Here is a 144,179-nt window from a genome sequence, read left to right as displayed (position 1 = left end):
CTAAAATTCAAATTCACTTAAAATTCAGATTTGGCTGTTTCCCGCCTTTCCTACTTCTTTACCCACTAGCCACATTAGCCTCCTTGCTGTGTGTGCCCCAAGCACACTCCCAAGTCCAGGCCTTTGCACTGTGGTCCCTCTTCCTGAGTTCTCTTCCTCCAGGTACCGGATACTCACATTGCTGGCTCCCTAATTTCATCCAGGGTTCTGCTCAAATGTAACACATCATTGCTTTAGATAAGCCTTCCTTGACTTCCCAACCTAACTGAGTTACCACCTTCCCCAGCCTGTCACTCTCTAACCTCTGACCCGCTGTATTTTTCTTCAGAGCACTTCTGACTACCTGACACAGTCCATACTTAGTAACCACTTGTCTCCCTCACTAGAATGTGACATCCTTGAAGACCTGGAATTCATCCTGTATCCCTAAGACCTAGAACAGTGCTTATCACACAGTAGATGCTCAAAAAGTGAATAAACCTGACCCCCAAACCCTGGCTCTTCTCACTTCCCCTGGGATAATCTATCAAAAAGGCTGGTCATTGGGTTTAACATGCTTCTTATGGAAATCCGTGAACCCCTATGCACCCCTGCTCATCCACCCCCAGTGCCGGATCTGTGCCACTGGTCACCCTCAATTGTACTTATCTGTGAACAGCTTATCTTCCCTACCAGACTGGGAGCTCCAAGAGAGCAGGGTCCATGGGCTGTTGCCTTGACACTCAGAACAGAATCTTGAGTGGCTGGACAAGGAAGATACATTTCAAAACCAACGGCAAAAGTTTAATTTCTCTACTTCCGAATACAGCAAAAGTGCCACTTTCCAGCCCACTGCCCTGAAAAATGCCTCAGTCCCATTCCTAGGGAACCAAGACCTTGGAGTCAAGCTCAAGCACTCCTTGGAATTCCTTGGGTAGTGAGCTGTGTCAGGGAAAAGTCTCGGCAGAATGGGATGTGCAAACTGAGCCCAGAAAAACTATGTGAACAGCAGGCAGACTTAAAGTAGGCACTTAATGAAATTGCTTTCTATTATCTCAAAGAGAAATAATAGCATGCAAGGCTGGCTTAAGGAGAAAATGTTCGAGTATAAACAGGGCTGTGCTTCACTCCCACAAATAAAAGCCTTCAAGGATTCTCCGTCCATCTACCGGATGTACTGTGGAGTACAGCCTTCCCAGCCCTGTTCTCCATTCTCCACTCCCATCACTCTAGGCCTCATGGGTTCCCCAACCACTATGAACTCTCCATGTGCTTGGTTGTGTCGATCCATTGTCCGGTATACTCTTCCCATCTCCCCTGCTGGGTGGAACCCTACCCATTCTGCAAGAGTACATCTCAAAACCTACCGCCTTTGCAAAGCCTTCCTTGACCTCCCCTGGCATATGGCTCCTTCCTCTGACAGATAACACATTGTCCTAAACTGTGGGTGTCAGCACTTATCCAACCATCCAATTCAAATAAGTAACAAGCTTGGAGAAAACAAGATAGGGAACTTAGTGTCTGAGGGTGGGGGGGAGGGGGCGTGGCAGAGGGCAGGAAGAGACCAAAGCAAAGAAATATATAACTACAGGTTGGAAAAAAGGCTAAGAAGGAAGCAAAGTATGGTAAGAGAGACTACACAGACAAGAGAAGATGGGGAAACTGGCTTTAGAATGGTTTAGGATGTTGGGGAAGGCCTCTCTGAAGAGGTGACATTTGAACTAGCACCCGATTGGTGAGTTAGCCAAGCAGAGGGTAGGGAGAAAAGTTTCTAGGTAGATGGTACAGCATGTGTGAAAGTGCTGAGACAGGAAAGAGCTTGGCATGACCCAAGAACCAAAAAGAGGCCTGTGTGGTGCCAGCCTCGGAAAGGCTGGGAGAACAATGTGAAAAGAGGCAGGTCTTCTCACAGGCAGTGACTGCTCTGAATGACTGCCCTTTGTTTTTCTTTTGCCCTTCTCCTCAAAAGGGCTGGAACATATTTTATTTCTTTTCCTGTCTCCAGTGCAGAGCAAAACACCTGGTGCACAACAGACATGCAACAAGTGCCTGTGAGCTACATTCTCCCCAGAGAGGAGGGTTACACGACTTCTTGCACTGCCCGTTTCCCTGCCCCAACAGCAAGTCCTCAGCTGGTTCGCCTAACTGAAGCACCCAGGGACCGGTTAACCACAAGTCTGGTGATAGAAACAGGAGCAGCTGCGAGAACTACAGTTATGTTCTCGACAAAGACTACTGACAACTCATTTGACAGATGTGACTACCACAGGGTCCCTGGCGACCTTGGAGAACAGATTCTCGGGGTAAATTGCAATCAGATGGTGACTTTAGTTAGTACAAGAGAGCCTACCAAAATTATGAGCCCCAATGCTTAAATCATTAGCCTGAAATTCAAAATACAGTTGCCAGGGTTTGAGTAAGTTTCTTGACTTTTTTTTAAACAATCTAGAAGATGAAAATATCACTGGTGAGTCAGCAGCAATTTCCAAGCTGCCTAGCTGCCCTGCCCTAAACTTCCCCGATAAAACAGCCCCTGATCCAACCCAGAATTCTATCTTTTCAAGAACACATTCACAGTTCTTCAAATCCCACTTTGGACTCGGTTTTCTGGCAAATGGATTTTGAACAAATCTAAACTAATAATTAGTTAGGCTAAGCTATGGTTTTCAATTCTTCTTGAAAGGAAAGGGAGGTATAGGAACATTACACACAGGTTGAGGGCATCTTATGAAGAAACACAATTAAGAATATTCTGCCTAAGTCACAGAGGCCACTGTCCTCTTTGTGCTCTTTAAATTTCTTGTTACTTTCTTAAAAGTCCTATACTTTTACACTGTAGTCATTCTACAATAGTTCTCCATGCTTCCCTCTAGTGAGGGCTAAAAAGGACTGCAGATACTTCTTGAGAAATGCTACTTCTCTGCTATAAAGACCTTCACAATGTTGTTCCCACTGTTCCTTCACAAATTTCCTTCCCTCCTCTCTAGTCCATCTAACTCGTCCTTTCATCTTGCTGTAAAAGTCATTTCTTCAGAAAACCTTTCCAAGTCTTTCCTTTACTCACCCTCCCCAATCTAAATTATATTCCTATTATTTTCTCACAGTATCCTACAATATCATTTCATAGCATTTTTTTTCACAATTTGTAATTATATATCTGTATGGATTTGATTAAAGTGTAAGCTCCACTTACACTTTATACAGAGGGCAGGGACTGTGCCTCTGATGCTCAGATCTATATATCCAGTGCCTGGAACAGCTCAAAAAATATTTGTTAAATGGTTAACAGCTTTTCTATATGGGCCTAGGATTTTCTGGAGATGGTATACCCAGTATTGGCTTCTAGTTTCTTGGGAAACAAGTGGTTCACGGTGGCATGTAAACACAGGGCCCCATCGCAGAAAAGGGACATTTTAAAAATGTGTTCTCTGAACCACACATACCATGCTTGTTGCTTTCAAAGTATCTCGACTCCTCACAATGGCCCTGCAAGGTGGAGATTATCATCCCATTTTACAGACAAGAACCCCAAGGCTCAAAAAGATCAATTAAATTCCTCAGAGTCATATAGGTACTAAGTAGTGGTGGAACCAGAATTCAAACCCAGCTCAGATTCAAGAGTCTGTTCCTCCTACTCAGTCCCTACTTCTTAAGTGAAACCCTCAAACCCTCAGGGGTAATCTCCAATTGGCCTTGGCTTATGAGACACCACAGGACAAATGTATGGCCCATTTTTGGTGGTTTTTTTTTTTTTTTATCTGATGGCAAATAACAAAATGTTTTTGTCTAAAAAAATAGATATATTTTAAAGTAGAATGTACAATAAATTTAAAGGAATTTAAAAAAGAAAACACACAAGTTCAAAGAAATCTCAACCTCTTCCCCAGACCTCTGTCTCAGGAATATCATGGAAAAACACGAGCAGCACATATCTGTCATTCTGCCTTTCTTCATTTTACATCTCTTTTCCTTGTTACTACATATTATTAAATGCCAGCATTCTAGTTCAACCTTCATTTTCCACTCCCACCCTCCTTTCAATAGAAAAATTTTAATGTTTAAAGAAGGTGGCAGTGTGTCAGCCATGGGCATGTTATTTTTAAAAGCATTAGTCATTTATGAGGACACTTTTTGCAGGTACAATAAATCTGATTGATTTTTATTACACATCTTAGTTTAGAATCACTTTTACATTCCTAGACAAAGAGATGATACAAATAAATATCAATTGTAAAACTTAGAGCCCCAAGTATTGGCATATTCTTTGTCTAAAGGTAGCCAAAGAGAAGGTCAAGATCAACAGCAACTCCAAGGAGCCATAAAGACCACCGCCCCTGCCTGCCCCAGGATCATTCCTTTCACAACCTCAAAAGCATTTCATTACAGAAGCAAGGGCAGGGGAAAAAGTGGAAGATTTCTGAACAGTGCAAGACAAAGTCTTACATGATAGACAATAGCCAGGCCCACTATTCTTATCCAGTTCCCTCCGAGCATTTGTTATGGCTTTAGAGTATATTTATAGCCCCATTTTTGTCCACTGATGGTGTTCAGATGGTCCAAGGTGATGCTCGCAGTAAGCCTCGACTTCAAGTGGGAAATATGAGGCAGAACTGATATCCTGCATTAACAGGGAATCGACACTTCTCAGAAACTTGGCAACAATGCTACATTCAGTGAGGGAGAACTTAACAAGAGTCAGACAGAAAAAGCAGAGAGAGGCCCATGCCTGAGCTGCAGAACTCTCTGGCGCCCTTGGTCATGGAGCTGTGGCTGGAGCAATTCAAGCAGCATGCAGGCATTAGACAGGGGACAATCCAGCGTTAGGTCAGAGTCTTCAGAAAGTGCTTCATGCCTATAATTTGTGTCCTTGAGTTCTGAATCCAGGGGTTTGAGAGACATGTGACTTTAAAATATGAAGCCAAATCCACTCCTACTGGAGAGAGCAAAAAAGGGGTCTGGTGAGGGTTGCACACACTGTCTCAAACTCCTTCTTCCAGAGGAGCTTCTTAGGTCCTGTTAGACTTGCTTCCAGACTTCACTAGCTGCTGCTGGCAAGAAGGCCCTCAGATGGCTCGAAACATTCTAGCATGACGGCAGTTATGAAAATCTGGTCCCTCAGTGGGCTTGGTAAGGCCTCTACACATTTGGCTCAATTCAGAACCCAAAGCAGCAGCTTTCTGGTGGCAGCAAGACATTCCACCATCTGCTCTATTCAAATATTTATCAGATTCATTTTGAAAGAAGAAAAGCACCAGAGACTGCTTGGGAGGGGGCAACTTCACATGCTATACAAGTTTCCTTTTACTTATTTCCACGGACCACTGGGAGATAAACATGGCTGAGTACAAGGTAAGCTTGTTTTCACAATATCGCCTGTCAAGTTAACGTTCTTCTTAGAAAAGTTCTATGTGTCACTCAACTTCTCAACTAACCTTGGTCAGAATAGCCAACCCAAGACATCAATAAAAAGGTGTTATCTGTAGTTTTCAATTCTCAGATTTGTTAGAATGAATATTTTCAGCCTACAGAATTCAGACTAGCTTTGAAAAAATGTCATGCAAAAGACAGGTGTAACCTGCAGATAACCATCTCAGGCTGTACACTTCATCATCTGGTTCCTAGTCAAACAGGCAAATTCTTAGTAAACCAGAAAGAAGCATGGCTTGACCCCAAGAAAAGATGAGAGAAGGCTCCGTTATGCTCTGGGAACTGTTGAAAAGGGCCGTGGGTTCAGAAAAAATGATTACTAAAAAGGAGACAGATCTCCACTTTGCAGAATGCTAAGACATTGCACTTGGTACCTCCTCTTTCCCACGAGTTCTGATCCAGAAATGTGCCCTGGGAACTGAGCAGCTGAGTTACAGTACAACCCAAGGCCTACCCGAGTTGCTACCTTCCTGAGGCACCATGCCAGCAAGGTGCACCAGTGTGGGAGACCTGGGGACTCACACTGTCCCCTCGGGCTCGGCTCATGGACTCAGACCCCTACGTGGGAGTACTCCTAGCCTGGATTAGCCCCTCAATGGGCCTTTAACACAGACAAAAGGCAGTAGCCACACATTAGTGTAAATCTAATATTGGGCAAGTTCTTGGTCTCTCTCTCACAAGTACACATGTGCACACACTCACAGAAACAAGCACCAACATGCTTACACACCCACACACTCTTGTGAGCCTCTCTTGGGGAACAAATGAGTAACATTCACCTAATGACCAACAAAAACAAAAACTCTGAATCCTAATAATACAAAGAACTAAAACTTATAAACCAAACTAGCATATGTAAACGGGAATTCCTAACTCTTTCCTCTAAGCCTAAGCCCACTCCTTGTGCCATCTTAGGCTCCGCCTGCGATCCTAGAGTAGGGTGAGTTTTCTGCTGAAGGCAGGCAGGATTCCTTTGCTTCCATCTGTTATATCTCCCCTTACCATCGAGTCTCACATTTCCATCTCTACATCTGCCTTATCATCCTTATGCCGATACGAACAAAATGGACAACTCAGAAGTGCCACTCTACCTCCTCTTCCCCCAACTCTAGTCCCATCAGAGAAGGCAGAGCCAGCTTGCCTTCTCTCACATGAAACAGGCCCAGTGTGGAGCATGCCCTGGAGCACACATATATGGGGAAAGATGGTGACAAATGGAGAGGAAAATGACACGGTGTATGGACATGGCACCAGCTTACTGACTTAGGTCTTTGACAGGACAACCATGGTTTTGAGGTTTTAAAGAAGCTTCTTTCCCTAAACTCTCCAAGGAGGCAAAGGGAATGGTATTTCTATTGCTTCCAACACTTAATCCTTCAAGAGCAGAAACTGGTAGCTTCCTAGGAGACTGCCTCATTCAACAGGTCTTAAAGGCAGATCTACTTCTTACTGAGGAAGCAAGATTGCTGAGAATGTCCAGCTAGGGCTTGGATTTGAACAAGAGTTCTCATTTCTACCTCACAGAACCAGCACCCATAAAGTTCTAAGGCTTTCGTTTTTCAACCTCACTGTCACTTTATCCTGAGACTCCGAAGACTTGGTCCTCTAAGGTGACTCCTGATTCTGCCCTATTGTTCGACAACAAAGGAGCCCAGTATAAAGAAGAGGTTGGAAAAGGAGCAGGAAGAGGAGGAGAGGGAAGGGGAAGAAGAGGAGAAGATGGCAAGGGAGAAAGGAAGCAAGGTCACTGATCATGCTCTTGCTTTCCACTTTGTCTATCGCGCATTACCTTACCCCATGCATTTCTGAGACGCTAATTAAAAGAGGCTTCCCAGAAGAGCTGAGTGCCAGATTAGGACCAGCATGATTCACCCAGATTAAGTCGGTTAATCTGCAAAGAGGCCATTGCTTCTCCTCAGGGGAAACAATTCAGAGTCTGGGCTCAAGTCCTCTCTTCAGGTTTTTGCTCTTCTCTTCTCTCAGAAGCAAATACTGTTTATGCCCTGGGAGAGGAGCAACTGGCTTTACTTCGGAACTAGTCCCCGAGACTGTGGATAAAGTTGAGATGCTGGGGTTCCCGAGGAAGCCGAGGAAGATCCCGACTTCCTTCCACTTTTAGGCCTGCAAAAGTCAAACACATATTTATATTAAATGTCTCCATCTCAGTCCCTGACATATCTGACCCTTTTCCCATTAGTGCCACTAAAATCTCAAGGTGGGAACCTCTTATATTTCTTAGTGTAACATTTTGTGTCATCTATGTATCTTAAAAAAAAAAGATAATAAAAAAAGAAAAAAAACTCAAGGTGGGAGCAGATGTGGCTCAGGCAGTTGGGTGCCCTCCTCCCACATATGAGGTCCTGTGTTCGGTTCCCAGGGCCTCCTAAAGAAGACAAACAGACAATGAGCAAAAACAAGGAGCAGCAAAAACAATGAACAAAACAATGAGCAGAGGGAAGTGGACGTGGCTCAAGCAGTTGGGCACCCGCCAACCACACAGGAGGTACTGGATTCAGTTCCTGGTGCCTCCTAAAGAAGATGAACAAGACAGCAAACTGACACGACAGGCTGACGAAGCAAGCTGACGCAACAAGATGATGAAACAAAGAGAAATAAGGAGGAAAATATAATGAGATACAACAAGTGGGGAGTGGAAGTAGCTCAAGTGATTAAGCACCTCCCTCCCACATAGGAGATCCTGGGTTCAGTTCCTGGCACCTCCTAAAAAGACGACGGACACACAATAACAGACACATAGAGCAAGTGCAAACAACAAGGGGCAGGGAAATAAATAAATAAATCTTAAAAAAAAAACCACACAGAAAATCAAAAAAATGAGCAGACAGCGAAAAAAAACCATGCAGGGAACAAATGTGGCTCAAGCAGTTGGGTGCCCACATCCCACATGGGAGGTCCTTGGTTTGGTTTTCAGTGTCTCCTAAAGAAGAAACAAATGGACAACAAGTAGACAATGAGTTAAAAAAAAGAACAAACGGAGCCATGAGGGGAGTTAGAAATCTTAAGGTGGTCTTTCCTCAATGGCCTGAAAGCCAATGTAATTTCAATGGGAAAACCTATGAGATGGGCCCAGCCTGACCCTCTGGGTGTAGCTGACATCAGATGCCAACAGAGATGTGAAACCTCAGGGCAGAAACTCCAATGCTTAGCTCCTGTTCTTCCATTAAAATCAAATCCTGACTGTCTTCTCAAGTTGGTAAAAATTACTAAGTCTGCAGGTAGAATTTTTTCCATTTTTGGCTTTCTACCCAGTTGTTTTCCTTAAACTCTTATCCAGAATTTAATAAGACAGGATTTTAATTTATTACCAAATTAAGTACTTGGTTATTTTAAAGCATGAGGTAAATTTAGCATTGAGGCTGAGAGCTTGGGTTGCAGGTCAAAAAAGACCCAGGTTTGAACCCTGGCTCTGCCATTTACTAATTGGGTTTCCCTGGACCTGCTAGTTTCTCAAATTTTTGAAGTCTTGGTTTTCTCATAGGTAAATTTGGATGGATGGAAATGTCTACCTTATAGGTTTTTGCAAGAAAGCATTGAGAGAACCCTTTTAAAGCACTCAGAACTGCCTAGTACCTGGTGGGAATTGAAGAACTGACCTCTATTCCACAAGACCACACACTCCTTAGAGGTAGGAACTGGGTGCCTTGCGTTTTCTGGTATTCAGTTTCCCTGACATAGTGCCTGGACCATAAATATTTGTGGAATAAGTGAACATAGAAGTAATATGGTAATGCTTCTGGTATGTTCTTCAAAGTGTCCCATGATAAACAAGCACTCTTGACACCCTCCAACTTGGTCTGTTCAAACATAGGTCATGAAATGCCACTCACCTGGCCTTGGATTTCTTATTTGCAGTGCTTTCAAAGGATGATGCATCCACCTGTATCTCATCTTCATCCTGCAGAGCCGCATCCAATGCAGCCTGGACTTTGGGAGCTATGGCCGGGCCCTCATAATCTCTGGTGGTCCGGTTGGGCATGTCCAGCTCTAACAGCACGATGTTTTCTGCCTGCAGAAGCACAGTCAGAACCATCTATGTTGGCTTCAACTCAGACACAAAAAATAAAAGCAAGCTATACCCCCTCTGAGAAAAGAACTGCAAAATACTGGCTATTCAGAACCTATCAAAAGCCCACCTAGAAGAAGTGATACAGTTTTATTATTGTTTTCCTGGCAGGATTACCAATGATTTTTATTTTCTTCTCTATGCTATTCTGTATTTTTCATTCTTTAAAAATAATAAGTATGTATTATATCCTTAGGGAAATAATCAGAGAGTAACGATGAACTAATTAAAACTCATTTACTGCAGACAATGTGAAAATACAGAATGGCATGACGAAGAAAAAATGGCAATCACCAATAATTTCACCATCTACAGCAGCTTTTCCAAACATTTCAGTTGCAGAGGAGGGTGAAGGTAGGTACAGTATATGTATGAGGAGGGTGAACACGGCAAAGTATGTGTTTGAAACCACATCTGAAAAATCAGACTGGGCACCTGCCTCGTGATTAGCCTTGTAAATTGATCACTTCCTAGTTCCTAATACAGACAAGTGAGTAGAGGGAAGAACACCCATGGTCAGATATGCTCATTTGCTCCTCCAGCTGCTCCCAGGTCGCAGAGGTCAAGCCCGAGGACTCCAAAGGGGGCAGGAAGGGCCACTGCAGGGAGAGGGTAGGAGAGGGAGTGGCTCCAATGATCTATTTTTTATATTGGGATACTGCATAAAGTCTCCCTTGATAAAATGAGTCTGATGACAAAAACATTAGAGAGCCACCACATTAACTACCTTTGAACCAGGGTAGCCCCCTGGAACCCCACGTATTTGATTTGTGGGCTTTAAAATCCAGTTTTTGGCTTCAGGCTCATCGTAACTGACAAGATATGCACCATCCAAAACTGCTAGAAAAATGCTAGTGAGGATTCTGTTTGATACACCACTCATCTTCCACTATATAAAGCCCCACTACAAAAATATATCTTTTTTTCTTTTGCATTCTCTATTTTACATAACTTAATGTCAGAACACACAGCACTTGAAGAACTAAATGATCTTGATCTTTTTTTTTTGCTCTTGCTACCAATGGAGACTCAAAAACATTAACAACATTTTAAGTGATAATCTTTCATTATGAAAAGAAAACACATTCCTCAATGATAGCTATAAAATATAGATAAGCCAAAAGGGGAAAATTTAAATTAAGTGTACTTCCATCAACCAGAGCTAATCAGTCAAGTTCACTTTCTGATACATTTTGCACCAGAATTTTTTTTTTTAGAGGTACCAGGGATTGAACCTAGGACCTCAGACATGGGAAGCAGGTACTCAACCACTGAGCTACATCCATTCCCCTGCACCAGATTTTTTTTTTTTTTTAATTTCTCTCCCCTTCCCCCCCACCCCGGTTGTCTATTCTGTGTGTCTATTTGCTGTGTCTTCTTCTTTGTCCGCTTCTGTTGTTGTCAGCAGCACGGGAATCCGTGTTTCTTTTTTGTTGCATCATCTTGCTGTGTCAGCTCTCCGTGTGTGTGGCACCATTCCTGGGCAGACTGCACTTTCTTTCGTGCTGGGTGGCTCTCCTTACGGGGCGCACTCCTTGCGCGTGGGCTTCCCTACGCGGGGGACACCCCTGCGTGGCACGGCACTCCTTGCACGCATCAGCACTGCGCGTGGGCCAGCTCTACATGGGTCAAGGAGGCCCAGGGTTTGAACAGTGGACCTCCCATGTGGTAGACGGACACCCTAACCACTGAGCCAAGTCCACTGCCTGCACCAGATTTTTTAATTCATATATGCACATGTGTACAAACTGTTTCATAACTTGCTTCTTCCACTTAACAATATACTGTGTCTCCTGGTTCCTTCACTTACCAGCAACCCCACCTTTAAGTAATGACTCTGACTGTATAGAGTAGGTGGGAAGGTTCTGTTAGATAAGCAGTAAAGTGCTGACTATAGTGCACACAGAAAGTGCTTATAAATGGAAACTCTTGGGATATTTTCATTGTTAAATACTTTGGGGTCATTAAACAGTGCTCAGTTATGCCACTTTCAATAACTACACAGTATTACATTAAATAATATGCACTCAATGTCGGTTCTTTAACACATCTCCATCTCCTGTTACTGGACATCCATATTCTCTCCAGTAATCCCAAAGAGCCACTATAAAGCTTACTATTACTGTTTATTGGCCACTATGGACAGTACGCTTGCACTCTCCTCCTCCTCTAATCTTCATTTTCTAAATCACATTCTATTTTACTTATTTATTTATTATTTTTATTATAATAAATGTCCTCAACTACCTCTGGAAAGAGTCAGGGTACAAACACTCTGACTTTGCACAAAGGTGCCTAAGGGTTCATACAAATCCAAACTCCTCCAGAAGGGGAAGGAGAGAAACCCAAGAACAAACTCCTCACCCTGTATCGGGCCTCTGGACGAATCATCATGGACATTCTTGCATGCTGGCTCAATGGTCTCTTGTATCCCACAGCCGAGACCGGCCTCTTCATCATCTGCTGATTCCTGAAAATAGACTGTAGTGGTTAAAGCCCTAGGTGCCTTGTATCCCACAGCCCCAGGATTGGTCCTGTTGGACCAGCACTCGGAAGACCCCGAGCCTGCTTCAAACAGAAGCAAATGTAGAAAATTTCCTGGACGTGGAAATAATGCAGGAGCTACTTCTATTTTCTGCTAGAATCACTTTCTGATTCCATTGTGAGTGCCATACCTCTTTTAAGCTGGAAGGCATTTTAGTTATCATCCAGTTCTTAGATGGCAGACATGAAGTATGGCTGCCAACACCCCCACCCCTGCATCCTTGGCAGCCATCTCCCATCTTTCCAGCACGACAACTGAGAATCCTTCTCAACACATTTTGTCAGACTGGAACTGACACACAAGATAACATCTAGTTACTGCCCCTCATTTGGCCTAACACCCTTCATTTGACAGCTGGGGAAGGTGCAAGTCAGGAGTTTGGGAAAGGTCATTAGTTCACTGGTGGCAAAGTCTCACAATTCCCAATACCATGTCCATCCCCAGACTTTTACCTCACATATCTGAGGCATAGTCTCAGAAATGCAAATGGTTCCAAGTTTAAAGGAATGGTGTTCTTACAGACTCCTCTGGCCAAGTCCAGCTTACCAACATTCTTTCATTCCTCCCTACCTCCCACCTTTCTACTTAACGTCAATAGTGACTTACTCCAGCCTGGTTATAGGATGTAATTTCCAATGATCTTCCTCTTCATCAAAGAAGGATCTGTTCATAATTTTACCTTTTTCTTCCAGAGGGATAAAGTTTTCTATAATAAGATGCCTGTAAGAGCATACAAACATGGGTGAATACCATTGGGGAAAGAGGCTTAACTAGTCAGAGTTGGCTATCTGGTCCCACATGTAAAAAGTAACTAGATAAGAGTCAAGTGACCCAGCAAACACTTACTGAGCAGGTACCATGGGCCCCATGTCACAAAAAGAGCTAAGATACAGACAGGAATGACAAAGGGGTAACAAAGCAGCACTCTTAGGTATGACAGGTGTTGACACTGGTCTGCCCTGGGAATACAGAGAGGTCACTTCTGCCCAGAAAGCAGCAGCTTGAGGATGTGAAAGGATAAAAAGGAAGGTGATGCCTAACCTATACTGGAATGACGTTTGCTAATCCAAGTATCTTCTGGAGGGCCACTGGTACTGCTAACCCAGGTCATGAGAAAGTAAACTGCCTTCCTCCAATCCTAGGGATTGATGCCCAAGCTAGAAAACTTCACATTTCTACTCCACCAGGACAAAAAGCAGGACCAAAGGGATTTCAGCCCTTAGAGCACTGAGGATGGAGACCATTCCTGAGAAGAATCTCCACCTGAGGAGTGCCTAGGCAACACAGCAAACGCTGCAACTGGAACCCACTGCGCTGCATCTCTGCACAGTGACAACACATCTCTGCCTTTGCGTTTTCAAAATCTCAGTACACAACAATGCCAAAGGGGTGTGAGCGTAGGATAGACTCAAAACGAAACACCACAGAAGTGTAGGGAACTCCTTCTGAGAAACAAGTTGGCTCACTGCTTACCCAAAAGACATAAATAAAATATATAAAATGGCTTTCTTAGGGAAAAAAATATTTGGGGAATATTTTCTGTTCCTTTTGTCTGACATTTAAGAATTATTTTTCATAATGTGTGTTGGTTTTTTCCTGGCTATAAACAGCTGATTTACTCATTTTACAGTTCATTTCTTTCTGCCCTCCTGGAATGGGTTCAAGTTCAAAGGTGAATAAGAATGAGGGCCTGTATATATAGAATTGTTTAAGGATTTTGTGAGAGCACTGACATTTTCATATGCACTGGCAGTGCAAAGCCTCTGCCAAGCACCTTCCCAGCCCAATGGCATGGAAAAACAGGCATGAGAGCAAATGGGAAGAGAACTTAATAGGCACCTCTAGAGGTCTGAAGTCAGGATAGTGAAAGGTGATTAAGGACTGGAAGGGGCACACAAGAGAGGTTTCTGGAGTGCAGGAAATATTCTTTTTTTTTTTTTTTTTTTAAAGATTTATCTATTTATTTATTTCTCTCCCCTTCCCCCCCACCCCTGGTTGTCTGTTCTCTGTGTCTATTTGCTGCGTCTTCTTTGTCTGCTTCTGTTGTTGTCAGCGGCACGGGAATCTGTGTTTCTTTTTGCTGCGTCATCTTGTTGTGTCAGCTCTCTGTGTGTGCGGCACCATTCCTGGGCAGGCTGCACTTTCTTTCGCGTTGGGCGGCTCTCCTTACGGGGGCACTCCTTGCGTGTGGGGCTCCCCTACATGGGGGACACCCCTGCATGGCAGGGCACTCCTTAGGTGCATCAGCACTGCTCGTGGGCCAGCTCCACATGGGTCAAGGAGGCCCAGGATTTGAACTGCAGACCTCCCATGTGGTAGACGGACGCCCTAACCACTGGGCCAAGTCCGCCGCCGGAAATATTCTGTTTCATGATCTGGGTGCTGGTTGAAGAGATGTATTTGATTTGTGAAAATCAATTAAATTAAACTCTTTAAATATGTGTACTTTTCTCTATATGTATGTTTCAATTTAAAAAGTTTAATTAGAAAAAGTGGGGCCTATTTACTGATTTTAGAAAATGAGAAAAATGCATTTATCCACAGTTTCACTATCCAGAGATAACAATTATTGACATTTCGGCATTTTTTGTTCTGATCTCTTTTTTCAGTGTAAGGTAAACTCACTGAGATAGAGGACTCACACATACATTTAATTTTAACAGTGCAATTCCAAATCTGAAACTTAGTCATTAAAAAGAATCCCGTTTGGATTAAGAAAGACTCCTCAGAATGCTGTCATGAGGACAGCTTCTGCTTAGCCTCCTCATCTTATCACTGATTTTTTTTTCTAACAAATCTTTCGTCCAACAAATCAAAGAGGTATGTTTCCCATTTATTCTTTTAATTTTCTTTATCTATTCTAAAGAAAATTTAGATTACATAAATGTTACATAAAAAATTTAGTGGGGGGAACAACCAGCAAGATGACAGTGGAATAAGGAGCTCCTAGAGTCAGCTCCTGCTATAGGGCAGTTAGTAAACACCCAGAACTATCTGGAGCTAGCTGAGGCACCTGTTTGGGAGCTCCTGGCAAGCAGAAGAGCATCCTGCAATATTCCTGAAGGAATGGAAGGAGGAGACTGATCATTTGCAGAGAAGATTTATAAGTAGAGCGCTCCATGCTACGGAGGCCAGTGCCTATCCTTCACTGGAGGCACAAGCTGCACTGGGAGCTGTTCCGGGGCTGGAGTTGAAAGCTCCACTTCCCAAAAACAGGGGAGGAAGAAGAGATGGTTGGGCACCAGCTTCAGCTACTGATAAGTATATTCAATGGGTTCAAGTATAATCCTAAGAACAGCTAAAGTTGGAACCTGTCCAAGTCAGAAAGAGGCTGGTAGCCACCATTGTAACTCTGTGCCTAGCACAAGGGGAAGCAAGGTGGACTGAAAATCACAGGGCTGGTAGGGAACAGCTTCTTTCCATCCAGATCAAACTGCAGCTCTAGCATAAGCCCCAGCCCCACCTCCGGCAGGGAGGATGCTGGGGGGACCTGCACCAGCCTCTCTGGGAAATTACCAGCCAAGCCACGGAGGCCAGTGATCATCCTACTTTGGCAGCACAGGCTGCCCCAGGAGCTATTCTGTGGCTGGAATTAGAATCCATTTTCCAAAAACAGGGGAAGAGGAGATGGTTGGCCACAGATTACAGCTACTGATTAGTAGACTTGGCTGGCTAAGGTATAACCCTAGGAACAGCTAAAGTTTGAACCTGTCTAAGTTGGAAAGAGGCTGGTAGCCACTGTTTTGCCTCTGCCCCCAGAATGAGGGGAAGCCGGGCTGACTAAAAATCACAGTGATAGTAGGAACTGGTTTCTTTCACCCAAATCGGCCTGCAGCCCTAGCCTAGACTTCAGCCCCACTTCTGGCAGGGAGGAGGCTGGCGGGCCCTGTACCAGCCTATCCAGGTAACTGCAGGTACCTCTGGCTGGCACAGACTGAATAATCAAAAGTCTACTGGGACAAATCCAGTCATCTCGGACCCGCACTGTGTAGATTTCTGCCCACACCTACAGCTTCATCCCTGCCCCAGGCAGGGGAGAAAGGGGTGTGAAGCTTCATCAGTCCCTTTGGGCAACTACAGTTTAGGCCTGCATGATTTGGATTATTCCACATAGCTGTGATTCTGTCCAGACCCCTGGCAAAGGAGAAAATTGGGAGAAGTTTCATCGGTCCCTCGGGCAATGAGGGCAGCTTGAGCCTCCATAGCTTGTAGCACCAACTACATCCTTGGCTCCTACTGCACAACCAGCAAGAGAGAAAGGGCAGGAAACCATAAACTAAAAAGAAAAACTGCACCTAGATTAAATACTGTAGTTAGCCAGATGCCAAGACACCAACAAAAAATTACAAGCTGCACCAAGAGACAAGAAGCTATGGCCCAGTTAAAGGAACAAGATAAGCCTCCAAATGACATAAAGGAGTTGAGACAACTAATCATAGATGTTCAAACAAATCTCCTTAATATATTCAATGAGATGGCTAAAGAGATTAAGGATATTAAGAGGACATTGGGAGAAGTGGATTTGGCTCAACTGATAGAGCATCCACCTATCACATGGGAGGTCCAAGGTTCAAACCCAGGGTCTCCTGACCCATGTGATGAGCTGGCCCAGGCACAGTGCTGATGCGCGCAAGGAGTGCCATGCCACACACAGGTGTCCCCAGCATAGGGGAGCCCCACACTCAAGAAGTGCGCCCTGTAAGGAGAGGTGCCCCATGAGAAAAAAGTGCAGCCTGCCCAGGAGTGGCACTGCATACATGAAGAGCTAATGCAGCAAGATGACACAACAAAAAGAAAAACAGATTCCTGGTGCTGCTGACAAGAATGGAGGCAGAGACAGAAGAACACACAGTGAATGGACACAGAGAGCAGACAACTGGCGGGAGGGGGGCGGTAAGGGGGAGAGAAATAAATAAATAAATCTTTTTAAAAAAAGGAAGATATTGGGTGAGCTCAATGAAGAATTTGAAAGCGTACATACAAAAATAGTAGATCTTATGGGAATTAAAGGCACAATAAATGAAATTCAAAAAACACTAGGATCATATAATAGCAGATTTGAAGAGGCAGAAGAAAGGATTGATGAGCTTGAATAAATGGCCTCTGAAAGTGTACAACAAAAGAACATATGAAGAAAAGAATTGAAAAAATTGAACAAGGTCTCAGGGAACTAAATGACAGTAAAAGATGTGTAAACATACGTGTTATGGGTGTCCCAGAAAGAGAAGAGAAGGGAAAAGGGACAGATGGAATATTTGAAGAAATAATGGTAGAGAATTTACCAAACAGAACAATTCCGAGACACATACTAATTAGAAAGTCAAACACCAAAGACAAAGAGAATTCTGAGAACAGCAAGAAAAAAGCAATGCATAACATATAAGCGATACCCAATAAGATTAAATGCTGATTTCTCACCAGAAACCATGGAGGCAAAAAGACAGTGGTATGATATATTTAAGATAGTACAAGAGAAAAACTTCCAACTAAGAATCTTATATCTGGCAAGATTGTCTTTCAAAAATAAGGGCAAGGGAAACAGATGTGGTTAAGCAGTTGGGCTCCTGTTTATCATTGAGGAGGTCCAGGGTTTGATGCGCAGGGCCTCCTGGTGAAGGCAAGCTGGCCCATGCAGAGTGCTGGCCCATGTGGGAGTGCTGCCCTGCTGTGAGTGCCAGCCGACACGGAGTGCTGGCACAGCAAGATGACACAACAAAAGAAGAGGGACAATAAGAAGATGTAGCAGAACAGGGAGCTAAGGTGGCACAAGAGAATGATCGCCACTCTCCCACTCCGGAAGCTCCCAGGATTGGTTCCTGGAGCCACCTAATGAGAATATAAGCAGACACAGAACATACAGCAAATGGACACAGAGAACAGACAATTGGGGGGGGGGCAGATAGAAATAAAAAATAAAATCTTAAAAAAAAATGCGGGCGAGATGAGAATATTTACACATAAACAGAAACTGAGAGAATTTCTAACCAAGAGACCAGATTTTCAGGAAATATTAAAGGGTGTGCTAGAGATTGAAAAGAAAAGACAGGGAGAGGGGTCTGGAAGAGAGTCTAGAAATGAAGATTATATCAATAAAAGTAACTGAAAGTGTCAAAAGAGTGGTGAAAATAAAATGACAGATAAAACTCAAATAGTCAGGAATAAACTTAACCAGTGATGTAAAGCACTTGTATTCAGAAAAGTGCAACTCAATGTTAAAAGAAATCAAAAAAGGTCTACTTAACTGGAAGAACATTCCATGCTCACAGATTGGAAGACTAAATATCATTAAGATGTCCATTCTACTCAAATTGATATACAGATTCAATGCAATTCCAATAAAAAAAATTCCACCGGCATTTTTTTAAAAATTGAAAATACGATTATCAAATTTATTTGGAGGGTAAGGGATCCTGAATAGCCAGAAACATTTTAAAAAGGAAAAGTGAACCCTCATCTCCAGACTTTAAATCATATCACCTAGCTATAATGGTAAAAACAGCATGGTACTGGCATAAAGACAGACACACAGACCAATGGAACCAAACTGATGGGTAAGAAACAGACCCTCACAGGTATGGGCAAGTGATTTTTGACTAGCCTGTCAAACCCACACAACCAAGGCAAAACAGTCCATTCAACAAATGGTGCTGAAAGAAATGGATATCTATAGCCAAAAGAAGGAAAGAGGACCTCTATATCACACCTTATCCAAAAATTAACTCAAAATGGATAAAAAACCGAAAAATAAAAGCAAGAACCATAAAGCTTCTAGAAGAAATAGTAGGAAAATATCTTCAAGACCTGGTGGTAGGTGGTAGGTTCTTAAAGGAGATAAGAGGAAGACTGAGATGGACTACTGATGTTTAACATATGTAGAAGTTTTAATTACCTTTACTGTAAAAATGTGGAAATGTATAGAGTGGATGGTAACAAACAGTGAGTAACAGCTATTTTATAAATGGGGATGTGGCTGAAAATGATAGTTTAGGTATGTCAATTGCAACTGACAGAACACTAGAGAATAATCTAGGAACTGAAGAGCATAGTAAACCAAGAAGTGGATGAGAACTGTGGTTGATGGTACAGATGCAAGAGTATCCTTTGTGAGTTAGAACAAATGTACATCACTACTGCAGAGTGGTAGGAATGTGGAGAAGCATGTGAAAAATACAACTGGAGTGACCTATGGAATGTGCTTAGCAGTAATAATATAATATTCTTGCATCTATGCCAAAGATGTACTCTGTTGGGAAGCGGATTTGGCCCAACGGATAGGGCGTCCGCTGACCACATGGGAGGTCCAAGGTTCAAACCCAGAACCTCCTGATCCGTGTGATGAGCTGGCACACGCATAGTACTGATACGCGCAAGGAGTGCCATGCCACACAGGGGTGTCCCCCGCGTAAGGGAGCCCTACATGCAAGGAGTGCGCCCCATAAGGAGAGCCGCCCAGCGTGAAAAAAAAGTGCAGCCTGCCAAGGAATGGCGCTGCACACACAGAGAGCTGATGCAGCAAGATGATGCAACAAAACAAGACACAGATTCCAGATGCCGCTGACAAGAATACAAGCAGACACAGAAGATCACACAGTGAATGGACACAGAAAGCATACAACTGGCAGGGGGGTGGGGAAGAGAAAGAAATAAATAGATAAATAGATAAAAAGGTTGTACTGTGGTGATAATGGGGCAGTATGGAAAATGTAAGCCAAATGTACACTATGGACATGGTAACAATTAGATGATAACATCCTTTTTTTTTTAAAGATTTATTTATTTATTTAACCCCTCCTTCCCTTCCCTCCCCCTCCCCCCACTGTGCTGTTTTTGTTGTCTGTATCCATTCGCTGTGTGATCTTCTCTATTTCTCTTTTTGGTCTTATCATTTTTCTCCCCTAGGATTAACCAGGATTCGATCCTGGGGACCTCTGATCTGGACAGAGGTTCCCTATTAGCTGCACCAACTCAGTTCCTGGTTTCTGCTGTGCTTCACCTTGACTCTCCCCTTTGTCTCTCGTTTGTTTCATCATCGTCTTGCCATGAGTCTCACTTACAAAGGCACTGGCTCACCGCACAGGCACTCTCACCACATGGGCACTCAGCTTGCCACACAGGCACTGGCTCACTACACAGGCACTGGCTCACCATGCAGGCATGCTTTCTTTTCTTCCTTTTCACCAGGAGACCCCAGGGATCAAACCCAGGTTCTCCCATATGGTAGGTGAAAGTCCTATCTCTTGAGCCACATACACTTTCTGATATTATCTTATTTTAACAAATATTCCAGCACAGTGTGGTGTGTTGATAGAGGGGTGTTGTTTGGGAATTTTATACATATGCATGATTGTTTTGTAAGTTTACAACTTCTGTCATAAAAAATATATTTAAAAAATAATAATAGGGTGGATTGGGGGAAAATACACCAAATATAAGATAAGGACTATAATTAGTAGTAAGATTTTGATAATATTCTTTCATAATTTGTAACAAACATCTCACAACAATGCAAGGTGTTGGTGGTGGACTGATGTATGGACCACTGTATGATGGTATACATGTTTGCTTTGTAAGTTCACAACCTTTACTATATACTTATTGTTTATTTATGTTCATATATAAATGATATAAAGAATAATTATAGGGTGGGTTGGGGGAAAATACCTTGGTTAGTAGTAATATTTTGACAATGCTCTTTAATCATTAGCTAAAAAGGTTTAACAACAATGCAAGGTTATTGGTAGTAGGGTGAGTTATAAGAGTCCTGCATGTTACATGTTTGTTTTGTAAGTTCACAACTATTACTATATACTTACTGTTTATGTATGTTTATGTATGAGTGACATACTTCAATAAATTTAAAAAAAAAAAAAAAGAATCCCTTTTGAAATTTCTTCTTTAAAGGAAATTCCAGCTTATAATGCAAAAGGACTGACACAGACAAACACCACCATGCAAACCCTAATGAAATAATGGATCCAGACAAATATCCTTATTGATTGGAACCCTTAGTTCAGCGGTTCTCAAGCCAGGTTGCACTTAAACATCACCTATAGAGTCATGGAAACTATCTTACCCATGCTCCAAGCAAGACCTGTGGTTCTCAAAATGTGTTCACCAAACCAGGAGTAGCAATACCTGGAACTTGTCAGAAAGACAAATTCTTGGGCTCTATCCCAGATTTACTGACTCAGACTCACAAATCTGAATCTCATTGGGGCCCAGATTTTAACAAGATTTCCAGGTGATTCTGATGCCTGCTAAAGTCTGAGGACCATAGGCTAGACCGATTAAATCAGACTTCTGGGGTGGAGCTCAGGCATCAGTATTTTTTTTTATTTTTAAATCCTCAGTTGCTCAGTTCTTCAGAGCTACCTTTCAGTTGAAGGGGAATAAGAGGGATGGAGACACAAATTAAATGATACCATGAGGAGGAGGAGACTGAAAATCCAGAACGCAGGACATTTTTATAGGCAGCCTAACTCAGCTTATTCAACAAGCAAATGATGGAAAGTTTTTTAAAAGGAAGAAGTGATTGCTCTAGATTAAAGTTGGCTTAAGATATATAATAAACAAACACAATGTGTGCTCCTTATTTAGATCTTAATCTGAACAAGCCAAGAAAATCTGAATATGGATTGAGAACTAGATAACACGAAGAAATTTAATATTAATTTTGTTAGGTATAAAAATAGCATAGTGTAACATAAATCAATTGTATTTCTATATTTTAGCAATAAACATTCTGAAAAATTATATTAAAAATTTCGTTTACAATAGCATAAAAAAGTACCTTTTGTTAAAGATAAATTTAACAAAAGAAGTATAAGACTTGTACACTGAAAACCACAAAACACTGTTAAAAGGAATTAAAGAAGACCTAAATATATGTAATGATATCCCATGTTCATGGATCAGATGATTTAATATTGTTAAGATGACAATACTTTCCAAATTGATCTACAGATTTAATACAATCCCTATCAAAATCCCAGCTGGCTTTTTTGCAGAAACTGACAAGCTTATCTTGAAATATGTATGGCCATGCAAGGGACCCCAAAAAGCCAAAACAAATTTTTAAAGACTCATACTTCAAATCTTACTACAAAGCTACGAAATAGTGTGATACTGGCTTAAAGACAGAAAAATAGACCAATGGAACAGGATTCAGGATCCATAAATCTTTAAATTTATGGTCAATTGGATTTTCAACAAGCCAAGATAGATAGAATGAGGAAAGAATAACCTTTTAAACAAATGGTGCTGGGACAACTAGATATCAACATACAAAAGAATGAAGTTGGACCCCTACCTCATAGCATGCACGAAATGAATCAAGACCTAAATGTAACACCTACAACTATAAAACTTTTAGAAGACCCAAAAGAATTGAAAACTAACTTACGGCTGTGCAAAAACTTGTACATGAATGTTCATAGCAGTATTCATAATAGCCCAAAGCTAGAAACAACACAAATGTCCATCAATTGAAGAATGGATAAATAAAATGTGGCATATTCATACAGTGGAATATTATTCAGACATAAAACGAATTAAGTGCTGATACATGCTACACAATGGATGACACTTGAAAACATCATATGGGAAACGGACTTTGGCCCAGTGGTTAGGGCGTCCGTCTACCATATGGGAGGTCCGTGGTTCAAACCCCGGGCCTCCTTGACCCGTGTGGAGCTGGCCATGCGCAGCACTGATGCGCGCAAGGAGTGCCGTGCCACGCAAGGGTGTCCCCCGCGTGGGGGAGTCCCACGCGCAAGGAGTGCGCCCGTGAGGAAAGCCGCCCAGCGTGAAAAGAAAGAGCAGCCTGCCCAGGAATGGCGCCGCCCACATTTCCCGTGCCGTTGACGACAACAAAAGCGGACAAAGAAACAAGACGCAGCAAATAGACACCAAGAACAGACAACCAGGGGAGGGGGGGGAAATTAAAATAAATAAATAAATCTTTAAAAAAAAAAAAAGAAAACATCATACTACATGAAAGAAACCAATCGCAAAAGACCACATATTGCATAATAACCATTTATATGAAATATCTAGAAGAGGCAAATTTATAGAAACAGGAAACAATTAGTGGTTGCTTAGGACTTGGGGGCAGAGGGATTGGAAAATGATTCCTAATGGGTAAAGAGTTTCTCTTGGGGGGCACAAAAACATTCTAAAATTTGATTGTGGTGATAGTTATACAACACTGTGAATATATTTTAAAAACTTTAAATAAGTGACCTATATGATATGTGAATTATATCTCAATAAAGCTTTTAAAAAATAACATTGTGGTCATATAACTACTAAATATATAAATACATAGGCATGAGATAAAAGAGGTCTGAAATTTGCTTTACAATATTTTAATAAAAGACAGGTGACAAAATCTTGTTAATCACTGAATCTAGGTGATGTGTATATGGACATTCATTATACCATTCAGAAAATTTCCACAGTAAAAAGGCCAGTGGGGAGCGGGTATAGCTCAGCGGTTTGAGTACCTGCCTCCCATGTACAAGATCCCGGGTTCAATCCCCGGTACCTCCTAAAAAAAAAAAAAAGGCAAGTTAAAAAAACACTTTTCGGGAAGCGGACTTGGCCCAGTGGTTAGGGCATCCATCTACTACATGGGAGGTCTGCGGTTCAAACCCCGGGCCTCCTTGACCTGTGTGGAGCTGGCCCACGTGCAGTGCTGATGTGCGCAAGGAGTGCTGTGCCACGCAGGGGTGTCCCCGCATAGGGGAGCCCCACGTGCAAGGAGTGCGTCCCGTAAGGAGAGCCGCCCAGCGCGAAAGAAAGTTCAGCCTGCCCAGGAATAGTGCCGCACACATGGAGAACTAACACAACAAGATGACGCAACAAAAAGAAACAGATTCCTGTGCTGCTGACAACAACAGAAGCAGACAAAGAAGAACATGCAGCAAATAGACACAAAGAACAGACAACTGGGGTGGGGGGGAAGGGGAGAGAAATAAATAAAATAAATAAATCTTTAAAAAAAAAAGACTTTTCTCTTAACAATAGATAGAGGTGAAGTCAGAGCCTTTAAATACTTGAAGAAAGTGAAAAGGGAACTGCCATCAGGTGAAGTCATTCATTTAATAGTTGAGCCCCACATAAAGTGACTTTCTCAGGGATAAACAAAATACAGACAGGTAGCAGGAGATGAGCCTGAGAGAAAATACAGACAAAGGGTATTTCTTACTTAACAAGCAAGACCACAGACCCAGCAGGAAGCCCAGGGACACTGAGGCAGGCCCAGCACGTACTTGAGTTTCAGTTCCCTGGTGAGCTCATTCTGAGTCTGCTCTAGTTCTTGGCGCTCCTTGATATGTTCTTCTTGAAGGTCATGGATCTCAGCCTTCACTGCCTGAAGCTTGGAGAAGAGCTGGAACCGAGGGGAGAGGCAGGTAAGGAGGGCGTCCATCCAGAGAATAAAGTTCTCCCTTTCCCCCAAATCTCAAGGACTTCTGACTGGCTTCATTCCTTTCATACCTTTTTGAGTTTTTTGGTCTTGATGTCCACTTCTTGCTGCAATGAGCTGTACGTCTCTTTAAGTTCCAAGGTCTCTTCATCTCGACATTCCATCTGTTGCTGGATTTCTCTTTCTCGACGTTTCTGAGCAACACCACAAAATCCATCAGTTTGCCTTAGAGACTATGTCTGTAGGAGAATGCAGGGCTCAGAGCTCCAAATTAAGAGTCTCCAGCTAGAACAGGGCCGACACACCCCATTTTCATTTCCTTTTAGGGGAGTGTAATATGAGAGCTATGTCTTTGTAGGATTAATATACCTTACCCCACCCCACTAATCCCAAAAAATAATGAAAGATTACCTGCTCTGCAATTTCCTGCCGTTTCTGCTCCAGGATTTTCTGCTGTTCATTTGTATGATCCACTATATTTTTTCCTCCAACAAGCAGCTTACTCTCCATGGCCTGAGTTAGAAACAAAGTAGAATCCATCTCATTGTCGCCTTCAGAACATATCTCCTCAGTGGGGAGCCCAGGAAAGATAAAGCGTTTAGGAAAAGGCAAAGAGCTCTACAGAAAAACTGAGCTGTGCTCAACTGTCCCTGTCTTACCCTTAACATCACTGGGGGTGGGGCTGGGGGTTGCTTTACTGGGGGCTTCACCTTGGTAACACCGAAGATACAGCTTCTCCAGATCTACATGAATTTCAACTTTTAAAAAATATTTTCTTCATTTGTTCAAAATATTGACCCCATTTAAAACATATGAAGTAGCTACTACGGGCTAGGCTAGGTCCTGGGGCTGCAATATGAATCCCAAAACTCAGAGTTCACTGAGGGAGACAGGCAAGTAAACAGGCTCTTACCATTTGGGTGTCAGGTGCCACCACGAGGGAAACAGAGATAAATTAATAGGAGGGAGGGAATTCAGATTTTAGGACAGAGTCTGGGAAAGCTTCCTGTCTGAACAGACATCACACAGAGAGCAGAAGTGAAAACAGGAATTAGCTAAGAAAAGAACTTTTTGAGATGGTAGATTAGGGAGTGGTGATACATGAAGCTGGCAAAGCAAGCAAGGGTCAGTTCAAAAATCTCAAAAGCCCTGTTAAGGGAGACTAAATTTGATCCTGAGGACCTCAAGGAACCACCGATGTGTTCTTTAAGCATAAACAATCAGAGATGTATTTTAGAAATGTTACTCTGCTGCAGCCAGACAAATGACTAGAAAAGGGCAGGCTGACCCAGAGAAAAGCAAGCCCTAAGAATGTAGGAACCCAGGAAGCCTGAACCCTCGCAGATGTCAGCAGCCATCTTGCTCCAAATAGACTTTGGTGAGGGAAGTAACTTATGCTTTATGGCCCAGTATCTGTACGCGCCTATCCCAAATAAATACTCTTTATAAAAAAAAGAAAGAAAGAAAAGGTCAGGCTGTAGGGAGGGAGAGCAGACATAGGAGGCTGCTGCAGGGGCCTGGGCCTGGGCTAGGGCAGTTGGGGAGGGGGGCAACAGGAGAGCAAGTGGCTGGGTCCACCAGGCCCTGATGAAGCAGGACTCGGAGGCCTTGTAGCTTGACTGGGCTGTAAGGGAGAAGAGGGGCAGCTAGCAAGAATAACCCATGGGGATGCCTTCACTGAGATAAGGCAGAGGAGCAGGCTCTGGGGCCTGGGTGCATCTCAGAGGAGATTCCAGTCGGCAAAAGGCTCTCGGGCATGGATCTTAGCACACAGCTCTGGGCTAGACAGATTGGGAGCCTTCAACATTTTGATGATTGCGGGGGGCCATGGGAATGATTTCCATCTGAAAAACATGGATATCTAAAACCTTGCTTTTAAGAAATGTAAACATTAACTGTAGTCTCACTGACATCTTTTGGTGAGCCCTTGTAACCTGATTCCTCTTCTCCTGAAAGGAAGGGACTGGGCAAAATACTAAGACCTCCCCCCCTCCCCAATTCCAACTCCAAAATTCTTTTGTTCTATGATTTTATAACATCCATCCAGGGGGCAAGAAAGACAGAAGTAAAGGCATTCTCCCATGGACAAAACATTGAAGAGATTAAGTGACCTTGAAGAAATTCTGAGTCTTGCCACACCTGTCCTCTGAGAGGTCCCTAAACACTTCAGGTTGTTTAGAGTCTCAGTGTTCCTGGCCTTGAATAACAGATGTGATACTAAGCAATGGCATGCATGCAAACGTCACACTTCACACACAGGAGTAAGGGGGGTGTAGTGGCATCTGACATAATGGAATCCCATGATAAGCCCCTTCTGGAACAAAATTACCCCCTAATTATGTTGTAAATGACTTCACTTTCACATCAGAGCTAAGGGATTTTTAGCCCAGGAACAAACTTTCAAGGTTTTAAGACCCCTGCCTCTGAAATGAAATAGGATCCAGCTCAGTGAAAGGGCTACTGTGAAGCTATAGATAAACACAGTACAACCTCATGTAGTGGGGACAGGCAAGGCAAGAAAGAGTTCTCCTTTTTAAATTACTAAACACAGATGCATTATAGAGTAGAAATCAAAGTGTACATAAATCCGCTAAGACAGACCCTAGCACTTCAAAGGCATGTTGGCCTGTGGTTAGCCAGGGGCTGAAGCATCCTCCTCCCACCCCCAGGTACCTTTTCACTTCTTTCCCGTTAGAAACCTGTGGCCCTCTAGGGTCCAGCCACTGGACTACCAGAAATAAGACTCAAAACAATGGGAGCCTCCACACTCTTAAGATTACTATTCAATCACTGGAGAAAAAACGAGGTAGACTTAACAAAACATTGACACACAGGCTGAGGGAAGAGGGGGGGTTGACCACAAAGGAGCAACGTGAGGAAATCTGGGGGGTGGCGGAACTGTTCTGTATCTTGTGTAATCAGGGTATTAAAATCACAATGAGATTCTATATTATATTTACCAGATATATAAGAATAAAAGTCTGAGCATCACAAATTTTGGCAAGGAGGAGGAACAACCAGAGCTCACACTCTGCTGGGAGAAGCATCAATTCAGATGGGTACTTTAGAAAACAATTTGTCATTAGCTGGTAAAGGCGAAGACGTACATACCCTAGCAACTAACAGTTCCATAGAAGAAACTCTGGAATGTACATGCTCTCCAGGAGCCAAGTACAAGAACGTTCATAGCAAAAGAAGGAAATGACCCAATTATCAGGAGAATGGAATACCACAGAATACTCAGAACAGCAATAATGAATGAACACAGCTACAGGCATCAATATGGATAAATCTCATGAACATAATGCTGAGCAAATAAAAGCAAATTGCAGAAGTGGGATTCCACTTATATATAAGTAAAAAGCTATGTAAAACTAAATAGTCTTTTATTTAGAGATATATACATACATGGCAACAATATAAAGAAAAGCAAGTATAAGTACCAAATTCAGGATCACGGTTACCTGTGTGGGAGGGCAACACAAGGAGCTTCTAAAGGTATGAGTGCTGCTCTATTTCTTAAACCTGGTAGTGGGTACTTGGGTGTAGTTTTACTGCTGTTCTTTATACTTTGCACATATGTAAGAATTTATTTTTACTATGAATTCAATATTTAATTTTTTAAAATTTGAAAAAACTATTTTCTTCATTTTAATTCAATTAAAAAATGTTGAGTACTAGATATCATGAAGCAGTTGGAACTGCATAATGGAAAGATATGTCATCCCTCCTTTTTTTTTTTTTTTGTAAAATAAAAAGCACTGAGGAGCGGGTATAGCTCATTGTTTGAGTGCCTGCTTTCCATGTACAAGGTCCTGGGTTCAATCCCCAGCACTTCCTGAAAAAAAGGAACTGAATGAGGAAAGGAACTAAGGAAGGGTCTGGTACCTTTATTTTGGCGCCCAGCATCTCAGCAGCATCCTTCTCTCGTCGCAGGTCCTCCATCTTCTTTTCCTTCTCCTTCAGCAGCTTCATCTTCTCCTCTGCAACCAAGCTGTGGTCCTCTACAATGGCCTGCTTCTCAATTTCCAGTTTTTCTTGTTGTTCCCGCCAGTAATCATCCTTATCATCCCCTTCCTCCTCACCCTCTTCTCCCTCCTCCTCCTCCTCTTCCCCACCTCCACCACTGCCACCACCTTCCCTCCTCTTCTCTCGTCTCTTCCTCCTGCCAATGGATCGTTTTTCCAGCTGTGCCTTGAGCCGGGCGATCTCTTCCTGGAATTCTCTTAGGAGGGCATCCTTTGGGTCTTCATTGACCCTTGGCTTGTTCTTAATATTTTTGGCACGGTTGGCATATCTCAGAGTGGTCAGAGTCTCTTCTACATTGTAAGAGGCAGGCCCCACGTTGGCCACCATCACAGTTTTAGCATTGCCACCAAGGGAATCTTGCAGGAGCCTGGTAAGCTTTGAGTCCCGATATGGAATGTGGGTGCTTTTGCCGTCCACCAGGGCAGAGATGACATTACCCAGGGCCGAAAGGGAGAGGTTGATCTTGGTTGCTTCCTTCAATCTTTCCCCTTGAGCACCAGTCTTGGCTTGCCGTTCGCTGCCAGCAAGATCTACAAGGTTCAATTTCCCTACACGGATATGGTTTTCACCATCAAGCCCCACTTCACTGCACTCGATGGTGATAACAAAAATTGCATGAGAACGCGAACTGTGCTCATTCATGTTGGTAGCACCAACCGAACGGTTCTGGTTCCCCACATTCATCACATGCTCTATCTCCTTCACACTCTTGGTGACAAAGGAAGACAGGTCTTTCACATACACTCCAGTGTCAGGCCTCTCTTTGAGCTCAAGCCTTTTGGTCTGATCCTTTGAGAGCAGATCTCGGATCTCCTCCTGGTAGATCTCTAAGTAAGAAGCCCTGACCAGGTACTGTTGATTCTGGGATCGAGAAATGTGAGTGAAGATGTGATCAAATGAATTAGGAATGACACCTCTTTTTTCAGGGTCACCACGGACACCTTCCATCGTGTAGGTTTTCCCAGTCCCAGTCTGTCCATAGGCAAAAATTGTCCCATTGAAACCCTGCAGGACAGAGTCCACAAGCGGTCGGAATGTTTCATCATAAAGTTCAAATTGCTTGGCATTCCAGTCATAGACTGCATCAAAGGTGAAGGTCTTGGGCATTTCATGAGCTGTTCCCTTGGGGTTCTTCACAGATACCTGCCCCAGCTTCACATCCACATCCACCACCTTGTCATACGAAGCAGTCTTTTCCTTGCCATTCATGGGCCTACAGCGAACCACCACTCTGACTGACTCCGAGCTTTTGAACTTTGACATGATGATCTCTGGCCAAACTAGTCTTGATGGTTATGAATCAAAACGACCCAGGATGCTAAGGTCCTAGAAAAAAAGCAAAAAAGTACATAAGAACAGTGCAATTGTCTCAGGGGCTGCTTGACATCACTGCTTCATCTCACTAACCTTCTCACAGCCATAGTTAATGGTTTTATTACACTGTCTTCTCTCTTGGGATCTTAAGCAGCTACAGCAGGAAAAAGAAAATCTCCAGTCCACCAATATTGTTAACTAGCCTGCCCTCCTTTCAACCAGTATTTTAACTTATATTACAGATTAAGGCAGCTGGAAACCTTTTAGAGCAATTTTGCACTATCAATCAAAATTTAAAATGCACAGACATTTTGACCTTGCACTTACATTTCTAAGAATTTATCCTACAGATACATGTTCATATATGCACAAAGACAAAAGCACGATATCTGTTCCTGCAACAGACAATGGACAATTCCAGTCAAAGGGTAGAGGATAATCAAGTAAATTAAATATATTTAATGTAAATATGCATTGGAATCCTATGCAGTTATTTTTAAAATGTGGTAATCTAAATGTAATCCAATACCAAGACATAAGTGAAAAGAGAAGAAAAACAGTATACCTAGTATATTTTACACAATGCATAAAAAGGAAGATATATGTACGTTACATACTTGATATGCATACAATATTATTAGAAGTATACATATAAAACTAGTAACAGTGGCAGCCTCAGAAGGGGAACTATGATCTTAGGGGACTCAGGCCTAGAGAGAGAAAGATCTTTCTAAAATCATCACCAAGAACTGGCTTGCACAAATGTGTTCAAACAAACATGAATGTGGTTAGATGCAGTACATAGAATTCATTTATTCAATCATTAAGCTTAAAAGAGTTTGAATGCAAATAAAATAGTTGTTAAATTTTTTAAAGTAAAAACAAAAAACAGTTTTATTTGGTGCTGGAAAAACTTAGGCAGTAGAAGAAAGGATGCTTAAGTAGGTACTTTTGGAAGGGTAGGGAAAGGATCAGAGTAAAGTGGTACCTAAGAGGACCCAACATTTCTGAAAACCTCAGTGCAGGGATTTTTTTTTTTTAAAGATTGATTGATTGATTGATTGATTTATCTCCCCTCACCCTCCCAACCCCAGTTGTCTGTTTTGTGTGTCTAGTGTGCTGCATGTTTTTCTTTGTCTGCTTTTGTTGTTGTCAGCGGCACAGGAATCTGTGTTTCTTTTTTTGTTGCGTCAAATTGTTGTGTCAGCTCTCCATGTGGGCAGCGCCATTCCTGAGCAGGCTGCACTTTCTTTCGCACTGGGTGGCTCTCCTTACGGGGCACACTCCCTGTGCCTGGGGCTCCCCTACGCAGGGACACCCGTGTGTCCCACGGCACTCCTTGCGCGCATCAGCACTGAGCGTGGGCCAGCTCCACACAGGTCAAGGAGGCCCAGGGTTTGAACCGTGGACCTCCCATGTGGTAGAAGGACGCCCTAACCACTGGGCCAAGTCCGCTTCCCTGAATTGCCTATTTAAAAAAAAAAAAAAAAAAACTCTCCAAACCTGTTCTCTGTAATATGAGGGTAATTCTCCTTCTGTGTGGAAGACTGTGAGATTAAGAGGTGTTTACAAAGGTGGAAGTGCTTTGTAAATTAATATAAAGCAAGATTAAAAATAATACAGATTCATCTAAAACCCTTATCAAAGGGTCATTCCTGAGATTGCAGGTGAGCCTTAATTTTATGCATTAAACATCATTAGAAAAACATTTTCTATTGTTCAGTTTATAGTCATCATACTTAAAAAAAATCATTTGAGATCCAAATACCTCACTGATGTTCCAGTAAAAACTAAACCTCAAGCCATTTAAAGAAGAAAACTGTGCAAAAGAAAAGGCAGCCTTTCAGTTCATTTATCAACTTCCAGATGCTATTAGAATTTTGCCAGATGAGATCAAAGAACCAGATGTTAGCATGGCCACTTTGTTTACTGTGTGTCCTTTTCATTTGGAGGTGAATGGCCTCTGAGCTATAGCTGTGGCTAATCCCCTTGCCTGTCTCCCCTTCCATTTCAACAGAGGCCTGCAAAAGCTGGCTTAGACACAAAGTTAAACCCTAGTCCCCTGAGCCTCCTTGGGGAAGAAGGTCTCTTCTGCAGTACAACGCATGGTCAGACAAGATCCTAGAGGTGAAGGAGTAAGAGAAATGAGGGGAGGACAGGACAAGTCAGTGGAGAGGATTGATTCTTCTGCATCACATGCCCTGAGGAAGCACAGCTGTCCAACTGTCTCACCTATCAAAACAATGCCCTACATCTGTTATAAAAAAAAAAAAAAAAGCTTGCAGCAAACTGACCTTGACGTTCTGCTGCTTCTGTTACAGCCCCATATATTTTAAACTCTCCAAAACAATAAAAACAAAGGAATGATAATGACCAACATTAATCTTAAAATCTTTAAAAAGGAAGGAATTCCCCATGCATGATTCCCCTTAATTAAATCTCCTGGCCTCTGAACACAGAGCACCATTTCTTTTCTGAACTCATCTAGCTAGACTGAACCAGTCATGTATTATTGACATATTATTTCAGGAAGATGGACTAATTTAATTTCCTGCCATCAGGGCTTAAAATCTTGCTCCAGGTCCTCCTCAAAGGATAGGGTTTCCTTGGCAGGATGCCCTGAAACTCTTTCGTTAACTTTATGACATTCCTTATACTTCTTCTAGTGGATCTAATTACAGTGATAAATCTCTAAAAGAGCTCATAGCACTGCCAGGAAAGCAAGAACCACAGGTCAGCAGCTAATCACCTTCTTTCTGAATATCTCTGTGCTAGAACTAGTCATTCCGATGTTAACACCCACTGTCTGAATGGCAATCACATGTGAAAAATTGAGGGTTTTTTTCCCCCAACTTCATCTCTTTTGTCTGCTGGGGAAATCAGTCACCCATTTCTCACACCAGCCACCCTCTTCCAGACCATTTTCCAAATCTCTCACATTTGGATTCCTGTATCACTGAGTCTTACCTCAAATTCTAGAACCATATATGACTTGGATCCCCAGTAACTGTTGGCTTCCCACAGCAATTCTAGGACAAAGGCCACAAACTAGTCACATTCTACTTGAAGTATTTTATTTGGCCCACCTGGTGCTCAAAAACAGTAAAAATTTTAAAAACTCAGCAATTCTACTTCTATTTGTTATGTCCTGGTGGAAAATTTCACATGTGTGCACAAAGACACATGGACAAGGATGCTTACTGCAGCATTGCTAAAATAGAAAAACTAGAAACAATCTAAACATCCTCTTATGGGAGGCTAGAAACATAAAATAGGGTGTAGTCATATTATAGCCAGTATATCACTGAGTATTTAAAAGGAATAAATTAGAGCAAGAGTCAGCAAATCGTAACCCACAACCAAATCTGGCCCAGAGCCAGTTTTTGTAAATAAAGTTTTATTGGAACTTAGCTACAATCATTTGTTTACATATTATCTATGGCTACTTTTGCTATACAATGGCAGAGATGAGTAGTTGCAATAGAGACAGAATGGCCCACAAAACCTAAAATCTTTACTATCTTGTCTTTTACACTAAAAGTTTACCAATCCCTGCACTAGAGTTACATATATAAACACGGATAAATAAACAGGTTGGATGAAAAAGCAACATGCAGCATAATAATAATGATTAAAAACTTACAAAGCAATATAGTGCTCATGGTCTTGCCTTCTCTTATGTATACGTTTAAAAAGGGGACTGGATAGGCAACAATTCATGTCTGAGCTGGGCAGAGGGAAATGTGGAAAATGGGTCTGGGGATATTTCAACTTTATCTATAATATCGTATCAATTCTTACTTTAAAAAAAAACTGGGGAAAAAGCAAATATGAGAATATGTTCACAACTGTCAATTATGGGTGTTTCCTGTATTCTCTGAATTTTTCAAATTTATTTTAAAAACTACAAGGAATTTCACATTAAATAAACAACAAGGGAAGTGGATTTGGCCCAACGGATAGGGCGTCCACCTACCACATGGGAGGTCCAAGGTTCAAACCCAGGGCCTCCTGACCCGTGTGATGAGCTGGCCCACACGCAGTGCTGATGCATGCAAGGAGTGTCGTGCCATGCAGAGGTGTCCCCCACATATGGGAGCCCCATGTGCAAGGAGTGCACCCATAAGGAGAGCCGCCCACACGAAAAAAGTACAGCCTGCCCAGGAATGGCGCTGCACACACGCAGAGCTAACCTAACAAGATGATGCAACAAAAAGAGACACAAGTTTCGGGTGCTGCTGACAAGAATATAAGCGGACACAGAAGAACACACAGCAAATAGACACAGAGAGCAGAAAACGGGGCGGGGAGGGCAGGGAAGGGGAGAGAAATTTAAAAAATAATAAATCTTAAAAAACAACAACATGGGAAACGGACTTTGGCCCAGTGGTTAGGGCGTCCGTCTACCATATGGGAGGTCGGCGGTTCAAACCCCGGCCTCCTTGACCCGTGTGGAGCTGGCCATGCGCAGTGCTGATGCGCGCAAGGAGTGCCTTGCCATGCAAGGGTGTCCCCCGCGTGGGGGAGCCCCACGCGCAAGGAGTGCGCCCGTGAGGAGAGCCGCCCAGCGTGAAAAGAAAGAGCAGCCTGCCCAGGAATGGCGCCGCCCACACTTCCCGTGCCGCTGACGACAACAGAAGCGGACAAAGAAACAAGACGCAGCAAACAGACACCAAGAACAGACAAACGGGGGGGGGGAAGGAATTAAATAAATAAATAAATCTTTAAAAAAAAAAAAAAAAAAAAAAACAGATTTTCTATGCTAATATAAGATAGTAGTTGAAAGGGAAAGACTAAGGACGTGTATATGACTAGAAGGAAAGCTAAACAATGAAACATGGGACTGCAAAGCATAGCGAACCCACTTGTGAAAAATGAGTATGGTTAATAGTACATATATAAGAATGTTTTTCTCTGAAACAGAGCAAATGTATGTTAATGTTACAAGAGGGTAATACCAGGGTGATTTTGGGGCAAAAATACAGCCAAAACAAACTATGGATAGTAGTGTATAGTAATATATTAATAATCTTCCAGGAAGTGGATTTAGTTCAACTGATAGAGCATCTGCCTACCATATGAGAGGTCCAGGATTCAAACCCAGGGCCACCTGACCCACGTGGTGAGCTGGCTCATGTGCAGCACTGATGTGCACAAGGAGTGCTATGCCACGCAGGGCTTTCCCCCGCATAGGGGAGCCCCACGCACAAGGAATGCGCCCCAGCAAGGAGAGCCACCCTGTGCGAAAAAAAGCACAGCCTGCCCAGGAGTGGCACTAAACACACAGAGAGGTGATGCAGCAAGATGACGCAACAAAAAGAGACAAGATTCCCGGTGCCACTGACAAGAATGTAAGCAGGCACAGAAGAACACACAGTGAATGGACACAAGAGAGCAGACAATGGGAGGGGGAGTAGAAGGGAAGAGAAATAAATAAAATAATAATAATAATATTTTATCAATGGCTTAAAGAAAAAGGGAATGATGCCAAGTGAAAGAAACTAGACAAAAAGTACTACATATTGTTTGACTCCATCTATGCAAAATGTAAATACAATAATTTACAGAGAGGGAAATGGATGTGGCTCAACCAGCTGGGCTCCCATCTACCATATAGGAGGTCGAGGGTTCGATGCCCAGGGCCTCCTGGTGAGGGCAACCTGGCCCACATGGAGTGCTGGCCCACGTGGGAATGCCTCCCCATGTAGGAGTGCTGCCCTGTATAGGAATGACGCCGCGCGTGGGAAAGCCACCCCGGCAGGAGAGCCGGCTGATGCGGAGAGCTGGTGCAACAAGATGATGCAACAAGAGAGACAGAGGAGAGAAAATAAGAAGACATAGCAGAACAGGGAGCTGAGGTGGCGCAAGAGAATGAGCGCCTCTCTCCCACTCTGAAGGTCCCAGGATCAGTTCCCCAGAGCTGCCTAATGAGAATACAAGCAGACAAAGAAGAACACACAGAGGATGGACACAGAGAGCTTAAAACGGGGGATAAATAAATTTAAAAATTATAGAGACAGAAATAGATTGGCAGTTATATATGGTAGGGGAAGGATATAGACATTGAGAGGTGGCTACCAAGGAGTAGGGGTTTTTTTTTGTTTTTCTTTTTCAAGTAATGAAAATAATATTGATTATACCAAATGCCACTGATTGTACACTTTGAATGAACTGTATGGTTTATGAATATGTTTCAATAAAGTGGACTTTAAAATGTGTACTTGAATGTTCATAGCAGCATTATTCATAATAATCAAAAAGTAGAAACAACTAAAATGTTAATCAACTGATGAATGGATACATAAAATATGAAATATCCATTGGCTGAACTATTATTCAACCACAAAAAGTAATGAAGTACTGATACATGCTACATGGATGAATGTGGAAAACATGCTAAGTGAAAGAAGCCAGTCACCAAAAAATACACTGACACACACTGTGTGATTCCATTTATACCAAATGTCCAGAATAGGCAACTCCATAGAAATAAAAAGTAGATTAGTATACCTAGGGTATGAGGTAGAGCAGAGGGAAGGTGGTGGGACAATGACAGTGACTGCTAAATGGTATAGGGTTTCCTTTTGAGGTACTGAAAAGGTTCTAAAATTGACTGCGGTGATGGTTGTTTAATACGGAATAGACTAAAAACCACTGAAATCATATACTCGAAAAGGGTGAATTTTATGGTATGTTAATTATATCTAAATAAAGCTACTTTTAAAAAAACTACAAGAAATTTCACACTGAAATGCAACAACAGAGAAGATTGTGAGAAGATGGCAACAGACTAACAGGCAGAACTGAATGCTCTCACAAAAACAATGGAGAAAGAGGCAAAAGCTGTCCAAAGGACCTGCTTTGGGGCTCAGCAGACCAGGACAGTGCTACACAACTCCCAGGAAGATGAGGGATAGAGCAACTAAGAAGTCAAAAGGACAAACCTGAGTTACCAAGCCCCCATGGTGGCAGGGAAGGGCTGCCCTCACTCACACCCAAGATATTAAGCTGGGTAAAACACCTGGCTTGCTGCAGTCAAGTGAGAGGGGGACATCTCCCTGTCAGTTGTTTCAAGGGAAAAAGGGAGGGAAGGTCGAGGTGCTTTTCCTCAGTGAATTCGGCCAGCGGAGCTCTGAATCGCTGAGCTGGAGATTCAACACAGGAACACAGGGAAGCCAAGACTGAAACACCTCGGTGGAAAGGTGCGTTGACCAGTGCCATCTGCTGGCCTGTCTGGAAATTGCACGGACAAAAACTTCACACACACTGTATCTAACTGCTGGGAGAAAATCTGCGCCACACTAGTGAGTCCCTGGCCTGATTTTGAAAACTTAAGCTGGGCAATTTTAAAGACTGAGAATAAGTTGAATCAAATATCAAAGAAGAGCTGTGAGAAAAAAAAAAGAAAAAAACACCAATAGGTAAGAGAGAAATTAGCCATCAGAGAAAATCCACCAAAATATTCAGATACCTAGATAACAGCAAAAAAATTACAAGCCATACTAAGAAACAGGAAGAGATATCCCAGTCAAAAGAACACTCCAAATATCCTGAAGAGACACAGGACTTAAGACAATCAGTGATAATCCCACAACTCTCCTAAATCACTTCAAAGAATTTAAAGAAAATATTACTAAAGAAATAAAGGATATTAAGAAGACACTGGAAGAACATAAAGAACAATTTGAAAGCCTGCAAAAAAAGTAACAGACCTTATGGGAATGAAAGGTACAATGGATGATATTAAAAATAATGTGAGAGGCACACAGGAGCAGATTTGAAATGCTTGAAGACAGAATAAGTGATTTGAAAGACAGAACACCTGCACTGGAAAAGACAGGAGAAAAGAAAGAAAAGCAAACAGAAAAAATGGAACAGAGTTTCAGGGTTTTAATGAAAATGCAAAACACACAAGCATTCACATTACTGGTGTCCCAGAAGGAGAAAAGAATGGAAAAGGGGAAGAAAGAATATTTGAGGAAATAATGACTGGAAACTTTGCAACCCCTATGAAGGACATAAATATCAATATCCAAGGACAACACACCCCAAACAGAACAAATCCGAACAGACCTACCCCAAGTCACCTACTATTCAGAATGACAAATATTAAAGATAAAGAGAGGATTCTGAAAGCAGCAAGAGAAAAGCAAAGCACCACATACAAGAGAAACTCAATAAGATTAAGTGCAGACCTCTCATCAGAAACTGTGGAGGAGAAAAGGAAGTGGCATGATGTATTTAAGGTACTGAGAGAGAAAATCTGCCAGTCAAGAATTCTGTATCAGCAAAGCTGTCCTTCAAAAATGAGGGTGAGTTCAAAGTCTTTGCAGACAAACAAAAACTGACAGAATATGTTACCAAAAGACCAGATGTGCAAAAGATAACAAGGGGGTGCTGCAAACTAAAAGGAAAAAACAAGGGCGAAAGGTATGAAGAAGAGTTTAAGAAATGAAGATTATTAGGAAGGATAAACTAAAGGATGAGAAGACAGACAATAGAATGATAAGACAACAGAGAGCCAAAGGACAAAATGGGGAAACGGACTTTGGCCCAGTGGTTGGGGCGTCCGTCTACCACATGGGAGGTCCGCGGTTCAAACCCCGGGCCTCCTTGACCCGTGTGGAGCTGGCCATGCGCAGCGCTGATGCGCGCAAGGAGTGCCGTGCCACGCAAGGGTGTCCCCCGCGTGGGGGAGCCCCACGCGCAAGGAGTGCGCCCGTGAGGAAAGCCGCCCAGCGTGAAAAGAAAGAGCAGCCTGCCCAGGAATGGCGCTGCCCACACTTCCCGTGCCGCTGACGACAACGGAAACGGACAAAGAAACAAGACGCAGCAAATAGACACCAAGAACAGACAACCAGGGGAGGGGGGAAATTAAATAAACAAATAAATCTTTAAAAAAAAAAAGAAAGGACAAAATGAAGTAATGCCTTTACAGTAATAACACTGAATGTTAATGGATTGAACTCTGCAATCAAAAGACACAGACTGACAGAATGGATAAAAAAAAAAAAAGAGCCATCTATATGTTGTCTACAAAAAACCCACTTCAGACATAAGGACACAACCAGGTTAAAAGTTAAAGGTTGGAGAGCCAGAAAGATGGTGGCAGAGTAAGGTGCTCCCAGAGTCAGCTCCTGCTACAGAGCAGTTAGCAAACACCCAGAGCTCTCTGGAGCTAGCTGAAGCACCTGTTTGGGGCTCCTGGAGGCCAGAAGAACATCCTGCAACATCCTTGAAGGAATAGAAGGAGGAGGCTGCCCATCTGCAGAGAAGACTTGTAAGTAGAGCACTTCATGCCACAGAGGCCAGTGCCCATCCTCCACTGGAGGCACAAGCCGCCTCAGGTGCTGTTCCGTGGCTAGAACTGAAAGCTCCACTTCCCAAAAATGGGGAAGGAAGACATAGTTGTGCACCAACTTCAGCTACTGATGAGGAAATTCAGCGGGTTACAGAATAATCCTGAGAACACCTAAAGTTTGAGCCTGTCCAAGTCAGAAAGAGGCAGGGAACCACCATCCTAACCCTGTGTCTGCCACGAGGGGAAGCGGGGCAGACTGAAAATCCCAGTGCTGGTGGGGACTGGCTTCTTTCCATCCAGATCAGATTGCAACTCTAGCATAGGCCCCAGTACCAACTCCAGCAGGGAGGAAGCTGCGGGGACCTGCATCAGCCTCTCTAGGAAGTTACTAGCCAAGCCGCAGAGGGTGGAAATCATCCTACTCTGGCAGCACGAGCCACCCCAGGAGCTATTCTCTGGCAGGAATTGGAAGCTCCATTTCCCAGAAATGGGGAGGAGGACACGGTTGGCCCCAGATTTCAGCTACTGATTGGTAGACTTGGCTGGCTAAGATATAACCCTGGCAACAGCTGGGATATGAATCAGCCCAAGTCAGAAAGAGGCCAGTAGCTGCTATTCTGACTATGCCCCCAGCCTGAGGTGAAGCCAGGCTGACTGACACTCTCAGTGTCTGAAGGAACCAGGTTCTTTCACGTAGATCAGCCTGCAGCCCGACCCTAGGCTTCAGCCCCACCTCTGGCAGGGAGGAGGCTGAGGAGTCCTGCACCAGCCTATACAGGTAACTGCAGGTAACTTTGGATGGCATAGACTGAAAATCAGAAGTCTACCAGGGCAATTGCAGTCATCTTGGACCTGTACTGCATAGATTGCTGCCCACACCTGCAGCTCCATCCCCACCCCAGGCAGGGGAGAAAGGGACGTGAAGTTTTATCAGTCTCTCTCGGCAACTACAGTCTAGGCCTGCATTTGGATTATTCCATACAGCTGTGACTCTGTCCCTACCCCTAGCAAAGGAGAAAGTTGGAAGAAGCTTCATTGGTCCCTGGTGCAATGAGGGCAGCCTGAGCCTCCACAGCTTACAGCACCAACGACATGCTTGGCTCCTACAAGGGAGAAAGGATAGGAAGCCCCAAACTAAAGAGAATAATTGCACCCAGAAAAAATAGTAAGCCAGATACAAAGACACCAACAAAAAATTACAATCCACACCAAGAAACAGAAAGCTATGGCCCAGTTAAAGGAACAAGATAAGCCTCCAGATGACAGAAAGGAGCTGAGATAATAATCATAGATGTTCAAACAAATCTCCTTAATAAATTCAATGAGATGGCTAAAGAGATTAAGGATATTAAGAAGACACTGGATGAGTACAAAGAAGAATTTGAAAGCATACATAGAAAACTAGCAGATCTTACGGGAATGAAAGGTGCAATAAATGAAATTAAAAAAACACCGGAATCATATAATAGCAGATTTCAGGAGGCAGAAGAAAGGATGGTGAGCTTGAAGAAATGGCCTCTGAAAGTGAACATACAAAAGAACAGATAGGGAAGTGGATTTGGCCCAACGATAGGGCATCTGCCTACCACATGGGAGGACCAAGGTTCAAATCCAGGGCCTCCTGACCCATGTGATCAGCTGGCCCCCGCGCGGTGCTGATAGGGGCAAGGAGTGCTGTGCCACACAGGGTGTCCCCCACGTAGGGGAGCCCCACACACAAGGAGTGCACCCCGTAAGGAGAGCTGCCCAGTGCAAAAAAAGTACGGCCTGCCCAGGAATGGTGCCACACACATGAAGAGCTAACACAGCAAGATGACACAACAAAAATGAGACACAGATTACCGGTGCCGGTGATAAGAATACAAGCGGACAAAAGAAGAACACACAGCGAATGGACACAGAGAGCAGACAACTGGGGGTGGGGCAGGGAAGCAGAGAGAAATTTTAAAAAATTAAAAATTCTAAAAAAAAAAAAATAATGGCACTAAAAATAAATTAAAAAAACAAAAAGAGTAAGTGCTAATTTCTCACCATAAACCATGGAGGCAAGAAGACAGTGGTCTGATATATTTAAGATACTAAAAGAGAAAAACTTCCAGCCAAGAATCTTATATCCAACAAGACTGTCTTTCAAAAATGAGGGCGAAAATAGAATATTCACAGATAAACAGAAACTGAGAGAATTTCTAACCAAGAGACCAGATTTTCAGGAAATATTAAAGGGTGTGCTAGAGCCTGAAAAGAAAAGACAGGAGAGAGGGGTCTGGAAGACAGTCTAGAAATGAAGATTGTAACAATAAAAGTAATTAAAAGTGTCAAAAGAGTGGTGAAAATAAAATATGACAGATAAAACTCAAGTAGTCATGAATAAACTTAACCAATGATGTAAAGCACTTGTATTCAGAAAAGTGCAACTCAGTGTTAAAATAAATCAAAAAAGCCCTAAATAACTGGAAGAACACTCCATGCTCATGGATTGGAAGACTAAATATCATTAAGATGTCCATTCTACTCAAATTGATATACAGAGTCAATGCAATCCTGATAAAGATTCCACCAGCATTAAAAAATTGAAAACACAATCATTCAATTTATTTGGAAGTGTAAGGAGTCCTGAATAGCCAGAAACATCATAAACATCATAAAAAGAAAATGTGAACCCTCATCTCCAGACTACCTATAGTGGTAAAAACAGCATGATATTGGCCTAAAGACAGAAACAACAGACCAATGGAACCAAATTTATGGTTCAGAAACAGACCCTCACAGGTATGGTCAAGTGATTTTTGACTAGCCTGTCAAACTTACCACAGCTCGGGCAGAACAATCCATTCAGCAACTGGTGCTGACAGAATTGGATATCCATAGATGAAAGAAGGAAAGAGGACCCCTATCTCATATCTTACTTAAAATTAACTCAAAATAGATTTTAAAAAAACTAAAAATAAAAGAACCATAAAACTTCTAGAAGAAACTATTGGAAAATATCTTCAAGACCTGGTGGTAAGTGGTGGACTCCTAAAGGAGATAAGAGAAGAACTGTGTGGACTACTGTTGTTTAATGTATGTAGAAGTTTTAATTAGCTTTACTATAAAAGTGTGGAAATGTATAGAGTACATGGTAACACACAGTGAGTAATAGCTAGTTTATAAATGGGGATGTGGCTGAAAATGGTAGTCTAGTTATGTAAATGCCAATTGACAGACTGTTAGAGAATAATCTAGGAACTGGAGAGCACAGTAAACCCAGAGGTGGATGAGAATTGTGGTTGACGGTACAGACTCAAGAATGTCCTTTGTTAGCTAGAGCAAATGTATAGCACTACTCCAGGGTGCTGGGAATGTGGAGAAGCATGTGAAAAATACAGCTGGAATGACCTATGGACTGTGGTTAGTAGTAATAATAAAATTTTCTTGCATCTATGCGAAAGATGTGCTGTGCTGATACTGAGGCAGTATGGAAAATGTGAGCCAAATGTATACTATGGACATGGTAACAATCAGATGATATTATTTTATCTGTAGCAAATGACACACCACATTGCGGTGAGTCGATGGAGGGGTGTTGTTTGGGAATTCTGCACATGTGCATGATTGTTTTATAAGTTTACAACCTCTGTCATTAAAAATATATATTTAAAAAATAATAATAGGGTGGGTTGGGGGAAAAACAAACCAAATGTAAGATAAGGACCATGATTAGTAGCAAAATTTTGACAATATTCGTTCATCATTTGTAACAAACATCTCATGACAATGCAAGGTGTTGGTAGAGGGTTGATGTAGGGGACCCCTGTATGATGTTATGCACATCTTTTACTATACACTTAATTGTTTATGTATGTTCATATATAAATGATATAAAGATAATAATAGGATTGGTTGGGGGAAAAATAACTTTGTTCAGTAGTAATATTTTGATAATACTCTTTAATCATTAGTTAAAAAGGTTTAACAATGCAAGTTATTGGCGGTAGGGTGAGTTATGAGAGTCCTGTATGATGTTATATATGTTTGTTTTATAAGTTCACAACTATTATTATATACTTATTATTTATGTATGTTTATGTATGAGTGATATACTTCAATAAATTTAAAAATATATATATTAAAAAAAAGCAAAAGATTGGGGAAGTGGATATGGCTCAAGTGATTGGGCTCCCACCTACTACATGGGAGGTCCATGGTTTGGTTCCTGGTGCCTCCTAAAGACAGCAAGCTGACACAACAAGATGACACAACAAGAGACACATGATGAAAAAACATAATGAGAGACACAACAAGGCAGGGAACAGAGGTTCCCAGTGCCTCCTAAAAGAGGATGAGGAGGATGCAAGCTGACATGATGGGCAGGCATGGTGAGTTGACACGACAAGATGACACAACAAGACACACAAGAGGGAAAACATAACGAGAGGTACAACAAAGTAAGAAACGGAGGTGGCTTTAGCAATTAGGCGCCTCCCACCCACATTGGGGGTCCCAGATTCAGTTCCCAGCGCCTCCTAAAAAAACAAACATGATGAACAGATACAACAAGTGCAAACAATGAGGGGATGGGGAGAGATAAATAAATAAATCTTAAAAGAAAGAAAAAGTGAAAATTTGGAAAAAGATATCTCATGCAAATAGTAACCAAAAACGAGTTGGAGTAGACCAGATAAATGTAAAGTAGCAATATTATAGTATATGAACAATAATTACTCAGTGCAACTAACAAATTGTTCCTATGATTGGTATTCTGTAATTTTTTTTTTCATAAACACTTGCTTTTAATTGAGGAGGACTGGAGAAGAGATATTTTTGCATACTTCATTTTTCTTTAGCCCTTTCTTATTCATAATCTTTCATTAAAATAATCTATCTGGATCAATAACGATTTAGCATGACTACTGTTGAACAAGATTTTGAGTTTTTCTGCCTCACAAAATTATGAGTTGGCAAATTGTTATCTGCTATAATTCATTCCAATAAGACATGAAGAATTCCCAAATAGGAATCTGATCATCTAGAAAGAAATATGTCCTAAATGGAAATTAAATAACTAAACCAATAATTTATTTCATTCACAGAGATTATGTCCAATACTTAGAGCTATAATATAAAAATTAGAATTATGTTATATTATTTACATTTTTAAAGGTTTGCTGCTATGCTATTTTTTTATAATTGATTATATTAAATCGAACATGGCCTTGCACTCTCTTAAAATTTGTAATTTCTTTCTATCTATTTTTCTATTTATTTTACAATCTTAAAAAAAGGACTTTTTAACAGCTAAAAAAAAAAGCCATTGATTTATACTTTGGATAGATCGTATGACATGTGAATATATCTCAATAAAACTGCTTATCGGGAAGCAGTTGTGGCTCAACTGATAGAGCATCCACCTATCATATGGAGGGTCCAGGGTTTGATATCCAGGGCCTCCTGACCCATGTGGTGAGCTGGCCCATGCACAGTGCTGCCACACACAAGGAGGGCCATGCCACAGAGGAGTGTCCCTGTTTAGGGGAGCCCCACGCGCAAGGAGTGCACCCCACAAGGAGAGCCGCTCAGCGCTAACAAAGTGGTGCCACACACACGGAGAGTTGACGCAGCAAGATGATGCAACAAAGAAGCGACACAGTTTACCGGTCCCTCATGACAAGAATGGAAGTGGACACAGAAGAACACAGTGAATGGACACACAAAGAGCAGACAATAAGGGGGAAGGGGAGTAAAATAAATAAAATATATCTTTAAAAAAAAAACAACTGCTTATAAACAAATAAATAATTGTGCAAGAACAGCCAAAAATAGCATTTATCTACAGAAAGGGAAACAGACAGAGAGAGAGGTGAGGAATTTTGTTTGTCTGTTTTTTGATTATTACTATTTATTGAAATAATGAAAATGCTTTAATAATGACTGAAGTGATGAATGCACAACTGTGTGATTATATCAAATACCACTGATCGTACACTTTGGATAAACTGTATGCTGTATTAATATTATTAATAAAATTGAAGGAAGTGGTTTTGGCTCAACTGACAGAGGGTCTGCCCTACCACATGGGAGGTCCAGGGTTCACACCCAGAGCCTCCTGACCTGTGTGATGGGCTGGCCCATGTGCAGTGCTGATGCGCGCAAGGAGTGCCATGCCACATAAGGGTGTCCCCCACGTAGGGGCGCCCCACACGCAAGGAGTGTGCCCCGTAAGGAAAGCTGCCCCGTGCAAAAAAAGCACAGCCTGCCCAGGAGTGGCACCATACACACACAGAGCTGAAGCAGCAAGATGATGCAACAAAAAGAGACACAGATTCCCAATGTCGCTGACAAGAATGCAAGCAGACACACAAGAACACACAGCGAATGGACACAGAGAGCAAACAATGGGAGTGGGGTGGGGGGAAGGGGAGAGAAATTTTAAAAATTAATTTTGAAAAAAATAAAAATAAAAAATAAAATTGATTTGTTTAAAAAAATGACTAGAATAAGTAGACAAACATAAATCAAAATACCTAGAGGTGTGTTTTTGAAACTATACAGTGATTCTAAATTTAATTTGGAATAACAAGAAAGGAATGTTAATCGAAGTATTTCTGGGGGAAAAATTTTTTTAAATGTTCATGTCACTGAGATTGCATCTCAAGGAAATACTCAAATATTGGGGCAATAAATTATGTATTAATACAATGGGAAAAAAATTTTTAAGTAGTATTTCTTTATGTTATAGGAGACTGTACTGAACCTATACTTATGATTAAATAATCCTTAATCTGAGTGAGCAAGATCAGCATTATGCTGTATTAATTTTACTGAGTTAACAGGATGCTTATGTAAACTGATTGGTAGATATAAGAACAAGGAATGAGTTGGCAGTCATACCTCCCAAGTCTCCTGCTAATTCAGGGACAGCAATTTTCATAGACCAAGTACCCTAGTATTTGAAAGCATAGTAACTGATCATTGATTTTGCTTATAATGAATAGAATAAGGATTTAGACCTTTTAATATATCAGTGCTCCACACTGTTGCATATTAATACACCATTTTTGGTGCCATAATAGTAAAATTCACTGCCACCAAACTTTCCACCGAAAAGGCTCTTGGGCAAAAAGACAAGTATCATTTGATGGAAGACGTTGTTGATGTGGGAGGGGTGGGGTGGGTGGGGGGGTATATGGAGACCTCATATTTTTTGAATGTACCATTTAAAAGAAAATAAAGAAAAAAAAATATAACAACAAAAAAAGTATCTATCATTACTCATGTTATAGAAATGACAGCTCTATAGTACAGAACAGTACTGATCAGTATGGTACCTACCAGCTACATGTGACTACTGAGTACTTGGAATGTGCCTCGTTGAATTTGCAATGTGTTGTGATAATAAACTATATGCTGGATTTTGAAAACTTAGTAAGAAAAAAACTGTAAAGTATCTCAATCATTTTTACATTAAATACATGTCAAAATGAGAATATTTTGGTTATGTTGGATTAAATAAAATATTAAAATTTTTTAAAAAAACAAAAACAAATTTTCTGCTTTTCCAGAAGAATGGGAATATCTGAGCAACAGCTGCTCCTCTGGTGCACTCATGCTCTCCAATCCTTCCCAGCTCCCATTCCCTACTGTCTCACACTCAGAGCATACTTTGTTCTTTTATACTGCCTTCCTGGCTCCTGTGGGCATCTCTGTCTGTGACCAAATTCATTTACACATGAGTCAATTAAGAAAGGCATGCCATGCTAGTTCATCTTTTTAAATGACATTTTCAAGAGTCTGTAAAGTCATGGGAAATGCTTACCATCAATGAAAACGCAGTTTACAAAATTGAGTGACAGCACTCAATCACAATTTTATAAAAGATAAGACACACATCAAAACATCAGTGATGGAGGGCGGTGGACTTGGCCCAGTGGTTAGGGCGTCCTGCCTCAAAATGGAGGCGCCCATACGGAGAGCTGACACAATAAGATGACACAACCAAAAGAAACACAGACTCCCGTGCCACTGACAACACCAGAAGCGGACAAAGAAGACGCAGCAAATAGACACAGAACAGACAACCGGGGGGGTGGGGGGGAATAAATAAATAAATAAATGAATAAATCTTTTAAAAAAAAACAAAAACATCAATGATGGTCCACTGTGGGTGATGGAACTATAGGTGGTTTCCCCTGCTCTTTTAACATTTTTGTACTTTCCAATTCTTCGTTCTTGGGCATGATGGACCTTCAAATGGGAAAAGACAAAGGTCTGTCAATTCACCAGGAACAGCTCTGCACAGAGGAACAATCTCTGGGCACACACAGTGCATACTAATGCATCTCTAATCAATGCATTCCAACTCTATATCCTCTAGGATCAAACAGGCAACTACCTGCCAATGGCTTGGCCCCGGCTTCAAGGACTCCGGGTGTCTGAAATGCAGTTTGAGCCACGGATCACAGCAAGGTCCGTGAATCTGCAGAAAAGCAACACTCAGGCAAGAAGATCAAAGTGACTCCCTATCCACCAGACCAAACCAACTCGCCGCGCAGGCTTCTCTCAGGGGAAGCGGCTGTTTCTCCTCTGTATCCACCTCATCACCATCAACACTGCTCTCTTTCACAACTGTTTCTAATTGTTTGGAAGTATCAGGTCTCCTTGTTTGCAATCCCCAAACCGCACTAAAAGAGCAAGACCAGTCCTGGTTCTTTGGTTCCTGTGATGGCCAGTTCATCACAGTGGAGTTACACAACTTTCAAAACAAGATTATTCCTCTTCAGTTGAAAAAATAACACCACTGCCCTTCATGACTTTTAAAATGACAAGGAATTTGCGTTGAGGGAATAGTTCTATATTTGCTTCTGTGTGCATAAAATATATCTCAGGGCTTAGGCAAGAGCCAGAAAACAACTGATTGCATAGGGAGAAAAGCTGGATGGCTGAAGACCAAGGGTAGCAGAGGGACTTTTCACTGTATATTCTTTTTATACCTCGTGAATTATGAACCATGTGAACATATTGCCTGGTCAAAAAATAAAATTAGGGAAAAAGGAGATGGAAATGTTTTGTGAAATTAAGTAAAATAATATCCAGGGGTTAAAAAAATTTTTTTTTCTATTTTGGCTATCCAGTCACAAAATTTTTATCAGTTACCATGAATCCATGAATATATGTATTAAAAAATTGTTTCCAGCAATGAGCTAAGGGTCATACAAGTAAAACTATCTGACCTAACTTTATGGTGAAGTTTCATAACAAGAGCATCTACAAGGACTACAGCAATGGAATTTTTACTTTCTAATGCCAATGTAAGATGTCTCATAGCCTCAGCCCTAAAAGGCATTCAGAGCAAAGATATCAAAATAGGCTAATAAACGGCATTCTGCTGTTATTGTAGGCACTGTTTATAAAATACAAAGTCATCTTTTTCTCAAGTCCCACAGTTGTGTCAACTTGTCTAAAGTTTCAAAATGTCCCTTACAGTACACAGGAGAGCCACAGCATCTCAAATTGGCAATAAATACAAAAACCCTAAATGTGAACATCCCTTGAAACAACAACTCCATTTCTTGGAAATCATTTAAAGAATATGACTGAATATTGAACACATGTACAAAGCTGTATATACTTGGTTACGTTTATCACAGGACCGTCTCTCAATAAGGGATTGGTGAGATTATAGCACATCTATACTACAGGAAACTATGCAGCCAAGAATAGTGATGAAAGAGGCCTCTAAACTAAGTATTTAGGTATGGGAAGATTTCCATGACATATTGCTGAATGAAAAAAAGCAGGCTACCTAACAGAGGGTACATGCACAGGTGCAGAGAGAGATGTGGGAGAGACAGAGCCACGTCATGGAGAAAAACACAAGACCTTGTATTCAACAGATCTGAGATTGAATCTCCACCCTGCCACTTAAAATCTTGAGAAAGTTATATAAATCATAGTTTCTTCATCTATAAAATTGGTTAAGTAACAACACCTATCTTAAAGTATTGTCAAGGATGAAATAAATAAACAAATTTTAGATGCTCGGCCTAGTGCCAAGGTGCATAATAAACATTTAGGAGGCAGGGGACTTGGCCCAGCGGTTAGGGCATCCGTCTGCCACATGGGAGATCCGTGGTTCACACCCCAGGCCTCCTTGACCCGTGTGGGGCTGGCCCATGCTCGGTGCTGATGCACGCGGGGAGTGACGTGCCACGCAGGGGTGTCCCCCGCGTGGGGGAGCCCCACACGGGGGGAGTGCGCCCCGTGGGGAGAGCCGCCCAGCACGGGAGAGGGTGCAGCCTGCCCAGGAATGGTGCCGCTCCCGCAGAGAGCTGACACGGCAGGATGACGCAATAGAAGGAAGCACAGATTCCCGTGCCGCTGGCGGTGACAGAAGGTGGACAGGGAAGAAGACACAGCCGGTAGACACAGAACCGACGGCGGGGGCGGGGGGGAGGGAGGGGAGAATACAAACAAACAAATAAATAAATAAATAAAAAGAAAACTCAATAATTATTTGAAAACACATTTAGGAAATGCAAGCAATGTTGATCTCCGGGTGATGCACTTTTTTTTTTTTTTTTTACTTTGGACTTTTTGATAAATAGACACGTGTATTTTGCCTTTTATAATCAGGGGGGAAAAGCAATGAAGCTATTTTCCTTTGGGAAAAAAATGTCTAGCACCTTGGTTTCATCTTAAGCATCTTGAGAAGACACACTACTTCTCTAGGAAAAAAAACTAGAAAGGTCACAAACAAGGAACATGAACATGAACATGAACAAATAAATGAATTCAAATTGACATCATGCATTATTCCCTGTTATTTGATGACTTGAACAGGCAAATAAAGAAGGCATTTACCTAGGGGAAAAAGGAGAGAAATTTTCTTTTGTATCCAATTGTGAAACATTCCTAAAAGACATTCAAAAAACTATATTCAAGTCTAGAGGATACCTCCCATTCAGAATCAAGTGTGGGTCTGGGTTTTGTTGTATTCAGTAGTCACAACTTCACTGCAGTAAGAGCTTTTTGCGCATTCTTCTTTTAATCCGGAAAATCACCTTATAAAGAAGGTAAGTATTAGCCCCATTTTATAAAGATCAGAGGCTCAGAGAAATTAAATAATTTGCCCAAGGGCACACAGCAATTAAGTGGAACAGCCAGAATTCAAAACCAGGTTTGTCTTACTAAAAAATCCACATATAAACATATAAAATCACATATTTTAAATATATATACATATTCCTATAAACATATATACATATGCATACATGTGTGTGTGTATCCATGATATACAGGTTAAAACAATTCAAGCCATACAGAGAAGTGACCATGTAAATCTTTTCCCAAACCCCTGGGAAGATACTCAATGCATTATGTAAGCATATTTGTATCTGTATTACTTCCCCACTATTTTCTTTTTAAATTTAAGCAGAAGTCTACTTTATACCATTCTTGAAAACAACCCTCCTCTTTTTCTAGTAGCCACAAAGATAGCATGGTATGGTTGTCTCATAATGTATTTGATCAGTCCCCCACTGAGAGGCATTCCAGATTGTTTGTTTTTTTGCTACCAAAAACCATGTTGCAGTGAATAACGTGGGCATACACCTTAGGTACATGTCATGTGGTAGAATTCGTTCCCTTCCAGGTTGCATCACTTAATCCTCCCACTAACAGTGTCCCTAGTTCCCCACACAACAAACAGAGCCCCTGCTCTGAACCACCACGAAGTGATGAAACTCAAGAGTCTTCCTGCCATGACTTCATGTTCCATGTACTCACCAGGGAAGAAATGAAGCTGAGGTTATTTCTCTGCTGAAAATGTATACTCTGCCATAAGAGATATAACTAACCAAATGCAACTTATGGTCCTTGTCTGGGGCCCTTATTATTTTTTTTTTTAAGATATATTTTACTTATGTATTTATCCCCACCTCCTCATTGTTTGCATTTGCTGTGTCTGTCTGTTGTGTGCTGGTCTTCTTTTCAGGAGGCACCAGGAACCAAACCTAGGACCTCCTATGTGGGAAGGAAGTGTCTAATCACTTGAGTCACCTCAGCTCCCTGCTTTGTTGCGTCTCTCATTATATTTTCCTCCTGTGTCTCTTGTTGCATCATCTTGTTGTGTCAGCTTGCCACGCCTGCCCGTCATGTCAGCCTACTGTCTTTGCTCATTTTCTTGCTTATCTTTTTTTTTTTAAGATTTATTTTTTACTTCTCTCCCCCTTCCCCATTGTTTGCTCTTGTGTCCATTCGTTGTGTGTTTTTCTGTGTCTGCTTGTATTCTCAGCAGCACCAAGAATCTCTGTCTCTTTTTGTTGCGTCATCTTGCTGTGTCAGCTCTCCATGTGTGCGGCGCCACTCCTGGGCAGGCTGTGTTTTTCTCGCGTGGGGGTGGCTGTCCTTGCGGGGCACACTCCTTGCGCGTGGGGACTCCCCTATGCAGGGGACACACCTGTGTGGCACAGCACTCCTTGTGCACGGCAGCACTGCACATGGGCCAGCTCACCACACGGGCCAGGAGGCCCTGGATTTAAACCCTGGTCCTCCTATATGGTAGGCAGATGCTCTATCAGTTGAGCTACGTCTGCATCACTTGTTCATCTTCTTTAGGAGGCACTGGGAACTGAACCAAGAACCTCCCATGTGGTAGATGGGAGCTCAATTGCTTGAGCCACGTCCATTTATGACCTTATTTGGAACTTGATTCAAACAAACCAACTGTTAAAAAATGTATGAAACAATTAGGAAAATCTAGACACTGAACATTAGATGATACGAAGGTTTAGGTGTGATATTACTGCTTTAGGTGTGAAAATGGTATTGTGGTTATGTTTTTTTAAAAAGGTTCTCATCTTTTAGAGATAAATAGAAAGGTATTTTCAGATGAATTTATATACTGCCTAGGATCTAGGATCTGTTTCAAAATAAGCAGGGGGTGGATGAGTGGGGGATATAGGAGAACAGAATTACTATGTTTGATAAGTGCTGGAGCTGGGTAATGGGTTCATGGTTACTATTCTACTTTTATGTACACTTAAAATTTTCCACAATGAAAATAAAATTTGCCACCTGGCCAATAGCTTTTCATTTTAATCAGACTGCCATTTAGCTTAGAAGAGGGCCACAGCAAAATCTCTATTTAGAAAGGAGAGGCAGCCTGGAATAACAAAGAAGAGATTCAGACACAGCTGAGAATCAAATCCAGCTCTACCACTCCTAGCTCGAGGGCTCTGTGCCAAGTCTTCAACCTTCTGAGCTTATTACCTTATCTGAAAAATGAGGATATATTTTAGGGAATTCCATGCTCCCTGAAGTATGTGGGGACTAGATGAGACTAACCATTATAATACTGCCTGGGCCATGGGAGGTACTTTCTGCTCTGCTCCAGTTTACTGGAGGAAAAAACTGAGACTTAAACAGGGAAATAACATGCACACAGAGTTAATAAATGGCAGAGCAGGCAGAAACTAGATCTACCTGACTCCAAAGTCCATGGCTTTCCTCTACACCAGCATGTCCAAAATATCAGTCATGAGACTATCTCCTCACAATTTTCACCATATTCATGTACCACCTATACTAGTATTTAAATTTTTTAAATCAACTTCCTTTTAATGCAAATTTATTTTTAAAAAACTCAAAACCTTTTATACCACTACCATGAATGAAAACTCAGGATCACTTGTCATAAATTGAAGGTAACTAAGAATAAATATAGGGATACAAACCAACATCATTAAATTCTAGCTAGATGGGAAGTGGATTTGGCCCAATAGATAGGGCATCTGCCTACCACATGGAAAGACCACGGTTCAAACCCAGGGCCTCCTGACCCGTGTGGAGCTGGCCCACGTGCAGTGCTGATGCACTCAAGGAGTGCCATGCCATGCAGGGGTGTCCCCCGTGTAGGGGAGCCCCACGCGCAAGGAGTGCGCCCTGTAAGGAGAGCCGCCCAGCACGAAAGAAAGTGCAGCCTGCCCAGGAATGGCGCCGCACACACAGAGAGCTGAGACACAGATTCCCACAGAAGAACACACAGCAAATGGACACAGAAAGCAGACAATGGGGGGGGGGGGGGGGGAAGGGGAGAGAACTGTAAAAAATAAATCTTAAAAATAAATAAATAAAAACTTTTTAAAAAATTCTAGCTCGATATTGTAGCTGACCTGAGGCCTGATTTTTCTTTAAGATGAGTTTTGCAAACATTAAGAAACAGACTAGCCCCAACCAAATATTCTGCTTGACATAATCATAAAGACAGAAAGAGTTTAAAAGGGAGTAACTCTCTCACAATGTGATTCAACATAACTGAAGATGTTGTGTTTCAGTGTCATTAAGATATTCTCCTGGTCCACCTGGTTGAACTCTGCAAGATCCAAGGTCCCACATCTGATCCTCTGAATTAGAATCGCATTTTATCAAGATCCCTGGGGCATTTGTGTGCATATCCATGTTTGAGAAGCTCTGCTAAACTGACCAAACAGAATTTCCTATAAACCACAGGATTTACTTCAGTAACATGATGAATTAAAGGCTTTTTTAAAAATCCCTCTCCAAAAGTCCACTAGAACTGTCTTGGTTCACTGACCAATATCATAAAAATATGCTTTTCTCACAAGTCATGCAGCACACGAAACCTATGTCTACATGCTACACTTCTGGTTAATGTTGCCAACCAACAGTCTATCTAGAAAATGAAGAGTTTAAATGCCAAAGGCCCATGTTCTGGGTCTTACTCAAGGAAATTTGCACAAAAAAGAAAAATGGATTAAAAAATTGAAGACTGAGAAAAACTATTAAAATACACTTTACGGTATTTGAATTATATCTCAATATAGCTTTTTTAATAAAAGACATTCCTTTAGAGGGAGTATTTTAAGTAAATTTTAAGAAGGGAATGTATAGTTCTCCTTTAGAATTTTTATAAAGTTTTATCTTTTCCCAAACAACTTAATTAGAATTGTTCTCTTATAAGACTGACAGAGAAGAAAAGATGTTTGCTACAGCATTATATGTAACTATAAAAAACTGGACACTGCTTGTTTAAGTTTGCTAAAAGCTGCTGGGAGCAATACACCAGAATTGGGTTGGCTTTCATTAAGGCCCCCCAAATGAATCCAATCCAATCAAAGGATCCCAGGCCCACAGGAATGGATTAGCTTCAAGATCATAATCTTTGCTGAGATCCACAAAAAGCTTCAAACTGTCACACTCCACCCTTTGGATTCCAAAAAGGCATGTTCTTTCTATATGCAAAATACATTCATTCCATCACAATATTTCAAAAAGCCTTAAATCACTTCAGTAACAATGCTAGGTACTAAATTTCATCAAAATCAGTTACAGGCTTGCAGTCTGTCTTGGAGCACAATTCCCCTCCAGCTATAGACCTGCGAAACTTAGAAAACAAGTTCTCTGCTTCCAATATACAACGGAGGCAGTCATAGAATAAATGTTTCCATTACCATAGGGAGAAACTGGAAGAAAACAGGGGGAACAGGTCCCAAAGAGTTGTGAAAACCTGCAGGGCATAATCCACTAGATTTAAATGTCTGAGAGTCATCTACAGAAGGATGTTGTCTTCTCCCTAGGATCTCATGGGCAGCAACCCCACCCCTTCCAAGGGCTTGCCCAGCAGCCATCTTCTCAGTTCCACCCTTACCAGGCATCTGGGTGGCCACCAAACTCTACGCCTCACCCTCCGAGAACACTGGGGTGACAGCCACCCTCTCCCCAATCTCCAGGGCATAGGCCCAACCCCCTCAAAACAGTGGAATGGCAACCTAACTCCCCCCAGTCCCTGGGGAATGTGCTCCACCCTTTCTGAAGTCTGGGGCAGCAGCAATGTCCCTGAACAAGGGGGCAGAAGGACCACCCTCTTCACATGCCAGGGCAAACTCACCTTTTCCCCACACACATGGGTGGAGCCCCTCTCTAGGCCTGAAAAGATGCCTTAAGTCCAGACCTCAGCTTCCACGGTTTTGAGGCTGAAGTTACCCTTTTCTGTCCCTCTTACTCTAAGGTGACAGTGGTTTTGTTCATACAGATCTCTCAAAAAAGGGTGTTTGTTTAGCATGCAGGAAACAGGGATCCAAGCCTTGAGGTAATAAGACTTTCCACAAATCCCTTCCTGGATAACTGCATTTCCAATCCTGACTTACACTGAAAAGACTGGCTGGTTCAGTTAAATCCTCAAATGGGACTCTATTCTCTGGGGACTCGTTTTTCGAAAGCTCAGAATTTCCCAAACCATTATTTTTTGGTTTCTTTGTGCCGGGAGTTCAGTTCTCAAATTATCCCTTTCCTCTCCATTTTTTTTTTTTTTTTTTTTAAGGAGGTACCAGGGATTGAACCCAGGACCTTGTACATGGGTACACTCAACCACTGAGCTACATCTGCTCCCTATTCTCTCACATTTTTTTTAATAAGCTACAAGGAGAAGCTAAGCTGCATTTTCCACATTTAGTTAGGGTCTCTGCTCAGTTAAATGTCCAAGCTCATCACTTTCAAATTCTGCCTTCCATCTAATATCAGGAGTCAATTTTGCCAAATTCTCTGCCACTGCAAAGCAAGGATCAACTTTCTTCCAGTTTGCAATGATACAGTCATCATTTCTGTGGAAGTCTTCATCAAAAGTACCTTTAGGGTCCATATTTCTACCCAACAGTCTCTTCAAAGCCTTTTCTGTCAAGCATCTCACAAACCTTCCAAAATCCACCCCTTACCCATTTATAAAACCACTCCAATATTTTTGGTATTTGCATAGCAGCAGCACCCCATCTTCCTGGTATACCAATTTCTGTTTCAGTTTGCTAAAAGCTGCTGGGAGCAATATAACAAAAATGGGTTGGCTTTCATAATGGGAATTTATTTGGTTAAAAGCCTACAGTCTAAAGCTGTGAAAATGTCCAAATAAAGGCAGCATCAGAGATTCTGTCTCCCCAAAGGTCAGCTCCTGATGATCCTGAACTCCTGCCACACGGCAAGGCACATGGAGGCATCTGCTTCTCTTCTAGGTCTTGCTGCTTCAGCTTCTGGCTGCCCTGTCCATGGCTTCCTCTCTCCCAGGTTCTGCTCTGAGCTCCTGGGTTCCTTCTCCGTCTCTGTGGCTTTTTCTCTGTGTGTCTCTATGTTCAGTCCTCTGTTTATAAAGGGCCCCAGCAAAAGGACCAAGATCCACCCCGGGTCATACCTCACTGAAGCAATCTAATAAAAGTTCCCCCAAATAAATCCAATCCAATCAAAGGATCCCACACCCATAAAAATGGATTAGCTCCAAGTACATGATCTTTTCTGAGATCCACAAAATGCTTCAAACTATCACACCACCTAAATGCCCAAGGCCAGGGTAACTTTAGTAGTTCATGACCTACTAAACATGGAAACATGGAAAAATGGTTGTGAAAAAATGTTAAGTAAACATTTGCAAATACAAAATGGGAAACACACTTTGAGTGTATTTATCTAAAATTATATAGCCACAAGTAGACAAGTAAACTGAAAATTGTGTTAGGATACCATTATCATGAATAATTTCTGCCCCAATTGTATTGCTTCTCTTTTTTCAATTTTATTTATTTAGATACTCCCTTGTAAAAACATTATTTAAGGAAGCTGCCTTTTTAATTTAAAAAGTTAATGTCTGAAGGATTTAGTTTAAAAAAAACACCCAAAATGTAGACAAAGGTTCATGCAAGGATAATCATCATTAAAATGTTCTCTGTAACATTATTTGTAACATTAAAATATTGAAATTAGCCTAGATGTCCAATAATGGGGGAAACAGTTAAGAAATGCACATCCATTAGATAAAATAAATTTAAGAGCATATTTGCATATGTAAAATAAAATGTGAACAGTGGTTATTTTTGGGTGGTGGGATTCACAGTGAATATTATTTACTTTAATCTTTTCAGAAGTTTCCTCATTTTTCCTCAAATGGAAATTCACCATTTTTATAATCAGAAAAATTCTATTTTAAAAAATGCTAGAAATTGCAAAAACAAAGGAGGGAAAATATTGCATGTAGTTCTCAGGCTAGAATCTGACTCTTTATTGCACATCTTGCAAAACGAGTAATTTTCCACTGAGGATCTTTGTGTGGTTATCGTCAGTACCCTGAGCTGATGTTTTAACTCACCTAGATTGAATCTTCTATGATTTACCAGCTAGATTTTTCGCTTAGGTTCTTGAAATACGTTATAGTCATGATGACTGCAATCCACTAAACTGCTGGAGAGTGTATGTCTATAAGCTCTCAGTTTCCATTTAATTCATATCACACACAAAATCCCAAGCAAGCCCTTCTTCCTAAAACCACTGCAGAAGGTGATATGAAGTGTGTTAAATTCCCAATAATCAATGGCACGTTCTATTCTATTCGATCTACTCCATTTACATACCACGCTCAAGTATGACAAAATGAAGTTCTGTAAAAAATTTTGCCAAAAAAGTTAAATTTAAAACCACACCCATCATGATCATCACTGGTTCATTCTCTAATGCAAATTATGATTTAAATAAATCAACACACTAAAGATAGATCTGCCTGTGTGTGAGGCACTCACTCAATGTTGGCAATCTGTGTGACAGAGTGAGGAGACACAATGTGTCATCATGAATAACTGAACCTTAAACACCCACATCCCAAGCTGCAGGGCAGATGTGTAATGCTGATAAAATGAACTGATTGTACTGCTCTCCAACTGCCAGGAAAACCACTATAACAGCCCCACCCTGGAAGGTCTGGGAGAAATCCCACCATGAAGTAACCAAGGAAGGTCATTAAGGAAGCCACCTTCCTTGGCTCGTCTTTTGGGCAGAGCTGGAAGGGCCTTGGGAGACTGTCCCATGTCCTTATTTTGTATATATAGAAACTGGGACCAGAAAGGTTGAGTTACTTGCCCAATGTCCAAAGCAAGTGACAGAATATCCATTAGAATTCCTGTTTCCTCCCTGATCCCACTGCCTTTTCCCTCCAGAACTTCTTGTAATGGCAAAGGCCTGAACCAAGATATCAGAAATCTTTCTAAGACTCTGGGGGGGGATAAGGAGATGGTGATAGAAAAAGCAATCGGCACATAGGGCAAAGGGGAAAATGAGACACTAAGAGATGGAATCTTCTTAAATTACTCAGCAGGTGTTTAAGACTTCAGTGCACCCCAAACCCTCTTCCAACCACCTGTAGATATTATCACCAGACTCAAGAAAGAACCTGGGGCTAAGTGACTCCTGTTCACAGTTCTTACCAGCTTCAGGTGCTTAGGCCTGGAGTCCAACTACTAAGAAAAGCAAGAGGGAGAGATTTAACCAAATTGAAAATCTGTTTGTTGCCTCACCAGGCAAGTAACTGATACCCACAGTTACGCTAAAATAGCTCGAGGGTTTTTTCCCCTGGATTTCCTCAAACACTCTTTGAAGTCACTTTTTTTATCAGCATTTAAAATGAAGAGAAAGAAAGGCGTTTCCAAGTTATCCAGGGATGTGATCTCTGTCCACCTAAAAGACGGTTGATGAATGAGTGAGTGGCAGAAAGAGCAATGAACCTGGAGTCAGTGGATCTAGGGAATTTATTGGACCTTTCTGTGCCTCTACTTTTCTCTTCAGGAAAATAGGATTAATAGTACGTACATTACAGGACTGCTCTGAGGATCAAACAAGACAACAAGTGCTTAGAACAGTGCTTGACTCAATAAATGTTAGCTACTAATACTACTTATTGTCAAGTCCTAGTTTTACTACTTATTACCTAGAGGAGTTTACTTCAAACTTTAAGGTGCACAGGAAACACCCAGGGATCCTGGTAAAAAGCAGACTCTGGTTTCTTAGATCTAGGTCTAGATTCTGAACTTCTAACAGGCTCCCAGGGGACAGGGATGCCTCTGTTATGCAGAGTAGCACACTGAGCAGCAAGAACCTACCTAACCTAATGCTTAGCAGGGGCTTAATATTACTGACAAAAACAAATGACCTCTCTGCACCTCAACGTCCTCATCTACAAATTAGGGATAATACATATTCCACATGATCTTAACTGACTGAAAATTGGTAAATGAAAATGCACAGGAAAGAGCCTTATAAACTGGAAAGTTCTATAAGCAGTACTGATAGGACTGTTAGTCTTACTATTCACAATGTACCATGCTCAACTTTGAAAGTGCAATTACTGGAATATATGAAAAGGGGACTTCAATTCCCTTGCTCAGAAGAGATACTCCATTTAAGGATCCTTGAGGAATCCGGAGGAGCACAATAGAAGTTCAGAGGATTCTCAAATCAAAAGCTCAAAACATTAGAAATGTCATTCAATGGCCAAAGAAAGAACCACTTTGGCAGGGAGAGTGTGGCATCTGAGGCACTTAGAGTGAGTTTCACGAGTGATTCCACCCTCTCTCCCAGAACCGGCCAGCCTCTTTCCAGCTTTCATCATGCCAAAGATTCTGCATCAAGACAACAATGCCAACAGCACAAGACAGACGGGCACTGCCTAGCAAAGCCCATGCCTGCCTCCACGAGCACGCTGGGAGCCAAACTGAGAAGAGCAGGGCTTGCGCTGCACCGTGGAGGTTTCAGCTAGATGCACCTGGCTGTCCATAACCTGCAATTTCCTCCCTACTCACAATAAGGTATGATGCTTATATCTTGAGCTCTCCTCCAAGGAATTCAGAGTGAACAACAGCTAGTTCAGGGAAAAGGACTTTGGCCCGGTGGTTGGGGCGTCCGTCTACCACATGGGAGGTCTGAGGTTCGGGCCCTGGGCCTCCTTGACCCGTGTGGAGCTGGCCCATGCGCGGTGCTGATGCGCGCAAGGAGTGCCTTGCTACACAAGGGTGTCCCCCGCGTGGGGGAGCCCCGCGCGGGGGGAGTGCACCCATGGGGAGAGCTGCCCAGCGCGGGGGAGGGAGCGGCCTGCCCAGGAATGGCGCCGCCCACACTTCCCGTGCCGCTGACGACAACAGAAGCGGACAGAGAAACAAGACGCAGCAAAAAAGACACAGAGGACAGACAACCGGGGGAGGGGAGGGGAATTAAATAAATAAAAAATAAATCTTTAAAAAAAAAAACAAAAAAAAAACAACAGCTAGTTCCTCCTTACAGGGCACCTGACCAAAAAGTTCTCTCATCATGCTAGAGGCAGATGGCACTGCCACTATCTACCTAATTGCTCAGGCCAAAAACCCAGAAGCCATCCTTGATTCCTCCCATTCTCTCCCCTCCCCTCCCCATCCTGCTGGTTCTACCTCCAAGATACATCCCAAATCCATCCCCTTTTCCTATTCCCACTGCCACTCCCCTAGAAGGTCATTCACCATCACCTCCCTCCCGGCCTCCTCACTAGATTCCTGGCTGCCCCTTAAAATTCACTAGCCACATTAAAAAAAAAAAATCACGTCACTTCCCTTCTTAAGGTTTCAATGGCTCCCAACTGCTTTTAGAATAAAACCCCAACTCCTTACTCTGGCCTACAGGGCCTTCCCTGCCCTCCCACATTCACCCACCTCTCCACTCATCTCCCTCCCTGACTCATTCATGCCAGCCAATGGAACTTTCTTGCAATCACTGGAGTTTACCAAGCTTGTTCCCAACTCAGAGCCTTTACCCTTGCTGTTCCTTCCTCCAGATCTTCTAATGGCTTGTCCCTTCTTGGCAGCAAATCTCAGCGAAAATGTCACCACTTTAGAGAGGCCTTCTCTGACCACCCAATTAAAGTAGCAGCTTCCTCAGTTCCCTCAAGAAGATATTTTCTATGCCATCACTATTTTATTGTTTTCACAGCACTTACCTCTATTGAATTACCTTGTTCATTTACTGCTTTGTCTGTTTACTGCTACCAGAATGCAAGCTGACGAGAGCAGTCTACCTCTCCACATTGTATCCCCAGGGCTAGAACAGGGCCTGACACATCCCAGGTGGTTGGCAAATATTGATGGAATGAAACTGACACAGCATAGTAGCAAAAACACTCAACTTAAGAGTCCCAAGACCTGAATTCCAATTGGAAATGGCCTACTTACTAGCAGCATGACTTCTCTTAACCTCAGGTTCCTCGACTGTAAAATGGGGATCTTCATTTGCACTTTACCTTCCTCCCAGGGTTACTGACAGACCAAATGAATGAAGGCATGTGTAAGTATTCTGCAAACCATCAGGTACCATACAAACAGAAAGCATTGAGTCATTACCCACCACAACAGCAGGTCTTTCTCAGGAACTCAAAAATCAGTGGATGAAAGGCTTAAGAGAGATTTCTTCTGCATCCAGAAGAAATCTGAAACAGTGGCCTTTACTATGCAGTCTGAGCAAACACAAGATATGGATTCATTTAAATAAGCCAAATTAATTCAAATGTTAGTTAATTTGCAAAGTAAGCTCTAAATTACTTGAAGGATATGGAGATGGGTCTGATCTCTATATCCCCCATTGTGCTTGGCAAAGAGGGATTTAGTTAATGTTTACTGAACTGGGTGATGGTAACCAAACCTGGCATGTCACCACCAGCCTTAATTCTTCTTTGCAACCCATTCTGGCATGGGAATGAGGCTCCTAGTGCAAACCTGTAATAATAGCTACATCGATATAATATGACAGCTACTGGAACATGCTCACAATGACCTTGTGAGGTTTACTTTAACTTATTCCTCACCAACCATAAATGAAATATAAAACATGGTACAGGTGCTGTGCTTAAGCTCAAATAACAATAGTAGTAATAGCTAACATTTACCAATATGACAGGCATTTTACATGAATTAGGCTCAAGTAAATCCTTACAGCAGTCATACATGGTGGGTACTATTACTATGCCCATTTTACAGATGCAACACAAAAAAGTGAAGCATATTGCTCAGTGACATGTAGCCTGGAAGTGGCAGGGTCAAGATTTGAACACAGGTAGCCTGATACCATGCTTTTAACCACTAGCCTGCAATCAGAATTGTCCAACAGCACTGAAAGGATCTTAAGATATTATCTAGCTACTCCCCTCATTTTAAAGAGGAGGGGCTGAAGGGCTGAAAAGCCCTCTTTTTAATATTCCAGGTTTTCTCTTTTTTGAGGTAATTGCTTATGGTACACACTTTGAATGGCATGTATTTTTCTTTCTTTCTTTTTCTTTTTTATGTTTGTTAGTTCTTTTGTTGGACAGAACTGGAAGAAAAGCCTCTAGCCAGAGAAGGTACAAGCAACCCTTGTAGCCTTATAACAGCTACTGTTTGAGAAATCAGAGACATCGTGGCATGGTGGAGAAAACATGGGATTTTCCCGGAAACGTGTCCAGCTCCAACACTTAATAGCTGTGTTTCCTCAGCAAGGCATTCATGTTTCTGAGATTCAGTTTCCTCATATGCAAAATGCGGATGACATCGCCACTTACCTGGCAAAGTCTATGTGAAGATTAAATGAGATTTTAGAAAGTGCCTTCTTGGGAGTAGATGTAGATCAAGTGGTTGAGCACCTGCTTCCCATGTAAGAGGTCCAGGGTTCCATCCCCAGTACCTCCTAAAAAAACAAACAAAACAAATGAAAAAAAAAACAACTCTCATTGGGGGGCAGATGTAGCTCAGTGGTTGAGCAGCTGCTTTCCTGTATGAGGTTCTGGGTTCAATCCCCAGTACCTCCTAAAAGAAAAAGTGCTTTCTTAAGCATATACTTGTAAGCTATTACTACTCTAAGCACTTTCCAAAAGACATAAAGATACCCCTTTTTTTCTGGAAGGATCAGCAAGGCCCAAGTAGAAAATACCAGCATAACCCCAGTCATCTAGGAGGACTTTACCTCAGGGTTCCCCAAGCAGCGCTACTTGCAGAAATCCACAGCACCTCCCTCACTCTGAGGAGAAAGGAGAACTAAAACTGAGGACAGGGGCTCAGCAGCGGGAAGAAAACGTACATGAGCAGGTGCTCCAGACACACAAATCCTACCTGTCCTGATGTCATCTTCTGGAAGACCTGCCCATCCCAACCTACAAACCTTGCAGGGCACTTCCCAGGTGCTAAGTTATTTTCTAAAACCTGTCTCATTAGGTTCCCTCAGTGGTCCATTATCCCATTTTAAAGATAGAAAAGAAGGCTCAGAGAGATTAAGTAACTTGTCCAAGGCCGCACAGTTACTAAGATGGAGAGTCTCAAACTCATGCACTCAGACTTCAAACTGGAATGGAATCTTGACCCCCACACTAGGCTGCCCTAAGAATTCTCCCTCTCCCAGTTTAGGGCACTTTCACATACTTATCATCTCAACCACTCGGAGCTGCAGGTGTTAGAACCCCACTAGACAAAACAGATCAACTGCGGTCAGGCAAGGAAAGGGACTTGCCCAAGGTCACACGGCCAGCCAGGAGGATCGCCGAGGTTTCAGACCCAGGGCTCCTGCTTCCCCGCCCCTCTTCGGAGCTGGGATTTTGACCACAGCCTGGGGCACCCAGGTTGCACCCCGACGCCGCGCGTGGCGGGGTCTGGGAGACTGGCCGCAGCCCCGCCCGAGAGGGCGAGGCCGCCTGACCCGCCGGAGGATGCCGGAGAGGCAAGGCAGAGGATGCTCCGGCGTGCGGGGCAGCAAAGCCAGGCGGCGACGCCAGCGCGGGGGGCCGGCAAAGACCCCAGGTGGCTGGAGGGGCTGGACTGTGCCCCGCGGGCGCCGGGGTCGCTGCCCGACTCACCTGCTGCGGGAGCTGAAAGCGGGCGGCGGCGGCGGCGGCGGCGGCGGCGCCGAATCCTAGGCTCAGCCATTCCCCACTGCCCCGGATGGGGAGAGAGGTCTGCCGCTCACTTCCTTAGCAACCCGGCTCGGCGACCAACTTCCTTAGCAACCGGCGTCAATTTCAACAACTTTATTACTACACCGGCAGCGTACAGGGAAGCCGGCCGGGTGGAGCGCTGCCCTGCGGGGTCTGGCACGCAACCCGTACAATGTAGCTGCCCCACACAGTTCAGTTCTTTCACCCATCAAAGGGTGAGAGAGGCCAGCGCGACGTGGGCTGACTCCATCCGCTGGCTGTCTCGTACCTCAGTTTCCTCATTTGTGAAATGGAACGCATTGTCTTTATCGCGCCAGGGGATTTCAGCCGCCTTTTGATCGTTCCCAAAGCACTTTCGTATCCATCATCTGATTTTTGTGTCACAAACTGCTACTGAGGTAGACACTCTTTAGGATCCTCCCAGGGACTCAAGCCAAAAAGTCAGGAATCATTCTAGTCTCTTCCCTATTCCTCGTTCCATATCCAGTCAGTCACCATGTCTCTTCGTCCATCTCTCAATTATTTCTCCTAGCTATCAACATTTCTCCATTTTAAGGGCCACCACATCAGACCAAGGCACCCTCATCTCTAACCTGACTGCAATATTTGGCCTCTCTGCTTCTACTCTTTTGTTCAGCCCTGATATGCCAGCTCGTTTTCCACAAGGCAGCCAGAGTGACGGTTTTAAAATATAAATTAGATCATGTCCCACTCCCCACTTAAGTCCTTTAGTAGAGCCCTAAGGTGCTTAGCATCTATTTCAAAGCCCTTAATACATTTTACTACATCTAAAATTTCTAAAAATCTAAAAATTCATTCCAGCTACACTGGTCTCCACAGGAACCCACACCTGCTGTTCCCCACTCCCTGAGAGCAGGATTTCTCTTTGTTCACTGTTTTATCTGCCATGCTTAGTCCCTAGTGCTCAATAAATATGTGTTGAATGTTGAATGGATGACTACCTGGGATCCACTCCCCACATCACCAACAACCATTTGTCTGATATGGCAAATATAGCTGTGTGCTCTTGAAAACTTTTCCTCTTGCTCCTGGACACACAGCTAGACGACATTTTCCGGCCTCCCTTGCAGTTAGGACCAAGTTCTGGCCAGTTGAATATGATGTGTGCCATTTTCAGACCCAGTCCATAAAAACCTCCCACACAATTTTTACATGTTCTGGCTAACGTCCATTGGCTTAAAAGTGAAGACTTGAAGGCCCTAGCTGCTGCATGAACTGCACAGTGAGATGTAAGGTACGTGGATCAGTGAGACCCCTGTTAGAGAGCAGCTAACCAGAAAGCACACTAACTTGGATCCAACAAGTTGGACTATTGTATAAGCAAGAAAACGAACTTTTAGTGGATCAAGCCATTGAGATGTGGGAGATTTTTGTTACAGCAGTTAGCCTGCCGCAACTAAGATACTTGGTTAGTTCTGATTCATCTTTTGGATCCCAATTTACTTCCCTTCCCTTGCCAACCCACTCTACCTTCCTACACCCCATTATTTGAAATAAAGTCAATAAACAATATTTACTTTACTATGATTACAAATATTGTTCTCTACTGAGCCAAGTAATATGTTTATGTTTCATTTCTTCAGTTCTCCTTACGGGGCACACTCCTTGTGTGTGAGGCTCCCCTATGCGGGGGACACCCCTGCGTGGCAGGGCACTCCTTGAGCATATCAGCACTGTGCATGGGCCAGCTCCACACGGGTCAAGGAGGCCGGGGTTTGAACCACGGACCTCCCATGTGGTAGGCGGATGCCCTTTCCATTGGGCCAAGTCTGCTTCCCTTTGAGAATTTTTAAGACATTGTTAACACTGCCTTCCAGCATCCAGATTGGAGCAGCCTAATGCCATTCTGAATCCTGTTCCCTTGTATATGACCAGGTTTGTGGGTTGTTTTTGTTTGTTTGCATGTTTTAATATTTGGAAGGTATTAGGCTCTTCTCTTTATCTACACTGTTATGATATTTCATGATGATTCCCCTCAGTGAGTGTTTTTCACCCATTGTTGTGTTAACTGGGTTGGGCCCTTAGAATCTGGAGACTTACGTCTTCTATCTGGGAGATTTTTTTGTGTTCTTTCTTTGATACTTTCCTCCCCTCCATTATTTTCCTCTGGTCTCTCTTTATAGGACCCTTCTTAGTCAGAGGTTTTATCTCCTGGACTGATCTCTAATTTTCTTATTGTTTTTCTCTTATTTTCCTTCTTTTTGGACTTTTTGTTCTACTTTCCAGGAGATTTCCTCAACTTTAGTGTCCATCTCTTCAATGGGAGAATTCTAGGATCACCTTCGAATCATCAACATTCCCCTCTGCAGATGCTGAGATCTTAACTTCCTACTTCCATTAAGTCAGTTATAACTCCCCCTCTGGGGACATCCTGGTTGTCCAACTTTTCCTGTTTTAGCACCAAAAGCCCTGTGTCCCAAGAATCTCTCTCAGTCCAGGTAAACTGGGATGGTTGGTCACCCCAGTATGTTGGGATAATATTTTGGTATATTAACCAGTATGTTTCTCTTTTAGACATTTCCTTTCCACACTGTGACCCCGCTTCCGCTCAGCCTGGACTGTGAGAGTTTCCTTGCTCAGGAAGAATTTTGTCAGCAGAAAAGCAGAGAAAACCTACTCCCAAAATCTTAAACCAAGAGGGGACTCACCATCAACCAATGAATAGATAAACAAATTATGGTGCATATACACAATGAAATATTATGCAGCTGTAAGAAGAAATGAAGTTGTGAAACATATGACAACATGGATGAACCTGGAAGACGTTATGTTAAGTGAAGAAAGCCAGACACAACAGGACAAATACTGTATGAATGCACTATTATGAACTAAATATATTGTGTAAATTCATGGAGTTAACAACTAGAGTATGGGTCACCAGAAAACAGAATGAGGTTAGAGAATGGAATGCTGAGGGTTAATCTGTACAGAATTGGTAAAAAAAAAAAATGTTGCTTATTAATCTTTGGGAATGAATAGAAAAGTTGAGGTAAAAGTATAACACAGTGTTTACAACTAGCAGAGCTATTATATGGGCATGACAGTGGTTAAAAGGGAAAGTCTAAGGTCATGTATATTACTAGAAGTAAAGCTAAAAAATGTAACATGGGATTGTACAGCATAGTGAAACCTCATGTGAAATATGAATATGGGTAATATTGCCTATATAACTATTTTCCTTTGAAACTGAACAAATGTATGTTAATATTATAAGATGTTAATATCAGGTCAAAAAAATCATGCTAAGTGAAAGAAACCAGACACAGAGTACTACATATTGTATGATTCCATTTATATAATCAATTTATAAAGATGGAATTTGATTAGTGATTATGCAGGGCTGGGGAAGGCTAGAGGGATTGAGAAGTGACTGCTAAGGGGTGTGGAGTTTTTCTCTTTGGAGTAATGAAATTGTTCTAAAATTTTTTGTTGTGATGAATACACAACACTGTGATTATTCAAACAGCCACTGATGGTACACTTCAAAGGGAAAAAAAAGAGGGGACTCGGGGAATGGAAGAAGTCTTGACCAGTCAGAGCAGGGCTCCCCACCTCCGGATACTGGAGATTTACAGGTTTGAAGGAGGAGAGAGACAGTCCTCAGGGGGGAAGAGACCCGTGGGGCTGGGACAAGGGGTCCAGATCTAGAGAGATCACGTGAGCCCCACCCCCACTCCCCAGCCTCCCCTAGAGCAAACTCCAGCCCAGAAATGCTCTGGTCCTATTTGAGGTACCACCATTGTGTCCGTCAGGGGTCCTCATCTTAAGCAATATAAGCATACTCTGACTAATGGCAGCAGAAAAGAAATTTGTTGCCAGGGAAGTTCAAAAAATCACCAGGAAGTTTCTAGAAGTGGATAAGAAGAAGAGTGACCTGGTCATGTGGAACCATGGGCACCAAGGTGACCTGCCTCCCTGTGAGAATTCCTCACAGTCTCAACTTCTTGGTAACCCAAGCTCTGATTGGTTGAACCTCGAACACATGCCCATCTCCTACCTGCAGTGGAAGCTGTGGAGGCAAATGCCTGATCTCTTGGTTTCTATGATGGGAAGCAACTCTGCCTTGCATCCCACAATACAGGAAGGGGGTTCATGCTACACAGGAAAGAAGCTCCCACTATCACCAGACATCAGCTTTGCCAGTCCTCCTCATTGCCACCCAGTGAAGAACCCCTTCCATCACCCAACACCACCCAGCAAGAATGAAGCCCACTGTGTCGTGAAACTGCTCAGTTCCCTATCTGACTTATCCTGTGAGGACACCCTATTTCAACGGCCGGGGCATCCCAAATCCTCTATGACAGAAGGAAGACGTTGGATACCTAGGGGTTTGGGAGTGGAGGGCGAGTATGGGAAGGGACCTGCTGGTACTTAACCTGGATGGGGCTGAATGGAGCCAGCTCGCAGTCTCCTCCCAAATCAGAAGAATGGTAAAACATAGCCCAGAAACTCCTGTGTGATTTACCATCATCCTACCCAGGGAAAAGAACTTCTGATGGGCTCCCCTCAGGATTTACAAATGGCAGATGGCCTGGTTCCCCACGTAAGGGTAAAATCACCAAGCTTCTTTCTTCTCTGATGTTCAACAGATCTCTCTATAGTAATGAAAAAGTTCTGTACCTGCACTGTCCAGTATAGTAGACACCAGTCACATGTGGTGGCTATTGAGCACTTGAAAGTGCTGCTGAATGCTGAATTTTATTTACTAAATTTTAAATTACTTTAATTTAAATAGCCAAATAGGCTGTTGGCTAGCAAATTGAACAGCACAGCTCTAGAGGCTATGAAAATTGACAAACATGGAATGTGGGGTCCATAGAGTCTTAGGTTTGACTCCCAGCTCTCCCTCAACCAGCTGGCCGAGTGACCCAGCACCTGTTACACCGCCCCTCTGGGGCTCAGTTTCCTCATCTGCACCAAGAAGTCATGAATGCTGCTGCTCAGGTTTGTTGTGAAGATAAAAGGAGAGATGGTGTGGGACTGTGCCTGGCATTCAGTGGGTGCTCCATAAATGGTGGGTCTTTTTCCTTCCTTTATTGGGTGGGGGAGACCAGCGGTCATGGTGTTCTCTAGAGAGACAATAATTGTAAATATAAGGAATTCTGTTGCTAAGAGAGTTCCAAATTCTTGGAAATTTAAAACCATTTGGAGAAAAGGTCTAAAAAGGGGTTGTGTAAAAACGTCTACAAAAAGAATTATTTATTAGAATGCAAGGAGATGGCATCTCAGAGCCCATTTCAGAAAGAAACAAGATGCAGGGCTTGGATGGAGGCCAAGCACCTGAGACATGCTTGGCTGAGTGCCCAGGTTCAGTTTGGATGAGACTCTGGGACCTGAGGGAGGCTCTGAGGGCTGGGAATGGAGCTAATGGCTTCTAAATTCGCATCTTTGATGTTTTCTGAAGAAAGCCCGACTGGAGTTGGCTGCTAATTGCTTCCTCCTCAGGCACTTAACTGGCAGCGTGACCTTCGGCAAGTTACTTCACCTATCTGGACCTCATTTCCCTACTTCCCTCCTGCAGGGTTGCTGTGAGAATTTACCCAGGAAATGGAGGTGAGACTCCTTTCCAGGCTGTAAGACATCGAGGATGGAGAAAACAATGATTAAAATTTTAGGTCCAAGAGGAGTTTGTGGAGTGTGTCTACCTCACCCAGTGACAGAGCCAGGACCAGAACCTAAGTCCTAGTATGGGGTCTTTGTCTCACTTATTTGTATCCTCCATGCTTAGCACAGTGCCTGGTGGCCCATAACACACTTGTTAACCATACATCTATTATCATTGTTCACTTTTCAAATTAGCAGATTTTTAAAAGCATAATACTCAGTATTGGCAAGAGGGTAAAGAAGCACTTTCATCCCACTGCTGATGATAGTGAAAAGTTGGCACGGATTGTAAGGAAAAGTAACATTCTGACTAAGAATGATTTGAGTCAGCAATTCCACTTCTAGGAATCATTTCTGAGAAAATAATGAGAGATGCTCCCAAGGATTTAGATATAAGCTTGCTCATCCCAGCTTCATCTCCAACAGGGAAATGCAATGACCAACTTTAGGGGATGGATAGATACACAAAGAATGTCAATAAAAGACGATGTTTTGCTGCCACTGAAAATGATTTTTTGAAAAATATCCAGGTAGTGGATATCGCTCAAGCAATTGAGCTCCCACCTACCACATGGGAGGTCCCTGGTTCCATTCCAGGTGCCTCCTAAAGAAGACAGTGAGCTGGTGTGACAGGCAGGCACAGCAAACTGATGCTACAAGATGACACAAGAGACATGGGGCGGCAAACATAAAGAGAGACACAACAAAGCAGGGAGTAGAGGCGGTTCAAGCAATTAGGCACCTCCCACCCATATTGGAGTCCCTGGGTTTGAATCCCAGTGCCTCCTAAAGAAACAATGAAGATGAACAGACACAGCAAGTACAAACAATGAGGGGGATGGGAGAAATAAATAAATAAAATAAACCTTTAAAAAAAGAAAGAAAGAAAAATATACACTGCTATGGGGAAATGTTCATAAAATAGAAGGGAGAAAGTAGGATATCTATTTCCATTAAGAAAGTTTATTTTACAGAAACGGACAAAGAAGATGCAGCAAATAGACACAGAGAACAGACAACCGGGGTGGGGGGAAGGGGAGAGAAATAAATAAATAAATAAATCTTTTTTTTTTTAGTTTGTTTTGTTTTATTTATTTATTTTTTAATTTATTCCCCCCAGGTGGTTCTCTTATCTGTCTGCTCATTGTTTGCTTACCTTCTCCAGGAGCCACCAGGAACCGAACCGGGACTTCCCAAATGGGAGGTGAGTACCCAATGGCCTGATCCACTTCCACTCCCGTTTTCTTTTGTTGTTTGTTTGGTTGCATCTACTTTATTTGTCAGAATCCTTTAGTCTCTTGCCAAGGACTGGTGCCTGCATTTGCACATTCCTTTCGGAACATTGGTTTCACATTTTCATGTCAGCATTTTTTTCATTTTAATTTTTATGGTGATAACATATCTACAACACATTTCCCATTTTAACCACTTCGTGTGTACAATTCTACAATATTGATGACATTCACAATGTTGTGCTATCATCACCACCATCTAGTAACAAAGTTTTTTCATCTCCCCAAATAGAAATATTGTACCCATTCAGCAGTAATTCCTCATTCCCCTGATGTCCAACCCCTGGAAACCTGTAAACTACTTTCTGTCTCTATGTATTTGTTTATTCCAAGTATTTCATATAGGTAGAACCATACAGTCTTTGTCCTCTTGTGTCTGGCTTATTTCATGCATTATGATGTCTTCAAGGTTCAGTCCATGTTGTAGCATGTATCAGAATTTCATTCCTTTTTATGGCTGAATAACTTTCCATTGCACAGATATGTCACATTTAGTTTATCCATTTATCTGCTGATGGACATTTGAGTTGCTTCCACCTTTTGGCTATTGTGAATAATGGGACCTTTGCAAATATTGGTGTCCATCAGGGAAAAATTTAATTGCCCCAGGGTGGTAATCAAGGAACAATCTCTTTCCATCCTTCTACTCCACCATTCTTTTTTTTTTTTTTAGATTTATTTTCCCCCATTCTCCTTCCCCCTCCCTGCTGTTTATTTGCTGTGTGATCTTCTGTATCTATTTCTCTTTTTGTCTTCTCTTCTCACTTTTTCTCCTCTAGGATTCACTGGGATTCGATCCTGGGGACCTCTGATGTGGAGAGAGGTTCCCTGCCAGCTGTGCCATCTCAGTTCCTGGTTTCTGCTGTGCTTCACTTTGACTCTCCCCTTTGTCTCTCTTTTGTTGCATCATCATCTTGCTGTGTGACTCACTTGCATGGGTGCTGGCTCACCACACAGGCACTGACTCACCACATAGGCACTTGGCTCACCAAGTGGGCACTCACGTGGGCACTTGTGTGGGCATTCAGCTCACCATGCGGGCACTCGGCTCGCCGCTTGGGCATTTGGTTCACCAGGCAGGCACTGGTTTGCCGCACAGGCATGCTTTCTTTACTTCTTTTTCACCAGGAGGCCCCAGGGATCAAACCCAGGTCCTCCCATATAGCAGGTAGAAGCTCTATCACTTGAGGCACATCTGCTTCCCTCCACCATACTTTTTGTCCTTGCACTTGTCATCTTATGGTTGCAAGATGGTCCTGGCATCATGAACTCACACCAGTATCTCAGACAGAAGAAGCAGGGTCAGAGGCTTTGTCATGATGAGGCTCTGTCCTTCTATCCAGGTGGGATGCCCCACCAGACTTCCTGCTCATGTTTCTTTGGCCAGAACTGGGCCACAAGCACATCTCCAGGGCTGTCCAGTAGAACTTTCTGCAATGATGGAAATGTTTTATATCCATTTTGCCCAGTATGACAGCCATTAGTCATGTGTAGCTGTTGAGCACTTGAAATGGGCTAGTGCAGCTGAGGAACTGCATTTTAAAATTAAATTAAATTTTAATTAATTAAAATTTAAATTTAAATAACCATATGTGGCTAATGACAACTGTATTGGACAGTGCAATAATACAATCCAGAAGGGGAATAAGATTAGTATCATCTGGGAAGCAGATTTGGCTCAAGGGATAGGGCGTCCGCCTACCACATGGGAGGTCTAAGGTTCAAACCCAGGGCCTCCTGACACGTATGATGAGCTGGCCCTTGCGCGGTGCTGATGCGCGCAAGGAGTGCTTTGCCATGCAGAGGTGTCCCCCACTCAAGGAGTATGCCCCATAAGGAGAGCCGCCCAGCGCAAAAAAAGTGCAGCCTGCCCAGGAGAGGCACTGCACACACGGAGAGCTGACGCGGCAAGGTGACACAACAAAAAGAGACACAGATTCCTGGTGCTGCTGACAAGAATATAAGTGGACACAGAAGAACACACAGGGAATGGACATAGAGAGCAGACAAGTGGGGGGGGGGCAGGGAAAAGGAGAGAAATTAAAAAAAAAAAAAAGTTTAGCATCATTGGTCATGATTCATCTCCTGGCACAGGATGAACCTTCTCTGAGATTAAAGCATCTCTACCATTACCTAAAAACAAAACTGGGATTCTGTGAACAGGGAAGAAGGGTGTGTGTATATGGAGTAGGCAACTAACAGTACCTGCTGCAGATTTGCTACCCTAGTTACTATATGAGCACATATTTGATTTTTTTAAAAGTGCGTGCATTTGCATATGTGTATATGTTTGCGCACAGGTGTGTACAAACATGGAAAAAACTGGAAGAAAACACATCAATTGTTTATAATAGTTATTATCTTTGGATATTAGGATTATGGTTGCTTATTTTCTTCTGAGCGCACTTTCATATTTTCTAAATTGTAAATAGTAAGCAGTAATTATGTTTATGTTTATTGTTAAAACTAAGTAGCTCTTTGTGATTTTATTTTATTTTTTTAAAGATTATTTTTTATTTATTTCTCTCCCCTTCCCTGACCCCCAGTTGTCTGCTCTCTGTGTCCATTCGTTGTGTGTTCTTCTGTGGGAATCTGTGTTTGTTTTTGTTGCATCATCTTGCTGTGTCAGCTCTCCATGTGTGCGATGCCATTCCTGGGCAGGCTGCACTTTTTTCGCGCTGGGCGGCTCTCCTTACAGGGCGCACTCCTTGCACATGGGGCTCCCCTATGCGGGGAACACCCCTGTATGGCGTGGCACTCCTTGCACGCATCAGCACTGCGCATGGGCCAGCTCATCACACGGGTCAAGAGGTCCTGAGTTTGAACCTTGGACCTCCTATATGGTAGGTGGACACCCTATCCGTTGGGACAAATCCACTTCCCATCTTTGTGGTTTTAATGAACCCCACTATTAGCAGCCCCACCATCCTGGTCCTGGTCACGAGGATTACATTCCTGGATGGTCACCTCCTGGAAGGGAACGAGGGTCCCTCAGGATATAGTCACTTCCCTTTCCCTCCCCTAAGTGGCAAGGCCATCTCTGGTGTCTTGGGCCAGGCACAAAGTTGGCATTTGATATGGGAGTGGTCAATCTGTTAGGAAACATTTACTGAACTGAGTATGTATAGGGTATCACTTTAGAAGCAACAAGACCCTGAAGGGGCTATGACATGGAGTTTGCACTGGGCTAGTACTCCGGAAGACTGGGACAGAATCCTAGATATGCCAATTCTGTGTGGCCTTGGGTGAGTCGCTTTCCCTCTCTGAGTCTAAGTTTCTTTATCCACAAAATGTGCATGGCTCCTACTGGATAAGTTCACAGAATTCCTGTGGGAGAGTTGGTAATGAGATGCAGCAGTGAAATGCTTCTGTACTCAGGGGCCATATGGGAGAAGCATGGGGATTATTCTAAAGGACCTCTAAAGATTCCTTATAAGAATGGGGGAGTGTGGAGGAGGACAGAACTTCATTCATCCCTGGCTGTAAAGCAGGGTACTGCAAACTTCCTCTCTCAGTTTTTTTGTCCCAGCCCTGAAAAAAGGAAAATGTTGTATGTTCTGATACCTAAGGAAAAAATGTGAATCACACTTTTAACAATAAAAAACAAAGTCCCCAAACCTTAGAAAGTACTTCAACTATACTTATGAAAAATTACCTTTGCAGGATAAATTCTCTACCTTCCCCCCCACCCTACACTGTGATGTGGGACATGACTTTCAGGGATGAGCCTCCCTGGTGCCAAGAGATTATTACCAAGCATTAATCAGTGATTCATTTGGAGAAAAACCTTGATCACAAGGGGGAACTATTAAATAAAATAGAGTTTTTATGGCTAAGAGATTTCAAAGTGAGTTGAAAGAGCATTCCAGAGGTTATGCAAGTCTCAGTCAGACTTCACAAACTGCCACACTGAACAAAGCCTCAAACAGAAGTGTTCCAGGGAAGTGGACTTGGCCCAGTGGTTAGGGTGTCTGTCTACCACATGGGAGGTCCATGGTTCAAAACCCGGGCCTCCTTGACCTGTGTGGAGCAGGCCCATGCTCAGTGCTGATGCGTGCAAGGAGTGCCGTGCCACACAGGGATGCCCCTGCATAGGGGAGCCCCCTGCACAAGGAGTGTGCCCCATAAGGAGAGCTGCCCAGTGCAAAACAAAGTTCAGCCTGCCCAAGAATGGCACCGCACACACAGAGAGCTGACGCAGCAAGATGATGCAACAAAAAGAAACACAGATTCCCGTGCTGCTGACAACAGAAGTGGACAAAGAACATTCAGCAAATCGACACAGAGAACAGACAACTGGGAGGGGGGGGAAGGGGAGAGAAATAAATAAAAATAAATCTCCAAAAAAAAAAGTGTTCCAGAGGACCCTAGGGACATCTAGACACCACAGGCAAGCTATGCAACCACATGAAATCAACACCCCCTCAGTGGGGACCATCTAGTAATAGATTAAAAGCTATTTCCTCAATATAACATAGTTATACTCATTTATAAATCCCCTAATCATGACTCTTCTACTTCTTTTATCTGACCCTATAATTTTCGATGTACTTGTTAAGTATAGTTCTCAGAAACTTAAAGCCTTTGGGTTGTTCTTATGCCAGTTGAACCCTGAAACCCAGCAGATATGCAGCCAACTCCTACTCTCCCGTTCTTCACACCTGTCCTGAACAACTAATAAAATAATGATGATGGACCAGCCCCATCCCAAAAGTGAGAAGTATATTCAACTGCAAGCAAAACAATTCTATTCCTCCGCTCATAATATCTACATTCCTTCTCAGCCTGAAGCAGAGTGGACATTGTCCCAAATCCCTCAAGACTGAGGAACAAATAAAAATAAGGGAGAATGCCACTGCTGACTAAAGCAGATTTATTGTTATTGGAGTTTTTATCTTGTGTTAACTGAGTAACTTGTATCATTGCCATAAAAAATAAAATGTTAAATATAAAAAAATTATCAGGGAAAACAGACTTGGCCCAGTGGTTAGGGCGTCCATCTACCACATGGGAGGTCCGCGGTTCAAACCCCGGGCCTCCTTGACCCGTGTGGAGCTGGCCCATGCGCAGTGCTGATGCGCGCAAGGAGTGCCCTGCCACGCAGGGGTGTCCCCCACGTAGGGGAGCCCCACGCGCAAGGAGTGCGCCCATAAGGAGAGCCGCCCAGCGCAAAAGAAAGTGCAGCCTGCCCAGGAATGGCGCCGCCCACACTTCCCGTGCCGCTGACCACAACAGAAGCGGACAAAGAAACAAGACGCAGCAAATAGACACAGAGAACAGACAACCGGGGGAAGGGGGGAATTAAATAAATAAATAAATCTTTAAAAAAAAAAAATTATCTTTGCAGACAAAGCTTGTATTAGTCAGTGGATGCCAAAGAGAGGTCCTCATAATAGTTGGCATTTATTGAGCGCTTCCTGTGGGCCAAGCACTGTGCTAAAGGCTTTATGTCCTATTTTACTTAATTATCATATGTCTTCCTCTTAAGAGGTAGGGACTGTTATTATCCCAATTTTACCAGTGAGAACAGAGGCTCAAAATAATTATCCAGAGAGTAAGTGGCATAGCCAGATTCAAAGTGTGTTCTAATCTGACATCAAAGTCTATGACTTTGGCCTCACCTGAACTTGCAAATGGTCTTGACTGTGGACAGCCTCTGCCGGCCGCTGAGTTTAGCTTGGCTTGCTCAATGTTTTATAAAATAGAGAATTGGCTGTCAAGTTTAAAAACCAGGAGATTTTCCCATCAAAAACTGGGTTTGTCAGCTTCTCTCTCTCTTTAAAAGATTTATTTGGTTTATTTATTTATTTCTACCCCCTTGGTTCTTTGAGCTCGTCATTTGCTCTCTATGTCTGTTCATTGTGTGCTCTCTGTGTCCGCTCGACTTCTTTTTTAGGCAGCACCGGAAAGCAAACCCAGGACCTCCCATGTGGGAGGTAGATGCCCAGGCACTTGACTCACATCTGCTCCCTGCTTATTGCGTCTGTCATTGTGTTTCCTCACTTTGTATTTCCTTGTTGCATCATCTTGTTGCCTCAGCTCACTACGCCAGCCTGTCACCTTGCTTGTCTTCTTTAGGAGGCATCAGGAACCAAACCCAGGGCCTCCCATGTGGTAGAGGGTCACCCAACTGCTTGAGTCACATCTCCTTCTTTCTCAGCTTCTCTTGAATTATCTTTCCTGGGTTCCCACCAGGCAATAACTGGCTGAAGGGAGTGGCAGTTGTTCCTGTTGTCAGTGGAACATCTGCAATCTACTTTGGCACATGTACCACCTGCCTGATGCATTCACTTTCATTGCCTGCCTGGCTCTTAGATTTGAGTTTGTGACTCCTGGGTCCACACTATTTTTTTAGGAGGTACTGGGGATTGAACCCAGGACCTCATCCATGGGAGGCACGCACATAACCACTGAGTTACATCCCCACACTTTCTAATATATGGAGCTGCCTTCCAATGTAGTGAGCACCCCGTCACTGGAGCAGTGTCTCTCTTTCTCTCCCTTTTTTTAGAAGGTACCAGGAATCAAACCCGGGATTTTGTACATGTGATGCAGGAGCTCAACCACTGAGTCATATTCATTCTTAAGGAACTGGGAACTTAATCTTCCAAAATGTCAAAAAGACTATCTTATGCTCTGCCTCACGCCCCAGCTCCTACAACATAAATGCCCAGCACCCCAGGGTTTCTGGGGTACAATCCATACGGTCATCTCGCCTCCAGCAACTACAGGCTGGGAAGGAATCCCAGCACCAACAGCTGGGTCACAGCATCCCCTGGGATTGCGATTCCAAACCCCCACAGCCACCAGCAGCCGCCAATGCCTCTTTCTGAGGCGCAACAGAAAGGTCGGGGACTAAATAAAGGCTCCCAACCCTGGCCTAAAGTTGTGGGAAATCGGCAAGATTATGGGCGGCACGTGATGAAATCCCACTGATGAATAGAAACAAGAAGATTGAAGTGAGTATGAAGCAGAGACGTCGGAGTGCAATGAATCTATGAAGGAGTGTCATAATTCCCCGCGGACCTTGCTTATCTAAATGCAAAAAGCATTGGAGCTGCTTCAGAGGGAGAAAGGAGAGCCTCACTTTCAGCCTGCTGAAGGCCTGGATGATTGTGATGGTGACTTTTCATTGACGCATACAGCTACCGCCCCTTGCCAGAGGTACCACCACCTCATTTACAAAATCCTGAGTGAGAGGGTGGTGCCAGACCTTTGGTCTGTTGTTACCACAGCTAGAATCCAGTCCTTAATGGTTCATCAGTGAGAACTTGAAACTGAACTTCTTCAAGTAGAGAAACAGCATCAGGAAAAGGAGAGGAAACTCCTGGAAAGAACAGACTCACTTGACAATGAACCTAAAAGGTGATGTGGTTTGAAAGTAGGAGCAGATCTGGAGATCATGGCAGCTGCATTGCACAGGCAGAGGAACAGGCCCGCAAAGGGCAAGAGGAAAGGGAGAAAGAGGCAGCAGAACAAGCTGAGCACGGTCAGAGCAGCCAGCAGTTGATCAGACAGAAGAAAAGAAGGAAGATGCGAGCATTCCAGTGGAGGAGACACCCCATAAAGAAGTAACAGAATGATGAAGAAGGCCCCTCAAGTGCGGATGAGAGAGGGGGCAGGAGGGATCGCAGCACAGGAGAGGACCCAACCAGCGGTGGTGACACTGGCTCAGAGAGCAACAGTGTCACAGCAGGGGGGGCCACCAACGGATCCCATACCAGAAGAGGTGCAAAAAGAATACAAGTTACCTTGTTTTGTGTGTTTCAAAAACTTTTAAAAAATGGGGACTTAAAAAAAACCAGCAGAAACAAAACCGTAAACTGAGGATAGATGGCCACTTGGTGGGGACGTTGAAGAGGTAAATGGGGGCAGTGGATGTGGCGTAAGCAATTAGGCTCCTGTCTACCATATAGGAAGCCCATGGTTCTATTCCTGGGGCCTCCTGGTGAAGGCAAGCTGGCCCACGTGGCAAGCAGGCTCTAGCGGAGAGCTGGCCCACACGGAGTGCTGGCCCACGCAGAGTGCTGGCCCACACATAGAGCTGGTGCAGCAAGATGATGCAACAAAGAGACAATAAAAGACACAGCAGACCAGGAAGCTGAGTTGGCACAAGAGATTGTGTGCCTCTCTCCCACTTTGGAAGGTCCAGGATTGGTTCCTGGTGCCACCTAAAGAGAAGACAAGCAGACACAGAAGAACACACAGTGAATGGACACAGAAAGCACACACCAAGTGCAAAACAATGAGGGGTGGGGATGGGGAGAGAAATAAGTAAATAAATCTTTAAAAAAAGAAGAGGCAAATGGGGGAAGTGGATGTGGCTCAAGCGATTGGGCTCCCACCCACCACATGGAGGTCCCTGGTTTGGTTCCTAGTGCCTCCTAAAGAAGACAGTGAGCTGGCATGACAGGCAGGCCCAGCAAGGTGATGTAACAAGAGACACAAGAAGGAATACATAATGAGACACACAACAAAGCAGGTGAATAGGCACTTCCCTCCCACATCAGAGGTCCTGGGTTCAGTTCCTGGTACCTCCTAAAAAAACAAAAGAAGATGAACAGACACAGCAAGTGCAAACAATGAGGGGGTGGGGGAAATAAATAAAACAAATCTTAAAAAGAAAATTATAAAAAGAACATGCTTTTAAAAAAAAACAAAGAGGGAATTGGAGCATAACATATAGTCCCTTCCAGCCCTGCAAAGTCAAATATTTCTTTAAGACTTTGCAGCGCATATTTTTTAAAACTAACTTCCCCTCTAGTCTCAACTTACTGTTTCAACCTTTCCTTTCTCTTCACCTTGGTTTCTTGATATTTATATATTATTAATCATATTATTATACTGTATGATTTCTTGTAAGCCTCCTCAAATCCCTTTTGGAACAAGGTATTGGGAACAAATAAATCCATATATAAATATTTACATGAATGGCTTGGTTCCAAGGACTGGAAAGAAACAAGAAGAGTTATCTTGCTTTCCCTAAGATGATCGGGCTCAAGGAGATTAAGGGGAGAAGTGGTCAAGAGTCTGGTATGCAGCAGCTTCGAGCAAGTGCCCGGGGCTTCCAACTGACTCAGGAAAGGCAGCCTCAAAGTTTTATTTCCCACTCTATTTAAAATACATTTTTTAAATTTTAGACTTACTGTGGCAGTTTTTTAAAAAAGGCTGCAGATTCTTGACACACCTTCCATTAGAAAGAGGCACCTATGTTGTCCTGTCATATTTTATTTTTTATTTTTTATTTTTTTTTTAAGATTTATTTTTATTTATTTCTCTTCCCTTCCCACCCCCGGTTGTCTGCTCTCTGTGTCCATTTGCTGTGTGTTCTTCTGTGACTGCTTCTATCCTTATCAGTGGCACTGGGAATCTGTGTTTCTTTCTGTTATGTCATCTTGCTGCGTCAGTTCTCTGTGTGTGTGGCGCCACTCCTGGGCAGATTGCACTTTCTTTCACGCTGGGCGGCTCTCCTTATGGGGCGCGCTACTTGCGCGTGGGGCTCCCCTACGTGGGGGACACCCCTGAGTGGCAGGGCATTCCTTGCACGCATCAGCACTGCACGTGGGCCAACTCCATACGGGTCAAGGAGGCCCAGGGTTTGAACCGCGAACCTCCCATGTGGTAAGCAGACACCCTATGCATTGGGCCAGTCTGCTTCCCTTATTTTGTTAATCTGGGTAGATTTGGGCTGATTTGACCAACAGAGTAATGCAGAATTCTTTCTATGTGGCTTCCAAGGCTGGGTTGTCAAAAGACACACAGCTCTGCCTGGTTCTCTTGGAAAGTTCTCTCTCGAGATGCTTCTTCCTGGCCTATTTGTTCTTGGAACACAGCTTCCACATCGTGAGGAAGCCCCAGGTATGCTGTGAGACCATGTGTAGGTGTTCACTGGCCTTAGCTGGGTCCAGCCGTCTAGGCAGCCAAGCCCAGGCGCCCAAAATGCAAGTCACCCCCAGCTATTTCAGCCTCCCAGCTTAGGACCCAAACATTATGGAGCAGACTCAAACTGATTCTGCTGTGCCCTCTCCAAATCTGTGAGCATAGTAAAAGAATTGCTGTTTTAAGCCACTGAATTTGGGACAGTTTACATAAAATTGGAACAGTAACCCCAAAAACATGACAAACCATTCAAACCATAAAGAAAAACATAGAGTACAAGTGGAAAGTTCCCTTTCACATCTTTCCATTCCACGTCCCCTCCCTAAAAGTAAACACCATTAACAATTTGAAGTATATCCTTCCAGACCTTATTCTACACATTTATGTATATATGTGCAAATATAAATATACAGATTGTGTTTCTTTTTTTAAAGTGCAATTATAGAAAAAGGTACCTTGCTTTTTTCTATTAGTAGTATATCTTGGTGATATCTTTAAATTTACAAAAGAACTGGACTAGATAATTCATTCTCATCACACGGGAGCCAGCCTCAAAGAGGGCCCTCAATGACTCCCACCTCCTTGTGGTCATATCCTTGTATGCTCCCCTCCCACATTGGCCTGTGTGGCCAATGGAACATGGTATAAATGATGGTATGCCACTTTTCAGATTAGGTTATAGAAGACACTTCAGCTTCTGCTTTAGTCCCTCATTCTCTCTTTCCAGATCCCTTGTTCTTGAGAACACCAGCTGCTATGTCCAGAGCAGCCCTATGGAGAGGCCCACATGGTGGATAACTAAGGCCTCAAGCCAACAGCCATGTGAGTGCACCATCTTGGAAGTGGACCCTCCAGCCCCAGTCAAGCCTTCAGATGATGCAGCCCTTGCCAACGTCTTGACTATAACCTCATGAAAGACCCTGAGCCAGAACCACCCAGCTAAACTGATTCCAGATTCCTGATCCTTAGAAATGACATGAATGATAAAAGTCTGTTGTTTTAAGCTGCTGAGTTTTGAGGTAATTAATTATGTAGCGATCAATAAACATGGTTCAAAAATGTTTTAAATATAAATATAAAAAGAAATATAGAAGCAGTTCTCAATCACTCCTACCTCTAGCCACCTTGTTCTCCCTCCTGGTGCCAACTCACAGTAAGTACAGCTGAAGCAATGTGGTCTGCCCTCTCGGTAGTTGTAAAATCATACCCTTCTTTCTCCACGGGAACTGGGCCATTGGCCCTTTCAGTCTAGATGCTACCTTCCTCCGCCAAGGCCTCAGATATCTACAAACATCCCCACATCCTGTCTCAACTGAGGGTGGGGGCCTCCCCTCCTAGCACACTAGTGGAAAACATTACCTGGCCTTTTCTTCGACCCACAGAAATCAGAAATCAACCACTCACTTCCCCACGTCCAGTCCCAGCCGATTTCCCTGCCCTTTTCTCTCACTGGGCTCACCCCTCATCCTGGTCCAGCCCCGTACCCTTCACTCCAGCAGCTCCTTGGGCTTTGGGATGGAGAGACTGAGAGTATGAGACCTTGACTGGCAAAGAAGGAGAGAGGGGCTGCAAAGAAAACCATGACCCACATGTTTTCACTACTCTTGATCACCCTGGGAATCCATGGCCCCCTTGGGGACCACATCTCAACCCTTGACCCCTTACAAATAAATGGAGGTCTGATTCCAACCAAATCTCCTTCCTCTAGTATTAGGTAGGAAATGAAGTGAGACCATTTAGAAGAAAAAAACAGTTCCTGGGGTTGAGGCACATGAGAAGACTGCTCTTTGGCAGGCAAGGACAGAACAGCAGGCTGGATGCATGTATGGCCCTCGTTTCTCTGGTACCTGGCAGGGCCAGCCTCTTTGAGAATGACATAGGTAAGGGAAAGGTAGGTGCCCATACTGCAAAGCTTCTATGAGGTCCTAGAAAATCCCTCCCTTGAGCACCAACCCTAATTTTCAAAAGCTATGCTTGGGTGGGGAGGCTGCCAGATTACACCACCAGTTTAGTATTCCTGTGCCAATCAGGAGGGCTGTGTTTTTGTTTGTTTGTTTTGCTTGTTTTTTTGAGGTACTGGGGGCCAGAGATTGAACCTGGGACCTTGTATGTGGGAAGGTGGTACTCAGTCACTGAGCCAATCGGCTTCCCGGAGTTGTTTTTATTATTTGTTTTTGCTTGTTGTTTGTTTTTGTTTTTTTTCAGGAGGCACCAGGAACTGAACCCGGGACTTCCCATGTGGAAGGCAGGCACTCAACCACTCGAGCCACATCTGTTTCCCTGGTGCTCCTTTTGAAGAGGAGTTGGGAATAAGGGTGGTATCCTGTGAAGGAAGGCCATGTTCTGACCCAAGGAAATAGAGCCAAGGCCTGTCAAGAAAGAAGAGGACTTTTCCTACCAACGAAATTGGAGTACAAAGGGACCAGAATTTCTTTCCCCTCTCCCCAGTGGGTAGCAGCATGGGTCTCTAAGAGCTGGCCAGGTGCTCCTCCTTGAGGGTACTGGTGGTGACAGTGAGGCAGTTGTCTTTATGATGCTCTGCTCTCAAAGAAGTCTCGGGGTAGAGGGTTGGGGCTGCAGTCCCCAGCACCCAGGGGAGGGAAAGTGTGGCTGCTGCTGCTGCTGTGATGCCTGGGAGGCCTGGACCTGGGCTTGGGCTTGAACTTGAGCTTGAGCTTGAGCCTGAGCCTGAAAGCCTGAGAGCCTGAGAGCCTGGGTCTGGGCAGGGGCCACTGCTGCTGCTGTTGTAGCTGCCTGCATTTCTTGCATTGACAACCTCAATGTTTATTATAGGTTAAATGTATTATAATCCATTAATAATATGGAATATTATGCGGCTGATGAAAGAATGAAAAATCTACATTTCTGATATGGGAAAAGCTTTCAAGTATATTATATTAAAAACAAGAGCCAGAACAGTATGTTTGTGTCTGTGTGTTTTAAAATAACATACACAAATGAATGCCTAAAGATGGCATGACAGGCTTCTGCAAGGCTTACAAGAAACAGTTTGCATGGGAAGCAGATATGGCTCAATGGATATAGGAGGTCCAGGGTTCGATACCCAGGACCTCCTGGCCCGTGTGGTGAGCTCGCCCATGTGGAGTGATGCCGCCCTCCTTGCATGTGGCCTCCACACAGGGGTGCTCTCTGTGCAAGGAACACAGCCTGCATGGGAGGGCAGACCGCCCCGGAGTGGTGCAGCCCACACGAAGAGCTGATGCAGCAAAATGACACAACAAAAGAGAGACACAGAGAAGAGACAATATGAGACACAGAGAACCAGGGAGCTGAGGTGGAGCAAGAGAATGGTTGTCTCTCTCCCACTCTGGAAGGTGCCAGGATGGGTTCCCGGAGCTGCCTAATGAGAATACAACAGACACAGAAGAACACACAGAAAATGGCCACAGAGAGCAGACAATGGGGGTCGGGGGGCAGAAGTAAGGAAAGAAAAAAAGAAACAGTTTGCAGTGGAGAGGGGTCTGGGTTGAGAGGGAGACTTATTTTTCACTCTACAGGTATATTTTTTATACTTTTTGAGTGTCTTACCTTGAACATGAATTTATTTTCATTAAAAATTTTGAATAATGTACACAGACAGAGCTCTGCCTTTTGGCCCTGCCCTCAGAGGACACCATGGAGCACCGTCACTTACAGATGGCTCAGGAGGCCCTGGCTCCTGAAAAAGCCCCTGTCCCCACCTTCTCCCTTGCTTGCTTGTTCCTGACACACAAACAACTCCCAAGATCTGATCACACACACTTTAACAGTCTACTCTGGCTCCCCAAGGGCAAATGCCAAACCTGTCTCATTTGGCACTGAATGTCCTTGATACCTGCTCAGACCTTCTTACCCTCCCCATCCTGATCTTCGCCTCCCCCAGGCCCAGCACTGCTCCCTGCTCCCTATAAACTTCATTCTTTTCCTGTGTTTTCATGTCACAGTTGTTCCCCTCAAAGTCATTTTAAACCTACAGTCAGAGGAGCCGCCCTGAAGCCCAGTTCTGATTGTCACTGACCTTGCACCCTAGCCTTCAATGGCTCCCCATCGCTCCTAGGAATACAAACTCTTTACTCTGGAATGCAAGGCACCACCCCCTGCCATGTTCTTAGCCCAAGCAAATTTCCAAACTCTTCCCCCAATCCAGTCAAACTAGTTTTCCTCCTTCTAGAATGCCTTTCCTTCCTCCCACATGTACCTAGTGAACTCATACCCATCATTTAGCTCAGCACAGCTCTTCCCCACGAATCCTTTCTGCCTTGCCAAACAGCAGTCATTGTATCTTCCCACAAGACTTTCTCTGCATATCACTTCATTCAACCCATATAAAACAGGCACCTTCATAAGCCATGCACTGGGTTAGGTGGTGGTGTAGGGAAACATGGTCTCTGAAATAAAGAAACCATGGTCCCTGTTCTTGGGGGACTCTCTGATCTGGTTGGGGAAAAAGATGCTAACAAAGTCCTCTGGTAAGTGACATGAGGAGTTATGGGCACTGACTCTTGTACCATACTTCCTGCGTTTGCATTCCAGTTCTGCCACTCACAAGCTGTGTGACCTTGAGCAAGTTATTTCACCTCTCTGGGCCTCAATGCCCTTATCTATAGACTAGAGATAATAGGAGGACCAACTCCATAGGGCTGTCCTGTGATTTAGATGAGTTAGTTTGTGTAAAGGGCTGAAAACACAGCCTGGCACGTGATAAACAATACCTGTTGCTATTGTGACAATTTCGAAATTGGCTATTTCAAGGTGTGGGAGCTCCGATCCTGCTATATTAGTGAATGGTTCTAAAAAGAAGGAAAAGCCTCACTACCAGAACAGAGGTATGAAGAGTAAGGGCAGTATGAATGGACAGTAGCTCCTCTCTTGCAGTAATTTCCGTATTTATCCCCACCCAGACTCTCTGAGCCACCTGCCTGCAGGATGGGCATAAAGATGAAGTTGAGTAAGGGGCTCCAAAACTTCCGGCACTGATGCCCCCTTCATAACTGCTGCCACACTGGAGCAAACCCATGTTATTTTTATAATTTTCTTAATATTTTTCTTCAAATCAACTCACTTTGTACAACTTCAATAAATTTCTTAAAAGGAAACTTTAAATCACTTCTGTAACTGGAAAATCAACCATACAAGGTACCTGTAAAAAATAAAGACAATGGAAGCAAAGGGATGTTACTAAGTTTCAGCCAGCTAATGCCTGCTCTGGATTCTCAGGTGTTAATGAGGCGCCAGCACCAAACTGAGACTTTCTCCTAGGCATTGTTAGTGGGACTTAGGAAAAAAACAGAAAATTCTCTTCCGTTTGTGCTCTGATCCTCCTAAACCATCCTGCCAGAAAGGGGGAAATATCCCCCACATTCCAGGGAACGAATGCCTGCTGAACGGCTCAATGCGTGGCTAATTCTCGGAGGGGCTGGGGGGAGGTGGTAGGGAGGTTTGCAGATGGGGTACCCTTTCTCCCGCAGTCTCGCCCCCTCCAACCTCCAGGTGGGCACTGCTCCCAGCTTCTGCTGAGTCACTTGGGGAAGAAGGAGGTTTCTGGGAAATGCCTTTTGTTTCTTTCTTTCCTGCTATTTACCTGGCTATGCTTGGGCTGAAGATCAATAAAGGATTAGATGCAAAAACAAACCAAACCTGCTTGCCCTTAAATAATGCTATTTAAAGGGAAAGGTCCCAATCCTGAAACAAACCAGCTTTCAAACAAGAGTTTGAAGTAATTCTGACAATATAATCCACAGTTCAGGGTTTGCCTTCCAGGCTCTGGTTTTCTTCTGTCAACTCCACCAAGGACAGAGAGAGAACTGAGAAGGATCTTCATTTTCAGGCCAGTGACAGTGTCTTCTTCCTCTTCCTTTTCTTCTTACTCACTAAGCTTCTTTTGAAGGGTACAGAAATCAGAAATGAGAATCTTTTTCTTCCTCCCTGTCCTTTCTCTCCTTTCCTGATCCCTCTTCCACATTTCTGAAGGCTCTAGGGTGTACCAGGACAGGGTTGGCAGCCCTGGGTTGTTTGAACACCAGCTTCTCCATTACTGCTGAATCAACAACTTACCTCTACTAGTACTCAATATCCCTTTTTTTTTTTTTAAGATTTCTTTCTTCCCACCCCCTTTACTCCTCCCCTCTCCCCCATCCTGCTGTTTTGCTGTGTCTATTCACTGTGTGATCTTCTGTGTCCGTTTCTTTTTCATCTCCTCTTCTTGTTTTCTCCTCTAGGCTTCATCAGGATTCAATCTTGGGGACCTTTGATGTGAGAGTGAGGTTCCCTGTTGCTTATGCCACCTCAGTCCCTGGTTTCTGTTGCACCTTGCCTTGACTTTTTCCTGCATCTCCCTTTTGTTGTGTCATCATCTTGCTATGTTGCTCACTGTGCGGGCCTGGCTCACGGCATGGGCACTCCTTTACCAGGAGGCCAACCTGGGTCCTCCCATATGGTAGACAGAAGCCCAACCATTTGAGCCACATCCATTTATCCCCTCTCCCCTGTTGTTTTTCACTTGCTTTTTCTCTTTGTCTTCCTTATTTCTTTAGGAGGCACTGGGAGATGAAACCCGGGACTTCTGATGTGGGAGGGAGGTGCCTAATTGCTTGAGCCACTTCCGCTCCCTGCTTTGTGGTATCTCTCATTGTTTTTCCTCCCAGTGTCTCTTGTTGTCTCATCTTGTTGTATCTGCTTGCAGTGCCTGCCTGTCACATCAGCTTGCTGTTTTCTTTAGGAGGCAATGGGATCCGAACAAGCAACCTCCTGTGTGGCAGGTGGGAGCCCAATTGCCTGAACCACAACTGCTTCCTTCAATACTCTTAATTGCCTTTGTTTTATTTATGTAAATTTGGCTTCACTTGTCAAGAAGATCTATAAAATCAAAGGGTTTGATAAGCTAGTTGCATCCACCCGTTAGAGAAATGTCAATATTACAATGCAATCTTTGCACTGGGCCCCTCCTAAAAGTGGCTCATGGACAGCGCTTAGTGGAACCCTTCAAGACATCTTCATGACCCCACAGCATCCCCAGGGCTTGCCAAGAAGGGCTTGCACAAGCACTTGTAGGCCCACCACATCTTTCAGCCCAGCACTTTGCAAACTAGCTCCTGGAAGAGTTTGTTCTAACTGAGCCCATGACCCCATCCCTAGAATCAGCAGGTCTAGGGTGAGGCCTAAGATGCTGCATTTCTAACAAGCTCTTAGATGATGCTGATGTGACTGGGCTGAGGACCACAATTTGAGCATTCTACTGGGCATCAAAATCACTTGTAGATGCTTGTGAAAATGTAGATTCCTGGGCACTACCCAGTGGACATTCTCATTCCTTAGGCTGGGTCCTAGAAATCTACCTTATCAGCCAGCAGTCCAAGGAAGCTTGGGGACTGCCCTTTGAGAAACACTGCCTGGACCACCATGAGCACCTATACCTCACAAGTGAGGCATAAACAGGTGAGGTGATCTGTCTTAGGGCCACTTTGCAAATCAGGGACCACTCCATTCTCCCTATTGCTTGGGTCCTAAGCCTTCAAGTAGCCAGGACTCCTCTCTTTCCCCCATTCAGTCTGTCAGCAAATCCTGTTGGCTTGTCCTTCAAACATATTCAGATTTTCTTGAAAAGGCTCCAGGAAACAGACTCAGTGGTAGGAGGGTAGATGAAACAAGACTGGTAAAATGTTAATAATTGTAGAACTGGTAGTTCATTTTATTATTTATAATTTTTATGCATATTTGAATTTTTTCCATAATAAAAGATTTTGTTTGTTTTTAAAGTATTTGACCCAACAAATATATTCCTGGGAATTTATCTTATGGAAAATTTTAGACACAGAAAAACCCTTATGAGTGAAAATATTTTTTAAGTGGTAATAGTGAAAATTTGGGTATACATGGAATTCTAATAAAAAAGGACAAAGTAAATTATGGGACACCCCTCAGTGGAATTTTATATCATTAAAAATGTTTATTCAAGTTATGTGCGAACATAGAAAATATATTATGAATACACTCAAGTGAAAAATCAGGATATTAAATTGTATATACTACATGATTAAAACTATACAGACATCTTTTTAAAAGACTGCTATGAAAAAAATAATTTTCTATCTCTAGAACTGGGCCACTTCCAGTCTTCAATGCAACAGCCTCTGTCTGGGTTTCCTCTCACCTGCATCTTTGCTCTCCAACAGCCCAGCACAGAGGTCTCCCTGCTTGGCCCTTCCTGCCTTCCACCTCTTTTCCATGCAGCAGACAGAGGGGGGAATCTTCAGAAATGTCAATCAGATCAAGCTGCCGTCTGTTGGGAACCCGACAAAGGCTTCCCATCTCTGAATAAAAGCCAAGTCTAGACCTTGCCTCAGCCCTCCAGGCTGTAAGATGTCCGTCCACCTGGCTGGCTCTGACCTGCCGCTCTATAACCTGCCTTGCTCCTGCCTCCCTGCTACTCTTCAGACAGACATCAGCTTCAGGGCCTTTGCATTTGCTGGTCCCTCTGTGGAGAATGCTCTGCCTCGTTACCAGGAGCATTCTCCCCCTCAACAGCAGCTCTTCAGAGAGGCTTTCCCTGAGCCCCCTATCTAAAACGCACCGTCCCTCCCTCTACCCTCCCCTTGCAGCCTTTGTTTTTCTTCATAGTACTTTCGACACCTCCCACAGTACGCTTGTTGATTATGTCTCTGGCTTACTAGAATGCCAGTTCCTTGAGAATGGTTTATCTGTCTGGTTCTCTGTCGTGTCCCTAGTACCTCTACAGAGCCTGGCACACAGAAGGTGATCAATAAGCACTTGTTGAATCAACAACTCGAACTAAATAATTACCCAAGGAAACTGTAAGCTTAGTGTGGGCTGTTTCTTGGGTGCCTTCTCCTCCCTGAAACCTGCTGACAGTGTCAGGCCACAGCAGGTACCCAGTGGAAACTAAGGTGGCTGACACAGTGCAAACCACATTCTGGAGCCAGCAGTGGGTAACAGACAAGCTTTGGGAGGTCGAGTCCTGGCTTAACACCACCAGCTGGGCAGCCTTCAGTAAACTATGGGAATTCTCAGAGCATTAATTTTTCCCTGTGGAGAAAGAGAAGGACAAGAGTTCCTAGTTCCCAGGGCTGGGGGTGGGGACTAAACAAGATAATACCCATAACACTCTTAGCAAGCACAGGGCCTGGCACAGAGTAGGTACGTAACAAGAGGCAGTTGGATTAATCAACAGCCACACCCATGCATTTGTGTGCATTTGTCTCTTTCAAGTTTACAAGGTGCTTTTATATATATCCTTTATCTGATTTAAGTCTTTCAACAATCCTTTTGGTTTTATCACTATTTTATAAGTGAGAAAACTGGGTGGAAAAGGGTAAAGTACTTGCCCACAGACCACAACTGAATCTGACTATGGTCGGTTGCTCTCTGCTCAGAAGATCAAGCTATTAGTACTGCTGATGCTCAGCCAGATGAGTTGCATGGCCCGTTAGTGGCCCCACACTCAGCGTGTTCCTTGTGTAAAGCTGTGACCTACAAATAAAATCAGTCAGTGAGCCCTACTCACCACTCTCAGCAACTCCATGGAGACACATCAGGTCCTGCTTCTGGACAGATAAACTCTCAGAGTCTGACTGGATTTAAAATACTTTACTGTTTTCCTGAGAGAGAGAAACACAGGAGCCCTTTCTGTATAGTTCTTCCCACTTAGGCAGGCAGCAGCTCTGAGTAGCACTTGCCACCTTTGTCACTCTCCAAAATTTGACCTCTGACCAGTTTGCCCTTGACAAAAAAGCATTTCCTCCCAAAGGTCATCAAGGGGAAACCCCTGCACGGGGCCTGTGGGCCTGGCTCTCCATCAAGACCTCCTCCCTCTTCCTAGGACCGAAGGCTGAGGGAGGTCATGGGGCAGGGAAAAGACGAGCAGCTATTAGCCATGGAATTTTAAAACCATAGTCAAAAAATCACAGACTCAGGAGTCAAGGATTATTTAAAACTCAGCATCTGAGAGATAGAAACTTATGACTTTTAACACCACAAGCCTCATGGGATTGGCAGAGATTATACTGGATGGGAAGGAGCTGCTTCCAAACTGGGAATTCTGATGCTCCTGGCCCCTGAATCTTCTTCCTGACCAGAGGCTCAGCCAACACTCCCCTGTGGGAATATGGTCTGGGTACTCTGTCTTCAGCAGGGAGGCAAGACAGGGAATAGGCTTTGTATACCAACCTGATGGCAAAATTCTCCTGACCAGGCAGGCCCCTTTGGGAGAGAGATCAGAAGGGGAGTGGGTAGCCTTCAGACGGAGTTCACCAGGCCAAGAAGCCCTGGCCCCATGATGTGTTCTGAGACCCTGATGGCACCAGGCTTATGGCAGGTCATCAAGAGGGAAAAGACTTGGCTAGCAATACCACAATCGCCCGCATGGTGGCGGGTGCCCCTGCCTAGCGCCCAGTCATCTGCGAAGCACTGCACAAAACCATGACTGACAATCTACACTTGCAGTGTTTGCCATGGAGGAGGATTTCATGCCCCAAACCTCAGATGCGGCTTAGGAAGGCAGGGACAACAATGGCTCTAGGGTCAGCCAGTGGGGATGGTCCAAGGGCCACTTTGAGATGTCACCTGGAAATGTGGCCAATATACCCACTCCACCTCTGATCTCATCCATACTCAGTTAAGGTCACTTTCAGTCCCTACATTAATGGATGTCACTGATTTTTTAAAATGGGAGTTCTAGGGTAGCCATGATTTTGTATCAAAACTATAAAAATCTCTCTCTCTATAAAAACCTCTCTAAAGAATTTGACTTCGCAGGCTGTTCAGATGCAGGGCAGACCAAAATACAGAGGTTACACTGCTCTGCTGATGTGAGAAGTTCCCAGAAGAAAGAGCAGGAAGCACGTGGGAAGGGGGAAGTGCTCCAGCCCCAAGCAGCTTAGACTTTCTGTGCTCTTGGAGACAGAATGTCTTTCTCCTCTGGGAAGTCCCTGGTGCTGTTGTTCTCTTCCCTGGCAGGCAAGAAAAGGAGACTGAGTCTTTGGGGATCAATCTTGGAAGCATCTCTGGCTGCCAGGCTTGGCTGGAGGGACCGGCTCAGAACGGTGATGTGCTATAGACAGGATCAGAACTCATCCCGCAACTGAGGAGGGCTGTCCATGCCAAAGAAAGATGATGGCCGTCCCTGGAGATCCCGTTCCCGCTTCACAAAAGCAGTGAATGAGGAGACACAGTTGCCAATAAAGTGCTCTGCTTGGCTGAGGACGTACAGGTCGATCTGGGCCACATCAGGCTTTAGGCTCACCACCTTCACCTGCAGGAGCAAGGGAAGAGCCTATCAGTCAGGGTGGCTACAGGCCTCGGTGACCAGCTCAGCCAAGGCCAGCCTTCTTCCCTTAAACTGAAATTATGGCCATGAGACGGGAAGCAGAGAGGACTGAGGTGTGGAGTCAGATGTGGAGAGGAGCGCCCCCCACAGCTGCTCACGCCCACACCCACTTAGCACACCTTGCTCCCAACCCCCACCCCCAGCCTCAGCAGCGAGGAGACCATTCGTTCGCATCTTAATATCTCTGCTTGTGCTGCTCCTGCTGTCTGGAATGCCTTTTCCCCAAAGACTGAAATCCTGATCATACCTTCAAGGCTCCACTCAGGTTCTATGTTCCCCCTAAAGCCCTAGCCTGACAGGATCCCCTGACAGCACCTCCACCCATCCAGTTCTGCAGCCTGGCTGTCTCCCTCTTCCAAGTACTCCACCTCCAAACCAAAAGACCTGTCCACTCTCTCCCCAAGATACTCCCCAGAGGTGACCCCTGCTCTGAACTGGATCACCACTCCCTGGTCCCAGCCACCACACCTGCTACCTGACAGACTATGAGAGACAGACTACAACCTCCTCACTGGTCTCCTTGCTGCCTCTCTTGCCTCTCTTCTGCTCACCACTGAGCAGCCAGAGGGAACATTCTGAGGCCTCCCTGCTCCCATCTCCTCCCACCCTCACCACAAGCTGAACAGCCTTCAATGGTGCCCCACTGCTCTTCAGATAAAGGTGACAATCTTGAATGTGGCCTACAAGGCCCTGCTCAGGCTGCCTCTCCACCTCCTCTCATGTCTCCCCCAAATCATTCCCTCAGCTCCAGCCACTACCTACCAGACTTCCTCCCTCTCCAGGACTTGTGCATATCCCTCTGTTTGGGGTGCACCTCTTTGCCTGTTTAACTCCACTTTATCCTTCACTTCTCAGCTCTAGTGTCACACCTCTTTGAGGAAGTCCTCCCTGGCCACTGGGTCTAGGCTGGCTGCTCAACGCTCTCACAGAATTATGTTCCTTTACTTCAGAGCACACATCTCAGTTTGCAGTTTTCACTCCTTCGGGATTATCTGATTAACGTCTGTCTCCTGCACCTGATGAGGGTTGGGGCTGTGCTGTGCCAGGGCCTGGCACAGAGCCTACCTCAATAAACATCCACTGAATGGACAAGTTAATGAAGAATCCCCAAAGCTCCTGGACCTTTCTTATAGAACATATTATAGTCTCGTGGCTGAGTCTAGACTGTGAGGCCTGGAGGATAGAACCACATGCTATTTTTCAGTATCCCTGGCTCAGCACTGGCTCAGCTTAAAGGAGAAACAAGGCTTGGTTCAGGAGGAAGGGTGGAGTTGGAGCCCCTAGAGAAGAGGGCTAAGGAGTGGGGAAGGGCAAGAACAGCAGCACGGGAACAGGAAATAGAAAACGGCAAGTGGCTCAAGGTGTAACAAACGCATCAACTCTAAAAACTCACAAAAAAACTCCCTGGGACTCTCCAAATGCTTAACCTTAGCACAGAGGGGGTTGGGTGGGTGTGGGCAGAGCTGGGGCAGAAAGTGCTTTGCTGTTACATGAAGATTTCTGATGTAACAAGACTCATCATCATGCCATCTGGATTGTGGCAAAGAAAATAATACTCATTCACCATGGCCAAAATCCCCCAAGCAATATCACCATGTCCTGAGATGTACCTACTCTATGTCATACCTACCATTACTGAGCTTTGGGACCTCTTGGGTAAATTCTATCCCTTTTTGGGGCTTTGTTTTCCATAGCTAGAAAATGCAGGTGTTGAGTTAGAGGACCCCCAAGTCTCTCCCAGCTTGGGTACATTCTACCTATAAAATGGGTGATTGAGAGACCAAAGGCCACTGACTCCCACCTCTTCTACAAGGTGAGATAACAGAGAGAAAGGGAGCCCTTCAACATAAAGCTGAAAATTTCCCAACCCTTACAAAAGACATAATCGATATCCAAGAAGGTCAATGTACTCCTAACAGAATAAATCTGAATAGACATATTCCAAGAATGTCAAATGCCAGAGATAGAGAGAATTCTGAAAGCAGCAAGAGAAAAGCAATTCATCACATACAAGGGATGCACAATAAGACTAAGTGCCAGTTTCTCATCAGAAACCATGAAGGTGAGAAGGCAATAGTAAAATATATTTAAGATACTGAAAGAAAAAACCTGCCAGCCAAGAATTCTTTATCCAGCAAAACTGTCCTTCAAAATGAAGGTTAAAGTTTTCATAGATGAACAGAGATTCAGAGAGTTTGTCATCATGAGACCAGATTTACAAGAAATATTTAAGGGAGTGTTGCAGCCTGAAAGGAAAAGACAGGAGAGAGAAGCTTGGAGAAGAATGTAGAAATGAACATTATTAGTAAGGGTAACTAAAAGGGTAAAAAGGCACAGGAAGCAGACTTGGCCCCAAGGATAGGGCATCTGCCTACAATATGGGAGGTCCGCGGTTCAAACCCCGGGCCTCCTTGACCCGTGTGGAGATGGCCCATGTGCAGTGCTGATGCGCACAAGGAGTGCCCTGCCACTCAGGGGTGTCCCTGACGTAGGGGAGCCCTGCGCGCATGGAGTGCGGCCCGTAAGGAGAGCCCACCCAGCGCGAAAGAAAGTGCAGCCTGCCCAAGGATGGCGCCACACACACGGAGAGCTGACACAACAAGATGACGCAACAAAAAAGAAACAAAGATTCCTGGTGCTGCTGCTAAGGATAGAAGGGGTCACAGAAGAACAGACAGTGAATGGACACAGAGCAGACGGGAGGAATAAATTTTTTAAAAATCTTAAAAAAAAAAAGGTAAAAAGGCAGACAACAGTAAGATATGACAATGGAAAGCCAAAGGATAAAATGGACAAAGCAATGCCTTTACAGTAATAACACAGGATATTCATGGACTGAATTCCCCACAAGGCAAAGAGTGACAAAATAGATTAAAAAAATATAAGCCATTTATGGGAAACAGACTTGGCCCAGTGGTTAAGGCGTCCGTCTACCACATGGGAGGTCCTTGGTTCAAACCCCGGGCCTCCTTGACCCGTGTGGAGCTGGCCCATGCGCAGTGCTGACGCGCACAAGGAGTGCCGCGCCAAGCAAGGGTGTCCCCCGCGTAGGGGAGCCCCACGCGCAAGGAGTGCGCCTGTAAGGAGAGCTGCCCAGCGTGAAAAGAAAAGTGCAGCCTGCCCAGGAATGGCGCCGCCCACACTTCCCGTGCCACTGACGACAACAGAAGCGGACAAAGAAACAAGACGCAGCAAATAGACACCGAGAACACACAACCGGGGGAAGGGGGGAATTAAATAAATAAATAAATCTTAAAAAAAAAAAAAATAAGCCATTTATATGCCGTTTACAAGAGACTCATCTTAGATGCAAGGACAGAAATAGGGTGAAAGTGAAAGGTTAGAAAAAGACATTCCACACAAATAGTAAGCAAAACAGAGCTGGAGTAGTTATGCTAATATTGGGCAAAATAAATTTTAAATGCAAAACTGTTATAAGAGATGAAGAACATTACATATTAATAAAAGGAGCAACTCATCAAGAAGAAATAATTATAATAAATATCTATGCAACTAACCAGGGTGTTCTAAGGTATATGATGCACACACTGACAAAAATGAAGCAGGGAGTGGATGTAGCTCAAGTGGCTGAGCACCTGTTTCCCATGTACAAGGTCCTGGGTTTAATTCTGGTACCTCCTAAACAAACAAACAAAAAACTGAAGGGAGAAATGGGTATCTCTACAATAATAGTTGGAGACTTCAATGCACAACTCCCATTATTGGATAGAACACCTGGACAGAGGATCAATAAGGAAATTGAGCTTGAGTAATGTGATAAATGAACTAGAAATAACAGATATATATAGAACTTTGTACCCCAAAACAGCAGGATATACATTCTTCTCAAGTCCTCATGGATAGATCCTTCTCCAGGATAGACCATTTGCTGGGTCACAAAATAGGTTTCAATAAATTTAAAAATATTGAAATTATACAAAGTGGTTTCTCTGATCATAATGGAATAAAGCTGGAAATCAGTAACAGGTAGAGAAAGGGAAAATTCACAAATATATGGAGGTTAAAAATATACTTTTTTTTTTGGCTGTAACATGATTTTTTTTTCATTTTTTAAAATTCTTTTATTTCATTATTTTTTAAGATAATATAAATCACAAAAAATACAATATACTCTTAAAACAATCAATGAAATGGCAAGAAAAATCAGGATATTTATTGAGACAAAGGAAAACAAGAACATAACCTACCAAAACCTATGGGATGGGTTGTGGCTCAACTGATAGAGCGTCCGCCTATCATAAAGGAGGCCCAGGGTTCAGTAACTAGCGCCTCCTGACCCATGTGGTGAACTGGCCCACGTGCAGTGTTGCCATGTGCAAGGAGTGCTGTGCCACGCAGGGGTGTCCCCCGCATAGGGGTGCCCCACACACAAGAAGTGCACCCGCAAGGAGAGCTGCCCTACATGGAAAAAGCGCAGCTTACCCAGGAGTGGTGCCACACACACTCAGAGCTGACACAGCAAGATGATGCAACAAAAAAGGCGACACAATTTCCCAGTGCTGCATGACAAGAATGCAAGCGGACACAGAAGAACACACAGCAAATGCACACAGAGATCAGAAAACAGGGGAGATGGGGAGATAAATAAATAAAATAAATCTTAAAAAAAAAATCTATGGGATGCAGCAAAGGCAGTGATGAGAGGAAAATTTATATCCCTCAATGCTTACATTAAAAAAGAAAAGCTAAAATCAAAGATCTAATTGAGCACCTGGAGGAACTAGAAAAAGAACAGCAAACTAATCCCAAAGAAGGCAGGAGGAAAAAAATAACAAAGATTAGAACAGAAACAAAAGAAATTGAGAAAAAACAAAACAAGAGAGAAGCAATAAAACCAAAAGTTGGTTCTTCCAGAAGATCAACAAAAATTGAAAAACCTTTAGTTAGCTACTAGACTGACAAAGAAAAGGAGAGAGAAGATGCAAATAAATAAAATCAGAAATGAGAGAGAGGACATTATGACTGACAGCACAGAAATAAAGGAGAACACATGAGAATACCATGAACAACTGTATGCCAATAAATTAGACAACACAGATAAAATGGACAAATTCCAAGAAAGACATGAAAAACCTACACTGTCCCCAAAAGAAACAGAAGACCTCAACAAACCTGTCACAAGTAAAGAGATTGAATCAATCATCAAAAACCTCCCAAAAAAGGAAAAGCCCAAGACCAAACAGTTTCACAGGTGAATTCTACCAATCAAAGAAGATTTAATACTAATCTTGCTCAAACTCTTCTAAAAAACTGAACAGGAGGCAATGCCATCAACCTCATTCTATGAAGCTAAAGTCACTTTAATACCAAAGCCAGATAAAGACACTACGAAAAAAGAAATGACAGACCAATTTCTCTAATAAATATAAATGCAAAAATCCTCAACAAAATACTTGCTAACCTAATCCAACAGCACAGAAAAAGAATGATCAAGTGGGTTTTATCCCAGGTATGCAAGGGTGGTTCAACACAAGAAAATCAATCAGTACAATACACCACAATAGTAAATTGAAGAAAAATCACAGGATCATCTCAATTGATGCCAAAAAGGCATTTGGCATTTGATAAAATACAGCATCCTTTCTTAATAAAAACACTATGGTAGATGGGACTAGAAGGAAACTTTCTCAACATGATAAAAGGCATCTATGAAAAAACCTACACCTAACATCATACTGAATGGTGAAAGACTGAAAGCTTTCCCACTGACACTGGGTAAAGGCAAGGATACCCATTGTCACTACTGCTATTTAATATTGTGTTAGAAGTTCTAGCTAGAGCAATTAGGAAAAAAAGAAAAAAGAAAAAGAGAAAGAAAAAGAAATAAAAGGTACCCAAACAGAAAAAAAGTAAAATCTGTGCTATTTGTTGATGATATGAACCTCTACCTAGAAAATCCTGAAAAATACACTACTAGAACTCATAGATGAGTTCAGCAAAGTGGTGGGATACAAGATTAACACAAGGTTTCTATACACTACTAATGAGCAACCTGAGGAGGAAGTCAGGGAAAATTTCCATTTACAATAGTGACTAAAAAGAATAAAATATTTAGGGATAAACTTAACCAAGGACATAAAGGACCTGTATTCAGAAAACTACAAAACATTGCTAAAAGAAACCAAAGAAGACCTAAATAAATAGAAGGACATTTCATTTTCATGGATTCGGAGACTGAATGAAGCTGGAGGACTCCCATTTCCTGACTTTAAAGCATATTACTGGGGAGCAGTTGTGGCTCAACTGATAGTGTCTGTGTGCCACATATAGGGTCCAGGGTTCAATACCCAGGGCCTCCTGACCCATGTGGTGAGCTGTCCCAAGCACAGCGTTGCTGCATGCAAGGAGTGCTATGCCACACAGGGGTGTACCCTGTGTAAGGGTGCCCCACGTGCAAGAAGTGCGCCCTGCAAGGAGAGCCGCCCCATGCAAAAAAAGCGCAGCCTGCCCAGGAATGGCATCACACACATGGAGAGCTGATGCAGCAAGATGATGTAACAACAACAAAAAAGCGACACAGTTTCCTGGTGCCGCCTGACAAGCATGCAAGTGGACACAGAAGAACACACATCAAATGGACACAGAGAGCAGACAACGGGGGGGGCGGGGAAGGGGAGAGAAAGAAAATAAATCTTCAAAAAAATAAAAAATAAAGTGTATTACTTAGCTACAGTGGTAAAAACAGCATGGTACCAGCATAAAGAAAAGCATAGTGACCAATGGAATCAATTTGAGAGTTCAGAAATAGACTCTCACATCTATGGTTAAGTGATATTTGAAAAGGCTATCACATCCACTCAGCTAGGTCAGAAAAGTATGTTCAACAAATGGTACTAAAAGAAATGGATATCCACATCCAAAAGAAAAAAAGGACCCCTATTTCACGCTTTATACAAAAATTAACTCAAAAGGGACCAAAGACCTAAATAAAAGTATAAAAGAACAATAAAACTCCTAGGAGAAAATGTAGGTAAACATCTTCAAGATCTTGTGATAGGGAAGTGGATGTGGCTCAAGCAGTTGGGCACCTGCCTACCACACAGCGGTCCCAGGTTTGATTCCCAGCATCTCCTAAAGAAGATGAGCAAGACAGCAAGCTGGTGTGGTTAGCTGATGCAATGAGATGACGCAACAAAGAGACACAACAAGCGGAAGTGGAGGTGGATTAAACCACTGAGCACCTCCCCCTCACATGGGAGGTCCCAGGTTTGGTTCCCAGTGCCTCCTAAAAAGAAGATAGGCACACAACAAACAGATAGAGAGAGCAGACAGTGAGTGCAAACAATGGCGGCGGCAAGGGGGGAAATGAATAAATAAAATAAATCTTTAAAATAGAAAAAAAAAGATCTGATAACTTGGTGGTTTCTTAAACCTTACACCCAAAGCATGAACGATGAACGAAAAAACAGAGAAATGGGACCGCCTCAAAAGTAAATGCTTTTGTATTTCAAAGGACTGTCAAAAAAACAACCTATACAATGGGAGAAAATATTTGGCAACCACATATCTGATAAGGGTTTGATTTCCATGTTGTATAAAGAGATCATACAACTCAATGATTAAAAGACAAGCAACCCAATTTAAAAATGGGCAAAAGACTTGAATAGATATTTTTCCAAAAAGGAAATATAAATAGCAAAAAAGCACATGAAAAGATGTTATAATCACTAGCTATTGGGCAATGCAAATAAAAACTACAATGAGGTATCATTTCATACCTATCAGAATGGTGACTATTAAAAAGACAGAATAAGAAAAACAAACAAACAAACAAAGAAAAAACCAAAAAGACAGAACTACAAGTATTGGAGAGGATATGGAAAGATTCCACCACTGGTGGGAATCTCGTAGCATGGTGCAGCCTCTGTGGAGGACAGTTTGGCCATTCCTCAGGAAGCTAAATATAGAACTGCCATATGATCTAGCAATCCCATTACTAAGAATGTATTCAGAAGAACTGAAAGCAGGAACACAAACTGACATTTGCACACCGATGTTCATAGCGGCATTATCCACAATTGCTAAAAGATGGAAACAATGCCAATGTCCATCAACCGATGAATGGATAACAAAATGTGGTACATACACACTTGCAATACTACACACTTGTAAGTGGAAATGAAGTTGGGATGCATATGACAACATAGGTGAACCCTAAGGACATTATTTTGAGTGAAATAAGCCAGACACAAAAAGACAAATATTGTATGGTCTCACTAAAATGAACTAAATATGATAAGGAAACTCATGGAGTTAAACTCTAGAGCAGGGGTTCTTAACCTTTTTTGTTCCACAGACCCCAGTCAGGTGAAAACCAGAGACTACTAACTAAGTCCACACTATACTGTGTATTATTTAATAAATATATTATACCCACACTAACACATCCCCACAAGAATAATGGTTTTTTTAAAAATTTCAATTCAAGCTCACAGACCTGTTTTTTTTAATTAATTAATTAATTATTTTATTTCTCTCCCCTTCCTGACCCCACTCCCAGTTGTCTGCTCTCTTTATCCATTTGCTGTGTGTTCTTGTGTCTGCTTGTATTCCTGTCAGGAGCACCCAGAATCTGTGTCTCGTTTTGTTGCGTCATCTTGCTACATCAGCTCTCTGTGTGTGCTTTGCGTGCTGGGAAGCTCTCCTTGCATGACGCACTCCTTGTGCGTGGGGCTCCCCTACGCAGGGGACACCCCTGTGTGGCAGGGCACTCCTTGCGCGCATCAGCACTGTGTGTGGGCCAGCTCATCACACGGGTCAGGAGGCCCTGGGTTTGAACCCTGGACTTCCTATGTGGTAGGCAGACGCCCTATCCAATGGGCCAAATCCACTTTCCACAGACCCCTTGTTAAGAACTTCTGCTCTAGAGTATAGGTTACTAGGAGATAGAACGAGGGTTGAGAATGGGAGCTGATGCTTAATGTATGTAGAATTTTTATTAAGGTTTATTGTTTAGGTGTGGAAATGGATAGAGTTGATGGTAATACATTGTAGTGAGGCGGTGGACTTGGCCCAGTGGTTAGGGCATCCGTCTACCACATGGGAAGTCCACAGTTCAAACCCCAGGTCACCTTGACCCGTGTGGAGCTGGCCCATGCGCAGTGCTGATGTGCGCAAGGAGTGCCGTGCCACGCAGGGGTGTCCCCGTGTAGGGGAGCCCCACACGCAAGGAGCGCGCCCCGTAAGGAGAGCCGCCCAGTGCAAAAGAAAGTGCCGCCTGCCCAGGAATGGTGCCGCTCACACGGAGAGCTGACACAACAAGATGACGCAACAAAAAGAAACACAGATTCCCGTGCTGCTGACAACAGAAGTGGACAAAGAAACGCAGCAAATAGACACAGAGAACAGACAACTGGGGTGGGGGGGGAGGGAAGGGGAGAGAAATAAATAAATAAATCTTAAAAAGGAAATTACATATCTTTAAAAAAACAAACAAACAAAACCTAACACTGCTGATTTATAGATGTGATTGTGGCTGAAAAGGATAGTCTAGGGATGTAAACATCACTAGAAAGAAAGCTAGAGATAATCTAGGGACTGAATAACATAGTGAACCCAGAGGTGGATGCGGATTATAGTTAATAGCACAAATACAAGAATGGCTTTTTATAAACTAGAACAAATGTATGTCACATAACAAAGTGTTAAGAATATAGTGATTCAGGGGAAAACGAAACTAATTTAACTCATGGAATACAGTTAACAGTAATATTGTAATATTTTTGCATCAGGGGCAAAGAAGGTACTATATCAATGCTAAGGGTCAACAATGGGGGTTATAAGGAGACGTGGGAATTTTCATTTTGGAGTAATGCCACTGAGGTGGTGACAGCACAACTCTGTGATGAAACTGAGAGCCACTAAATATATACTTTGGATGGACTGTTCAAGCATGGAACTCCATAACACAGTGAACCCTGTGTTATGTACTGGTTAACAGACAAATATGAGAGTGTTCTCCCATGAACTATAACAAATTAATATTAATAATAGGGTGGGTTATAGGAAAATACACCAAATGTAAGCTATGGACTATAGTTACCAGTAGTATTTCAATGATGTTCTTTCATCATTTATAAAAAATGTTCCATAACAATGCAAGGTGCTGGTGATAGAGTGATGTATGGAAATCCTGTATGTTAAGCATGACTGTTTTGTAAACTCTGCTAACTAAAAAAAAATGAACCTGCAACAAAACAAAACAAAACAAAAATGTAGGGTTTGGGCTAGAGTACCCTAAGTCTCTCCCAGCTCTGACATTCTACCTATAAAAGGGGTGGGTAGGAGACCAGAGCACACTGAATCAGCACCTCTTCTACAAGGTGGACTAAAAGAGAGAAAGGGAGCCCTTCAACATAAAGCTAAGGCACCCACTGCTAGAGAGCCTTTAAGGTCTACACGAGCATTTAGGACTTTCATTCATTCAATAAAGTCTTATTGAATGTTGACTATTAATTCAGCTGTTTTACCAATCTGTTTTACCTACTCTTTACTGATCTAGTAAGCATTTACCAAGCACCTTTTATTATTTATTCTTACATTGAATAACTACTATTCACAGCTTCCTTCAGTAGTTACAAAGCCCAAAAGATCTTTTCCTTTATTCATCAACCATCTGCTTCTACTATTGATGACAACCAACTTTATTGTTACTCTGTAACAGGAACTGCTTTATAACTGATCTTTACAACTGCCCTATGAAATGGGTACTTTTCTCAGCCCTGTTTTATAGATGAGGAAAAATAAGCACAGAGAGGTGAAGTATCTTGTGTAAGGTTGCACAGTATCTTGTGTAAGGTTAGCAGAACTCAAATTCTCTGCTCCAGAGTCCACTCTATTAACTGCTCTTTGGGATCTCTACCAAGAGCCTTCTCTTAGTGTCCTTATTCAACTAACACTTGCTGAGTGCCTGCTGTGTGTCCTAGACACTGGTGATGGTAAGGTGGTCTGCCCCTGAGGAGGTCAAAGCCCCAGGCTAGACACGAAGGAAACTAACAGTGATCTAGCCTTGGATCCTGCCTTCAAGGAGACTACGACTTATAGGAAGAAGTCAGACACGTTCCTTCATTAGTCTCATCTAGTTCAGAAAGTGCTTCAGGAGAAGTCATTTGTTAGATCTCCCAGCAGGCACACATTAGCTACAGAAGTAGAAGGAGAACTAGGGAAACTCTGCAGAGGCGGGTTTTAGCTGGGGTTTGAAGGAAGGGGAAGAAGTGGAGAGGAACTGTATATCCAGGCAGAACTGTATGTTCAGCCCATGCAGAAGCCTGGTGGTGGGAGAGAACAAGGCACGCAGAGGGAGCAGCAGGCCCACCCTGGCACTTTCTTTGATTTCTTCCCCACTAAGCTTCCCCCTGGCCCACGCATACCTTCCCTTTGAAGAGCTGTTGGATCTCGGGCACGTAGCTCTCAGAATCAGTGGCGATATAGACCGACTGGGCATCCAGCGCCCCCACCCAGAGCTTCACGGCCCGCCTGATTTCCTTCAGGTCCGGGAGGCACATGGTCATGGTGAGCGGGGCAGCTGTGCTGCGGCTGTAGCCCACACACTGTGGAGAGGCCATGAAGTGCGAGCCTGCAGTCCCATCCTTCAACATGGCGCAGGCATTCTTCTACAAGGGGGGTGGGGGACACAGCTTTAAAGACAAACAACTGTCCCTGAAACCCCAGGTGCAAGAACCACTAAGTGGCTATACAGGAGGACTCAACTGTTTTTTAAAAATGAGCATTGAGGGAAGAGGAAAACACATCAAAATAGTAATTTTTTTTCTAAGTGGTAGGATAGTGACTTTTTTTTTCTTTCCCATTTTTTGGAGATAATGGAAATTGAACCCAGGACCTCATATGTGGGAAGCAGATGCTCAACCACAGAGCTACATCTGCTCCCCAATGAGAGTTGCTTGTTTGTTTTTAGGAGGTACTGGGGATCAAACCTGTGACCCTGTACATGAGAAGCAGGCACTCAACCACTTGAGCTACATCTGCTCCTGGATATTGGCTTTTTACAAAAAAATTTTTTTTCTCCCTCTTACTGCATTATCTGGGACTTCCAGTAGAATTCTGAACAGTAGTGGTGATAATGGGCAACCTTATCTGATTCCCGACTTCAATGGGACACTTGTGATAGTTCTCTAAGAAGTACAATGTTTGCTGTAGGTTTCGGAGAGATAGACTTTATCAAGTTGCCCTTCTATTCCTGGTTGGTTAAGAGTTTTATCATGAATGGGTGTTGACTTTTATGAAATGCTTTCTTGGCCTCTACTGAGATGACTGTATGATTTTTCTTCTTTGGGTATTAATACAGTGAATTTCATGGCATGCCTGGGATAAATTTTACTTGTTTGTGTTGTAGGTTCTTTAATACACTATTAGATTTTGTTGCTAATATTTTACTTAGGAGCTGTGGATCTATGCTCATAAATGAGAATGAGCTCTAGCTTTCTGAGTTGACCTTATCTTAGTTGGCATTAGTGTTATGCTAGCTGTTTAAGAAATGATTAGCACCCTATATCTTTTTATGCTCTAGGAAAATAGAGATAGGAATTATCAATTCCTTGAAGGTTTGGTTGAAACAGCCCATTAAATAATCTGGGCCTGGTTCCTTTTCTTTGTGGAAGAGGGGCAGGAAGGGAGCCTAGTGGGTGAGTGTGTGTGTGACTACCTCTTTAACTATGAGTGAATTTTAATGTAATTTCTTTACTTTTTCATTATTTTCCAAGTTTTCAACAATGAGCATTTCTAACATATATAAAAAAATACCTTTACATAAATGAAGGAGACTCTATATTGGTCCAGCCCATTTTCACAAGGAGGATAATCTGATGAGGTCCCTGCACACTTATACAGGATCCAAATTCCAAATTTTCAGAGGATGACATCTTCATTTCTTGGGTGCCCCACCCAATCTCAAATTGCTTGTCTTTCAATAAGGAGTACACCAGCTAAAGACTACACCAGGGCAGAGGACTACTGGGTCATGGGTCTCTCTTTGGCTTGTTGTCTGACAAGGGATCTAGCTTGATACCTCGATTTACCCATCTGTAAACGGCAAGTGCTTAAACAAGAGCGGGTGAGCAAGCAATCAGGGGACATGTTTGTGATGAATGTTGCAGTGGGATGGTGGGATGCAATCCTACGGAGCTGGCTGAGTGAGCGCCCTGGCTGGGACCTGGTGTTAAGGGCTTAGTTTTCAATCCTCACAGGCACAGGCCCTGCTCAGGGACACATCTGAGTCTGTCAGTGAGAGGGAGGGGAAGTTACCCAGTCAGAGCCAATGCGCAGATGAACACCCACGTAGGGCCGGACGAGGTGAGAGCGGATCTGGGCCTCTCCCATCTTCACCATCTCATCTGACCACACCACGTACTTCTGGAGCAGCCTGTGTTCCTCCAGGACAGGGAACTGGGCTGGGGCCCCAGGCAGGGCGAGCACTGGATGTTCCTTTGGGGAAAATCTAGGCATGAGACAGAATGAGGGAAGTCAGACGGAGGACGGAGAGACTGCCACCACCCCCACGGGAAAAAGGATGGCATTGCACCATGCCCCAGAGACCCTGTGGAGGGGCCCCTGTGACATGCAAGGAGCACAAGAGGTTGTGAAATCCTAACGGGCTGATAAGAAACCTTGGCAGTGGCGACAGGCAATATGCAATACTGTCCCGCCGCCCGGAATTTACAGCCCTTTTTGCTTGTTTAACAATTAAAAATTTACAGTAGAGCATTCCAGCCTTTTATATGCCACTCTGGCTTCCAGTCTGTGGTACAGTAATTCACTCCAGGGTGGGCTGTCTGGACCAAGCTTTTGCCCTTTTACCTACATGGCGGGATTGGGACGTGCAGCTGCTTACAAAGGGCAACAGACAAGTTATGCTCACAAGGAATGTGTATATCTAGTCACTACTTAACAAATATTTACTGACAGCCTACTATGTGCTGGGATTTGGGGGAGAACAAGGCAGGCATGATCCCTGTTTTTGGAATGCACCAGAGATCTTCAGATCCCCCTCTTATACCCCCAACCCCAAGGACTCTCCTCCCAGCTTTGCACACTCAGCACTTTGGTAATTACTTCATGTCTTTCTTACTGGGTTCAGGTCTCTGAAGGCAGTGCCTTCAATGTGCTTAGAACAGTGTTTGGCACATGGAAAAACTCAATAAATCCTTGCTGACTGAATGAGGAGCAAACCTTTGTTCCCTCTTCAGGTAAATGGAGCCTATAGCCCAGAAACATGAAACACCTTGCTGCTACATGAACTCTCAAAGCACCTTCAAACTCCAGATCTCTGCACAGATCTCTCTACCTGGAATGCCATCCCTAGGCAAATTAAAATCCTTTTCTCAAAATTGTGAAATAGGCACAGCTATTCTGGAAAACAGTTTAGTACTTTTGTATCAAACTGGACATATGATTACATGCAACCCAAATATGGCACTCTTGGGCACTTACCCAGAGAAATAAAAACTTACACTTGTATAAAACACATATTTGAATGTTCATAACAACTTTTATTCATAATAGCTCAAAACTGGAAACAACCCAGATGTTCTTGAACAAGTGAATGGCTGGACAAACTGTGATATGTCCACAGCATGGACTACTAGGAATATTACTCAGCAATGGGAAGGAACAACTATTGATACTAGCAACAACTTGGATGGCTTTTAAGGGAATTACGCTGAGCGGAAAAAGCCAATCCCAAAGAGCTTTGTATGTATGGTTCCACTTCTGTAACATTTTTTGAAACGACAATACAGAGGAGAGAACAGAAAGAGAGAACAGATTAGTGGTTGCCAAGGCTTAGGGATATGATATGTGTGTGTGTAGGGAAGTAAGTATGGTTATAAATGGGCAATCCAAGGATCTTTGTAATGACGAAACAGTTTATCTTGACTACAGTGGTGGATACACAAATTTACATACAGGATAAAATTGTATAAACTAAACACATACACACACATACACATAAGTGGGTGCAAGTAAAACTAGGAAATAAGGATAGATTATACCAACGCTAATACATTTTTTAAAAAATTTCTCTCCTCTCCCTCCCTCCCCCCCATTGTCTGCTCTCTGTGTCCATTCATTGTATGTTCTTCTGTGTCTGCTTGCATTCTTGTCAGCAGCACTGGAAATCTGTGTCTCTTTCTGTTGCACCATCTTGCTGTGTCAGCACTCCATGTGTGTGGTGCCATTCCTGGGCAGGCTGCGCTTTTCTTGCATGGGGCGGCTCTCCTTACGGAGTGCACTCCTTGCGTGTGGGGCGCCCCTACGCAGGGGACACCCCTGTGTGGCACAGCACTCCTTGCGCACATCAGCACTGCGAATGAGCCAGCTCACCACAGGTGTCAGGAGGCCTGGGGTTTGTACCCTGGACCTCCCATGTGGTAGCTGGATGCTCTATCAGTTGAGCCAAATCCGCTTCCCATACCAATGCTAATATCTTGGTTATGAAACAGCTTGGCAAAATGTTGGGGGACACTGGCTAAAGGGTACATGGGATCTCTCTGGATTATTTTGTACAACTGCACATGAATCTACAATAAAAATTCCAATTTAAAAATTGTGAAACAGTTTAAACTATATGGAAAATACTTAAAATAATTTAACAATCCATATTCTTGGGATCCAAATGAGCAGATATTAGCACTTTGCTTTATTTGTTTCAGATTTTTTAAAAAGATACACATCTAAATAATCTCTATCTTACCATTTCTTTTCCTTTTCTTCTTCCCAGAAGATAATGGTTTTTTATTTTTATTCTTTTACTATATATATTCATCCCCATCCCTCAATATCATATTACTCTGTATACTGTTTACACAGTGTAGTGCTAAGACCATTGGCTGTTGAGCCAGACTTCCTTGTTCCAATGTTGACCTAATGTTGACTATGTCACTTATTAACCTGGGCAGGTGACTTAACCACCCTGTACCTCAGTTTTCTCATCTGCATAATAGAGCTGATAACAGTCCCTACCTCACAGAGCTGCTGATAGGATTAAATGGGTTAATATAATCAAAGCACTTAAAAGTTTCTGGCGCACAAAAAGTTCTCAGAAAATTATTTTCACATTGCACATAACCTATTTCAATTTGTTGTTTTTTCAATCCAGTTTTATGTCTTGAAGATTTGGCCATGTTGATTATGTGGATGATGTGATAATGTTAACTGCTCTTGAATTTTCCAGTTTGCACAAATAGACCACTATTTATTTATCTGCTCCCTTCCTGATGGACAGTGAAGTTGTCTCAATGTTTCACTCATACAACAGCACTGCAATGGACACACTCACTCTTTATGACCAATCCAAATAGCTTCCTTGGCAAACTCAAGAGCAGGCGCCACTCTCACTCAACCTCACTTTGTCCATGAGGCTCTCTGTACATACTGATGTGTTCAACAACTGTCTTCCTTGCTCGATTCTTAGGCCTGTGAAGGTGGGACCTGAGTGGTCTCAATCACCATTATTTCAGGCCCTCAATCACCAAGGAAGCAACGAGTAAGTGTCTGCTGATTGCCTAATTCTATATAATACTTGTCTTACGAGACCCTAACTGTCTGTTTTTACAAGCATATATGTGATTGCTTATTGAGCCTTAATATGTGATAGGCAGTGTTCCAACTGCCTTAGGTGTATTAACTCATTTGATTCTACAAATACCTAAAAATGTGCAAATGGCTTTGGAATTGGGTAACGTACAGAGGCTGGAAGGATTGTGAGGCACCGGATAGAAAAAGCCTAGACTGCTTTAAAGAGTCTGTTGGTAGAAATATGGATATCAAAGGTATACCTCTGATAAGGCTTTAGAAGGAAATGACTGTTATTAGAAATTGGAAGAAAGGCAATTCTTATTAAAAAGTGGCAGAGAACTTAGAGAAATTGTGTTCTGATGTCGGAGAGAAGGCAGAACTTGCAAGCAATGTGCTTGGATATTTAGTTGAGAATTCCAAGCAAAGTATGGAAGGTACAGCTTGGCTTCTCCTTGCATTTATAGTGAAATGAGAGTAAAGAGAGAACCTGAGGATTCAGGTTAAGTACAAGGAAACCACAACTGATTTGGAAAATTGTCAGCCTATCCAGATAGTGTCCTTTGAGACTAAGGCCAGAAGTGGCTCTATCTGGGACTTCCCTGAGCTTTTGGGAAATGACTCCCCAGAGAACAGGGCTCCATATGTGGGTTTAACTAAACAGGCCTACTCTCAAGAGGATGTGGTTGAATATGGATCCTGTCAGTCATTTCAGTGGGAGTTAAGACTGGAAATGCAGTTATCCAGGAAGGACATGCAGAAAGTTCTAATGTCCAAGGGTTTGGACTCCCTGGAATTGCATGCAAAGACATTAAGCTTTGGTGAAATTTGTATGAACAGAAGCATTGCCCAAAAAGGACAGAGAAGGAACAAATTGAAAGGAAGAATGACTTCAAGGGCAGAACCACCACGGAAGCTAAGGTCTCCCAAAGAGGTCTTCTCAGGCCATGAGAGTGGGCCCATCTATGAGTGAGGAAAGGGCAGGCCCACCCCTGCACTTGGAGGGAGCAAGCCATCTGCCCTGGCACTTGAAGAAAGTAAGCCTTGCACCTTCTGCCACCCTGATGCCCAGGGAGTACATGGTTGTTGTTCAAGCACTTGGAAGGGGAGGGGCTGCCACTCCATCAGGCTGGGAAGACAAAGAATCAGGCCACAGACGACTCTCAGAACTTAGGTCCTGTACCCGTTTTCCTTCTAGATTCTCCTATCTGGAATGGGAATGTTTATTGTATGCCTGCACCACCACTGTATATTGGAAGCAGATAACTTGTTTTCTAGGTTTCACAGGTGCATCAGGCAGAGGAATTTTGCCCCATGCTGACCACTTCCATAACTGTTCCATGAGACTTCATACTTAGGTTATTCTAAGATGGCTTAAGGATTATGAGATGTTGTGATGGAATGAATGTATTCTGCATGTGGGAAGAACATGTCTTTGGGAGGTCCAGAGGGTGACTATTGGGGATTGAATCATGTTCCCCACAAAAGGCATGTTGAGGTCCTAACCCCTGGCCCTGTGGCTGTGAACCCTTTTGAAAATAGGACCTTTGAAGATGTTATTAGTTAAGGTGTGGCCCAAATTGAATGAGGGTGGGCCTTAATCCAAGATGGCTGAAGTCCTTAGAAGCAAAGGAAATTGGACAGAGAGAAGCCATGGGAGCAGCCAGAAGCTAGAATTTCTATGCACAGCATCCATTGTGCACCTAGTGCACGGTGGTAGGACCAGTAGATGAAGACCATGCTGAATGCAGAGGACACCAGGACGTAAACAAGACAGAGCCAGGCTTGCAGGAAGGCTGCAGCCCAGAAGAATGATAAGTCATGCACTCAGATACCTGTTACCTTCATATCACAAGGATGATTCAATACAATGGTCCATAGCCTTCCAACAGTAAAGGTGCAGGAAGTGGATCTGGCTCAACGGATAGAGCTTCCACCTACCACATGGGAGGTCCAGGGTTCAAACCCAGGACCTCCTGACCGGTGTGATGAGCTGACCCACACACAGTGCTGATGTGTGCAAGGAGTGCCGTGCCACACAGAGGTGTCCCCCACGTAGGGGAGCCCCATGCGCAAGGAGTGCGCCCTGTCTAAGGAGAACCGCCCCGCGTTAAAAAAGTGCAGCTTGCCCAGGAGTGGTGTCGCACACATGGAGAGCTGATGCAGCAAGATGATGCAACAAAAAGAGACACAGATTCCCAGTGCTGCTGACAAGAATGTAAGCAGACACAGAAATGGACACAGAAAGCAGACATTTGGGGGGGGGAGGGGAGAGAAATAAAATTTGAAAAAACACAACAAACAGTAAATGTGCAATAAATGTCTGTCTCTACCAGGATATTCAGACTCAGACCCACAGAGCTGGCAGGATCCTCAGAAATCCCTTTCCCTCTTCTTGAAGAACATGAGTTTAGCTGGGCACATGGCAGCCCAAAGAAAGAACATTCCTCAGCACACCTTGCAGCTAGGTACGGCCTGTGTGCCTAAGTATTAGTTAATGAGATGTAAGAGGAAGAGTTATAGGGAACTTCTGGGGAGGCTCCTTAAAAAGGTGGGGATGTGCTCTTCCTTCTGCCCCTTTTGCCCTTCCAGTTGCCTGGGGCAAGGATGTGATGGTTGGAATCCTGCCACCATCTTGGCCCATGATGTGTCACTGAAGATAAAAATCAATAATAGGATGGCTAAGCAGAAAGATAGGGACCTGATTCCTGATGACACCATGGAGCTGCCCTTGGATGCATATCTCAGTATGTCTATTTACTTAGAGAAACAATAAACTTCTAGCTTCTTAATCTTCTGCTATTTTGGGTTTCTGTTACATGTAGCCTACTTTAAGCCTGATATACAAGAGAAATCCGCAAACTTCTTTTAGCTTACTCTGAACCCTGATACACAAAAGAAAGTTTCTGGTAGAAGTTGGTGGGGAAGGGCCTAAGCCCTTCCAACTTGGCTCCCCATCCTTGCCCCTGTGAAGGTCCTAGAGGTACTTTTCTAGAACTTTGAGGAATGGTTTGAAAAACCACTGATCTGGTGGCGGACTTGGCCCAGTGGTTAGGGCGTCCGTCTACCACATGGGAGGTCCACGGTTCAAACCCCGGGCCTCCTTGACCCATGTGGAGCTGGCCCATGCGCAGTGCTGATGCGCACAAGGAGTGCCCTGCCACACAGGGGTGTCCCCCGCGTGGGGGAGCCCCACGCACAAGGAGTGCGCCCCATAAGGAGAGCCGCCCAGAGTGAAAGAAAGTGCAGCCTGCCTAAGAATGGCGCCGCCCACATGGAGAAATGACACAACAAGATGAAGCAGCAAAAAGAAACACAGATTCCCGTGCTGCTGACAACAACAGAAGTGGACAAAGAAGACGCAGCAAATAGACACAGAGAACAGACAACTGGGGTGGGGGGGGAGGGGAAATAAATAAATAAACCTTAAAAAAAAAAAAACCACTGATCTTGTTCATTCTTTTTGTTTCATACAGATGGAACACTGAAGCCAGAGAGAAGAAGCAAGCTACCTAGTCACATAGTCAGTGAAGAGTTTCACTCTTTCCAATTCCATTCTGCCCTACTCCCTTGTTCCAAAAGGACAATTTTCTATAACAAGTGTCCAGTATTTTTTAAAAAATGCCTAAATTGCATATTCTTTCAAACCCATCCCTAATAATCGTTCACAGGCTTATCAGAGTGCCTCATGATGGCCTACAAAGCCCTGCAAGGTCTGATCCCTCTTCACCTCTCCAATCTCATCTCCTGTGTGGCAGATAAAAGATGGCCACCAATTCTTTGAATCTCCCCCTATTGGGTGGTGTCTATGCCCCCTCCCAGGAGCATATGGTAGAAGGGAAACCACTGGTTTCTAGGCCCAGGCTTTAAGAGACCAGCAGCTTCTACTTCCTGTCTCTTGGAACACTTCCTGTCTCTCTGCACACACCCTCTCGAAACCCAGCCACCAAGCTGTAGAAACCCAAGCCTCATGGGGAGGTCAGGGGTGTGCACACCATCAGCAGCCGCAGCCAAGCCCCCCGAAGACAGCTGGCACCACCTTCCACCATGAGTGAGCCCACTGGGACATGGAGCCCAGTAAAGCCTTCAGATGACCGCAGCCAAAGGAGACCACCAGCAAGAAGGGCCCAGCTGAACCCAGTCAGCTCACAGAAATAATATGAAATTCTTATTAAGCCACTAAGCTTTGGAGTGGTTTATTACGCAGCATTAGGTAACAGGAACCTCCAACGCCTTGTTTGTTCCACACCAATCACAATTGCCTCCTTTCTGCCCCTTGACCATATTAAGCTTGTTCCTGCCTCAGGGCCTTTGCTCTTGATGTCCCAACCAGGAGGAACCAGTTTTCCCTCCAGCTCTTTGCATGGCTGGTGCCTTCTCATCCTTCAGGTCTCAGCCTTGCCAATCACATATCATGTTTATGTCCTTCACAGTACTTATATCATTCTGGAACTATCTTATGTAAAAGTTTATTCCCTGTCTCCCATCAGACTATTTTATAAGGGCAGGTGCCTTAGCTGCCTTTTTCTTGCCTATATTCCCAGCATCCAGCCTCCAGGGCTTGATATCTAAGGGGTACCCCTTAAATGCATGTTGAAGGAAGGAGTGAAAGAAAGTAAGGTTGGGGAGCAGATATGGCTCAGGCAGTTGAGCTCACGCCTCCCACATGAGAGGTCCTGGGTTCAGTTGCTGGTGCCTCCTAAAGAAAAAACAGACAACGAGCAAAAGACAATGAGCAAAAACAACGAGCAATGAATGCAAACAATGAGAAAAAAAACCCGCAACAAACCAACAACAACTAGCAAATAGATGAGGAAGCCATCTTTGGGGGGGTGGGGGGAGGAAGCAAGGCTGCCCAGGTGGTTCTAACTCTCTCAACTCTCTCAGACTGCCTCCAGCGACCTCATTTTCCTATTTGTCTTCCTTTCTTAAAACTTTGGTTTTAAGGCACACACTTCCTCAAGCTCTCATGCAAATCCTACAATGCAATGAACAAACAAAACTATGGGGCAGTGAACAAAGGTTTCAGCAACATTCTCAACTGATGCATCCATGCAGCACAGTCCCTTCCAATTAGGATTGTGTCTTTTTTCCCTGATTTTCTGGAACTTTGCTTTGGGAGCTGCTGGCATGATTTTTTTTTCCCTGGCATACTATAAATAGGAGAAAATCTCCATCCTTTGACGGCAGGTCTGCCTTCCAACAATAGTTCCAAGTCATTCAGAGCTGAATTGGGAGAACCAAGTAGGAAATGAACAATGAGGGGAGATTAGAATCTGCCATGACTGAATATCCTCAGTAGTTCATCAACTAGCTCTGAAGGCAAGGCAGCTATTAAAAGCATAGTTGTTTTCTCCGCGATGATTAAGAATGGTTGCTCTGGAGTCAGACTGCCTGGGCTCAAATTCCAACTCTGCCACTTTAAGCTGCAGGCCCTGAACAAATGACTTTACCACTCTTTGCTTCCAATCCTTCATATGTAAAGCACAGATTGCAAAAACGCTGATCCCATAGACTTTGGAAGAATTAAATGAGTTAGTACCCATAAAATCTTAAAACAGTGTCTGGCACATAGTAAGCACTAAATAAATATTAGTTATTATTATTATTAAAGGCTTACGTACAGATCCCAGCTGCCCATTCAACAGCTATGTGACTTTGGGCAAGTTATTTAACCTCACTGAGCAGTTTCTTCACCTGTGAAGTAGAAATAATGTCCACTCCATGAAATTTTTCAAAGGCTTAAATAAAATGAAGCATGAGAATAGAAATAACAGCCAACATTGGTTTGCTACTTACTCGGTGCCATGTACCCCTATGAGCTAAGAGGTACCACTAACACTCCATTAAGCCATGGAGGAAACCTAGGCCAGAGAGCTGGAGTGGCTTCCTCAGGATCACCCAGCTAGAAACAGGCAGTGCTGGGTCAGAGCTCAGGACTGTCTTACCCCAGAGCTATACTTATTTCTTTACATCTGCCTATCTTAGTTTACCAAAAACCCAGTGCTGTGCTACGTGTATACCATGCTTGGATTCACATGCTCCCCACAACTTCTGAGCTGGACCGGAATGCAAGTCTAATTTTTAAGCCCAAACCTTCCCTCCCAAGCCATAGCATCAAGGTCAAGTGCACTTACTATGTTAGTTATCATCATCATAACTAGACTGTAGCTCCTAAAGGCTGAGTCTTCCTTTTTTTTTTTTCTCGAACATAATAACTTACTATCTATTAAAAGTAGCATTTCAATTCTGAGGGGAAAGGAAGGCTTATTTAATTTGTGCTAGTGAAACCACTGGCAGACCAATTTGAAATAAAATTATTTTACCTTAGAACACTCCCTCATGCCATACAACAAAAGAATGCATTAAATATTTAACTGTAGAAACTGAAAGCTTGAAATAGAAAAAAGTACATAACAATATATACAGTAATTTCTTTCTAAGCTGGAAGTCATAAAGAAAAAGACTGATTTAAGCACATAAAAATGAAAACTTACATATTAAAAAATCACTACAAACAAACCTTAAGAAAACCAAAATAAATGGGAGGGGGAGTTGAAGAGACTGCCAGCTATGATAAAGAGTCAACACCTTTAATATATTAAATGCCTTAATAAACCAAAGGAAAAAGAAACAAGACCTCAGTAAAAGTACACTAAAAACATGAACAGATATTCACAAAAGAAAAAAATATAGAACAGCCAAAACATTTTCAAGCTCAGGAGTCAAAGAAAAGCTAAAACACCACATTTCTACTGTTAAATTGTCAAAGATAAAGAAACATAAGAAGAGAGAGAGTTCTCATACTATTGGTGGAAATGTGTATTACATCAACCTCCTAAAGGCAAAATTAGAAAGTTAGGGGAGTCGGTATAGCTCAGTAGTTGAGTGTTTGCTTTGCATGAACGAGTTCCCAGGTTTAATCGCTGGTACCTCATCATACTCTGACTTCCCTGTACTTCTTCCACTACTTGAAGTGGCAGTGGACATTGGGCTAGCTGCAGTATTATTCATCTCTGCTTTAAGAACACTTGTAGGCATGGCTGCGGGTCCCGTGTGGAGAATGTGGGGGCAGAGAAGGTGCGGTTTCTGCTGCTGCGGCCGAGACACACTAGGAAAGGGTCGGAATGGGGGAAGAGAGTGTTGAAAGAGAAAAGGTGACTCGGCTCCAAGAGTGGGGGGAGCAAGATGGTGAGAGCCGGGGAGGAGGCTTCCTTGTTTTTATATCACCTGTGGTCCTTAAGTGCTACCTCTCATACATGGCAGACACTCTATAAATATTCCACCGCCTGTGCCTATACCCTGCTAACCTATTTTTTTTTAATAGGGCCTACTGGAACACAATTAATAAAACATATCCAATAATTATCATGATGACATCACTTCTCAGTCTGTACCTAGTTGTTCTCTAGAAGTTGCTTTCAGTTTTCACCTTGTGAAGAGGAAGGCAATAGGGGAATGATTCTCACGCCTAGAGAAGGAAATTGAGACTCATGTGACTGCACAATGTTCTTTTTATGACATCCCTTATCGGCCAATAAACTCTTGCTCAACTCTGCGGCAGGTCAACGTCCCACCATGTCAGGCATTGAGATGGAAAAAGATCACACAGGATCCCAAGTTCAACAGACAGAGCCGCCGCACCTTTGGTCTTATACATCAGGGTGGGGTAGAGGGAGAGAGAGCCAGCAGTGGTGCAAACTGCCATGGCAGGTCGGTTATGGACCCCAGGGCCTTTCCCAATACCCAGCATGCTGTCCCGCCAAGTACCTCTGGATCCACTGGTCCTTATAGGAGGCGCTGAAGGAAATGCCAGCAAAAAGCTCAGATCTGTTGAAACTCACATGAAATTGATCCCAGAATGGGCCAAAAGGATTTCCATCCTGCAGAAAGAACACACAAAGGCTTACTGGTAGGGAGGGAAAGCCATTTGTGGATGAGACCAAGGAACTGTGGGTAGGAGAATCCTGGACAATTTGATGCAGGCTGAAACATGCTTCATATGATGGTCCAGTAGAATGTTTCTTGTAATTCCTGGGCTGGTGGCTGAGGAGAGGTGCCTCTAGTCTCGTTCCTAGCAGGAGCTGTTTGCTATGGTACCTGAAGGAGTTTTTCTTGCTCATCTACTACATGCTGCCCACCCTACATACCTGTGGGGATCTGGGGCAGGAAGCAGATCTCGGATTTAGGACCATGGGACTGGAGCTTCCAGTGACTTTTGAAACTTAACTAGTAAAACATCCTCATTTTCAAGATGGAAACCATGGCCTAGAGAGGGTAAGATACCTGCCCAAGGTCACACAGCAAGTAAAGACACGATTAGGGGTGTAAACCAGGTCTTTTTCTCAAAATTCACAGTTGCTCCAATTAGTCTTCTCAGATTTTAGCATAAGCACTGAAAGACTGATTTAGGGATTATCTTATACTCAAAGTATCAGGCATTTACAAACTTTCATTTACCTGCTGAGAGACAAAAAAGCATACATGTAATGTGCTGGAGGTGCAGTTAATGTTGGGGTTTAAGATATATTTAGGGGATTTGAATCTCTGGACTGACAATGTGATAGCCAGATCCTGAGCCTCAACAGACTCCAGCACCTACAATCTGATTTATTGGACTTACCACACTCAGCTAAGATGGAGGTGAAGAAGGACAACCACCACACCATGGAGCCTAGAGTGATTACAACTGAAAATGGGAGGATTGCATCCAGCATCCAGGTGGAATCTGAGCCTCCTCTTGACATAAAGGTGCAATGGACACAACCAATCCAGTGTCCACATAGAAGAGGTGGCATTGGATTGGGAAAAGTGGACATAATGGACAAAGGGTATGGGGAAAGGCAGGAAGAGATGAGAGGTGGAGGCGTCTTCGGGACATGGAGCTGCCCTGGATGGTGCTTCAGAGGTAATCACCGGACATTGTAAATCCTCACAGGGCCTACATGATGGAATAGAGGAGAGTATGGGCCATGATGTGAACCAATGTATATGAGGTGCAGAGGTGCCCAAAGATGTACTTACCAAATCCAATGGATGTGTCAGGATGATGGGAACGAGTGTTGTTGGGGGGGGGGAGAGGGGGGGTGGGGGGGTGGGGTTGAATGGGACCTCACATATATATTTTTAATGTAATATTATTACAAAGTCAATAAAAAATAAAAAAATTAAAAAAAAAAAAAAAAAGCATACATGTTAAGAGGATGGACAATGGAGCCAAATTATATAGGACTGAATCTCGTTTCACCACTTGTTTGCTGTGTGACCTTGGGCAAGGTATTGAACCTCTCTGTGCTGTGCTCAGTTTCTTCTTTGTAAAATGGAGATAGTAATAGTACCTTTCTCAAAGAGTTGTTTGAGAATTAAATGTGTTAATATGTATAAAGCACCTAACATGATACTTGGCACATAGTGAGTGCTATGTGAGCTATTATTACCAGTGTGGCACTTTACAGGGTATAAGCACTCTTACACCTGGTCCTCATGACACTTTCTGAGGGAAGCAGAGTTAGGATGGGCATCTTTATTTTGTAGGTAAAAATTAAGGCTCAGAGAAGCAAAGTCATTTGCCCAAAGTGACACCGCTGATACATGTTAGAATTGGGACTCAATTCTCTGTTTTTCTACTCTAAGCCTTTCTGGTGCTGTCCCCCATAATATTGCTAGAGGACAAGGAACAGGCAGAAGGGACCCTCCAGTTCCACAGGACCTACCTTCATGGGGCATGTCTTCTTATCAGGACTCCGTTGTGCTGCTACCTCGAAGCAGTAAGCAACCCGCTTCTCAGGGGGCCAGTGGATAGGAGCCAGCTTCTCCATGAAGTCCTCCAGGCTGATGACCCGATGGTAGGCCTGGAGTGGTTCTAGCTTGAAGTACTTCTGGTAGGACACATGGAGCTACAGGAAAGGGGGAAAGAGAGGCGTACAGGTCCTTCTTCAGTGTCCCAGTGGCTGTTTTAGAGATGGTTATTAAAATCCTGACAGCTCAGACTACATGACAATGAAAAACTTTTGACAAAAGACACCAAAGTCAAGTCAGAAGACACACTAGGAGAAGACATCTGAAAACTACAGAACAAATGATACCATCTCTTGTATTCAATACACCTGTTGATTTGTAAGAAAAAAGGCAAAGAGACTATGGGCGAGGAAAAAAGAGAGAGAGAGAAAGAGAGAGACTACGGGCAAAGGATAGGGATAACTGCATAGCAAAGGAAACCCAAATACCCAACACGTTCAAAAGATATGCAGTCTCACCAGTAATTAAGAAAAAGCAAATTACAATTACATTGAGATGTTACTTCTCATCCTTAAGATCAGCAAAAATTTAAAGTTCGTTATCGAAATGGATGTGGGGAAATGGGCCCTCTCATACATGACTGGTAGAAGTATACATTTTAGAATAACAACGTTGGAATATAACCTTGCAGTATCTAATATAAATTCCTAACACTCCTTCTACTCCTAGATATTTCCCTAGGGAAGTTCTTATATTTTGCACCAGGAGACAGTTATAAGAATGCTCAATGCTGCAATGGAAGTATCCAAAAGAACTTGGAAAGTGTCATACCAAATACACTAAATTCACAGTAGTGGTTGACTGGGAGCGGGAGCAATGAAGGAAGAACTAGGAGTAATGGGAGGGACCAAGAAACACTTTATCTTTTATCAGTTTTATCTGTAACATTTTATTTCTTTTATTAACAAAAAGAAAAGACAAAGACGAGAAATGTTAATGATTATCGCTTCTAGTGGTGTGTACGTGGATGGTGATTATATTAATCTTTGCGTTTTTCTAGATTTTGAAATATTTCTTAGAACACCATGGAAAAAAGTATGGACCTTATCCTATAGGTCAGGGTTCTTCAAGCATGTTCTACTAGTTCAGGCAGATAAAGGGTTCTGCAATAAAATGGCTCCAGAGTCAAACAGGCCTAGGAAATGCTTAGTTAAGACAGTTTCCTTATTGCAGGACTTTTGGGGGCTTTTAGCATGCTAATGTGCATTTCAAATCTGCAAGCGCAGAGGGGATGGGGAATTGAAAATAGAATTTTCAAAACTGATTTAACGTGAGTAGTCCTTGCATTCCAATGAACAGACCGTAGGAAACTTAAGTATTAGCAATGAGGTATTGCCAGAGGATTTCAAGTAGAAATAACATGAAATTTTGAAAAATCACTCTCGGTAGTAGAGGAGAGAAAGTATTGATGGTAAGATCAGAGGTAGGAAGAGGAATGAGGAAGACACTGCAATGTTCCTTTTTTTGTTCAAGTATTCATTCAACATGTATTGATTGGGCGACTCCCATATGTCCAAATGAAAACCCGAGAGCCAAGAACAGGTCAAAAGGAAGGCAAAGCAGAGGGTTTGGGGGCTGAGTGCATAGGTTAAGGGAGGCATTTAGGATGATCTCTAGGTTCTCCACTTGTTATTCAGGTGAATGGAGGTGACATAAACTAAGGCTGGGAATTCAGGTAACAGGTTTGAGTGGAAAGATGCTGAGGCTCAATTCTGAGATATCTGTAGGTTCCCCAAATAGACTCAAGGGTCTAGGAGTCAGAAACATAGGCCTGTGGTCAAAGGAGAGCCTGGGCCATGGATAATTTGGGAGGTACCTGGAAAGTAATGAAAGTTACAAGAGTTAACAGAAATTTATAGCAGAGTAAATAATGGTAATAACAGCACCAGGCACTGTATTTATTGCTTTCCAGGGATTTGATCATCTAATTCTTTTTTTTTTATTAAAAAAATGTTTTTTTTTTAAAATTTTTAAATACTTAGATTACAAGATCATCTAATTCTAAGAAGTAGGAATACAACCACCTCCAGTTTACTTATGAAGGAACTCAGGCATACAGAATCTAGAGAACTCAACTCAAGTCACACTACTAAGAAGCAAACAGAAAAAGGAGATACACCAACATTTAAACAGTGGGTGGGCAAGAGGACCCCCAATCAGTGTAAACAAGAAAATGCTGAGAGGCCAGGGCCCAAGCAGGAGCAAGTGGTGTCCTAGGAGCCAAGGAAGAGGGGAAGTTCAGAAAAGAGACTTGTGGGGCCAGATGACAACAGGAGGTCAGGTGAGACAAAGACTGAGCAATGACCCTGGATTTGGTAAGTCCCTGGTTACCTCAGTGAGAACGGTCATGGTAGGGAAGGGGGAGCCCAAATGGACTGGGCTGAGAATCCCATAGAAAGCAAGGAAGTGAAGACTGTTGGCTGAGAATGTAAGGGGAGAGAGAGCAAGCAAACCAGAGGGAGACAGCTGGGCAATGTCTAAACTGTAACAGTTAAGTGTAAAACCTCAGGGCTACATCAATGGCTCCCAGTTACTGAGGACTTCCTGTGTCTGAAGCACTTTACACTGATGAGATCATCTGATCCTAAGAGGGAGGCCTACAACCCTTGCTCAAGGCAAATTACAATCGCTTGCTCACTTAATCCTTACCCTGGAAGGTAGGAGCAATTATTACCAGCCTATTTCAAAAGAGGAGGAAATTGAGGAGCAGAAAAGTAAAGTACCTTACCCAAATGTCCAAGCCAGGTTATGATCTTAGGTACTCTGGCTCTTAACCGATAACTGCTAACACCTTCTTTAACTACAGGCATGCAAACAGAAAAATAAAACCAACACAGAGAAACAGGTTTTAAGAATGAAATGCAGTGTTTTGAGCAGAATAAGTATAATTTTTGAAGTCTACTCAAAAATATTTAAGTCAACTCATTAAATACTAATTTAGCTACTACTAAGTGCTAGGCACCTGGGAATACAGTGTGAACAAAGACAGATACGGTCTGCCCTCCCTGAGCACTCAGGGTCAGTGGAGGACACAAAGAACAAGCAAGGAATTACAAGGGTGGGGAGCATCACCACAGGAGACAGAGGATGCCCAGACAGCCCCCAGAGAGGGGCACTGATGCAACAAGCAATTGGGGCTTGAGCTGTTCCCAAGGCAGAGACATCTAGGTGGCAACTGATGGACTATAAGGAGTTAGTCAGGGTAGAGAAAGGGCTCTCCAGGCAGGGGGACCAGTACACATAAAGACCATGCTTTCCAGATAATGAAGAACACAGGGAGGAGTTCAGCGTGGCAAGACATGTGCTTACTTCGCATGAGGCACTTAAGCCCTTTATGTCAGTTACCTCCATCAAAAACCTTCCCAACAACCTTTGAGTTTTATATATTAGGAAACGGGGGTTCAAAAAGATTAGGGAACTTGTCCAAGGTAGCACAGGTTGTTAGTAGCAGAGCTGGAATTCACATCTATGTCTGTCTGACTCCAGAGCCTGTGACCTGAGCTTAAAGCCTCCATTTCCAGCCCTGGTTGGTCCCATCCTCTCTGGTCAAAAGGTGATGGGCTGAGAGGCAGTGCTGGAACCAGACTGCCTGGGATTGTGGCTTTAGGCAAGTTATTAACTAACCAGTTGCTTCTTTGAAACTATCGGAGCATACTTACCTCAAAGGAATGAGAAAGAAATGAGCTAATCTTCATGCAGTGCTCAGAATAGTGCCTGGCACACAGCAGGCACTGCATAAATGTTAGCCATTGTTATTCCAGGGAAGACAGTAGTAGTGGGTGGGTGGTAGGACAAGCCTGGGGAGTGGGAGGTAAAGCCTAGAGAAGGACTTTGGCGTCAAGCAGAGATAAAAAGGGTTGGGGAAGGGTGGACAAGGGCCAAGGTCAGCAGGAGGCACTCACGTTGGTGAAAGGAGGCTTGTGATGCTGGTACTCAATCCAGGGGGGTACAGCCAGGGTACGGTTCAACAGCTTTGCAAATGCCAGGGAGCCCAAGAAGTGATCAGCCTGGTTTCCGAAGCGCCCTAGGAACAGTATACTGGGGGTGAGGTGAGGCCTAAGGTATCTAGGACTTGGGGTGTGCAGGATTTAGAAAGGAGGTGGAAGCAGGGGTGGGGAAGGCCATGAGACCAAGGAGAGCTGGGGGAGCTGGCAGCATGGAATCCAGTCTGGCCTCCTGGCTCTGGCATTCGCGGCCCTTCGGCCCCTGCCCGTTCTGCTTCAGTCACTCCAGATTCCTTGCTGTTTCTCAAACATGCTCTACACTTCTCATATCCATCCCATACCTGTCCTTTTACTCCCTCAGCCAGGAATGCCTTTCCACCTCTATCTCCACTCACCTGTGAATTAAGAAGCAACTCCAGGGCCTTATTCAATGGGACCTATCCACCAACTCCCCACTCTACTCACTCCCTCCTTAGATTTGAGTTACTTCTGGTTCTTCACTTTTCCTTGAATGTGCTTTCCCACTTTCTGGCCTTTACATTGGCTGTTTCATTAGCCTGTGAATGCCTCAGGAGTATTATCCTGTCAGATTCTTGTTATCCCCATTGTGGCATCTATTTTTTCATTCCACACATATTATCGAGAGGCCACAATGTGCCAGGCTCTATGCTGAGTACTGGGATACAGGAATGAGCAAAAAGTGCAAGATCTCTGCCCTCAAGGCACTCACAGTCTAATTGGGGGGACACTAAACATGTAGACAAATAATATACAATGATAAATTTTGATAATTGCAAGGAAGAAATGAAAAACATTTGATAATAGAGAATGAGGTGATTACTTGGGTTGAGGTTAGCAAAGTCCTTTCTGGACACTTGAGACTTGAAGGATGGGAAGGAGATGGTCAGGTAGAGGTGAAGGGGAAGGCCTTCTAGACAGAGTGAATAGCACATTCGATAGCAAAGACTGGAAGACCTGAGAATGTCTGATAAACAGAAAAGTTGTTCAGTGTGTCAGGGCAGGAGGGTGTGGTGGAGATGACCAGCATGCACCAAATCAAGCAGAGCCTTGAAGTCCATGTCAGAAGTCTGGAAGTCTTTGAAGGGTTTTAAGAAGGAATGACTTTTACAGTGACGATCCACGACCCTATTTAAATAGCACCCCTCATCCTCCCTTACATTCCCCCAACCCTGCTCTATTTTATTTTTCCACAGCATATTTCGCCTTTTAAGATTCTAAGTAATTTACTTATTATTTTTTTCAGGCCTACTTTTATTGTCTGTCTCTCCAAACTAAAATGAGGATTCTACAAGGACAGAATCTGTTCTTATTCAGCGCTGTGTCTCCCGGGCAGAAAACAGAGCAGGCACCCTATAAATATTTATTGAATGAACGAAAGAATCGCCCACAGCCAGCGTGGGTCAGTGACATCCAGGTCCTGCCCCATTAACTCCATTTACTATACTTCGGGCTGCCTTAGACCCACAGCTCCGTCCATTACAAACTGCAGGCCCTCGCGCAAGACACGTGACCTCTCCCGGTCTCAGTTTTCTCTTCTGTCAAATGGAAGGCTGGGCACAGGGACCACGTACAGTGGCCTTGCAAGAGGGAAAGACTGGAGAGGAGTGGGCCCTGCCTCCACGCTGGGTTCACTCCTGGATCTGTCAAGGTGTCGCTGGGCGCGTCGGAGAAGTGGCCTCTCTCTGGGCCTCAGTTTCTCTGTGAGCAGAGGGCTCGGGAGGCCTTACCCATGCAGGGGCAGTAGAGCAGGTAACCGGCCGGGTCCCAGGAGCCCGCAGGCAGCCCCGGGAGCGGCAAAAGCAGCAGCAAGAGGGACAGGCGCAGCGATTGAGGCGGCGATGCCCAGGCGGTGGCACCCATGTCGCCTCCGGGGCCTTAGAGCGCCGCGGCGCGGAGGCGGGAAGCGATGGAGGAGCACAAGCGTCCGCCCCGCTCCCGGCGGTCCCTGCGCGCCGCCCGCGCACTGCTCCGGCTTCTCTAGCCCGCGGCCGAAAGGTACCATAGAGAGCCCCCGGCACCGCCCCCTCCACGGCCTGAGCGCCCGCTCGCGCGGCTCCCACAATGCACCGCACAATGGCCCGACCGCCGCCACTACCGGGGCCTGAGCGGGCCTGGCGGAGCCCGAGCGCGGCCCGGTCCGCAGCGCGGGGCTCCGAGTGCGGTGAGTGCCGGCTAGGGCCCAGAGGGACGGCGGGGAGCGGGGCGGGGATCCGTCTCGCTGCGCCCTCGCGCCCGCCACCGGAGCGGCGGCGCCCCTCATCTCGGGCCCCTCAGCGCGGTCACCCATACCCCCGACCTGGGGCCCCCTCCACCCCAACGCGGGCCCATATACATCCAGGGTGACGAAAACTTTTCCTGGGCCTGAAACCTGGGTCTGGAGGACCCAAATAAGCCCCGTTGGCTCTTCCCTTCCGACACTTGGAGACGGAGTCCTGAGGGGCCCCCACTCCCGAACCTGGAGTCTCCCTGGAGACCCAGATAACGCGCTCCCGACCTTACCAGGGATCCGGGTCTGAGGGGCGCAGATAAGCTGCACCTGCTCCCTCCCCTCAGACACGCCTACTCAGACCCACATAACCCCCTCTTTCCTGCTCCCAGTAGCCCCTCTTTATCCTCTGTTTCTTTTTCCAGACCCACCTAACCCCTTTTGAGGCTTTCCTAAATATTTGGGTCTGGAGAACCCAAATAAGCCCTATTTCAGCCCTGAAGAGGTCCCTCTTCAGTGACCATAGCCCCAAACCTTAAACATCTTCCATCTAGTTACCCATTTTGAGAATATCTTGAAATTCAGGGTATTTATTTCTGACTCTCCTCAATCCCTGGAGCCGTCCAACCCTCATAATCCTATTTCTTTCTTTTGGAGGTCCATTAGAGACCCAGATAACTTGCTTGTGATTCTTTACCATACTTTCTTTTCTTTCCCATTCTTGAGCCCCCTCTTCAGACTTTTCCTTTGAATTTCCATCCCTTCTTTGGCTACAGTCCATTCCCATCTCTCCCAGCCCCATGGGAATTTGGCCTTCCCCACTACACATTGGGGTGGTAAAGAAGCTGGCCTGGGAAGCAGGCTGGGTTCCCTCCAAATCCAGTCCCACACCATGGCCCACGCTTGGTAGAGAAAAGGGACCTGTAAGGCAAGGAATAAGGGGACAATTGAGGTGCAGGAGTTGTTGGTGCTTTCACCTGCAAGTGTAGCTGTCTCCAGGCTTGTGTGTTTTTCCATCTGTCAGCCTGGGATCATGAAAGGGCCTGATTTGGCCTTGGGTTTCTAACCATCCCCCTTCCCCTAATAAGGTGAGGCCACCCGGTGTGTGTGTGGGGGGTCTGATCAGGTTTCTTAGCTTGGAAAGTGGGACTGTAATTAGTTGCGGCCATTTGCTCAAGGACTCCCTAGGAGTGGGAGGCAGCGGGAATCAGAGGAAATAGTGAATCAAAGAGACTCCAAAGAGGGCCTACCTACATTGACAGAACTACTGGCCTGAGAGTAAATCCAACCCCTGTTAATCCTGTTTGATGTCTCTTGGACTGGTGCAAGTCATTGAGACTCTCCAGCCTCTCTGTAATTTAATTCTCCCACCACTCTGGACTCTGTGTGTGATAGCTATTCCCATTCCCCCTTTACTTTCCACTATTTTCCAGCCAGCCTGTGAGTCTTGGATTTGTTTCTGGTGCTCAAGGTCAGGACCTGTTTTTTCTTTCCTCTTAAGTTTATTTATAATTTCATAGTTTCTATTTTAGGTTCTGCTTAAGGGCAGGTTCTGTCCACCCCAAGGAACGTTCCTGGGTGTGTTTCCTCCTCAGCAGGTGCTGAATTGAGTTCTTCAGATCCCCAAGTAGCTCTTGGGCAGGAGGGATAAAAGCTATTTTAGGGTAGTCACTGAAGTGGAGCTGTTAATCCTCTGTGGGTCTCTCTGGTTAAGAACACTCAGTGATTAACCCTTCCCTTGCTGCAGGGAGGCTATCTCTCTAGAGTATTTGGGTTGGGGGGGGGGCGGATTCCAGTAAAGCAACTGAAGGTGGGAACATGCAACTCAATACAGAGACAAAGATAATAGCTGCCTTTTGTTGGGCACTTAAAGCAGGCCAAGCCCTGTGCTGAACTCTTTGCATGCCTAACTAAAATAGTCCTCACAACAAGCCTGTGAGGTAAGTATTTTTAGCTGTAAGATGAGGAAACAGGCTAATATAATGGAGAAAGAATCTAGTTTCTATAGGGATGATGTAACACCATAAAAACTATAGTTTTGTCAGAGGACAGCAGGCATCATGGCACACAATAGAGGACAGACCGACTGGGGAGCAATTTGTCTGCATTTCACCTTTCAGACAGGGTCATACAGAATTTTAACAAGCTTTCCTATTTGGGTTATGGAGCCTTAATAATTGAAGGGGTTTGTAAAGTGGGTATCTGGGCTTGAGAGAACACTGGGCCAGGAGATGGGGCTGAAGGAATTGGGGCTGGTTAAAGGGGTTGTGCTGAGGGTTAGTTGTGGGGGAAAAGGGGAAGGCCGTGTTCTGGGGAGATGTTGGGAAGGGAAGGAAACTCACTCTGAGGCCTGAGAAGTAACTTAAAGCCTAGGGGGAGGGGCGAGGGTGGGTGGGGAGAAGTACTTAGGCACTGCAGGAAAAGAGGCAAATGCAATTTAGATCTCAGAGAGGGCACTGCATGTATTCAGCACACATTTTATGCCAGACTCTTTGAAGAATATTATTTCACATAATCCCTCACAAGAATCCTGTAGGTAGAGAGGAGAACTCTATTTTAGAAATTGGGGAAACAGGTTCAAAGGATTAAAGTAACCTGTCCATGGTTTGTTTCACAGCCAGTAAGTGGCAGCTCTTCTGACACAAAGTCCAAGGTTCTTTCCATGCTGCCTCCCCCTTCAGATCAAGTGCCGGAAGGAATCTTAGGCTGAAAATGTACTGAATTATACCGGCCAATGGGAGGGATTGTGTTTGTTTTATGGAAACAGGTTCTGTCAGCTTCTCTATGGTTAAGGTTAGAGCATGAGACCAGAAGAGCAGCTTTGAAAGAAGCAGAATTCCTTCACAGTTTTGCTGAGGAAGGAGAAGTCTAAAGGAACAGGCCTTCTGATTATGTGAGACAAGCCCAGGAATCTCCCTTGGATTAGAGGAGTTTGCAGACAAAGGACAGGGGAAGAGATGATATAACAGCATAAGCAGCAGGCATCATGGCACACAATAGAGGACAGACAGACTGGGAAGCAATTTGTCTCTGTTTCAGATCCCCAAAAGGGTTCCCAAGGTAACACTACCAGCTTTGTTTGTCCAACAGTCTGCCACTGAACTTAGGTATAGACTTCATTGTGCTTTTTTAAAAACTTAGGAGAGTAGGATCAGGGTGTTAGCTGTTTTCTTTTTAAAGCTACAACCCCATTAAATGCAGATCAAGGTGAGCACATGGCTGCTACTCTCCTCCATTGGTTCTTTTTATCAGTACAACCTCGTGAGCTCTTCTTGGCCACCACCAGCCTCTTTCCTAGAAGCCTGTTACTCACTTTTTCAGTAACAGCATACTAAACTGCTGTGTCTTGTTTGTGCTTATTCAGGAGAACAGATGAGTTGGATGTGTGGGAGGTGGGGGACGTGCCATTCTCTTTCTGAGTTTGCATGGAGTTTCCAGGGCTAGGCTCCTTCTTATATTAGCCAGAGTTATACTACCTGCTTCCCTTTGGCAACCATTCCCACTTTCCCAGAGGCTGAGGTGCATGATTTCAGAGATCAAGGGGGACCAGAATTTGACTTTGAAGGGAGAGAGGGAGTTCCCCCCCAAACCAGACATGCACACTCGTGCTTGCTCTGTACCCAGTTTCAAGGTACATAGTAATCAGTGGTATTATAAGTGGGTAATTCCATCTTCTTGAGAAGGAAGAGGGGGGGCTTAAAACAATGAAAGCTAGACTCCGAGGCCTTTGAGGTTTATAGTGAAGCAGGCATATATGTCATGATGACTCGAAAGCTCAAATGGGACTAGTTTTTAATACTCCCTTCCCCTCCCCAACTTGTGACTCATGCAAAATGCAGTCACCTTTGTGCAGATCTTTTCTAGGCAAATCCACTGGTGATGGGGAAATGTTTATCAGATTACATTGCAGTGTTCCTTCAACAAGAGGAATGGTTCCTGAACAGGACATAGCTTATGTTAATGATGACCAAAGCTCTCTTTGGTCATGAACCTGCTGATCCTATCATCTTGTTCATGGCCAGTCTGTTGGATGAAATGGTCACTGTAAGCAGCAGGTGCTAATGAGCTGAGCAAGCACTCTGTGGCCCTTCAGCTAGTTTGTGTGGTTAGAGCCTTTCCCTGATCCTTGTGGACTATCCTAGGATACCCCCTTTCCGTCCTTCACATGGAAAAGCCTCATGACCAAATTTTGTCATAATCTCCTCAAAGGGAATTCCCCTGTTATAACAGGTTGTGTTGTAGTTGGCAATGTGTGCTGAGCTTAGAAGTATGAATGTGGGTCTGTCATCCCCCCTTTTAGCGTCAATACAGTAACTCCTATCCTCTTTTCTTCTGAGTTGGTGCCAGGAAAGGAGTCATGCCACTCTTTGTTCCAGCCTCCCCCCTCCCCATACCACTTCTACCCAGCCAAGAGAAAGGATCAGAATTCAGTATTTTGGCTACCTACTTTGGAAGGGCTGGGAATCCAGTTTAAACTGGAATGTCCTAGGCCTAAGTTAGCTCCTGAGAAGCAGCTTGCATTCATTTGACTAAGTTACCTAAAAAAAATTGAGATTATTTTTCTAGGTACGTTGTGAAGAGAGAGAGAGATGATCTGAGCCCTTAAAGAAATTCTTACTACAAGTCTGTTACCTGCTCATAATGGGGAAATGCACATATGCTTTGAGAGTCTATAGGAGGTGCCACTTAGCATCTTGGGGTATTAGGCCAAGACACCAAGAGACCCAGAGAGGTGGTAGAGGTCTGGGTGGAACCAGTACTGGTTTAGGGGAAATACTAAGCATGCCATTGCCTTCTCTGACAGAACTTCCTGATATTGATGTACTGCTGAGAAACAGATCCAGCCCCAGTTCCTAGATAGGGTCTGACTTTGCAGAGTGTAAATTTCCTAAGTAAAGCGTTCTCTTTTCTCTGTTGCCTTTTGGACATTTTACTGCTCCTTAGCACCTCCATAAAGAAAGTGTTGGATGAAGGGGGAGGTAGGGTAAAGAAGAGGAGGAGGGACTGTTACTCTAGGTTTAGTGGAAAGGATGTAAAAATGAAGTCAGAAGAGAAAGTTTGGAGTTTTAGGCCTTTTACTTTCTCAGGTTATATCATTTATTAGCCCAGATGGTTCTAGTAATAGCACTTATCACTAAGCACTTACTAGGTGCTCAGCCTTCTGCTGGATGCTTTATATTCATTAACTCATTATTCAAAACATCTCTTGATTTAGGGGATTATTAAGCCCATCTGATTAATGGGAAAACAAGTTAGGGAAGTAAGCTCACGTTACACAGCTTCTAAGTGAAAGGGCTGGGTTTGGAATGGGAATCTGTCTTCCTCCAGAGCCCATGTTTTTATGGTATTGGGCTCCCTAACACAGGTGTTCTGATGTTTCAGGTGAAGAGATTGTTTTCTGAAGGCTGCGTTGGAGGCTGTGACAGAGCAGAGAGCCTGTGTGGAGCTGATGGGGAGGCTTTCTGAATAACATGGCCCTTCGCCATTAGCCTTGCCATGACCACATTTTTCACCAGCGTCCCCCCCTGGATTCAAGATGCAAAGCAGGAGGAGGAAGTGGGCTGGAAAATAGTTCCCAGGCCTCGTGGCCGGGAGGCGGAGAGTCAAGTGAAGTGCCAATGTGAAATCTCGGGGACGCCCTTCTCAAATGGGGAGAAGCTGAGACCTCACAGCCTCCCCCATCCAGAGCAGAGACCATATAGCTGCCCACAGCTGCACTGTGGCAAGGCTTTTGCCTCCAAGTACAAACTGTATAGGTAGGTGACATTCCCAGACCTCTTTCTGCCCCAGGGTTCCCAGAGGACAAAGTCAGAGAGACCCCACTGACTGTGGGGCTTTATCTGTAGTAGAGGAGTGGAGGTTAATTTGTCCCACAAGTGTCCCCTGAATACCAACCATTTGAGGTCACTTGCTAAAAAACAATGGTGGTAGTTTTTATTAAAAAACTAGAATCTGGTGGGTACAATAACCAGCAGCCACAAACAAACTAAACACTTTTTAAAATATTATCTGTCCCCACCCCTATCAGTGTAATAGTGAGAATCATAGCTGGAAGTTGGAGTCAATCTTAAAACTTGAGAAGGAAAAAGAGACCCTCTGGTTCCAGTCTGTACATTTTTAAGTGGAGGCTTGGAGAGGGGAAGTCACTTACCTAAGATCACATAGCTTCTTAGGTGCCAAGCTCAATTCCAGGTCCTGTAGTGCCTCTTCTCCTGAACCAGCCTGTCACTGTGATTATTCTTTCTCTATAGAGTTCCTGGTGTCTTCTTGGTCAGTGGCCTTTCTGAAATATGAAAGCTCAAGAACCCTTATGTAAAGTGTAATAGAATGTGAAGGCCCCTGTATAAGGCTAACATGGCAGAGCAGCTTTGATGGGAAGGGAAGCCTAGTCTGAAGCTCTTTTTTTTTTTTTTTCATTCTTTTCCATCAGAGGAACTGTGAACATGCCCTTTACAAATGAATTGATAGGCCTGATGCACAGCAATCCAAACATCCTCTATCCCAGCTATTATTTATTGAGCTCCTGCTACATACCAGATACTGTGCTTTATTTCAGGAAGAGAATAGCAAACCAGACAGATGGGAACTGCTGGTCTTCCTTGAGTTTACAATATAATAGTGGTGGCAGACAGCAAACAAGTAAATATATGGACAAAAGAACAGTAGAAAGCTTCAGTTCCTCATCTGAAAAACATAGTTGATATGCTGGAACTAAAACAGGTGATAGGGCAATGTGGTAGCCAGGATTCGCTTTGTTAACAGTTCTGTGGTCCTCAGAAATGCTTTGATTTTCTATGTGCTCCTCTGTCTCAGGTGGACTGCAGTTAGGGCTATTCTTTTAGACATTCTTAGTGACAGTCTGGGTGCCAATGGCAGGCTCCAGGAAATGTTCTGGGCTAGGAGGCAACCCTGACTCTATACATAAATCACTGCACGACTTTAGGTGAATTACTAAACCTTTTTGGGCCTACAAAATGAGGGAAATGGACTGTGGTTCAGTCAGCACCTCCCCTCATACTTTATGATGTCAATTATGTTACAGGAGGGCAACAGCAACCCTCATAGGCATGCGTACTTGCACATTTTGTGAGGGTCATGAGTCTGTTTGATACCTTTCAGGTAGGAAAGATCACTGAGTGCTATGTCAGAGACAGCCATGACATACTTTAGTAAACCCAGGCCTCAAGAAGGTCTGTGTTTAAATCCAGCCCCTGCCACTTACTGACTTGTAGGTGGGGCAACCCTGCATTTCAGCCTCCTCATCTGGAGAGCAAGTCTTGCTGAATTGATTCTGAATGTACAGTAGAGCTGTGGATTGCCATTTCTGAGCTGCTTTCCAGCCAGATGGAAGCAAGTAAATCAGGGGACACTGAGATGCCAGACCATTAAAACACTTTAAATTTTTACTGGTTTACATGGCAAACAGTTCAAATAGTACAAGTGGACATGCAGTGAAAATGAATTGTCCTCATACCTGAAACCATCACTCCCCTCTTTTCTCTTTCCTAAAGGTAGCCAGAGGTTAGTTTCTTGTGTATTCTTTCTGAGACATTCAAACTTGTGTTCCTTACCCCCCCTTTTTTTCCAAAAGGGATCGTATTACATACACTACATTTAATCTTCCTTTTTCACTTAGTCCCAGGAGTCTTGGAAGATTGTTCCAGATTATGAAGTTTAGAAACATTTCATTGACCCATTATTGGTGTCATTTTTTATTTTTTAAATTTAAGTTTTTGGAAAGGAAATACTTTCATGTGATTCAAAATTCAAAAGGTTCCAAAAATCAAAAGGTACCAAGGTTGATAAAAATTCACCCATCCATAAGCTGCCCACTTCTCACTTTAGGCAACCGTTGTCAGTTTCTTGTATTCCTTTCAGAAGTATTTTAAGCACATTCAGGCAAACATGCATGTGTTTCCCCCTTTTGTATAGATGTAATTCTATTTAACATGAAGTATTCTGTCTCTTTGCTCTTCTCTCCTTATTGTATCATAGAAGTTTGTTCCATGTGGGTATGTTTTTTTAAAAGTTGTCATTTTATGAACTTTCCATCATTTATTTAACCAGTCCCCTATTGATAGGCATTCAGGTTGTTCCTTATTTTTTTTGAAGAATAGAAGTACATATATGATTTTGCAGGTGGGCAAGGATACCTATAGAATAAGTTGGCATAGTATTCCATTATATGGCTCTATTATAATTTTTGTATCAAGTTCCCTGTTAATGGACACCTTGGTTGTCCAGCCAGCCCTTGTGATCTCCCTTCTTTCTGCTTTCTCTGTCCTCCAACCCCACCCCCAGGCACATGGCCACCCATTCGGCCCAGAAACCCCACCAGTGCATGTACTGTGATAAGATGTTTCATCGCAAGGACCATCTGCGGAACCACTTGCAGACCCACGACCCAAACAAAGAGGCCCTTCACTGTTCTGAGTGCGGTAAGAATTACAATACAAAGTTGGGCTATCGGCGCCACTTGGCCATGCACGCTGCCAGTAGTGGCGACCTCAGTTGCAAGGTGTGCCTGCAGACTTTTGAGAGTACTCAGGCCCTGTTAGAGCACCTGAAGGCCCACTCACGCCGGGTAGCAGGTGGTGCTAAGGAGAAGAAGCACCCCTGTGACCACTGCGACCGGCGGTTCTATACTCGTAAGGATGTGCGGCGGCACCTAGTGGTGCACACAGGCCGGAAGGACTTCCTCTGTCAGTACTGTGCCCAGCGGTTCGGCCGCAAGGACCACCTGACGCGACATGTCAAGAAGAGCCACTCACAAGAGCTGCTCAAGATTAAGACAGAGCCAGTGGACATGTTAGGCCTGCTCAGTTGCAGCTCCACAGTCAATGTAAAGGAAGAGCTGAGCCCTGTGCTGTGCATGGCCTCTCGGGACGTGATGGGGGCCAAGGCCTTTCCTGGCATGTTGCCCATGGGCATGTATGGTGCCCATATCCCTACAATGCCCACTGCGGGCATGCCACACTCCCTGGTGCACAACACACTGCCCATGGGTATGAGCTACCCTCTGGAATCCTCACCTATCTCTTCCCCAGCTCAGCTCCCTCCAAAATACCAGCTTGGATCTACCTCATACTTGCCCGACAAATTGCCCAAAGTGGAGGTGGATAGTTTTCTGGCGGAGCTTCCTGGAAGCCTGTCTCTCCCATCTGCCGAACCCCAGCCCGCCTCACCTCAGCCGGCGGCAGCTGCGGCCCTCCTAGATGAAGCACTGCTCACTAAGAGCCCCGCCAACCTCTCTGAGGCCCTCTGCGCTGCTAATGTGGACTTCTCTCACTTACTGGGCTTTCTTCCACTCAATCTTCCCCCGTGTAACCCGCCAGGGACCACAGGAGGCCTGGTCATGGGCTACTCCCAAGCCGAGGCACAGCCCCTTCTCACCACTTTGCAAGCTCAGCCTCAAGATTCCCCGGGAGCTGGGGGTCCACTGAACTTTGGGCCGCTGCACTCCTTACCTCCTGTCTTCACCTCTGGCTTGAGCACCACCACCCTGCCTCGTTTCCACCAGGCATTCCAGTAGCCCCCAAGCAGGCCCCTAGCTTGCTCCTCTACTCTGTCAGGGAGCCTCAGTATCCGCCCCATCTGCATCCTATATGAAGGCAGCTGAGCTTTCAGAGCTGGGTGCAAAGAGAAAAAAATTCCAGTGTCTGTATGGAGCACTTGGTTTGGGGGTTCAGGCTCCAGGATCAATTCCAGGAAGAGCCTTGAGTCTCAACCCCATGAAAAGATTGCATAACATAGGACTTTAGGTATTACTTTTTAAAATATCTGAATCGGGAGCCACACTTAGCCCTCTCCCTCTCCAAAGCATCAGAACCTCCTTCTCTTTGGGAAGAGGGAGGCCTCCTGGAGATGCAGAAACGGTGAAGGTTTCACCTTGGATGACCTCGAGAGAAATAGCCCAAGAAGCCCGCCTTCTGGTGCTGACTTGCAGATCTGACAAGTCAGTCGGTCAGGCCCTGCTGCAAAGGGTCACTTGGCTCCATCACCTGCCTCCAACCAGTAGGCAGGAGAGAGGGCCTCTCTTCCTCCCTATCACCCCCATCTCTCCTGTACCAACACCTCCATTTTCAGTCAGTGTTGTCCAGCAACGGTACAGTTTACACAGTCGTCTCAGACACACCATTTCACCTCCCCTGCTGGGCTGTTAGCCTTAGGATGATTGTAGTGAACCTTGTTTACACACCGTGAATCCATTCCCACCCGTCCATTCCAGTTGGCACCAGCCTGAACCATTTGGTACCTGGTTTTAACTGGAGCCCTGTTTACAAGGCGGAGTCGGGTCTTGCTGACTTCTCTTCACTTGAGGTCACATTCTTCCCCCGTGGGGAAATAAACTGACTTTGGACTGCTTCAGTCTCTGCCATCTTCCATGACTGCGTCTGTTCCTGCCTTCCTCGGCAGTGTCCACAGGAGACAGGCAAGAAGATGGGACCAGTTTTTTCACAGGTCTGCAACTCTATTTTTCTCCAAGTACATCATGACCCCCTCATCCTTCTTTTGAACTGGAAAGGAGAAGAAATGAAAGGCATGCCCCCTACCATAACCTCCCCATTCCGTGACCCCCACCCCGAACATCATGAGCTATTGTTATTAGTCTTGGAAGGAGGGACTCTGGGTTCTAGGCTGGTGTGAGTAACAAAGGAGAGGGTGTGACCCCCTCATTTGTTTCTCTCCTATCTGTCCCTTTTCTAAGAAGCTGGAATTATTAGAAGAAGAATTTTCCAGAAAGTTAGGATTGGGAAGCTAGTTGAATTCTAACCTGTGGGTGCACTGTTGCCTCCAATACTAAACTTTTTCTTAGCCACGATGTCCCTTCTCTCCTCTGCTTTGTAGTTCCCCATGGACTCAGGGCCACTTGCATAGGTTCTTCTCTGCTCTCTGTCAAAGAACTTCTACCTTCCTCTCGTGGCCCCTCCCCCTTAGTTTTGCCCCCCAATACCCAACATGGGTGCTTGCCCCAAGTGATTAGTTCTCGTCTGACTTGTGGGTCTCTCCTGCCACAGACTGCAGAGCCCTTGCCCAGAACTCAACCCAAACCCATCCCTGCTTCATCTCAGTTCTTCATGGACTTTGCTTTTCCCATTCATGGGAGGGAGCTCAGGGACCACCTCTTGAGACACCTCCTCTGATTCAGAAAACACACTTCTACCTCTTTACTGTTAACTCCTACAAGTGCAGCCAGCAGTTTCTGGGTACTTTCCTCAGCAGGTGTCTCATGCTGGCTTCTTCACTAGGGTTTCAGAACAAACTACCAAGGAACTGCCTTGTTGCTCAAGCCTCAACTTCCAGTCTCTTTCCCCTTCTATGTGCAGATCACTTTGGTTTATTGTCAGGAACTGAGCAGGTCCAAGACTCTTCTCCAGCCGAGGCCAGTACTCCTTGTTGGAGGTGAGAGCCTTAAAATTGAGCTCCCCTGACCTGTTTGGAAGCAATGGAGTAAATAAGCGTGTTTTGATTTAGGCAAGGTAGCTTGTTATACCTTTAAAAAAAAAAAAAAAAAAAAAAAAAAAACGTCTGGCAAGTTTAGAATCAGACTAGGTGATTTGCTTTTAAAAATTAGTTTCAGTGAGTCCCAGGGACTAATTAAGGTTTATTTTTTAAAAAGCGTCCACCTTGGTACGCAGCCACCTCCTGCATGCTGTGCATGTTATTGGGACTCGTGTTAAAGGTAATGGTTGATATGTGAGAATCCAAGAGGAACTCCCTGCTGCCATTTTCCTTAAGGTATCTGGTCTTCATCACTAGACCCAGTAACCCTATTCTCACTTCCTGCCACCCTTCCTGCACCCTTGGTTCACAGAGGCAAATGGGCCTCTGCTATGGATGATAAAGTCCTGGGCTGCTGTTAGAGGGGTCCTCTCCTCTCTGCCTGCTCTTTACCATTCCTTCCTTGAATTCTCTACTCCCATTAGTGATCCTGATGAACTCATAGGACAGACAAAGCAACTATTTAAAACCTCGTTCCTGGGGCTTTGTTGTTCCCTCCTTCCCTGGCTGTCTTCTCCTTGCCTTCCTTACTCCTAGCTGCCTCCCTCTATCCTGTCTCTCCCTTCTTTTTTCCCTCAGTGTCCTCACTGCCCACTAGAAATTGCCCTATCACTGTGAACTTTGCTGGTACAGAGAAACATCTGCCTTCACCTTTTTTTTGGACAATGGCCACTCAGCTATTTCTTAAACCTCCTTTTCCAAAATTAAAAAACAAAAACAAATCTATTTGCCTGGTTGTTCAAAGGATAAGAATAGCTTTATCCTATACTTAGTACTCAAACCCACTTTACTTCCCTTACTGAGGCCATGACAGCCTGAAGGCAGCTGCTCAGGATGGGAGCCATGGCGCATGGTGAAGACCAAATGGACCAGAAAAAGAGGGGTGATAACCCCTTTGCCCACAATCTCCCCTAGCCTTTGCCAGCCATCAGCTGCTCTGAAAGGGGCAAGTGTGCCTTCCACCCTGTATAGTAACTGGGCAGGGGCAGGGGCAGGGGCAGGTGCAGTCCTTGGGGGCCAGGCTCAAAGAATTTCTGTATTGGCTTGAAGAGGTGAGAGGCAGGGAAAGGAGTACCAATGAATTTTTCTCCTCAACTTTTTACAGATGGCATTTTGTTAATGGAAATCCAGGAAGCAGGTGTGATTACTTTTTTGCTCTTGCTCGTAGATATTGTCCTAAGTTGAAATTCTCCCACTGCCCTGAACTTTCTCTAGTAGCCCTTTAAATCCACCCCTTCCTTTTTGGTAGCTGTTTTCTTTACCCCTTCTCCACCTACCCTCTTTATCTAGGAGCTGTTTTTAAGCACGATTTTTTTTAAAACAGTTTATATTGTACAGCATCAATATTTTGCTTTTTAACAAGGATATTTATGTAATAAACTTTGCCTTAGGCAGGTGTTGGCCAGAAAAGTCCAGATTTCTCTGGGACCTCACCCTGGCCTCTCCTGGAGCTCTGAACCTGCTGTGGAAGGAATTGCCTGTGACCTTCACCACTGGAGAGTAGGGTCTGTGGCAAGGGAAAGGGGTGCTCCTGTCCTGACAGGACTGTGGTCATCTAGTGCCTCTATGGAGGGATTTGGAAGAAGTGTTCTATGCCCATTTCTTAAGGTATCAGCTGACTTCCTTAGCTGATTGTCCCAGGACACACCCTCCACCTCTATGTATCTGGTACTAGAACTCCTGACTCGCCACTCTTCCTTATGCCCCTCCCTTCCAGTGGTTAAGCTTTGCAGCCACTCTTTCGAAACGCCAGATTATTTAAAGAGAAAAATACAAGACAAAAACCTAGCACTTTGTAAACACAGTGAATAACCTCTTGGAGTATTTTTGGCTTTATATAAACAAGGTTTTTAATTGTAAAATATAAGTGCCATTAGAAAATGCACAAGGCGTATCTTTGTTAAAGTAGATTTTTCAATGTTTTACAGAATAACATTTTCAAAAAGTTTTTATAATGAAGTTCTTTATTAAAAACTTCTGAATGATGTGTTTGGAAGTTGTGAACCTGTCTGATTGGGAAAGGGCTGGAGAGAGACTGGGGAAGAATTGGAATATCCAGACATCATCCAAGGCATGATTGAGTGTAGGGCAGACAGTAACAGCTCACATTAGCACCTTCTATAAATTATGTACTTGAAATGAAGGATCTTAATTGGAGGTTTTTGAGGTAGGTGACATTCCATCTTTTAGATGTAAGGGTCAGAAAACCCAAATCAGATTAAACAGTAAAATTCCATGTAACTGAAAATACCAGGTGTAGAGCAATCTTGAAGTTGGAATTGACCCAGCACCTCCAACATGGTAGACCTCAGCATCCCTGTTTTTCAGTGCTCTATCTTGTGCAGTTGTAACTTGATCCTCAGGCCCTTGCCCACTTTGAATGCTGTCGTGATTCCACACTTCACTCTTAAATAGTGCTGACCAAGAGAAGAAAGGGATCCTTTACAGGTTCTCAGAAGAGAGTCTTGTTTACAAGAGACCCAGTAAACGTGTCCTGTTTCATGGGCCCAGATGGAGTCCTCTGCCACCCCATAACTACTCATGACAGCCTGTGATGACAAAGCTAAGGCAAAGGGAGGAATGCTTTCTCAACGGAAATTCAGTGTACTGTTAGGATAAGGAATGGATGCTGGTTGCCCAAGAAAACACATCTACCATAGTCACCTGCTGCCCAAGGTGCACGGCTGGTGACAGAGCTAGGACCTGAGCTTGCCCATACTTGTGCCCAACCACTGGGTTCAGACAGACTGGGGAGGCTTCAATGGCTTCACCTCACATGTCATCATCCTGGAAGTCCTGTTCCTTGTGCTGAGATCCTGCCCTCCAGGGCTCAGGCTGAACTGGCTTTCCTGTGGTCTGGAGCTAGTGTTCAGAGCTAAGCAGTGCAAGTCATTCCCAGAATCCAACCAAGAACCCATGGGGACATAGACAACTGTTAATGTGCAGGCATCTTGTAAACATAGTGGACTGGCCTTCCTCTCTTTGGCCTTCTATTTACTTGACAGATATTCCCTGACCACCCCATTGGATCAGACCCCAGGATAGGATCCCCAACTAGGGAATCCACTTTGCCCTTTTGAGGGTTTATATTTGGGTGGGAGGGGACTAAAGGCTTTCTGGAGGAGGCAGCAAGGACTTCCAGGCAGAGATGGGGCACTGGCTGTACTGACCCCCAAGGACCACAAGTTTTGAGAGCTGATACTGCAGGAGTGCAGCTGCTTTTGCAGGGACTGGTCTGTCCAGGCTGCTAGCCCACCCAAGCACAGACCCTGCAGTTCACACTATAGCTCACATTTACGAAATGGCTGGCACAGAGTAGAGGCTATAGCCCTGGAGCCTCCCCCTCTCAGTCACCAGCCTGGGAGGATCTAGCTCTTGCGGTAGGGGGTGGGGGGTGGGGGGGGAATCAGGCAGATGACCACTTGCTCACTGGCTTACAACCATGAAACCCCTTGTTCCAGATTCTTCCATCCCAAACTTTTTCCTTCTTCCCTTCTTTCTCAACGTGTATTTTGATCACTTCCCTTGTACCAAACATTACCATCAACTGCGGCTCCCAGTTTCAGCCTGGTCAGTCTTTGCAAGAAATACCTCGAGCCCTGTGTGTCTGCCTAAGTAATTTATCCTGCATTAGGTGGCGATTGTCATACAGCTGCTTCTAAGCCACAGTGGAGTTGACAACTCCCACTTGACCACCTGAGACCCGGAGAACAGTGTAGTGACTGTGACAGGAAGGTTCTATGTCTCCTGGTGCCTGCTCCGCACTGCCCTTACTGGGTTCACGCCTGCACTTCCACCTCCACCCCAGCGCCCTGAGGCCAGTTCTGTCTGGAGCCTGAGGTCGTGTCACCGGTCAGTTCCTACACCTCCTGCCGAGCTCCAGACCCCTCGACCTCCGCAGCCCGAGGGACCCCTGCGAACCACATCCGTAAAGGGGGGTGAGGGGCCCGAGGGGCGGAGCGCACCCGGGAGGAGGAGACCGAACCGTCCCCACTCGCCTTCGGCCCCGCCCGCCGCCCCCGTTCGAGGAAGCGGCAATCTTGCCTGCGCGCTGCGAGCCCCTCCAGGCCAGAGGTTCCCGCAGGTGACGGTGGACGAGGGTGCGCTGCGCGGCCCAGGCCGGAGAAGCTGGGGGGGCGTCGGTACCCCGGGGCAGGCGGGGCGCCGGGAAGCGGCCAACACTGCTACTAACCGGAGTCCGGAAAAGGACCCTGCGGAGGAAGAGACTCCAGAAACCTGTGGCAAAGAAGCGGGGTGGGGGAGGGCTTGGGAGACAGCCGGCGTAAAGGCCCAGGAAGTAACGAGTGAAGACGGCGCCATCTTCTCCGAGGAGGTAGAGAAGCTGCAGGTGGGGGAAGAGAGAGTGGGAATGGAGAAGATGAGGGAGGAGAAAATGGAGTTGGGGGAGGATAAGGGGATATTGGAGAAGTTGATGGTGGAGAACAAGCCGGAGGTGAGAGTGGAGGTACAGGTGCGCCCGGGGCCCCTGAACCTTGATACCCCAATGGGAGCAGGAGGCCGTAGTGCCCAGACCGACAGGGCCTACCTCCGGCTTGAGCGCAGGTTTGGGCGTATGCGCCTGGAGCACCTAACCCGAAGGGACTTCATCACCCAGAATATTCTGGGCTTCTGGGTCACCGCCTTCCTGAACTACCTGCATCTATCAGCCAGATGTAGGCATGCTCTGCTGCCAGATGAAATTGGAGGTAAGGTTGCTCAGGCAACACCAGGAAGGGCTGCAAGTTCAAGTTCCGCTTTTGGAGCAGCCTCTACTTCCGGAACAAGGTCCTCCTCAAAGAGTATGAATTCAGAGACCTCAGGCCGGATAGTATCAACTGCCACTTGTATCCAATAGCATGGGGCCAAGAACCCCTGGCCCTGGCCCAGAGAAATTGGGACACTGTCCATAGCTTCTTCAGTTGTTTCTCCCAGCATAGCCTCCCAAAGGCTGACAGGGTTGCCCAGATTATTAAAGAGGACCTGACGCCCAACCCCTTGCAGTATTACCTCTGGCTAAGTCCTGGCCCCTACATAGGACTCCCTTCTGCCCCTGATGGACCTCTGCCAACTGCTTTATCTTCTGCACACTATGGCTCCTCTTGATCAGTGGACTCTGCTCCAAGATTTGTGGCCTTCATGGTCAATCTCCTCTGTTTTCATGTAGTCTTTTTAAAAAAATTTTTTATCTGTGTTTCTTTTTGTTGCGTCATCTTGTGTCAGCTCTCTGCATGTGTGGTGTCATTCTTGGGCAGGCAGTACTTTCATGCTGGGCAGCTCTCCTTACAGAGCACACTCCTTGCATGTGGGGCTCCCCTATGTGGGGGACACCCCTGTGTGGCAGGGCACTCCCTGCGGGCATTAGCACTGAGCATGGGCCAGCTCCACACAGGTCAAGGAGGCCTAGGGTTTGAACCGCGGACTCCCATGTGGTAGGCGGACGCCCTATCCATTGGGCCAAGTCTGCTTCCCCCTCATGTAGTCTTCCTGCTGTTCTGTCTCAACAACACATGGCCAACACATGCCACTGCATCTGTGCCTGACATCTTTGCCAAATACACAGTGCTGTGGGCATGTGCTGCCATCATCTTTATGGCCTGAACCTGTCTGTGGCTATGGCCTTCCCATCCACTGTTGGTGTGGGCACCTACAAGTCTTTGCTTGGAAGCCCAGTGCATCTTTGAGGCCTACTTTTCAAGGCACAACATTCTGGGCTTCACATTTGTGCTCTCTGTGCTTACAGTGGCCCGACACACTGTGGCATGATGAGTCTCATCATCCAAGATGAAGCAGGTGCATTTGGTGCTGTCAACCAGACTTAGACATTCATGGCCTCAGGAATACAAACCAGATTACCACCAAATGGACTGCTGAGCATCTGGCAGACTGGGCATGCAGCTAGCCAATGGCTGCTGGGCGTCGATGAAGGCAAGGATGTGAAACAGTGGGTAACACACTCTGTGTGATCACACTGCTCTTCCTACTCCTTTTGTGACCTGCTCTTGGCTTGTGAAGGTCTGTCCATGCCCTACCAATACCTGGCCATTGCTTTTCCAATGAGTTTTGCTCAGGGTGCCACCAGCTCTGGCCTGCTTGGGTCTACAGGGACCTCAAGAACTGCCTGTGAATTCAATGCAGAAGAGAACCCTTGGTCTGCCAGGAACTCTGCTGGCCTGGACTATCTGGATATGTGCTTGGCAGTGACATCATCCCTTTCAGGAGTCCACCTTCCTGAGCCCCAGTCACTGGAACCACACAGAATCTAGACCCTTTGCCAGGTCCCCCTGCCTCCACCCTGAGTTTTCAGGCCGGGGGTACTGGGGAAGGTATTTCTCGTCATGGGGCCTTTTTACACCTGCCCACATCTCACACCTCTTTCTTTTTCTTTTCTTGGAAGTTATAGCTCAGTAACAGAACATCGACAACTGAAGATGCTAAGGAGACAGGCTTTCTTGTTGACTTTGTCTCTCTTTGTCTCCAGAGAGAGAGCGGTTGTCCTATAAAATAGATACACAGTGCTCTCTTTGCCCCCTTTGCTCCCGTGACCCCCTCTTTAGCAAGGCTAAGAAACTTCAAAGGGGGAACATGCAGCACTGTGGAACAAAGAGACCAGAAGGTCTGGGTCTCCAGGGCAGGGGCAGTTAGTTGTTTTGTTCTATGCTGTGTTTTTTTCTACTAACATTAGTCCCCACTCTACTTTCTCCTCCCTCTACCAGGTTCAAACTTCCCATGAGCTCCTGGAGACACAGGAGCTGAGCTGTCTCCCTCCCTTCTCCAGGCATGTGAGGCTATCTCTCTCCATCTCATTTCTTGTGGGGCTGGTGATGATATCCAGGCTCCTTCCCATGGAAAGCCTTGTCCTATACTCCCAAGGACCTGGGGAGGCCTTATCCCAAAGTAATGGGGAGGTGCTCTTGGCAGGGGAGTGCAACAGAAGTCAGAGCAAGCAGGAAAAGCAGGTATGGCCAAGAGCCTGTAGAGTGGAGGAAGGAAAACCCCTGATGTACCTTTTGACTTAGCAATACATTTTGTAAATTAGGAAGACCAGTAACAGAACATCGTGACTTTAAAGGTTCTCTCTCTTTCGCTTCTGTCCAGGTTTGACCTTGATCTTGTATACATACAAAGCTAATGCTATATGCTTTTTATTTTGTTGCTTTTAAATAAGATCCTAGGGAAGTGGACTTGGCCCAATGGATAGGGCATCCACCTACCACATGGGAGGTCCGAGGTTCAAACCCTAGGCCTCCTTGACCTGTGTGGAGCTGGCCCATGCCCAGTGCGGATGTGTGCAAGGAGTGCCCTGCCACGCAGGGGTGTCCCCCGCGTAGGGGAGCCCCACGCACAAGGAGTGCGCCCCATAGGGAGAGCTGCCCAGCGCGAAAAGAAGTGCTGCCTGCCCAAGAATGGTGCCGCACACACGGAGAGGTGACACAACAAGATGATGCAACAAAAAGAAACACAGATTCCCTGGACCACAGATAAGGATAGAAGCGGTCACAGAAGAACACAGTGAATGGACGCAGAGAGCAGACAACTAGGGGGAGGGGGAAGGGGAGAGAAATGAAAAAAAAAAATCTTAAAAAAAAACACCAAATAATTGTGATTAAAAAAAAAGTAAGATCCTATGCATCCCCTCTTCTGTGTCCAGTCACTGGGGAAATTGAGCTGTACAGGCCTGTTTGTTGCTTTTAGTTGAGCACATTACAATGTAATTTTTAAATATCATTTGGAAAAATAAATAAATAAATATCATTTGGAAATGTAACTGTTTGAGATTGTAGTCAAGTTGCTGTGGCCTGTTAATATAACCATGTAGGGTAGCAGGTGTAGCTCAGTGGGTGAACACCTGCTTCCCTTACAAGGTCCCTGGTTCAGTCCCCTATACCTCCCCAGAATACGCGCGCGCACACACACACACACACACACTTAAAGTAGAGTTTGAGTAAGGGGGTTTTGTAGGATTTAAGACTGGGAATTCTTACCCCATCTGTAAAAATAACCTCCCAGTGGCAATCTGTAGCTGTAGATAGTCTGGGTGATTCTGTACCCTGGCAGCCATATTGTAATTGACATCTCTGCTTCTAAATAGAAATATTTTTGAGGTGGCTTTGTCCAATCAGAAGAGGATTTGTGGCACTATTGTCTTCTATATGCAAGATGAAAAAATAAAAACCTTTGAATCTGGGAAATAAATAGCTT

At 44.2% G+C, this 144,179-nt stretch overlaps 3 protein-coding genes and 2 pseudogenes across 17 annotated transcripts; 3 read left to right on the top strand and 2 right to left on the bottom strand.

The window, feature by feature from the left end:
• Positions 1–4,107: 4,107 nt before the first annotated feature.
• On the bottom strand, positions 4,108–64,254 carry KIF3B (kinesin family member 3B). Of its 13 annotated transcripts, none has more exons than XM_058286882.2 (12): positions 63,747–63,843; positions 62,463–62,587; positions 61,105–61,188; positions 49,946–50,145; positions 28,351–29,817; positions 24,874–24,975; positions 24,534–24,656; positions 24,308–24,426; positions 12,642–12,755; positions 11,855–11,960; positions 9,255–9,433; positions 4,108–7,527 (listed from the first exon to the last, which is right to left on the bottom strand). In XM_058286882.2, the coding sequence occupies exons 5-12, from the start codon at positions 29,752–29,754 to the stop codon at positions 7,431–7,433; spliced, it is 2,244 nt and encodes a 747-aa protein (XP_058142865.1). In that variant the 5' UTR covers positions 29,755–29,817; positions 49,946–50,145; positions 61,105–61,188; positions 62,463–62,587; positions 63,747–63,843; the 3' UTR covers positions 4,108–7,430. The 13 variants fall into 13 exon arrangements, with proteins under 13 accessions (XP_058142865.1, XP_058142863.1, XP_058142868.1 ...); XM_058286880.2 differs by having other exon boundaries at positions 50,039–50,145; XM_058286885.1 differs by lacking the exon at positions 62,463–62,587 and having other exon boundaries at positions 63,747–63,865.
• A 13,099-nt stretch (positions 64,255–77,353) lies between these two features.
• LOC101425852 (SWI/SNF-related matrix-associated actin-dependent regulator of chromatin subfamily E member 1 pseudogene) lies at positions 77,354–78,521 on the top strand (annotated as a pseudogene).
• A 10,024-nt stretch (positions 78,522–88,545) lies between these two features.
• POFUT1 (protein O-fucosyltransferase 1) lies at positions 88,546–124,248 on the bottom strand. Of its 2 annotated transcripts, none has more exons than XM_058286877.2 (7): positions 124,000–124,248; positions 122,210–122,331; positions 118,223–118,405; positions 116,280–116,392; positions 105,243–105,435; positions 103,352–103,594; positions 88,546–91,886 (listed from the first exon to the last, which is right to left on the bottom strand). In XM_058286877.2, the coding sequence occupies exons 1-7, from the start codon at positions 124,130–124,132 to the stop codon at positions 91,698–91,700; spliced, it is 1,176 nt and encodes a 391-aa protein (XP_058142860.1). In that variant the 5' UTR covers positions 124,133–124,248; the 3' UTR covers positions 88,546–91,697. The 2 variants fall into 2 exon arrangements, with proteins under 2 accessions (XP_058142860.1, XP_058142861.1); XM_058286878.2 differs by having other exon boundaries at positions 105,276–105,435; positions 124,000–124,225.
• Positions 124,249–124,307: 59 nt separating this feature from the next.
• On the top strand, positions 124,308–137,976 carry PLAGL2 (PLAG1 like zinc finger 2). 2 transcript variants are annotated; one of them, XM_058286874.2, is made up of 3 exons: positions 124,308–124,433; positions 129,861–130,234; positions 132,780–137,976. In XM_058286874.2, exons 2-3 carry the CDS (start codon positions 129,975–129,977, stop codon positions 134,008–134,010), a joined length of 1,491 nt encoding a protein of 496 aa, XP_058142857.1. In that variant the 5' UTR covers positions 124,308–124,433; positions 129,861–129,974; the 3' UTR covers positions 134,011–137,976. The 2 variants fall into 2 exon arrangements, with proteins under 2 accessions (XP_058142857.1, XP_058142859.1); XM_058286876.2 differs by lacking the exon at positions 129,861–130,234 and having other exon boundaries at positions 124,333–124,433.
• Positions 137,977–139,688: 1,712 nt separating this feature from the next.
• On the top strand, positions 139,689–141,201 carry LOC139437495 (putative testis-specific Y-encoded-like protein 3; annotated as a pseudogene).
• The last annotated feature ends 2,978 nt before the right edge of the window (positions 141,202–144,179 follow it).

Source organism: Dasypus novemcinctus, chromosome 24 (genome assembly GCF_030445035.2).
Source record: "Dasypus novemcinctus isolate mDasNov1 chromosome 24, mDasNov1.1.hap2, whole genome shotgun sequence".
Lineage (NCBI taxonomy): Eukaryota > Metazoa > Chordata > Mammalia > Cingulata > Dasypodidae > Dasypus > Dasypus novemcinctus.
This window is presented reverse-complemented; position numbering and strand designations above follow the sequence as displayed.

Excerpts from the sequence above, each read along its gene's own strand:
- POFUT1 (XM_058286877.2), bottom strand. The coding sequence starts at position 124,132 with ATGGGTGCCACCGCCTGGGCATCGCCGCCTCAATCGCTGCGCCTGTCC. Across the intron at positions 122,332-123,999 it reads GCTCTACTGCCCCTGCATGG|GGCGCTTCGGAAACCAGGCT; the intron begins GTAAGGCCTCCC and ends TACTGTTCCTAG. Across the intron at positions 118,406-122,209 it reads ACAAGCCTCCTTTCACCAAC|CTCCATGTGTCCTACCAGAA; the intron begins GTGAGTGCCTCC and ends CCTTTCCTGTAG.
- PLAGL2 (XM_058286874.2), top strand. The coding sequence starts at position 129,975 with ATGACCACATTTTTCACCAGCGTCCCCCCCTGGATTCAAGATGCAAAG. Across the intron at positions 130,235-132,779 it reads TCCAAGTACAAACTGTATAG|GCACATGGCCACCCATTCGG; the intron begins GTAGGTGACATT and ends CCCCACCCCCAG.
- KIF3B (XM_012527399.3), bottom strand. The coding sequence starts at position 29,754 with ATGTCAAAGTTCAAAAGCTCGGAGTCAGTCAGAGTGGTGGTTCGCTGT. Across the intron at positions 24,657-24,873 it reads GGCAGGAAATTGCAGAGCAG|AAACGTCGAGAAAGAGAAAT; the intron begins GTAATCTTTCAT and ends GGTGTTGCTCAG. Across the intron at positions 9,434-11,854 it reads GTCCAGAGGCCCGATACAGG|GCAGAAAACATCGTGCTGTT; the intron begins GTGAGGAGTTTG and ends GTGCTTCTGCAG.